Source organism: Medicago truncatula, chromosome 6 (assembly GCF_003473485.1).
Source record: "Medicago truncatula cultivar Jemalong A17 chromosome 6, MtrunA17r5.0-ANR, whole genome shotgun sequence".
Classification (NCBI taxonomy): domain Eukaryota; kingdom Viridiplantae; phylum Streptophyta; class Magnoliopsida; order Fabales; family Fabaceae; genus Medicago; species Medicago truncatula.
The window spans coordinates 36,086,791-36,230,969 of record NC_053047.1 but is presented as its reverse complement, the minus strand read 5'-3'; the positions used below and the strand labels follow the sequence as shown (position 1 = coordinate 36,230,969).

Genomic DNA, 144,179 nt, shown 5'->3' with positions numbered 1-144,179 from the left:
CAGGCCAGGCCATAGGCCCCTGTAGGCCGGCCTGGCCTATTCCCAACCCTACTTGTAATGTGTTTTGTACTGTATTTTTTTGTTTGAAATCATAAACAGTAATGTTTAATGGTTGATCATTTTAGTGGAGACGGATCCGTTTGGAATTTGGCTCCTCCAAAGTGATTGAGAAAATCAACAGTTGTCGTGATGATCTGTTATTTATAATATTCATCTTTAATAAAATAATAAATCAATGGTTGATAATACTCACTTTCTTCTCTTAAGTGATGAACACTTTACAGGAGCCGGATATGTAGGTTTGAAAATGTGTTTAAGTTGTGGAGTTTGACAAGTTTTTTTGGGGGGTAATGTTGGTCTCTCCATTATGCAGGCAATTGGCAGAATCAGGGGCACATGTTGTTATGGCTGTGAGGAACACAAAGCGGGCTAATGATTTGATCCAGAAGTGGCAGATTGAGTCTGATGGATTGGGATTGGGTATGGCACTGAATGTCGAGGTATCTAGCATGAACCAACTATCTGTTAGATATCTTACTAGAAGTAATTGTATCAGTTTTATTATAATTATAGTAGTTAATTATGCAGTTATGGTTTATTATTATATTAAAATTATTAAGTCAGTAGTGGGTGGTTATGCTTTAAGAATAAATAGGGAATAGATGGGAAGATTGGTGGAATCATCTGAGGATTTGACTGGGAAGGGGTCATTTTGGCATTAGGGAGTTGCAGACCCTCAAAGTTCTGCGATATTATTCTGTAATCAAATGGATTTTCCCTATTTCATTCTTCTATATCAGTTGGTTTCAATTACTATCTCAAGAACTTTGGAAGTTGGGTACAACAAATTGATGATTTTATATTATATTTTTAACTCACCTTCTCACTCATAGCCCTCTAGACTTGAAGTGTGGAAAATGCACACCTATCTTGTGCTGAAACTTAATTTTTAATGTGGCGGCAAGGATAGGCCTTATTCCTTAATACCAGAAAAGCCCAATCTAGTGCGAAAAAAATTAACTAAGTATCAGAAAAGCCCAATCTATTGTGAAAAAATGCATGAATGATGTTCATTATATCCATAGCTGTAACTTGTATTTCCATTACTCATTGCTGTGTAAAGCCTATCCTTTTTAAATTTGTATTTAAATTTGAATTTTAAGGAACATCGAGCTGTCATTTTGAATTTTTGAGAGCCTATTTTGTTAAGTTTTATACAATCTGAATCTAAGGAAACCTTTTTGTGTTGGTTCATGTGTTTGGATCAGCTTTCATTTTGATTTTGACAAAGTGTTTTTTACATAACGTTATTAATGGTTTTTGGTTGAACAGCTTTTGAGATTAAAACGAGTTGTAGAATATTAGTTCATAAGCAATTAGGCATGATTTGGTATTACTCGTGTTCACTGGCTTTTCATTTTGGCTTGTCCAGGTGATGGAGGTAGATCTTCTCTCATTGGATTCTGTTGCAAGGTTTGCTGAAGCTTGGAATGCACGTGCAACACCTTTGCACGCTCTCATTAATAACGCTGGCATTTTTTCCATTGGAGGTCGGTATTTCATATATTGTTGATGAATTTTGGCCTATCTTTTGTCTATCATTTTGAATTTTGAATCAGTGACGGTACTAAGTACTGGTTCGGGTTCCTGTATACTTCTGTTGAAAAAAATTAAACTGTTTTCATCTTTTTTAGGTAACTAGATTATCAGGATTATAGTATTGATAGATATTTCCTGATTGGTTCTCACTGAATCTGAATACAATTGTAACTTACCCTCTCAGTTGTTTTTGCTCTTACTCAGAACCACAAAAGTTTTCAAAAGATGGTTATGAAGATCACTTGCAAGTGAATCATCTTGCTCCTGCTTTGCTTTCAATACTTCTTTTGCCATCCCTTATTAGGGGCTCTCCTAGTCGAATTGTGAATGTGAACTCCATTGTAAGTTTCTTGCTATTTGAACACTAAAATACATCAAAGTTTTCTTTCATCTAATTTTTAGTCTAAATATTGCTTTTGATTTTCTTTTCACCTCTTCTGCTGTAGATGCATCATGTTGGCTTTGTTGATACTGAAGACATGAATCTCACATCTGGAAAAAGAAAGTTTTCTAGTTTGGTTGGATACTCAAGCAGCAAGTTAGCGCAGGTAAACTTCCCCGTTGAAGTTTCTCCTGAAAGCTTTCTCACTAATAAGTATTTTAATCAAATGAATTTATGTATATAGTCATTTATTTCTTTTGTTAACATCGTATTTGCACTTAGGGGGCGTTTGTTTCGGAGATAAAATGTACATTCCTGGGAATAGAGAATGGAAAAAAAACATTACTGTGTTTGGTAGAAAGGAACAAAAATAATATACCCAAGAATAAATAATACCCAGGAATTTATTCTAGCCAAATTCTAGCTATTTTTATTCCCATGAGAGGTTGGGAAAATTGAATTTCCAGGAATGATAACCCACGTTCTACTCTTTTTTTGAGAAAAAACCCACGTTCTACTTGATAACCAACTAATACCCCCTATTTTACCATTTAATCTTCCGACTGAGTAAAAAGTGTAGCTAATGATTTTTCTTTCTTTTTTTTTAATTAAAAAACTATATTTATTTGACAAAAATTCCAAGAGTTTAAAATGGTAAACAAACACTTTTTAAAAAATTCCTAGGAATATAATTTTCATTATTGTATTCCTGGGAAAGTTATTACAAGGCTTTATTTATTTTTTCATCCTAATAACAAACACCCCCTTAATTAGTTGTGCACTGTTCAACTGACAGGGTTTATGCTAAAAAAAAAAGGAATAAATCTGTTTTCATGTATGTATTGTTCCGACCATTTTAATTATTACCTATGAAACATTGACACAGACGCCGGCATTAGACAGAAACCAACATGTAGACACCGGTAATGAGTTGAGAAAATTGAAGTGATTGAATGTAACCTCGTGTTGGTTTCATGTTGGTCTCAACACCAACACATGCCAGACACTATCACGTGTCGGACACCAGACATGTCTGAAAACTGAACTTCGGTGCTATATAGCTAATATTGTTATATTTCAAAGAATGAAAATGAAAAGCAAGCATGTAATAAATTGATTGATATTTTCTTTTGTATATAAAGTATAGTGTACAAAAACTCTAGGACAACCGAGTACAAAACAATTATGCATCAACATGAAATTGTATCACATTGATATGCATGATACAAAAACAGAAGAAGCAATAGGACTGTGGACAAACCTGCGCTCAGAATTGGTGGCTTCCTTTTATTCATAAAATAATCGAGTATAACAGTTTCCACTTTGGTTTATGGGTTTCCTAACTTTCCTTGGTATAATTGCATCTTGTTTGTGGTTGTTCTTTCCTTTTAATGGAGTAAATTTGTTTTCTTCCTGAATTTCTTCTTTTTTATCGGTTTGTATGGTCTGTTATCAGCATCGACTTCATTGTTACTGTTCAACTATGTTATCACTTGAAAATGAATTACTTGGTTTACTTTTATCTTGAAGCGGTGAATGAAAAAGGGGTTTGTGTTTTTATTGCAGGTTATGTTCAGCAGTGTTCTTTTTAAGCGTCTGCCTGCTGAAGCCGGTATCAGTGTATTATGCGTATCGCCTGGAATTGTCCAGACCAATGTTGTAAGTATTCTGAAACAAACAATTGTACATCTGTTCTTGGTTCGAACAAGTACTTCCATAACCAACCAGTTTATTCCTATGATTTAGTAATACCGGGAAACTTAATTCAATGTTTAATTTAGTTTTCAATTGGATATCTGGCCCTCTGAATGTTTGTTTTAAATATTAGAAATGTAATTGATTTTTTAACTATGGTTAATTATTTATAGAAATCAGAATGCTTATAATAATTAGTTTGCGTTAGATTAATTTCAAGCGTGTACTAAATGATATTTTTGTTATTAGTATCTGTCTATTGTTGAATTGAGCTTTAATGTGACTAGTACTCAGTCAGCTTGTTTTCTAGGATTACTATTTATTTTGAAATGTATATGTTTGCCAAAAAGTAGACAAATGAAAATTAAGAGTGTCAATTAGATTGAAGAGGATATATGAAACACAAGGTTAGTTAGATAGAACTTATTAGGTGTATCTAAAACCGTGTCCGATTAATAACCGAGGCAAAATGGTAAATTTCATATTTCTCACATTTTGTGTGTTGGTTTAAAATCTATTCTGCTAAGCGCCTATTTGTTTTAGAGTTTGGCCCTCTAAGCAATTTCATCTTGTTTGGATAATTTTACCATATAATTTCTGGTCATAATATATTTCATAAGATTTCTACATAGCTGATACTTTCAACTTCATCTATGCAGGCAAGGGATCTTCCAAAATCTGTTCAAACTGGATATCATTTGATACCTTACTTCATCTTTAATGCTCAAGAAGGTCTGTTTATTCATTGCTTTTGTTGAATGTAATTAATATTTCCATATTCATTACTTCTTTTCTTTTATTCATGTTCTGATAGTTTCCATAGATAGTAGATACAACTGTTATCTCTCTCAAACATTGTGTTTATATTTATTTTTACTATTCCTTCACATCATAATTCAATAGTATACCAAATTTTTAGTATTTCAAGCAGTTTTGTCAAATAGTAGATATATAGCGGCACTATAGCAATGAATAACCGCTATATAATAGCATAGCAGATTTTTATCAAACCACTGTTGTTTCACGATATGTGATTTAGTACGTTGTCTATTAGTGGCTACAGCAACGCTATAGCACTGGACCATTGCGAAATTTGAACAAACCGCTGTTTTCCGCGATTGAAGACATTGATTTGAAGTGTTTTGGTTCTAGAAGTACTTAAGAATAGAGTTGTCTCTTATCAATTTTGCTGCAATGCAGGTTCTAGGAGTACACTTTTTGCAGCAACTGATCCTCAAGTTTCAGAGTATTGTGAATTGTTGAAATCTGATGAATGGCCTGTTTGTCCGTATATTTCTCATGATTGTCGTCCTGCAAATGCGTCAGAAGAAGCACACAATCTTCAAACATCACATGAAGTATGGGAAAAGACATTAGAGATGATTGGTCTTCCTTCGGATGCCGTGGAGAAGTTTCTAGAGGGAGAGGAAGTTAAATGTCGTTACGGACAAGAACAACAATGATGAAACCAAAACACGCGATTAACACAAGTATAACCCTACATACTCACCCTTAATGAAGGACACTTTCAATATAGGGGTAAAGTTCATAATTTTTTCAACAAGATTGATATGCCTTGTAATGCCTAACATTTCCTTAGTAGGGGGAAAATTTCCAAATCTAAAAAGTTTATGTGCATTAATTTTATTTTAATCTTATTTATACACATAAACAAGTGTTTTTGACCTTAAATTAGTACTATACTGTATTTGTATTTTGACCTTTGTAATAAGGTGAAATTGACTGCTAAACACGTAGAGGGTTCTATCTTACAATGATTGTTTTTGTGTGATTCATTAATTTTTTTTATACTTAGAAAATGAGGTAGAATGTTAATTTTTGTACATACCAATTTTGCCCCTGATATTCAATACAACTTTACCCATGTATTATATTTAATATAGGAACATACCCTTTTCTTTATTTTATTTTTCCATCTTATCAAAGAACAAATAACTATTTTTCCCCCCTTTTACTTTATTTTCTCTCAATCCAAACATCCTAAAAACCTACCCAACTTTTACTATTGTCTCTTATCTCCTATTTCTTTGCACCTTTTTATTATTATTTCTTTCCTACTTCCCATATCCAAACATAACATAATGTAATGTTTATTTACATAATAAAATGAAATTGCACTCAAATTTTTAGGTTTCTCACTAGGTCTTTCTACTAGAAGTAATCGTGTTCGTGATACTATTTAAACACTAAATATGAACCTCTATTGGCATAGATTAAAGCTTTAGTTCGTCACTTTATAGGAGATTAATGACTTCCGTAAGATTCAATCATCGTTCGTTCAGGAGTGTGTTATTTAAATTGATGAATGCAATTTCTCAAATTATAGAATTGGTGTGGTGTCATTTAATTTCATATTGGAGAAATATTACACTAATCAGCTATAGTTAGTTGATAGGTTAACTAGAGTTAGAAGCTTTGTTTATAGTTGGTTAGAGTCGGTTACTTCAATTAATCTGTATATAAAGGAACAATCATTGTACTCATTCATTATCTTTTATCATCTACATTTATTCTATATGAATCTCTACGAATATCTACCTCATGAGTGGAACTATGTTTGCTTTCTTGCTAATCATTATGGCCTTCATATTCATTCATATGAATCTCTACGAGTATCAACCTCATAAGTGGAACTATATTTGCTTTCTGGCTGATCATTATGACCTTCTTCCCTATAATTCCATGATTCATAATAAGAAACATTAAACTAGTATTATTTTGCTCGAAATTGTGTTTAGCACCACCTTCAAAGTCTTCAAACAAGTTATCTTTGTTCATACGCATGAACAAACACAATCCATTTATGAATGTGAAACTCTACTCTTACCAAGAAAATCACCAACATGAAACTGTTTTTCAAGCCGACCAGTTGTTGAAATCAAGAAGTCATCCCAACCATAAACTGTCACCGACAGTGTACATTTCTGCCTTTGCATATAGCACATTAATGGAGGTAGTTACTCAAATGTAGACCATGTCCATGATTACACTTCAACATTGGTTACATAGAAGACCCATTTTTGTCTCCCTTTTTGAATTGAGAAATGATATTTGTACAACCATTTTTTAATAACCTTTTGACAACTTTCTCTCTCTCATACTCACATTATACTTTTATTCTCTCTCTTCATTTTTCTCTCTCTATTGTTTTTGACCAATCATAGAAGAGAAAAACAAAGTTGTCATGAAAGTTGTAAGAAAGAGATGTACAAATATCATTACTTCACTCTAAAGAAAATGACCATAGAATATTAAGAAACGTTTTCAACAATATGATAACATACATTGAAAGCTTACATCACTTAGGTATCATAAAATTTTGTCCGACTCCTCTAAAATGAACGATAGTATAAACTTGTACTGATTAACAAATCAATAGTACAAATTACAAGTATATTATAATAAATCATGAGTTTGTTGAAACGTCAACTTTTATTTTTGTCTTCTCATTTTTCACTTTACTCGTGTTGAAGTTTGAAGATTTTATATAAATTGAATGAAAAGAACATTGAGAGCCTTAACGAGGGTAATATTTATAGGAAATAATTTTGATAAATGATTCTCCCTACGTCGTAAAATATAAGTAAAAATGGATCAACAAACATTGATGCATTTAGTCCAAAATTTGAACCAAATACACAAGGGAAGTAGTAACTCAAAGGTAGACTATGATTACACATGAACATTGGTTAGTTACATTGAAGACACACTTTGTCTCCCTCTTTGACTTTCAGTCTGAAGATAATGAGCATATAATATTTTATAATAATTATAAAACCTTTCCAATAACATGATTAACATACATTGGAAGCTTACATCACACTGGTTCCATAAAATTAGGTACTCACATCGTGTTAACCTTTGTTCTTATCATTATATTGTTTTGGGTAATTCTATGATAAAAAAAAATACCAATTTCACCATTGATTTTTTATAATAAAAACTTATCTCATATTTGTCTATTCAAATGTGAGACAAACATGAGAGGACCCATTTTCGTCTGATCGACCATACTACTACATGGTTTCACCCCAAAATATGTTTGGTGTCTATCCTGATAAGATTGAAATTTCAAATTGAAAACAATGGTCAATAATAAATGTAAAACATGGTTGAAATGTGCATTTTGTTTGAAAATGAAACCTCCATAAAAAGTATTTAAACAACACAAACCACTAATCTAGATATGGAGAAAATACACATTAAAATTAGGTTGCACAAAATTACAAACAAGTTGAAACATGACTACACAGAACTGAATATAAATATAAATGTATAACAAAAGGGCATTCAACATTAAGGCTAATCACTTCATACAACATTGTTTGATGATGCATAACATAATTTTGTTAAACAAAGCTTTTAACAAAAGCAACAAAGCAAGAATTAAACCACCAGCTATAATACTAGAGGCAAAAGTATTGACTCTAGCTTATGTTAACTAATCTACAATTAGTTTATCAAAAGGCTTAGCTAGAGTTCATATTAATATACACCATAGCTTAAAAGCATGATTTTATAGCTTCATAGAAATCGCGGCAAAAGCATGGTTGGACACGAGTTTAGGGTCTCTAACGCAAAACCAAACACATGCTTAGTAACCTAGAAATCTACTACTAGTGTTCAAGAGCCAAAAAGTATACATATAAATCTTTGGTGAATACTAAAAACCACGTGATTCCACGCAGTCGACCATTTCTGAACCATCTGATCAAGATCAAGCGCAGGTTGGATTAGTCCCACATAACAGCAAGTCCATGTTCTTCAACTTTTTCCACAAACTATGACCTTTCTTCCCAGCAAAATTCTTCCTAGAAGAATTTCCTTCTTCTTTCCACTTAAACCTTCTAGGCTTCTCCATTTGAACATGAACTTCCAAAGCTATCCCTTCACCGCCATTCTTCCCTTTGTTGCCGATACAACCGCCATTTTCTTGACTCTCTCTTCTCAAAAGCCTCTCATAATACTCCTTGTTCCTCTTCTCCAAGCCATGTATCTGGCCTTGAAGATCTTCAATTTTCCTATGCAATAGATAAACTCTATGATCCTCCCTCATCTTCAGCACACACTTAGCCAACTCACCAGCTTTTCTCTTGATGAAAACCGACTCGGACGCAAGCTCTTTGTTCTCCTCAACCAAACTATTAACTCTATAACTCAAACCAGCATTCTCATTCAACAAAACAAGTCTCTCAGATTCCAACACCTCAAGCAAACTCTTCTGTAACTCACTTTTCCTCGAAGACTCACAATACTTTCTCTCCATGACACCAACCTCATGAACCAAAAAATCACACATAACATTCTTCATCACAAGCTCAGCTACAATTGCATCAACATCAACCATGGAACCCTTAACCATTGGCAGCATTTGTTGATAAGAGATTGAACTTTCCATATCCGAATCAACTTGACTCACACCACTAATAACTTCTTCTTGATCAGAAAAACCTTCTTCCAAAGTTGAAACTTGTGAAGAGTGTCTACTATGATGCTTATGCTTTGCAAGTGTTTGTATATATCGATCGGATAAAGTGACATAGCCATTGTACAAATCATGCAGAAGTGAAAGTAGTTGAGGTCTCTTTTGATAGTAAGTTTCTGCTCTTTCAGCAAAAGTGTCACCTTCTTCTTCTTCTTCACTTGTTCCAATTGCCAACATTTTCATCCTTTCTTCCAAATCTACCACCATAAATAAACCATGTTCACATTTGAGTTAGTATTGTGCAACAAAATAAAATACCATTGCTTCAAAATCATACAAAAAACATAACTATTAATAATAGTAAAACACAAGGAAAAAAAGAAAAAAAAAATCTCTTACATGGTTAATTCAGTTCCATATGTACAAAACCATAAAAATAAAAATACAAATTGTAATAATACAACATAAAAAAAAAAAAAAAAAAAAAGACTATTATTTTCTTACCTGATTTACTCAAGTTCATAGCTTCAAAACCATGAAGAAAAAAACACAACTTTATAATAATAGTACCAATGAGAACACCAAAAGAAGGTTAATATAGACCAGATCTCAATAGGGTTGATGAGAAATTTGAGTTTAAGAAAGTGACATGTCACCAAACAAAGACACAATAAAAGGGAACACTGACAAAAACCATAAATAATTATGGTAGTACATAACATAAATAAAAATAATAATGTAGGACTAATTTTGAAATTTGAATAACAATGTTGTAGAATAGTATAGGTTAGGCATAAAGGTATGGTCATATATAAAGTCTACATAGTTAAATTTGTCTCTAGTTTTGAATGCATATGTCAGCATCATGTACTTTACATTTTTTTGATTAAAAGGGTCTTATATTATCCAACTTTACATTTTTTGATTAAAAAACTATAATTAAGTTAAGATTATAAAGTGCACAAGACATGAGGATATAATGGGAAATGTGTAATTCTAACGGTTACATACACAACATAGTCTAATGTAACATGTTATGTTAGTACTTCAAATATGTTGATGTGGTCCAAAAATATAATAAAGTTCTCTTCATTGGTTTCAAATTTTGAAAAATATGAAAAAGTTTTGGCAAAGGCTAAAGAAAGGAACAAAAGTTTATTATGTGAGAAAGTGACAATAGATGTATGAGCCAGAACAATGACAATGGATTTGGAATCTTGGTTGAAATAAGATTGGAGATTGGAAATTTGAAAACAGATTGACACCATCATAGGTGTAGAGACCTGTCAATAGCAGCCTATGAAAAAGATTCTTACATGCCATGCCAACTTTTTCTTAGCACATGTTTGAATTTTTATTTCAAATAAATTTTAAAATATTAATATTGATCACTTAAATTAAATTTATTTTAGTATTTTAAGCTTTGTTAAAAAACTACTCATCTATATATAAACAATCAATATCAATTTTAAATATAAACAAACAATTAATCACACATTTCACATGGTCACACATCTAAAACATGTTTTGTATCATGCATAATTCACTGAATTTATAAATCCCATCATAATATTACTTGTGAATAAATAATACAAGACAATATAATATTACTTGTGGACATTAGACAAATACCTATACTATAACCACATTACATTAACCATCAAAATAAAGTTCAGATAACACATATCGGAATTTGAAAACATGCATCTTCAACTCATATAATTATATTCAATCATTTTCATTTCGCTTAAATATTATAACATGTGTTTGCATATCTTAAGTTCTGAGAGACTGAGATATGTTTAAGACGATTGTGCCATGAGTATTTTTATTAACGAAAGGATGCTTATAGCATATCATTAATCAAATAATAATATATTAGTGATGATTCTTGTGTACTCCTCATTTTTTAAAATTTAAATTCAAGCTACTAGGCACGTGTAAAGAGAAGCGCGTGACAACATGGTATGTTGAGTAAAAATGTAACATGGTATACAATGAAGTACGGTTATTGCTGTTTCCAAAGAAGACTTGGACGTTTGTTTTTTGATGACAGTTGAAAGAGACATTTCAGTATCATACAGTATGGAGGATTCTCTTCCTTTCTTCCTCATCCCTTCTTTCTTTTCCATTGATGATTGATAGAAAAAATGTTGTAAGGTTTAACACACTAGATGCATGTGACTCCATTTAATTCAGATTTCTTCACTTTACTTTCATTCCCTATACTATTGTTACAATTTTCTTTTTCCATTTAAGGCAAGCTTTTGAAAAATTTCTCATTTAACACTATAGGTCTGTAGTATCATTTTATTTTTAAAAAAAAACCTATATCAATGACATCAAATTGGTCTAAATGAAGTTTAAACAATATTGTACCTCAAGAATAGATTTTTTTTAATGACCTTATTGCCAAAAAAAAATTCCATTTCTAACCCGCACGAGAATTATTAACCTAAATGATCCACTTTCATTACAGCTAAATGATTGCCTAGAACACATGTCGCATTCTGCCATTAAATGGCTGTACTACACAGGACAAAAAAAAAACTAAAAGTGGATCATTTATGTTAATAATTCTCATATGAGGTTAGAAATGAAATTTTTTTTGACAATAGGGTAAAAAAAATATCTCAAGAATACTACTCAAATCAAACCTACCATCGTTTAGGAGAGATTTTGACCTTATAAAGGACTAATTTAACTATGTTAGAGATTTTAAGGACCAATTTATGTCTTACAATTTGTCAAGAATTTATTTGAGTATTCATATTATATGATATGATTGAACTATTCAACTGGTAAAAATAAAAGAATGAACTATTCAAATATATTTGCTACCCCACATTTTCAAGTCCACACTCAAACAATTTCATCATGAAGAAGAAATTAATGTAGGTACGGTAGAAAGAATTAAATACATACCAGAAATGCTGGTGAGAAGCCAGGAGGGCATGTTGTTGGTGGTGATGTTCTTGTCCTTAAACCCTTTTATGCATGAAGAAATCAATTGAGAATTTGAAATCACTTTGTCTTTGTTCATATCCACAATAATATTGGGTCCCCTCTCCATCAATATCCTTTGCCTATAAACCCCTCTACACAAGGCAACAAAATTGTAGAAGAAATAAGCAAAAGCTCAATCTCTGAATGGAATCTATAACAAGGACATTTTGCCAGAAATAATAGTCCTTTGCATTTAAGAATATAAGTAGAACAAAAATAAATAAATAAATAAATAAATTGGTCAAAGTAAGATGTCAATGTGATTGTGTTTGTAGTTACATAAAATGTTGTTTTTGCAAAATTAAGATTGTGTTTTTCACTTTTTTGGGACAAAAATTGATTTTGAACAAATTGATTTTTAGTTAAAAGCTAAGCACACGTTTAGACATAACACAGACACATTGACACCAATTATAAGATTAACCTAACAGGCACAATCGTAGGTTAAAAGTAACTTGAATGCAAAACGATTTATGTTTGAACACAACCAATAAAATCATGGTGTCATCGTGATTTCTTTCGACCCTTTGGGACTTAGGACACAAAAAATACACTAATTTTGTGTCAAAAAATTACATTTGTAGTCAAAATTACAAATTTTAAGTTAGAATGAATTCTAAACCAAAATCAATAATACTGCAAAAAAATCAGTACTCCATTAAGAAAGACATAGCAATAGCATAACAAAAATTAAACAGCACAGATCTCAAAGAATAATGCAGCACAAGTAATAAAGTATTCATATTCACATTGTTTGAAAATGAAAACTTGTTGCATTGTGAACATTCAGAATTCAGAATATAGAACCATTAAATAACCCTAATCCCAATGCATTTTAAACCTAATTTTTCTAAAAACCATTGAGAAAAATTCCATTTTCTTCATTCTTTGTATCAAATTTTGAGAACTCAACAGAGAATAATACCATACCTATCTGAAATCCCAGAAACCAATACAAGAATAATGAGAAAACCATGAAGCAAAAATTGAAATTTTTTATTTTTTTTGAAACAGAAAACAGAGAAAAAAATGAGATAAAGGTGAAAACTTTTCCACATCATTATTCAAATTTGAATAAGAAAACATACCCATTAAAGATCAAATACAATATCAAACATTACACCAAAAAAACAGATTACATTCTACTCAATAATCTTAATCCATCATGCTTACAATCACAAAATACTCTGTTTTTTCCTCTGTTTTTAACAAAAACCATAAAAATATAGTTTTAATTTTTTTATTAATTTTTTTAAAATTACCCAGATTAATACAATAACAGTTTTAAAAGTTAAAATAATAAAACTTTACGATAAAAAAAAAATTACATTCTACTCAATAATTTTAATCAAACATACTTACAATCAATAAAATACTCTGTTTTTAAAAATAGCATTTATTAATTTTTTGAAACATAAACCCAGAAGAATAAATGCTATAGAAGTATTATAATTTAGAATAAAATAATGAGTGAAAGAATGGGAAGGGGAAAAAACTCACAGTGATGATTGATAGTGAAATGAAACAGGGGAGGTGTGAAAAACAGAGGAAGTTGATGGTGATGAGAAAATGTGAAGAGAGAGGGACGTGGTTTGATTTGAAAGAAGAAGAAGAGAAGAAAAAGAAAGGAAGTAAAAGTAATATAAGGGTAGGGTCCTACCTAGTGAAGGAGTAGGAGTATGCAGTGATGCAGTAACACCTAAAATACGGGATAAGGATAGTTTTACACGGTAACTATATTTTTGTCTTTTTTATGTTAGAATATTGTTTGTCTTTTTGTCTCAGAAATTTCAAATTATACATTTTTTTTTTGTTTTTTTTTTTTTTGTAAATTAGATATCTCTACAAATAAGTGTGGAGAATAATCTTTTGAATTTTGTGAAATTTAAATGAACGGTAAATTTTTATGAGAGTCTTAACGTTACGTCATGTTAAAGACTGAATTCGAAACAAGAATCGTAGTTAGCTTAGAAGGGATTTTTAAAATTATACATCCTTTTTTTGTTTTTTTTTTTTTTTTGCGTAAATCAGATATCTCGACACAATTGCAGAGATTAATCTTTTAAATCTTGTCAAATTTAAATGAATTGCAAATTTTCATTGAGAGTCTTAACCTTACGTCATGTTTAAGGCTAGATTCAAAACAAGAATCTTACTTAGAAGAGATCATAGGCTAAAATATCTTAGTAAAAAACTATGTATTATTTTACATTTTTATTAAAAATTGATTATAAAGATATGGAATTGATTGTGTCTTCAATATTTTTAAATAAATTTGATTATGCAATTGAAATTGATTCTTAAATAAAAGTAAGATTTAAAGACTAATTTCTTAATTTATCGTGCTTAGAGTGCTCTAGGACACTCGTTAACAAGACCCTTTACATTATAATCTTCCTAAAAAAATACCCCTAAAACTGATTTTACATTAAAATTTGTATTACTTCTTTATGACTTAACATTAAAAGAAATATCCAAATTAAAATAGTGTCGGTGTATGTTATTTGTCTTTTTATTTTTATGAAAGAATATTATAGAATAGTGTCAATGTATACTATTTGTCTTATTATTTTTATGAAAGAATATTATAGAAGAGTGTCAATGTATACTATTTGTCTTGTTATTTTTATGAAAGAATAGTTTTTTTTTTTCCTTTGAAGGATGAAAGAATATCATTTGTCATTTAGTCAAAGAAATTTAAACTTTAAGTTTATGTATCTTACTCAAAGGAACTTTGCATTATGAACTATGTCCAAAAATTGTATAAATAAATGATTAAAACTATGGAAAACTTGCAGTAAGTGTGACATGGCAAACGATGAATTTTTTTTTCTTGAAGGAGGCAAACGATGAATTATAACTTAAGTGTGTTACTGAAAGAAAAAAAAAACTTAAGTGTGCATCAATCATAGAATCAATTTAAAAAATCTCAAGCATTAAGTTTATTATTTTATATCTTAACTTTGTATGATTTTTGTTCCATTTTTTTTTAGGAAGTTAAAATGATTTCTCTCAAAAAAAAAAAAACAAATCTCTTTCCTTGTCCCGCACAAGGTGTCCTTGAGAGAAGTAAATAAAAAAATCAAGTTACATCATAAATAAGTAAGGAACACCTAAATGAGAATAAAAAGTATCGTTACAATAAAATTAAAGAGTAATGATATATGTACAACCATTTGGGACAACTTTCATTTTCTCTCATCTCATTGGTCCAAAATAATATAGAGAGAGAGAGAGAAAGAAAAAAAAAAGGAAAAGAGAGAATAAGAATATATTGTGAATATAAGAGAGAAATTTATCAAAATGTTGTAATAAAATATTTGTATAAATATCATTTCTCAAAATTAAAGGATTAGTACACCACCAATGATAGTCAAAAACAAGATTTTTGTGCTTCGCTTTCAACCAACCAAAAGATTGAGTCTTTATGTTGTCAAACAAGTGTTGAATAGTAATTTGAATCAAAATAGTTAAATTACTAAAAAAAAAAAAAAAATGGTTGCAAATCTAATCAAAGACAAGAAAAAAGGGAAACTAGCCTCTAGGGAAGAAGACTCCCGAGGCGTCACTCCGAAGCAGCAAGATGAGGTTTTTTGGAGGAGCTGTGTGAATGACAAAATCAACATTGGATGTGGCCCCTAACTTTACCATGAAATCAACACACTGGTTACCTTCTTAGAGAGTGTGATGAATTGTAAAATTATTGGTAGCCAATATATCCTTAATGTTGTGGATCAGGACAGCATAAACATGATAGTGCGAAGTATCCCCTTATGAGATTAATGGAAAGGAGGTCAAATTTGAGTTTATTATAGACAATCAATATTAAAATAAAAACTAAGGTAGATTATCAAATTCACTCTATTGATCTTAATAATATATAAAAGAAAAATGTTAACGAGTGCCTCCGGGATATTCTTTAAACATTTTAAATAACAAGTTTTTAATGAAAAATTTTGTATTGAATGCATTGGAAATTATAATAGTTGATTTTTCAAAAGAATAATTACTAATTTTATGATGCTTAAAGAGTGCACCAGGAACACTTGTTAACTCTATAAAAATTAATCGTCCTATAGATTATGCAATTTTTTTCTTTTTAATTCACTCTTATATAGTTCAAATAAGATAGATCAAGCATAAGGTATATTATCAATATCCTTACACGTCAAGTTCCATATAGTCTATGCAAAAAGGCCAAGATTGAAAAACTTACTTCTATGTTCTTCTTTTATGATTGAGGACCAAAGCTTCTTAGTATCTTCACAATCTCTCAGAATATATAAAAACGATTATGGGGATTTCATACATCTACCACACTCAATATCATAAGTCAAGCATCTTCTAACTCTTTCTTCATTTGTGAGAAGTTTTTCGGAAACAATTTTCCACAAATTGGTTCTATTTCTAGTTGGTCCCTTACATTTTTAAATTTTGTCAATGAGAGGATTGATATTGTTCTCTGTATTATTTTGCTGGAGTTAAATCTGTTCGAGACGTGTCAAACACTACACGTCGGTATCTCATGTAAGAGAGGTTAAAACTTTAATTCGTCACATTGTGAATGTCATCACATTACACTGATTTAATCTCGTTGGTTATATAAGTTTTAATAGTTAAATATATCAAAGATTTTCTTAAATTATTATATAGTTTGAAACCTTTGAGGGTTTTTTCTTAAAAAGGTTTCAAAGTGTACCCTTATACTCTTTATATGACTCCTAACCCTTTCCTAGAACCCATAAAGACATAAACTAAACATACTTGTGAACTAAATCATATTGAAAGTTTACAAATACACATATATTTTAACACCCTTTCTCCCCTCATTCAATTATTTTCCAAGCTCAAGACCACTTTCAATTAAGTCTCTCCTCTTCCTCGTGTTGTCTCGGTGTCTCAAACAAAGCAACATTTCTCGTCTCAGGAAGTCAGATACTCAACAAACCACTAACAACAATTGACAATGCACCAAAGTTACCAAACAAAAGGACTCAAACGACCAAACACATCCAACAAAGGTGAAATTGAAGCACTTAACATCAAGCTTTGTCTGAACAGTTGAGGCGGCCATAAAACCAGTTGATTCAAATTTCCTTTTTCGCGCTCGTTTGAAATACTTCTCTTCTTCCATTTGTTGCGTTTCTTCTGGCAATAAATATGTGTTTCTTGTGGGAGTGGGCAACGCCATCCATTTGTAGAAAAAATATTCTGCTTTGCAACCTGATGTAATTTCACTTATACCACACTCCATCAAATGTATTGGATTGTTAAAACCTTTGGAACATCCACACATATTAATTAGAACTTCAAGAGAGCTAAGACCGAATATATAACAGCAGATGAGAGACCCTTTTATCTGAGGTATGCTTACGCCTTTTCAAGATCACCTTCTGTTTCGGCAAGGGCTTTCTTACAGTCCATCATCCTGGAACCGGTTTCTTCTCTTAATCGTTTAACCAATGAGGCCGAAACCACTACTGTTGATTTCTTGCAACACAACATTGAACAATTTAAGACTACACATCAGATTTTTTTCCTACAATTTTTCTTTTGTACAACTAACACTTCTGCACGTGATTACATTCAGTTATTGCATTTTCTCAAACTATTACGAGTTTCAACGTGCCAATGTTAGTGTCATGTGAAATGTCTGTGTTTGTGCTTTCATAGGCTAACACTCACACGTCACACCTTAGGTGAATTTTTGTCTATACCAAGAATAATTCATATATATATGTAACATGCAAATAAGTAAATTTGACTTAGCATACTGATACAATTTGCAGTTCTAGTTCGTTTAATAGATAGATATTAAATGTGAGTTACTTCTTCACATCATTTGTAAAAAGAGTGTAATATAAATTTGAAGTGAATGAAAAAAAAAAAATAGGAAAAATGAGAAAATACGTCGTTGCTTCAACATTTTAGCACACAACTATGCCAATTAATACATAAAGTTTCAAAAAGATCTTGTATCTTATCGTGTCAAACTAGTCTATCTTCTAAAAATATTTACAATGTTGAACCAACTACATTCTTAGTCTACAACTATTACAAAGTTTTATACATAAAATCAATCACTGATATACTATAAAGAATGTTTCACCACTCAGTGCCACAATTGGACTTCCATTGACAGCGAGGTCACAATCTTAAATAAAAACTATAAAGATCATAGTAAATTTGATGGATTGGATATTATAACAGTCATTATGATCGCGTTATACTGTCGAATGATACTTGTTACTTAATTGAACAAAAAGGTACGAGATTTGTTTGATAGCAATAATGTAAATTAAACACAAGAAAATTTGTTTGAACTTTATAATAAGAAAATTGTTGAGGATGAGGTTCGCTGGATGACTATCTTAAGTTAGTAACTCGAATATAACTATTGAATCAACTTATCGAATTATTACCGAATTCTCTAATTTATTCTTGCCCTAATTCCTTAGTGACAAAACCATTAATTCTAAAAGAACTCCTAATTCCTTAGTGAATTTAAGATTAGAATTAAGCATGAATGAACAAGAATTCTCAAGTGGTTTCAAGGGTTTGCATCTATTCCTAGATTACAAAGGCAAGAATTTCTTATCTCAAAGCGTTTATAAATTCAACTTCCGTTTCACAATATAAACCGTAAATCAATTTAAAGGTGATCAATCAATAAAAGCATTAAGCATGGAGATAAGAAAAACAATTCAATAAGTTTCATCAATAATCATAATCTAATTACATGACAAATGTATTCATCTAGGTCTACTCATCCCCAACAACGGAGGGTTTAGTTATTCATAGCAAATAAACAAGAGAAAGAGATTAAAGAAGAATTACAAGAACAATCCATGAACAATTCTTGATAAATCTCCTTCAATGGTGTTGAAAGCCGCCTCCTCTGTGTCTTGTCTACTAGGTCACAGGTTTCTCCACTCAAAATTGATTCAAAGCCCTAGTCCAATTTGATTAAAAACGTATTTATAGCATAACAGGCCCAACACGGGGAGCTTTGACCCGACTAGGGCGCCTAGCGCCGGTGCACAACTTGAGAAACACGAACAATCGCAGCGCTGCACTGCTGTATGGGCGCCTAGCGCCCACTTCCAAAGAGCTGGCGCCTCTGAAGTGGTTTGCTAGCGCCTAGCGCCCTTCTTCTGGTGTCTGGCGCCTTTGAAGCATGGTTCTGGCGCCTAGCGCCTGCTGGCTAGCAAGAATCCATCAGCAAACTTCAACAAAACATGTATCCGTCCACTTGGAAGCTTTCTCGTGACCTTCCTTTTATCCGTCTCCATTCCTACATATCCAAACATACTCGGAGCAAGTCAAATGTTCAAAAACACATGCAATAAATTGCAGAGGAGATCAGCATAGTAAAACAATTAAAAAACACAAAATAAGGAGAAATATGTTATGCAATCACTCAAAAGAAACTTGATTTAGAGGTAAAATTGAAGGTAATAACCTACATTTTTGTCGGTTATCAATATCATATTCACAAAGCAAAAACTATTTCAATCATCCAGAATGCTAATTCAATATAACCAAGCATTTTTTTCATACCTTATATGCTATGCTATCACTACTCTTTGTTTAATGTAATGAGTGATTTTGTTGAGGTTGCGGTTGTGTCCCATCTTCAATTTCCAAAATCTTGAACTTCTGAGCCAAGGAATTTTTGTGTTCATCATTGTTAAGTTGAACTCTTGTAGGTCTTGTTTACATACCCAACGATACCCGCAACTCTTCACCTCAAAACCCACAACTTCACCCATATAACCTTTCACACGGATAGTTCCATAAACATCATAGTACTCTCGGGGGAAGTAGACTAGTCATAGGTGACTTGATTTGGTCGTAATAAGATCTCTATCGATAATTACCGAAAGTTTTTGACAGTTCCTCTTACTACCCATTTTCATATAGACGAACAGTGGAAGACATTTTATCATTGTTGGATCTTGAGGCGCCTTGAAGAATAACACACAACATACAAAGCCAATGATATTATTGTTATTGTCATTTATAATAGGAGATTCGTCTATTTGTATTGAACCACCCATGCTCTGATTGTTAATCCAACTTGGTATTTCACTTCCTGGAGTAACAATATTAAACGCATCCAAATAGACAAGGTAGGATTGTCGGTATGCCCGAATGAATTGTTTCATCCATGAAAATGCCATGCTACAACAACGTTCCCTCTCACCTAAATTTGGACAGTTGAAAATGATCAAACCTGTTCTCCAGGGATATTTGCTCTCACAATTATCCCGCCCGATAGGGGTAGGAGAAGGAAGTTGAGGCAAAGATTCAAACAACTTGCAATGCTCCAAATTTAAATATTCAAGTTTGGAAAGCTTCCTCAGGCTAGGCAGTGTCACAAAATAGTTTCCCCGTAAGTTTAATCTTTCTAGCTTAGATGGCAAAAGCTAACGTCAACGTTACACAAACAATATAAGCTATTCAAGGATGGCAACAAGTATGTGTTTCTCGTGGGAGTGGGCAACATGATCCATTTGAGGTCATTTTCACTTAACATGATCCTTGAATTGTTAAACACTTTGGAACAGCCAGACATATTTAGATCTTCAAGAGAGTTAAGACCGAATATGTTGTTGGTACACTTACTATATTATAGCAACCGTTTAAATTCAAGTATACAAGCTTTCTTAGAAGTCCAATAGATGGATCCAACTCAACAAGGTTTATACACTCTTTCAACTTTAGCTTCTCAAGATTTGGGAACTCTCCAAAATCTATTATCTTTTCTAGATTGCTGGAGTGACTTAGATGCAATGTTCTCAAATTGGGAAGATACCTGCCTAGCTCTTTCAACAAAGAATGCATTTCAATCCTCGTTGAATGATCAATGCTTATAAGGGATTTATCAATGAGAACTTTTAATCCAATATCAGCATGAAACCCACAACAATTTAGAATGTTTTTAACTCTTTTCTCGGTCCAAGAGTTGAAAAAGCAAACAATATCAAGAAATAATTCTTTTTCAGTATGATTTAGACCATCAAAACTTAACTGCAGCACATCCATGACATCATTATCTGGACTTTCTCTCAATCTAGCCAATGCACTCTTCCATTCAGTCACATTACGACCAAACAAATATGAGTACAATATTGTAATTGCTAGCGGTAGACCTTTAGCATAATCCAGTATCACATTTGCCAAATTTTGATAATTACTCATGATAACTTTTTCAAGTAAAGGTGAATAATCTCGAAACACATGATGAATATTTGGACAATCTACATTATTTAAATTTGTTGGGGCCAGCCTATAATGTAATTAAATGTATGTAAGGGGTCAAATATGCATTGTATATATTACTGACAGACGACCTATTAGAGGTAAAAATAACTTTTTGTATGATACACTTGTGTAGACTAAATGTCACCTCTTTCATGGATTCAAGCTCTCATCAACAATGAAGCAGTGGGTTTTGAGTTGAGAAAAAAAAAGGCATTTTCGTCCTTCTATGTCAATTTTTTATGAGTCAGCAACATCTTTGCACAACTATGTCAACTAGAAAATATTTGATTTTTAACGAATAATTCAAGGATAATTTTTATTAATAAATAATTTAGAGATTGATTTGACGGTATAATAATTTGTAATGACTTTTATTTAAAAAAATATATCAAAAATCAAATTTTTTGATCAATTTCGTCATTGAATATATGATATCTGAGTTAATCCACGGTGAGACTTAACAGAGGAATGAAATTGACCGATATTTATAAAATTCAATGACATTTTAGTTATTTTGAATAATTTAAGGATGAAATTAACCATTACGTGCAAATTGAAAAACAAAAAATCTATTCGCTCAATGAAATGCATAAATAAACCAAATTCTTTTTTTTTTTTTTAATTGTCTGAGACTATTTTTTATGAGAACAAATTTACGATAAGGGTTGATCCCCCATTTCAATGCGGGGAAAATCTTTAGCCCGATAAACATTTGTATTTATCTTTTTTTCAAATACACTAACAAAATAATATTGAAGACATAAAACCTTTTATGAAATAGAATCTAGATTAAGCACACCTTTAACTATTGATGAAACAACACAAAATAGACGTTTTGAGTTATATTCTAGAGTTCTCAATCTCATTGATGTGAATTTATCTAAAAAATTGTTTGAATCAGTGGTTGTTGAAAGAGAGGGTCATGCCATGTCCATTCTGGTTTAATATGAAAAACACCCTTCCTTTTGTGCTCATTACAAAATTCTAGGTCACAACCTTCAAAACTGTTTGAAATTAGGATCTATGAACAAGTAGGAAAGCTTACCTAAGGTAACCAAGATGACTCAAACTGCTACACCCTCTTATTGTTAAGAGTCCCACATCGGTTACGAGTTGACCTGACAATTTATTTATAAGTGGGGGCAATCCTCACCTCACAAGCCGGTTTTGTGGGGTTGTGTTAGGCCCATAATACTTATCTATGTTAATGAAGAGCTTGTATCTGCTAGCACTAATAAACCTTGCAAGAAAGACAAACAACACAAAAGTCCCAAGAACCTGTTAGGAGACAGGAATTCCTTTCACTAAAAAGCACAAGTAGTGAGTACATACAAACTCGTTTAAAAAAGGTTGTAATCAAAATTCAAAAGCAATATCAAATATTTTTATACTCAAATATTCTACATAATTGTTGTTATGTATGTTTAGAATTCTTCAGGAATATGTGCAGTCCTTTGCTTATCATGGCAGAATCTTTGTTTTGTTGCCAAAGGATATCTTTAGACTTCCTTTGCTCTAATTTGTGACTTTTGAGTGTGACGTATGTTTTTTTTTACTGCGAGTTGGGGAAACGTTTAATCGAAGGAGTAAAATCATTTTACTATTTTGAATATCATTTATATGAATCCTTTTAAAAAAATATCATTTATATGAATTATATTCATGATAATCCAATTTTACAAAGTGTTTTTTAAAAAATTATTCATTATTTTTATTTATTTATTTTTGGTTCATTTGGTTTTATCTATATAATGTAGATTGGTTTTGAAAAGTAAAATATAAAACAAGTAAAAAAAAAGATTGACCCTTTTTTTTGTGGTAAATAGTGATATTTTAAGGGAAATGACAAATTGTATCAAGAAAATTTCAAGACAATGTATTTGCTAAAACATTTCCTTAATTACATACTATTACCTCCTTTGATTTCCAACAAATAACAAATTTAATTGATTGAAACTTTTTCTTAATCAATTCTTGATAAAATCTCTTTAGATAAATAACAATGCTCTCATAAAATTATTCTTAGGACAAATTAACCAAAAAACTTAAATGCTGAACTCAATGAATGCATTTGTTGCATGACCATTGCATTAACAACTTTTTCAGCATCATAATAAAAGCATATCAAGTCACTCCACCCTTGCTCGATAACTTTTTCATTTACCATCGAATAGGTGAACCGACGTTATTGGTGGTCCATCAAATAGGTCAAAAAAGAAAATAATTGGATTATTCAAGTACTCCATATTGGTCATTGGATCGAATAGGGAACCACCATCAACTTTATTTTTTTTAAACTCTTCCATTCAATGTGAGGAAACGACCAAAAACATTTTAAATGATATTGCAATTGCAGAAAAATGTGAATGCAAGCAATCCTATTCCTCAAATGACGTGTTATGTAACTCTTTAATTTCATTTTTGATTCATCTTTTGGGTGTGACTCTTCCTATAAGCATTTTTTCAGCAGATTGAGCATTGTTGGGGTTCATGAAGCAATTACCTCATTTTTTATAATTAACCAGTCACAAATCCGTGCAATGTGTTGGTATAATTTTGAACAAAACATACATACACAAATAATAATAAAAAGTGTAAGAGTTTTTTTGGTTACAAAAAGTGTAAGAGTTTGAAACCAAAATAAAATTTAAAAGTTTGTGGTTTTTCAAATTATAAAAAGGAGGCTTAAATGCTCTTTTGGTCTCTTAAATATTTATTTGGTATCGCTTTGGTCCCTTAACTAAAAAAAAGATTGTTTGAGTACTTTAATTTAATTTTCGTTACATTTTTTGGTCCATTCCGTTAGGTTTCTGTTAGGTTTAATAAAAAACGTTAAGTGTGGTACACGTGTCGTTTTGGCATTGGCTCTGGAAACATTAAGGGACCAAAGTGATACCAAATAAATACTTAAAGGACGAAAAGAGCATTAAGTTTTTTTTATCATCTTCTTCATCTTCATCAAAACCTTCATCATATTCATCAATTAAATCCAGAAAAAAAAGGAAATAATCGAAAAAAACTAAAAAAAACTAAATATCCACTAATTCATCTTGCAGGACATTGATTCATCTTCAACCCAAATCCATAACCCCTCTTTTATTTAACCATGCCCAAATTCATCTTGCAAGACATTGATTCATTTTCGAGTTCAATAACTCATCATCAACAGTCATCGTCGCCGTTTCTAGGAGGATCTACTATCCACTGTCGTTTTTCTAGATTCAAAGTTTTGGTGAGAGAGAAAAATGGAAATGGTTTTAGGAAACTATAAAGAATAAGATTGAAGAAATGATGGATTTTGGGTTCTAAATTGGTAAAGATTGAAAAAGATTTTTTTTTCTGAGTTAGTGTGTTGTTGATGATGAAGATCATGAAGAAGATGATGAAAGGAGAAGGAAGAAGGGGAATAATACAAACCCTAACGTTTTTTTTGATTTTTTTAACAAAAGGGACCAAAACAGGTAACGAGATAAAGATATAGTACTCAAACAATCTTTTTTTTAGTTAAGAGACCAAAACGATACCAAATAAATATTTAAAGGACCAAAATAGCATTTAAGCCTAAAAAGGATGTTGTATTTTTCCCTTATTTAAGTTATTTATTTATGAGAAATGCTAGCAACACACATTGTAACACGCATTTTCAACACGCTCTCTTTGATTGGTTAAAACTCACATGGGACCCACATGAATTGGTGGGACCCATGTGAATTTTAACCAATAAAAAAAAGTATGTTAGAAAGTGTATGTTACAATATGTGTTGTTAGCATTCCTCTTTATTTATTTAAGTAAATAAGTGGTAATTACCCATTCATTAGAAAATGGTCTTTATTCTTTCTCTTAAATTTAGTAACCATAATGAGTGAGTGGAGGAGTAGTTTTATTTTGCACGTGTTTTAATTTTTTTATAGTAGATGTTATATAAAGAAGTGTAGTTCATTGTTTTGGTCCCCTAAACCTAACATCTCTATACAGAAAACTGACACCGTCAAAATGAGATTGTGGAAGGTTTATAAGAGTCAAAAACATCTTCAAGCAAAAACAATGGCGGGAGGTATGTCTCTACAATCCGTTTTTGTTTCCATTGTATAAGTAGAATTTCGTTTATGATTATATAGAAATTCTTACAAAGGATATGTAATATAATGGTATTTTCAAGTGTGAACAAGAGTTTACTATTGAATGAAAAATGGATGTTAAGAACTATTTCAACTACATAAACTTAACATGTCTTAAGATTTTTAATTAAGATATAGTGTCAAATTTATTTGTGGTTGTTTTTGGTTCAATGTGAATGATTTCTTAGACTTCCTTCATTACACACAAATTTAAAGAAAAAAGTTCAACATAACTATGTAGTTTAAAACAAATATTTAACATTATAGTTATAGCTAGGTGTTGGTCACTATTAACTTCTACCTCAACAATTTTAGATCAGTTTCAAGATTCAAGAGCATCTTTATCTACTATTGCAATTCTCTCTAATTACGTTAATTTGTTTTGTTCAATTCTACTTTCTAAGTTTTCTGAACTTGTTGACTAAAGTGTCATTTTCTTTTTTTTTTTTTTTTTTGAAGGAAAAAAAGTGCCATTTTCTTGTTAGGTGAGATTGTAAATCATGTTGATATTTTTGCTCTTTAAGCCCTTATGTTGCTTAATACAGGCAAAATATAACATCAAAAAATATCTTTTTATCTTATGGTATGTACCATTAATTAGTTCAAAAATGTTAAGCTTTGTTTTAACTAAATGTTGATGGAAGGTTTATAAAGTAATCAATTAATGGTTTTGATTTAAAAATCCAAGATTTCTTTGACAAAATTTGCTAAGTCAACTAGCAATCATATGATCAAAATGGTTGATAGTAACACCACCCTTTTCTAATTTCTACTACAATGGACTATTGTTGATGTATGTATTCTATGGGGAATAAAAATCAAGAAAACTATTCAACTATCATCCTACAAATTTACAGTTTGAGAAAAAAAATCGAAATATAATGTAAAATAAAAAAATGAAATAAATACATGAGAAATGAAAAGAAAATAACTTTAATGAAAATCCAAACTAATTAAAAAAAAACCACTTTAATTCACAATTGTAAATTTGTAACCAGAATTCAGAGAAGTTGAATATTTTTCTCCCTGCCCTATTATATTTTAAAATTGTCTACCACTTTCACACATCTTTTCCAATACAAAAGAACTTGAATATTCTTTTCTCCCTGCCCTATATTCTCCAACCTTCAAAACCAATACATAAATGTAACGAAATCAACACAAAAGATGTCACCAAGTAATAAAAAAACAAAAACATGTAGCAGTAATTAAATAATAAATTAATAAAGAAACAAAAACAAATTATGTAGCAGTATTAAATGATAAAATGAATAAAATACCTCATGATAATTTACTGTTACGACCCCCCTTTGTTTTTGTTCAGCCTTTCTTTGTTACGTTCAAAGGAACCCCTACATGATGTCAACAATGAAGAAATTACAAACAGACAAAAAAAATGATAATATTAAAGATGATAGCAACATAAAATGGACCCCCAATTAAACAATGATAGGAAACTACATTTTTTATAGAACATTTGGAAAGGTCAAATAACATGTAATTGACAATTGAATAGATTATTGATATTTTTAACCTTGATTCTATGAACATCTCCCAAAGTTGAATTGAATAATACTCCATCCGGTTCTATTTATAAGAAACATTTAAATTCTTTGATTTATTGCATAAATGATGTATTTGGTTTATATTCTAGACAAGATACATAAATTATACAATGAAACTAAAAAATCAATTTTATCTTATAATGATTCTATCTAGACTCTATTTTCTTTGACTTTATGACTTTGTAGTTTTATGAAATCCTTGTGAAATTTTACACTAAAAACCAAAGGCAAAATTTGGAATCGACGTATTTAGTCTATAATTGGTATCACGATGAATATGCCAGATTTATGGTGATCCGTCGTGACTTTTCAAAAGATACACTTTTGTAACCTTTGTAAAATCACGGTTAGTCATTGTGTTTCTTACAAGTAAAGATCTTCTCCATTTGTTTAAAATAAATGGAGAATACTATTTGGTGGGATATAAATACAAAAAGGTAGATAGTGGGTCCAACCACTATTAATTATTTATAATTTTTTTCAAATTTTATTATGTTTTTATTTCTCTAAATGGAAGAAATGGAGAGGACACTAAATAGAGAAGATCCTAACTCGATTTGACATACCCATCAAAATACGAAGCACACACTTAATGAATAAAAGAAACTAATTAAGAGCCTATATTAACAAAATTAATTTGCATTACCTGCAAGTTTTTGGCACACTCCAAGAAGGGTGTGAAGTTTTTCTCTTATCTTCAGGCAATGCCATATACTTCTTCCAATCCTCAAGCAAAATCTTAAGATCATTAACCTTGTTCTCCAAGCCAACACAACAATTAGCATGCATTGTTAAAGCTTTACCAAAATCCTTGCTAGATTGACAAAACCCTCCAAAATAGCTTGTGCTTAAGAACCTAATCTTAAGCTTTTTATTTGTAATTAAGGGATGCATTTTGATCTTGTTAAGAACATCTTGATCATGCATAGTTGGATATGTTTCTCTAGAGTTGAACCAAAATTTGTAGAACCAAATTGTTCTTCGATTTGATTTTACATATGTGAATCCTCCATTTGGATAGTTGTGCATGTCATAGGAGTTTCCATTGAAATAATCACAAGCAATTTGGAAATCTGCATCTTTGTAAAATTGTTTGAATGGATCCCTTAGCCACATTATATCAGTGTCCTGCAAATGAAAAAACACAACATTCAATTTGGGTATCATAATTTTAATGTGTTAATTGTGGAACTTGTCCAACCCCTTCACAGCTCTAAGCAACTTAATGAAGTGTTTATCAGACATGAAGCACGGACACGCCTCGAATTAGGTGTGTCCCAGTGTCAGACACCAACACGACACCGACACATATGATTACACTGAATTAATGTCATTTTATCAAATTATTATCGATGTCGGCGTGCCGGTGTCTGTGTCCGTGTCCGTGCTTCATAGTACATAATTGCTTGGTTCAAAAGATAATCAAATAAGCTTTGCACACACCCCATATAATGAAACATTTGGTATAACTTAGTTTAATCTATTTTATGACATAACCCCTTACACAAGTAACTATGAATCTCAATCTTAATCATCTCTATGTGTGTGTGCATGGTAAAGCATTTGAAGAAGTAACTTCTTGCACAAGAAATATACATACCGTGAACACAAAGCTATATCCCAAATGAAGAACAGCACCAAGAAATTCAATTCTTCTCCACATCATATGTAAGTAAGTTGGAGTCATGAAAAAAGCTTCATTGGTGAAATTGTCCCCTTTAGTTTGAAGTTGATAACAATATTTGTGCAAAGCAATGCAACGAGAGTATGCTTTTTGGTCCCATGTTATTACCACAAGATGATCCAATAGCTTTTGTGTTTGGTTCCCACCAATTTGAAAACTCTCAAGAAATTGATCAAATATTGAACCTGGTTCAGCCCATGCATCATTCAATGTTGTGATTATCACTGTTTTATCCTTCATTGATGCTTGTTTAAGAACACTCTTTAGCTTTGGATCATAGTACTCCTGTTACATAAACATATAAGACATCATTAAACACTTGTAAAAAAATTAAGTTCATATTTCATATAAGACATTCATCATTCATCAATGACATGGAAAGTGTGTGTTTGGTTCTACTTTTGGCAATGTCAAAGTGTATGTTCGGATTAGCGGTGGGTTTGGGAATCACAGTTAACCACGGTGATTTCAGAGAAAGTTAGGATTTAGAGTTTCAACAAACTCAAGGTGTCACCGTGATTTCATCAAACTCACTGTGAACAAACTTAAGGTGTGTTGTGAGCTCTGAAGTAATGCTAGAAGAAAGTTAGGATTTAGAATTTTAGAGTTTTTGCTTTACAATTTATTTTAATTTTAAAATTTATTATTCAACTTAATTTCACACAAATATTTAAATATAAATCATTTTACATTCAATTCACCTTAAATCAAAATCAACTTTTATCATTGCATAACCAAACACACACCAAGGCAATGCTAGAAGAAAACTAAAGTTACAATTTGGCATCACAATTTTTTTAAGCATCAAAATAAGAGATATTACAACCTATATTACCAAAATAAAACAGAGTAAAAATAATTACATCTGTCATAATGTATTCAACAAGATTCCTACACCAAAAAAAATAGCAACTAGCTTCTTATAAATAGATAATAAAGAGATAAAGCAATCCTTTGCTAAAATTCATGACATCAAAAAATGGTTAGAAATTAGGATTTAGGTAAAAAAAATCCAAAAAGAAAAGGTGTGCAAAAAGTACATTAAAGCCATCAAATTTGAAGTCAAAAACATATCATATTCATATTAATTAGGACATAGATAAACATAAATGAACACAAGATGGTTGGTCCCCTCTCTATTTTCTTATATACACAAGTGGCTCATAAGACTATTTGGGGTAAAAATTGTACATGATTTTTAAGTGGTTTACATGTCATGTTTACCTTCAAAATCTCACCTATGATCCTATATGTAGAAATATAGAGTGGAAACTGATTTGTGTGACACTATATCACCATTATTGAGGATGCCAACCTCAAAGAATAATATCCTACCAAGGAAAATATATCCCTTTATTCCTTTCCCACTACATTATATGAAAAATAAAAAAGGGTTGTAGACATTATGGATCATGGAACAATAGTAGTGCTTTTAACAAAAAGTGCAATTAATATATTGCTTTCTATAGTTATTTTTATGGTAAGTTGCATATAGATATATTGCAAGTTGCCAACAACTTATAGATATATAGCCTTCTATAGTTCCTTTCCCACTATTTTATGGTAAATACATCGGTGTTCGTTGAATCGAGATTAGGTTGATCATATTTTAAACTTAATTTTTTAAATTAATATGTATGAAAATCCAAACCATCTGATTTCAATCCAATGACATTCTGATTATACGAAACGTCTAGTATGTATCTGTGACCGAGTAATAAAAATTCCTATTTAAATGAGTAAAGTGGGCATAAACAACATTACCAACACAATTATTTTCATCTAAGCCAATAAAATTGGTAAATTGAAATTCTCTAATCTTTAAATAATTATGATGAAAGAACAATGTGGATTGGTAATGTTTATTTGAAATTAAAGCAAGCAGTCAACCCTTAGTCTACATTGGAACAACCATGTGTACAGCTGGTTATGTCTGATCAAAGGAAATTATATATGTTAGCACGTGGTTCATCAATATGGTCACAAACATGCAAAAACATTACCTTAAAAAAATGTAAATATGCAAGTTGAGGCAATGATGTTCTAAAGAAGACACCTATAAAAACAAATTAACACAAAAAAAAAAAAAAAAAACACAAATAACCATTTATTCTGAATAATTTGAAATCAGTTTTTCAATAATATTTTAGAGGTTAATAATTATGAAAAAACAGATAATTAAATTAAGTGATAAAAAATTATGAGCACAAATACAATAATCATGTGTATGATCAGACAAAATCTATCAAGTATTTAAGTTTATCATTTTCAACTTAAATCACAAAAACCACAGGTCATTTTAAATAATTTAAGTCTGTCAATGATCTTATGTTGACAATAAAATAACATGTGGTCCACATGAATGAATTTTATACTGTTATTATATTATTATATTGGATGAAATTTTTAATTGAAACGAAAAAAGCATAGCTTAAACTTATTGACCCAAAATTAAAGAGAAGAATGCTTTTGCTCTGTCAAAGCAAATAGAAAAGCATAGAATTTTTTTACAGTATTGTTTTATTTTTAAGAATCATGGGGATTAAGGTTTACTGCCCCATATATGCATGATTAATGAAATGGAGTTATGCCAAAAATATAAAAAAATAAAATAAAAATTGAATAACATGTGTTACAGGACATAGAAATAAATTTTATATTGGATGCAAAGAATATTAATCAACAGAAGCACATGTTCGGGAACTGAGAAGCATATCAATGATGCTTAGAACATGCTTATAAATTAATATGATTATTCTTTCAAAAAAATAAAATTAATATTATTATTGAAGCATTCTTTAGAAGACAATAGATAAATTACTCACACAAATACTAATTTTTTTATACATTGGTTAGTTGTGGAATATTCATTAACTGTTTCATATAATTAAAAATGATAAAATTATTTCGAGGAATCTTTCTGGAAATGTATAAAAATGTCTATAATTTGAAAACTTTCAACAAGAGTTCATATTATTAGGCCTCGGTCATTGTTGTCTTTAGTTGTGTCTTAGAATTTTCAGTTTTAAAATTTGAGGATCAGTTTGAATTGAGTTTCGGTTCTTACTTATGCCTTAAGGATCAATTTGAAGAAAAAGAAAAAAAAAAAGTTATTTTAAAATTTCCTTCTCAAATCTCGCTATCTGATACGCAGCTCATACCTCGTGTGATTGATCATGTTAAGAGCGATATAAGCCATCGAACATCTTATTCTTTTGAATTGTGATGTCTAGTTGACTCATATACATTATGTGAAAAGAATTTTGTAGTCGATGGTTAGACTAAGTTAGATGTTTCAGACTCTTCGAGACTCGTTGTTTTACGTGACACCTTGATGTATCTCCTATTCTCATTGTGGATGCTATGTTATGTGTGTTTTTTTTTTTTTTCTTTTTTCAATATAAAAAAAACCACCTTCTCAAACAAGTTATAAAGTTTTGACATGGATGTTCACATTTTAGGAGGTTTCTAGAATGTGGGGAAATGGGGAACAATTCACCAAAAAAAAATTCAATTGATGCAGAGTTGAAATTCTTTTGGGTCCAATGCATGGTTGAAAGTTGAAGCACTCAACACGTTGGAAACAAGGGTCTATCAAAATTAACAACCATGACATTGTAAAAAAGGCTTAAATATGTTTATTTGTTAAGGTTAACAACCATGACAATGTAAAAAAGTTTTACGGAATAATTAATCAAATCATATGATTTTTTTTTAAGGCAGTGTTATATTATCTTTTTTTTAGGCAGTATATCAATTAAAGTGACATCAATGACTATAAGTACAAAGGTTAAGTTTTGTACACGGTTAGCATTAGTCATTAAACTCATTTTTGTAAAATTAATCTGAAAAATTATCAAAAACTTAAGATGCTTTAAAATAATAATAAAATATTTAATATTTTAGAAAACTACAATTTACAGAAATCTATGATAAATACAATGATTTTGTTTATTATTTGTGTAAATTAATTAATGTTGTGATAATTTAGGAAGTGACATAATAGTGTGGCAGTGTTATATTGAATGTTTTTTGCACAATCAGATACACATTCATAAAAGTCATTTAATAGATTCAAAAATATTCCTTCAATAAATAATATTCTAATTAAATTATTACTTTTTTCATGGACTAATTTTATTATTCTAATAATAAGTTACTTTTTCATTTCTTTAAAAAAAATACCATTTTCACTAAAACTATTTTAACTAATTTTAGATTTATATTATACAAGTAAGAAGATAACAATCACAACTTGCTTATGATTTGTAAAATAAAAACTTATGATAATCACAAAGAAATTATACAATTCTATAGTTCAAGGAATATTATAAAAATGGACATGAGAAAAAGACCCTCCTCACACAATTTCGAATGATGCCAAAATCCAAAATTAAAATTCAAAAAATTCAGAAAATTTTGCCCCTTAGTCTGCTGAAAATGATGCATATCCCAATTAGTAAACGTAATCTTTTTATGTCATTAAAGTACTCAAATTAAGCCCCACACGCCACTACCCATTATCTACTAACCCTTATTTTCTCATTCCAAATCAATTGATCTTCTTATCTCTATCAAGAAATCTTAAAAATTTCTCTTCAATTCACTAAATAATATATGTTTAATTCACATGATCTTGTTTAACAAATAACAATAGGTTTTTGCTTCTTTTTGTTGATCAAATATGATATTAGATGTTATACAAAAAATAATAATATTTTGACTAAAGAAAAAGAATATCCTACTATTATACACATCATCATCACTATTTAGGAGGAGGAAAAAAGTAGGAAAAAAAAAAAATATGAATGAAACAGTAAATAGCTCTACTAAAAAAACTCTTAATAATCGGGGTTGGGTTCAACCCCACAAAATCAGTTTAAGATATAATAATTACATCGATTTATAAACATATATTCAGACATGTTGCTTTTTATCCAATACGAGACTCTTTAACAAAAATTTAAAACATCAAAGTATAATTTTTTTTTTCTGTTCATGTTTGACTTGGAGAATCAAAATTGCCCCACAACATCAAAGCAAACATCAAAATCCCAAAAACAAAATTCAACTCTTTAATTGGTTCCAAAGAAAAACAACATCAATAACCCAAAAATAAAAAATTCAACTTTTTGAATGCAAAACACATCAATAACCCAAAAAAAAAAAATCAACTTTTTGATTAGCCCACAAAATAATACACAAAACCCAAAATTCTAATTGTAAATCACAATCTAAGAGAGAGTTTGAGAGAGAGAGAGAGATTACTTGTGTAGAGATACCATTGAAGTAATGTGAGATAGTAGCAGGAAGACCAAAAGGAGAAGCAGAATTGTTATAAAGAAACATCCACAACACAGCAAAAGCAACAAGAAACATAATCATTTGCATAACCCTCCTAACAAAAACATGACTTCCTCCTGTTCCAATTGAATTCCATGCCTTATTCCCTTCTCCGGCGACGTTGTCGACGGCACCGGCAGCAGCATAATGATTCTTCATTGTATCAAAACCTTACTTGTTGTGTCACAAAAATATTGTATGTATCAATGAAGAAAACTATATTATAAGCTTCTTTGTTTTCTTCACCAACACTAAGGTTTATTTATGTAACTATATGTGTATGTCTTATGTAAGATGTTTTAGAACTACCTAGTATATAAAACAAAGTTTGAGGTTGTTTGTTTGGTACTCTTTGGAAGATAGATCACATGATTTTCAAGATGATGAAAAAAAAAACAAAGGGAATTGGAATTGGGAAAGTTTGTATAAAGAGAAACGGGTTTTGAATGCATTAATTTCGTGTTATAGATGCTGACAAATTCTAGAGAGAGAGTCTTTGGAGAAACAGAGTGACCAACTTGCAAAAGAAAACTAGTAATTAATTTTAGGATTTTTTTTAATTAATTAGGGAGAAAGATATTAGGAAATATTTATAATTTATACAATGTGTTTATATAGTATCCCTTAAAAAAAAAAGGTACTTTTTTATATACTATCAGCGAGTTATAATATATATGTAAGGTCTGGGGTTCGAATTCCGACATTATCACAAAAAATAGTGTCCCTAAAAAGAAGGTACTTTTTTTTGGGTACTATGGGAATAAAAAAAACAAAAGAGAAAAGAAAAAAAAAATGTACTTAGACTGCTACTAATATTTTAAGGTTTTTTTAATTGATTGGGGAAGAAGATAATAGGAAATAATTATAATTTATACAATACATTTATATCGTATCCCTAAAATAAAGTATTCTTTTTTAAGGTACTTAGTAGACTGCTACTAATATTTTAAGGTTTTTTAATTGATTGGGGGAGAAGATAATAGGAAATAATTTATACAGTTCATGTATATAAACAACTATCTATCTATACTAATTTTACTACCTCAAAAATAATAATAAACTATACTAATTTTACGGTTTTTTTAACTAATTTTACGTTTTCTTTATTGACTGGAGAATCATATATTATAGGAAATAATGTATACCGTTCATGTACATAAACAGCTAATTTTAAGATTTTTTTATTGAATTAGGAAAGAAGATAATAAGAAATCATTAGCACCTATACACAAAGTAGTAAAAATATTAGCTCAAATCCGGGTTTGAGTAAAAATATTAGCTTAAATCGGGGTTTGAATCTGGTCCCTTCATTTGTGTTTGTGAGTTTCTAATCACTTATAACATTTTTATTTATCTAAAAGAAAAACTATTATGTGCATGTCATAACTCAATCGATGAAATTGCCGAAATTATTAGTTTGAACATCTTGATTGGAGTTTGAACCTCAATTTTTCATTGTGTGTGTGAGTTTTCAATTGAGATTGTTATTTTGTTTATCTATCTAAAGAAAATATAGTTATACGGTTTGAAACAAAATACTAGTTATACGGTTTGAATTAATTTTGAGGCAAAAGGAAGACTTCTACTAATACAATTAGTTTTGTCAAAAAGAAAAAAAAAAACTAATACAATTAGTTATACAGTTGTAAGAACTTCTAATAATAATAAAATTATAAAGATACGGTAAAATATTAAGTTTGATACATCATAACATATATTTAAAAAGGAAGATTTTAAAATGAAGGTGAGTTCGTTGATAAGGAGTTGATTCATTCGCAAACAAAGAATAGTTTAATGCAAAATATCATAAAAATATTAAATAAATATGTGTATGTATTTTGGTTCGTTTTTTAAAAAATAAATCCAAAATTGGATCCAACGTTTTCACAAAATGATATCCGAATACATCACTAATATTTAATTTTATGTGATCGGTCATAGTCGATATAGTCTTTACGGTACTGTATATAAACTAATTTTAAGATTTTTTAATTAATAAGGGAAGAATTCTTAAAAAAAGTTAATATGGCAAGAAAACAATAGGAAATCTTTTATACATTACATGTAAATAAACTACTAATTTTTGGTCAAAAAAACTGCTCCATTTATGATTTTTTTTTTTATTTAATTACTAAAGAAGACAATAGGAAATAATTTAGTTACCATATTCGCGGTCTAGCTTGATTCAGTTTTGAGGCAAAAACCATCTGATTTACTAAATCAATCAATTGAACTCGAGTCGTAAATGAGTTTCACCAATAACGAATCGATCAGGAGAACCCAAATTTAATTTTTAGATGAAACAATTTTTAGCCAGACTATCTTTACTCCAAAAAAGAGATAAAATAATTAGTCATTTAGATTTATGTATGGAATACTTTTTGATAAAGTTTTACTTACCCTCGGATTGAACTGAAAATTAGTAGGGTCTCATTCCTAAAAAACCGGTGGTTAAAAAAAAAGGTAAAATAACAAGTCATTCTGTTTAGATGACTCTTCAAAAGGAAAAAAAATTCAATCCAATTTATTCGGGTTTAATTTGGAGCAATGTTTGAACATTACAATTGTAAAATATTCTAGGCTTAAACATGAAAATAGTCCCTACAAATATCTGACATTTTGGTTTTAGTCCCTATAAAAATATTTTTTTGGTTTTAGTTCCTGCAAATATAAAAAATTTGGTTTTGGTCCTTGATATTTTGTTTTAGTCCTTGTAAAATTGATTCATATTAGATTTGGTTCTTGTAATATGTAGAATATTTGATTTTAGTCCCTCAAAATGAGGACTAAAATGAATATTATATGGACCAATTTCAATATGAAATGATTTTAGAAGGATTAAAACAAAATACCAAGGACCAAAACTAAATATTCTATATTTGCAGGGACTAAAACCAAAAAAAATATTTTTACAGGGACTAAAACCAAAACGCCAAATATTTGTAGTGACCATTTCCATATTTAAGCCAATATTCTATTAGTATCAAAACTATAAAGACACAGTAAAATATTAAGTTTGACACAAAATAGCAAATATGATATATTTAAAAAGTAAAAAATCCATAATAGACTTGCTCATTTGGTAAGGAGTTTACTCATTGTTGTGAGTTTAACTCCTACTAATAGCATCAGGAACTCCTGATGGTTATATTTGAAATATATAAAGTAGTAAAAAAAGAAGTATATTAATAAACAACAAATAATAAATTGGAGATTTTGGAATTTTTAATTAATTAGATATGAAGATATAAGTAAACAATTTATCAATACGTGCATTTTTTTTCTTCTGTATTTTTTTATAGGATGGGTTTTGGAGGCTCCCCAAGGTTAGGGAAAGTTTTATGACTCAGACAATTTACCGACTAAGGTCATCCTTACATTGACAACGAAAATTTGAATCATGACTTTGTAGATGAGTAAAATTCTTATCGACTGAGTCATCCTTCATTGACACAATACATATTTAATTGGGGAAGAAGATAATAGGAAACAATTTATATGGTATATGTATGTTATCGTGTTGGCAAACATGTTTATTATCATTTTCAAAGGTTTGAGTTTGTATGGATCGGTCTCTGGAAATTGCTCATGTTAATTTGTCCATCACTCTTTTTTTGTAATTTGGTTTTTTGGCTTGTACACGAGCCATAAATATAATAAAAATGTGAAAATGGTTTTGTTGGGACTTGAACCCACAACGACTAACATAAATGGGTGCAAGACTATGAAATGGAAGTAGTTGAAAGAGTTGTGTTATTTGAACATAGGTGGTGATAAACGAAAATAGTTTGTTTAAAACTATAATATGTTTTAATAAATTAATTAATTTATGTTATGAAAGTCTATTTGGAACTTGAAAATAAACTTGATTTTGATGTATTGAAATAGCGTAACAAAATGTATAATGAATGATGAGTTGTGATGATTATATGATGATGAACATTTAAGGTACAATTACATTTTTAGTCTCTTAAATTAATTTTAGGTAACAGTTTGATCTTTTATCTTTTTTTCATTTCAATTTGGACCTTTTTGTCTATTTTCATATACATTTTCAAACTTTAAATCTAATATTTTTATGCAAACATAGACGAGGATCATAGATTTGAAGACTGAAAGACCATAAGAAAATAAAATCATGAATTTTAAGCTTAAAAATGTATATGAAAATGGACAAAAAGGACCAAATTGAAATGAAAAAAAGATAAAGGACCAAACTGTTACCTAAAATTAAGTTAAGGGACTAAAAGTGTAATTTTGCCAACATTTAATGATGTGAATGTGATGAGTAATTGTTGAGTTATGTGACGAAGTGTAAATGATGAATTATTTGGCTAAGTGTAAATGATGTGAGATTGATGTGATAATTGGATATATTATATAGTGAAGTGATTATATAACGATATGTTGACTCTCTCAAAAAAAATATAACGATATGTTGATATAATGATGTGTTGAACATAAAGGAGATGTTTATTTATATTGATGATGTGAATGAAGATATATTATATTACGGTGATGAATAAAGATGATCATTTGTTTGAGATGACGATGTTAGTATATGATATGATGATGGGATTTATATAATGATGCGATTAAATGAAGTTGTGTTATATAATGAATTGATTGTACAACTATATGATGATATATTGATATTTTGATGTGCTATATAATGAAATGATTATATAACGATGAGCTAAATGATGTTGTGCATTGTCGAGTCTATACTTGGTGTCGATGCATTCATGGTCAGTCCTATTTGACGTTGTGGGATTAATCAGTAACATACCTCTGATTATTCAAAATGTTGTGGGTTCACTCAGTAACATACATATGATATCCAAATTCTGGTATCACATGCATATAGAGTCGAGATAGGTGTATTGCATACATACTTACAAGTGTATTTGAAGATGTGAAATGTGATGATGTGTTATTCGTATATGTGAAACTTGACTGTGTGCTATGTGGAGACGTGTCTAAATGAAGATGTGATATTTGATTGACGAGTTTGTTATTGTAATGTGTGAATGGTGTATACCTTGAGGATCTTACTTGCCATTGATATATGTATATGCAAAGTATGAATATTGTCTGTTTTGTGATAAATATGTTGTTCATGTGTACATGATGTTATTGTTTTATCATGGAACTATACATGCGTTCGTATTATCCTTGTGTTGAATATTTCTCACCCTCTTATTGTGGATGTGCCACCTACACTCTTAGGGGTGTAGATTTGGAGGAAGAGGAAGCATAGCTCCAGTGAGTTTTTCGGGGATGACTTTGGAGCCTACTCGCTTGTTTTATTGCTTTGGGAGTTTGTCGTATCGAGCTCTGATTCGTGACACTAGGATTTTTGATGATTTTGTATTTATTTTCAGACTTTGTCAGGATTCTTTGAATCCCATTTTAGATGATGAAAATTGTAATGTATTTTAAAGTGTTTTGATGACTATTCCACTGCGACGTTTTGTTGTTTATTTGAATTAAGAACTTTAGATTTTGATGAGATGACGTGACACCCTTCGATGTTTTATTACTTATTCAATTATCCGTGAAAAATGTTTTTTGTGGTGTTTAAGGTGTTATAAAAGCTCCAACATCTCTGTCTCATCTAAAGTAAGAGCAAAATATTGAATTATTTTTTCAATCATTTTTAAAATAATTAAAAGATTAAAAAGTAAAGTTAACATTTTGTGACTATGTCTAAATAATTTATATTTTGTCTTGTGATCATGTCAGAATAATTCATAAGAAAAAAACTTTTGACTCTTTATGTAATATAAATTTAAAGAACCTGAAATACATTATAAAAATGCCCCCAAATTTGTATTCCACTCTAAGGATACTTAAGGACGGATCCACTTATAGGCATAATGTGGCTATAGCCAAACATGCAGATTTTTTCCAAAAAAATAAAATAAAATTTAACAAAAAAAATCCTAAAACAAATACAAGCCGGACAAAACAATATATAGAAGACAAAATGATTTGCACATAGCATAGAAGGAGAGAATATTTAATTGGAATTTTTTTTGACATTATCATTTGAACCACAAAAAAAAATATTCATGGATCCGCATTTAGAACAGTGAGGGAGTTAAAAAAGGATGATCAATGTTTGATTCATGTCACTAACAGTTTTATCCTCCTATAACAAAAGTAACCAGTCATATTTATAACATTAACAACTAACTAAACTTACAGATTGATAACCGGTATCATTAAGAATTACAATGCCCACAGATGCAAAATTGGCACCAACTAAAAAATTTTCACCAATTAGCAAGGGACTCAAATAAGGAAGATTTGGTTCTAATCCACCTGCAATTTAACCATTTCACAATATCAAAACTCATCTTTAAGCAAAGCATGCAAATTAGAGACTAGAATCAAAACAATTCGGCATTGTTAAGCAAATAAATTACATATACAATTTTCACTAGCTTGTAAGCTAATAATAAATTAATTCATAAACACATACTGATTATGTCATGAATGTTTAGGCCATTAGAGAAACGTTCGGTGAGTTTGTGTGTAGGGAAATTAATGTCATATAGGGGAGTGTGAGCACGTAATGTGATTAATAAGAAATGATTGTTGCCATTATCTGCCATTGAATTACCAAAAATGAAAAAAGCTCTTGTTGGTTAAGCATAAGCAAAATGAAAGTCCACAAACAAATTTGTTATCATTATTAAACAACATCTAAACACTTTAGAACTAGTCATGGCTAAGTACGAGAATAAGTGAACTGAAACTTTTCGTGCTATATGTTGTGGTGAGTAACTGATAGTTTGAAAATGTTATGTTTATACATATACAATTTAAAAGACTACTGCAAAGTCCACAACAATTTAGAAAGTGATAAAAATGAAATGGAATAATGGATAGAAATTATGTTTGGTCTTAAAAAATTTGTTGAAACTGATTTCTTGTAATAATTTTTTATCCCTTTGTAATGAACTCATCGATTATGAAGTGGATAGATCTATCTCCCTCCATAGTAGGTCAACTTAGACAAAATTGAATAAATAATTCAGCTTGTGTTTTGTAACACCCTAAACTCCACAGTAAATCTTAATAAAGATAAAAAGAATCCCCAAATCTTAAGTATCACAAATCAGCGCATCAACTCAATAGACTCCCAAAGCAAAAAAAAATGTGAATTTCAATCGTTGGCTTGGCTTTCAACTTTTTTTTTTAACCAAAAAATGAACAAATATCGTAGGCATGACTATGAGAAAACTTGATAGACTTTTAGCAAGTGTGCTAAAACTATCAAAGTAATACAATTAAATTAGTATCCATGATGACTATGTTAATCTCAAATTAGCAATATGGTTATTATCTATGGTGTATAAATTTTACAAGTGCCCTAGACAGTAGGTTTGATTGCATAAAGTATTAATAAGTAGATAAAAGTTGTTTTGAAAATATAGGAGAGATGAGATCAAGTAGTTCGAATCCTCTGATTTATTCTGTTTGGTACACTAAACTTATTCCTCATGGATACTTCTCTAGTTTTACGATGGTTAACTAAAATAGTCCTGATAAATCCCTTGACTTAGGGCCCTCTTCTCAAATTACAGTCCCTAATTCCTTAGGTGATCTGATATTCTTTGAAGGTTTTGAGAACGTTAACCTATTATCACAAATAAACGATTATCTATTCCTAGACTAACCTTGTTTATTTGAACAATTCAATTAGGTCTGAGTTGAAAGCTATGTTCAGCAGTCATTCATTCTCACGAATTCAGGTTATATATGATCAGTATATAAAAAACATTAAGAACAGTTGAATTGAATAAACCTATATTGATATTCATATGAAACAGAGTTTCACAACAACATCGTTCAAACAAAATTACATCAGAATCATCTCACGATCTAATCAAAGGAAATTAACTAGACATGATCAAATACATAAACAACATAGTAAAGAAAATAAATCGATGGAGTTCCATCGTTGCTCCTCAATTTTCTTTCAATTGGTGTTGTTCTTCTTTTCTGTTTCCATGTGCAAGCCTGTTTCTTTTTCTCGGGTTGCGTGAATGATTATTTTCCCCTTCCAAAACGTGATACTTTTCTTCATGTGCATCTCGGGTCAGCGCTACCAACTTGGGTCAAGACCCATTTGTTTATTTTTCTTCGTAATTCCCTAAGCATGTTGTACGTGTGGTTCATTATAATAACTAAAACATTATTTTGTCAAGTATGCCACAACTTTGTCATCTTATCTAGCCATTGACCATAGTAATAATATGCACTAATATACTACTTGACTCAATAAATAAGAAAATGACAATTTATTTAAAATGACCCTAAATTAAGTACTAAACTAATAAAACCAGACTAAAACCTTAATTAAAAGTGACTCTAAAAATAGTGTATGACTGACTGTCATCAACAAGGTCGTTCTTTGGGGAGTGCAAAAAGCTCAACCGAGCTGGGCCTCAAGAAAAATATTATTGCTCAACATCCCCACCCCCACTCTAAAAAGAAAAATAAACATGTTTCATGTTTCAATTTCTAAGTAAAAAAATCATGTTCCATGTTTTTATTTCAAAGTTAAAAAACACATCTTTAGTAAAAATAATTGTTAATTTTGATTTCAGTGGCTAATAATCATTATACATGTGTTATTTTTAATTTAAATAGAGGATTAATCTTTTAAAAAATTATGCGTTTTTTTTTATTAGGAGCCTATTTTTACTATGAGAGTCGAGCCTTCAATTTCGTAGGAACAGTCCTGATCATCAAATCTTATGAAGGGTTGAAAGAGATGAGAAGATATCGTTCCCCGTTGTCTAGCAATGAAGATGATACTAAGACAATGATGAACAATGAAGTTCTTGTTCAAGAATCAACATACAAATGCAAAACTTGTGGTAAGACTTTCAGCAATGGAAAAACATTAGGTGGTCACCGAAGATCTCACTTTCTCAAGATGAAGCGTAATCATCATCAATCACAAGGTAATGCTTATTTCAATGATGATAGTTATGATGATGAAGAAATCGCTGGCAAAAAGAAACAAACTTGTTATATTTGCGAGAACAAGTTTCCAATCAAGAATGTTTTTTATGGTCACATGATCAGATCTCATCTTGATGTGGTTTCTAAAGGAGTTAGTCCTCCTTCAAATTATGATATTCAAAAATCTTTTTCATCTAACAGTTCTAAATATTCTACTCAACAGAATAAAGAAGATAATCTTTCTTTACCAAAATGGCAAAATAGAGGTAAAAGAGGAAGAAAATGTATTGGTGTTGTTGAGGGTGCTACAAATCTTTTACATCTTATGTCTAATAAGTACTTTTGTACTTTGTCGATTGATGAGCAAAAGAGTCCTGAATTTCCCCTTCCGATTAAGAAAAGATATTGTTCTGTTGACGAGTCATCATCAAATGGGAATGGAAAGAAGGAACTTATTGTGAACAAGAATAGTTTCGTTTTGGGTTGTTCATTGAAGATTGAAAACAAATGTGATGGTAATGGTGATGAGAGTGACAACAATGATGAAGAGAAAAGTAATGATGCCGCTACTGAACAAAATAAATTGAATTTTGATTTGAATGATTCATATCTTGTGGAGGAGTAAGCAATCTATTTAGGTTGATAAGACAATATTATATGGTTTATGCTTCTTTTTTTTTTTTGTTAAACCATCAATTCTTAGATAAGTTAGAGCAACTCAAATGCATGTTCTACACACCCAAAAACTGTTCTTGTTATTTTTTCGCATCGGAGAACATCCACTTGGTATCCAAGGTGGAGAATGGTTGCACCACAAGAACTGGTTCTACCAGCAGAACATGGAAAAGCCAAAGCTCATTTGCAAATAAAGTCATATATATATTATTCTTGGCCTCATGACTTCGGAAATCTTCAAGTCATATATATTATTATTATTATAGATAACTGCTTTAAAGCAAAAGCACAAAATGAATTAATTATGTAACCATTGGAAAGGCATGTAGAATTAATTTTTGTCCATTTTTTAGGCCTGTAAATTGAATTATGTAAATGTAGGTTGAAAGCATTAAACTTTTTGTTTGAAAAAATTGAATAATAGAATTGTCCAACATCTAAACAATTTTTACCGTTTGTTTCATGGTGCCTATAAAATGTGTTTTATTTTTACTCAATTTTGCACATATCAAATGGATCCCAATCAATTTAATTGGCAAGCTTATTTTCACTATATGCAAAATTATCAACATCCTCTTATAAATGAAAATTCTCAAAATCCTCCATTTTTTCCTATGTTTCCACCACTACCAAACAATCACAACATATTTCCTAGAACTCTAATGAGTCCTAATTTTGTGGAATCCTCAAATGAAAATTCTCAAAAGTTTCTAGAGAAATAGCATTTTTCATCTCAAAATCCTCAATTTTTTCCTATGTATCCACCACTACCAAACAATCCCAACATGTTTCCTAGACCTCCAATGAGTCCTAACTTTGTGGAATCCTCAACTGAAATTCCTCAATATTCCACACAAGTCGGCCTAGAAGATATTACACTTGATGAAGGAAGACAAAAACTTGGTAAAATGAAATTGGTGCGAGTCTCATTCTCAAAAAAATAGGATACACTACTTGTTCAAACTTGGCTCAATGTTTCAAAAGATTCAATCGTAGGTGTTGATCAAAAAGCTAGTAGCTTTTGGTTAAGAGTTAAAGAAAATTACAACAACTATCGTGATACTTTAGAAGCGAGAGAAATATCTCAACTTAAATCTCGATGGCATAAGTTGAATGTGGCTGTTGGAAAATTTGTAGGGTGTTACATTCAAGCTTCTGAAAACGCCAAAGTGGAAGTTCAAAGAAAGACATCTTGCTAAATGCAAACACAATTTATTCTCAAGATGTTGGTGATGATTTCAGACTTGAGCATGTCTGGAGATTGCTGAAAGATGAGCCAAAGTGGACAATACAATGCAATGATAATTTGTTGGGTGCTTAAAAAAGGGCAAATATTTTTGCTTGTGGGGAATATTTATCATCTATTAACTTAGAGATGCCATCAAGTTGCAACGAAGAGTCAATACAACAATTGGTACGTCCTATGGGACAAAAGGCAGCGAAAAGGAAAGGGAAAGCAGTTCAAACATCTTACATTGTCGATTTAACTGGCATTGATAAAGGCTTTAGAAAAAAAATGATGTAATGAAAGAAGTAACACTTGCAAAAAAGGTGGAGAGTATACCAAAGTTATATGATATACTCATGCAGGATACATCATCGATGAATGAGAGTCAACTCAAACACCATGAGCATACTTGTGGAGTTATTAAGAAGCAATTAAGTGAAATGTAATTTAATATTTTTATTTTTATTAAAATTAGTATTTATGCACTATTCCTTTATGTAATATTATGTATTTCTCTTTGTTTTAATTTAAGGCTATGAATAAGTGAAATGTTGAAAAAAAAATGTATGGTTTTTTATTTAATATTTAATAAATTAAATTTGTAATATTTTGTAATATATGCATGTGATTATATATATATATATATATAGAGGACATATCATATGAGAATGACATTCTTATATGAGAATGAATTACAGCCATCAGATTAAAATAAAGGGTTGAGATTAAAACATCACTTAAATGAGTCATGTGCTATTGTCATGTGCCATTCTCATTTCCCATTCAACTTTCTCTCTCCCCCCACAATCAGTTCTCTCATGCCGTCATCTCTCTTTCCGGCGACCACCTTAATCTCCGGCGGCCATCTCTCTCAATCTCCGGCGGTTTTCTTTTCTTATTTGATACTTCCGTTTTTCTTAATCTTGAATTGACATCTTATGATAAAAAAAACTAATTGTAAAAGAAAATAGTTCGCAAAACAATTGCATTCGCCTGGACTTGTTATTAACAGTTTCATAGACCCTTTCTATACTGCTTAAACATTAGCTTTACACATCTATTTTCCATGATTCCATAAAAAATAAAAAATAAATCATACTAAGGAGTCAAGGATGACTTTGTTATGCAAAAAGAATAGATTTTGATTTTCAATAATTAAAACCCCTGTTTGTATCATTCATTAATCATAACAAATTAAAATAAGAGATCTGGTCATAAACATTATTGGTGTTGGTGGTTGAAATTATCTAATCATAAACATTTCGATTCTCCCCTTCTTGTTTTCTTTGGATGAAGAAAGCTGTTGAAAAATGGAATTGGATATAGATGCTTGTTGAATTTCACTGTGAATTCCAAAACATAAACTGAATGAGGTTTGACAAAGGGGGTATATTGGATATATGCTGGAAAAATTATGTTTGCCCCAAGTTGAAGATGAACAGTCAACAACAAGATTCACATAAAATAGGTATCGAATGTAAAAAAATTATTTATAATTCAAATGAAATTCATAGATTCTAGAGATAGGTAAGTTGCTGGAAATGAGTGAGCTAATGAAGACGAAAGGGTGAGGAAGAACCAAATTGTAACTAGGTTTAAGAGAAATGATAGAGTGGAGAGAGGAATATGTGCTATTAAATGAGAGTTTTCAATCTCATTCGGTTAATTTTAATCTAAGGGTTCATAATCATTCTTATCATTCTCACATAAAAAAAGCATTCTCATTAGATACATCCTATATATATATATATATATATATATATATTAAAAAAATAAATAAATAGAAATATATGGGGTCTACAGTGGAACCCTAAAAAGTAATTGAAGAACACAAATATGGTTTTTGCATTGGAGTAAAAATGAGTGATGGTTCTTGAATCTTATGTGTCATTCATGGGCACACAAAAAATGATTGAAGAACAAAATTTTGGTTCTAGCATTGTATATGCTCTTAGGGTGTTAGTACTTAGACAAGGCTAATCATATGATATGGTTTATGTTTTTTCTTATATCTATAGTCTTATTAACTTTTACATTTAAAAAAAAAAAAAAAAAGTCTCAATCAACATATTATATGCATATGCAAACATCAACGACAATAAAAGACATCAAGTTGACATGTAGCAAAGTGGACATTATTCACATACTACTACAATAAAAGCACATCATTGAATATATTCAAATATTCATATCTTCATATAACACATCGTCAAATATTTATATCTTCACAAAACATATCGTCAAATTTCACATCCTCACTACATTTGCATATATGTATGCAAAGTACCTAACTCGATTCTATATGCACATGTTACCAAAAATATGACTATCTTCAAATATTTTGGACATTAGAGGTATGTTGCTGATTATGTTCACACCATCTTTAAATACAACATTGTCAAATAGACTCGATCATGAATGCATGAATGCCAATGACCACATCAACATTACACATCATTTCAATGACTCGACAATAGACATCTTTAAATAGCACCATCGTCATATAACACATATCTACATAGCATCATCGTCAAATACAATATCGATAAGTAGCACATCATCAAATACACACCATTACACATCCTTAAATAATACCTCTTAAATATCACCAAACATTCATCTTCATATATTATTGAATATATATCATCATATACCATCAAATATTTCATCACCATACATCGTCAAATATTCCTCATCAAATATAATTCAAGTACTCTTTATTTATACATCTTTATATCAGTACATTTATCACATCTTTACATCAACGACACTTTTTTTTTTCTTTTCAAGTAGCCTAGTGGCTAGAGCTCACACAATTTAATTGTGGAAAGTGGAGTGTCTGGGGTTCCAACCCCAGCCCCTGCATATAAAATGCCAACTGGTCCTTTATATCAACATATTTTTATAGCACATTTTATAATTATACACCATATTCACATCATTAAATAGTCCATCGTCATATCACACACCATCATAACAACATATCATTATATAAACACGTCAACATATCAACACATTGTTATATAACACATCTTTTATTTAATCACATCATTATATAAATACTACATTATATAACATCTCTTCATATATCACATCATCATTATATAATCACTTCTTCATATAACATCTTCAATTAATCACCTCAATGTCACATCTTTACATGATTCACAATTTACACTTAGTCAAATAATTTATCATTAACACTTCGTTAAATAACTCAACAATTATACCTCATATGTGAAACAAAAAGGTTATGCTGAAATTGCATGAAAAACACAGCATGACATATGTGCAATATTTTGAATATAACTGAAGTTTTAGAAATTCAATTGGAGTCAAACGAAAGGCAAATGAAAGCTAACATCCATATATACAACTTTCAGGAAGACACCTAAACTCAATGCAGAACAAAATTTTGAAAATTTGAGACAACAAGAAAAGGGCAAAGAAAAACGCACGGTACATATGTTTTGAACACACGATTGTGTGTTTTTTTTTGCACAAGATAACAAAAATGCATTTTTTCAACCTATTTTAAAAGTGGTTTTCTCCATTTAAGCTTCTTTAAGACTTAAATCAACTCCAACACATCCAAATCATTACCCATGGTCAAAACACTTTAAATAAGCACTTACAACATGTCAAAACACCAATCATGTATCAAATTTCATGAATTTCACTCATTTTAACATAAAACTTAAAATAACAACATTAACACAATCACAACAACATACTAAAGCACGAATTCAACATCAATTCATCATAAGAACATGAAATTAAGAAAAATTACATAAACTCTTTTACTATCCATTTGCTCATATAACCCATATGTGATAATAAATTTTCCCCTTACCTCAACAATCAACCAAGCAAGCCTCTCCCAAGAGCGGGTCTTCCTCCAATTTTCTCTTCTAGCCTTCTAGAGTTCTCCTCTCCTAGCTCCCTTCTTGCATCTTCTCTCAAATGTTTCTTATGAGCTCTAACCCTAATTTTTCAAAGTCTACAATCTATACACTTGTATTCATTTTTTTTTTAGAAACTAAATTAGCCAATCTAAATTGACACCGGAGAGAATCGAACTTGAGACCTTGAGGAGGAGCACACTCCTTGGTCTCAAGCCAAAACCACAACCTGTATTCTCTTAATTCCTCATAAACTCTTACTCCCTCCATTCCTTTATAAGTGTCACTTTTGGGAAAAAAAATTGTTCCTATATAAGTGTCACTTTTAGAGTTTAAAGTTGTAATATGTCTATTATACCCTTAACCTCTAAATTGCCACATTTTATACATTAATTGCATAGTCAATGACTATAGCCTAATCCAATTCATCCGTTAGATTATTTTACCGAGGCTTTCTACTAATAAATGCAAGGAGTACTACCCATAGCACTCGGCTTGTTCCAAGAATTTGGAAATCCACAATTTTGGCTCTTCAGCCACAATTAGCTCATGTGTTGGAGTACAAGACAAAGCACGTGGTGGAACTCCTCAGCCACAATTTAATTGTTGGAAGAAAAAAAACAATATGAAAAAAACAATACCAGAAGAATAAGAAAACAACAATTAGTAGTGTTACAAAGGTGACAAAACTAAATACACATAAATGAACAACTACAATACCAATATTATCATTGTTGAACTCTTCAACCTCTTCATGAGAAAATATTTCTTCTGTATCAATATTAAGATCTGGCAAAGGTGTAAATTCAACATTTAAATCTATATCACACAATGAAAATTTAGTAATGTTTGAAGTCATATTTGATGAGTTTTAAATTCTGCAAACTGCCATATATATACTTCAACTATTGGTGATTTTAATTTTGTTTTGGTGAGAAGGATAAATTTTGATTAACAAAGTTGGAGGGAAGTTTAAATCAAAAATTAAGTTGGAGGGAAAGTTTATTTGTTACTCCTTTCAAAATTTCATAAACAAAAGAATAAAAATTTGAAAGTAAAAACGTGATGCATTTAGATGCATTTCAATCAAAATGGTTGGTATCTGGAAAAAGGAGTACTAGATTAAATAAGGGTAGACAAGGAAAGAGAGAGCTATTTATCAGCTGCTTTGGTTGTAGTGAAAAAGCAAAAAACATCACATATAAAAGAACGGATGGAGTATTTCCTAATACTAATATTACTACTATCGCATAATAATAATAGTAATAAACTATGTTTCAAAAAATATATATTAATAAACTAGTAATAAAAAATCGGGATGTTACGTGTTTGTTTCTCTTCTCTCTTTATATTTTGTTTGTTTTTCAACCCAAGAGTCTCACCCAAAGACACTCAACTTTTAAGCCTTTAAGTCTCTCGAAAACTTAAAGACTACTTTAATTGTATTTTTACTACATTCTCCAATTAATGTGAATCATAAATTGTTGACAATTGAACTATATACATGGCACATGCTTCAAAGTAGTATATATTGGGAAGTAACAGTTCACCTTGAGATTTTTTTTTTTGTTGTATTCAGATCTACTCATAAAGAACGTGGATCTAAAGAATCTCAAAATAAGTTAAAGCTCGGTCTGACTGGACAATGAGGCTGAAAACCCACACTCTATGATAGTGAATCAGTAAAAGCATGATATGTTATTCTCTCTTCCCTTACTCTCTTTATTTATTTTGCCCAAATTTGTTATGGTTCTACCTTTTATTTAAATGTGTCACCTGAAGTTAAACCATTTGATAAAAAGCTAATCATTTTGTTAAAATGAATATGAAAGACAACTATGGTTCAACTGAACTTATGTCAAACGAAAAAGATTTAAAAATTGTCAACACAATTCAAACCTCATATTTCTTGTGTTTTTCGGGACATTATTCATTTACATCCATCCTTATGCTTTTCTTGTGAAACATATTACCATAGCCAACTCAGGATTAAGGTCACCGAGACAAATTACCATAGCCTCCAAAAATTATGAACTTCTTATTTAACAAAAAAAAAAACCTAATATTTTACTATTTTAAAAACAAAAATTAATGTAACTTAAAAGTTATAAATCAATTGACTTCATTATCGATAAAATATTATATACTACAGAGTCAATTACATTAACATAATAAATGAGTTAGCGTTATAAAAAATTTAAGAAAAATACTAACAAGTACTCTTAGAACACTTGCATAACACAAAATCTAAAATATGAATTCTACATATGAATTTACTTTAAAGGAGGGATCAAAAGTGAAGATGAATTTTTTTTAGAGGACTAAAAGTTGAATAAATTTTTTAGAAAGACTAAAACGAAAAGTTAACATATTTATCGGAAACAAAAATATATTTAACCCTAAAATAAATTAAAAGGTAAAATAGTTGAGACAATTGAGAAGATCCCTCAAGATACAGTTAGCGGGCCAGTAAACAACTTGTAAAAAGGAATATTCTACGAATTAATGACCTTTTCATTCCCAATAATATTAATGTTTAGTTTATGTTTAGATTTATACATATATAAAGTAGTAAACTATTATATGTGACAGCTCGTTCTTTCAATTTCTTAGCTTTCTTTAGTTGCAACTGGGACAAGTCATATTCAGGGTGGTTTTCTTCTAAGATCAAATTCAAAAGTATATTGTATGAAGGTTATAGGAAAAATCAAAGTATACTATATATGAAAGATTATATTGTTGGAATCATGTGTCCAAACTTTATTTTATGCAATTTTTTATTCTAAATTTAGGATTGAGCTTCGACTCACGGCAACTATATTTAGTTACCAAATCTTATAATGGATGTTGACAAGGAAAGGGTCGTTTTCTGAAGAAGAAAAAAATAAACAAAAGACAGTGATGCCTTTTAAAATTTATTCAAAATAAAAAGTAGATAAATTACAAATATTGGGGACTAGTCCAAGATTTAAAATTAATATCGTTAAAAATTCTACAAGAAAAACTTGAAGGAATAAAACCTGATGAAAGAAAAAAAGAATGAGGAAGTCATAATAGGTTTGAAACATGACAAGGATAAAGTCTCACCAAATAAAACCATTATTTTGGAGCCTAAGAAAAACAATCTTGTCTGCACAACGATTGTCTTCTCTAAAGATATGAGAAATAATGAATCGCAAATTCTTAGTTAACTCAGCAGAATTGATCCCTTTAACTCAGCAAAATAAAAAGTAATTTGTTTTGGTTTATTTTTTGAAGAAACGAAAATGCATGTTTTTTCATAAGAGAATAAGCTATGTTTTATTATTTTTATCAATGACGAGAGTAAGATTTTTTCTATGTATTTATATTTTTCAATAACGGGTAAGATTTACCTCTATATTTAATAGTGAGTGTGTTTCACCTATACGATTCTAGATGTTTTAAGGGCAAGATTTCCACATTATTTCTTCAAGTTTTTCTTTCAACTTGAGAGAAAGTTGAAGAGGGGATGAATTAATCTTCACATAAACACTGAATAGTTTATTTATTTTAAATAATTTAGTGACAAGAAATTCATATGTAAGGTAAATAAGAGACATGTCTGAGGTTTTAATCTCAGTCCTTATATATATTATACATTATCCTTATAAACTATGTTAAACTTACACAGACTAAACACTTCACTTATTCCTTAAAGTAACCTTTCTTTCTTTATGACAAATTTGTAATTAATTTGAAATATCCAAATTTATCGAAGAGAGGAAATAAGACTATTTCTGCTTGAATTTCTTTTTTAGCAATTCTTGCTAGACTATAGAAAAGTTAAATTCTACTGCAACTTTGAAAGAGTCGGGCGGAAAAATCAAAATTAATCATGCAAAAGAATATATCATTACTGATGGAACACTACAAATGCATGGTTCCAAAAGACATTAAAAAAAGAGCAAATCTCTGTAACTCCGTTTTTTTTAACTATACCTTAAACTTTCAGAAAGTATATTTTTGGAAGGAACTGCATAGAAGTAAACTTTTGAATGACAAAATGATTAAAAAATACATTCACCAAAAATTAAAATTATGAGAATCAAGGGTAACGAAGAAACTAGGATATGAACTTAAAATCATAAACAATATTAATATTTGTTGTTTAAAAAAATGTCATTGTTTAGCAAAAGCAAACTTGTCTTGTCAAAAAAAAAATTAAAAAACAGGCTTATAATAATCATGGAGGGGTGAGGTAAGAAGAGATACCCACCTATTTAGGCCTTTCTATTGTAAATTACTTAGGCCCCATTGGCATTGATATATCAATATATGATGTATGGGAATTGCTCTTTAAGCATCTAGCAATTGCTAATAAGCACGTCAAACTACTGAAAATATTTACATTAGTTAACTATCGTGAACCGATTTAAAAAGTGATGCAAACGATAGTTAATTATCATTTGGTGTGTTTTTAGCTATCCGCGAGCAATTTCTAGGTGTCTAAAGAGCAACTCACTTTTGTTTTTTATTCAAAAACAAGACATGTTTATGTCACTCCCCAGTTTTATGGATATGACTAAATTTTGAGAAAATAATATTAGAGATTACTATTCGATAATAGAGGTGACAAGTAAAAGTAAAAAAAAAAAAAAAACTGAGGTAGTCCTTGTGAATTTAGCTTAGTTAATAGAGACATTACATAATATATATAAGGGTCGAGGTTCGAACCTCGAACATTCCACTTATTATTCTTAAAATGAGAAATTCCCGTCACTCAAATACTTGACATGAAAAAACTGAGGTAGCAACTCTTGAAAATATTTAAATCTAACATATGAGTATCTTCTCATAATAGAGGTGAAGGGGGTAATAATATATTGATTTCAAATGCTACTAATTAATTCCAAATGGTTGAAATGACACTTCTTATGTACACCGAAATAATTTACAATAAAGTTGAAATAAGAAGGTAAAGATACAAATAAGTAAAAACTAAAATTACATCCACATATGATTGTGATTTCATCTTAGAGATTATTGCTCCTTTGTGAATAAATGTTCCAAATACAGAGAGATAATGAATGATGAACATGAAAGCAATTCCTGGAAGCAACCAACGTAATCCAGAATAAAATAACCACTTTGTTTAGTAGCTAGTTCCTTACTTGAAGATTCACCTCTGCAAATCCAAAGACAAATACATGCAAAAGATTCATAAAATTTTCTCTTATTTAAATCATATCAAATATATGTTTATATTTATTAACTTTGCATGCAAATTTCTTCCATGTTAATTTTTTTGGCGTAGTCCCTTGGGCATAATTATAACGATTGTGCAATTTCGGTCTCAAAGTTTTAATTGAGCGAACAAAGTTTCTAAGTAACCATCTTGTAACAATCATGTCCCTCAATCACTAACTAGGTCGTCGAATTTTAACTTCAAAAGCCTACGTCACACATGAATCTTTGTTGTCCCTGACTCAAACTAGCTTATAGAATACTGACATGTGATATGAAACAAGAGACGAGTTTTCATGTGTAACACATATTCGACACTTAGTCCAATATTGCAAAATCATAATACTTAGGAGAAAAAGTGTAATTAAGTCATTTTTCTTTTACATATGAAAAGCTGAATTAAAACCAAATATTCATTTAGGGTAACTTTTAGCTCATTTTTTAGTTTGACTAGCTATTTGCATAAAAGACTTACCTTGATGTTGGCTGAGATTCAATTTTGGGTGGTAATGTTGCCAAATGGGTTTGAGGAACTTCAGCTTTTGCTTGTGCTGCATCATGCCCCTTGGATGTAGCTTCTGCTTTTGCTTCTGATTTTTTGGTAGGAGTTGTTGACATTGGTTGAGGTTCTTGGGATGATTTGGTACCTTTCTTGCCTGCAATGCATTGAAAGTTTTCCATAACTTTTCAACAGTTATTTAAGGCCTATTTGTTACATATTGTAAAACAAAAGTGATTTTTGTATTCAATAATATAGAGATTATTTTTAAAAAAAAATTAAGAAAATAAGCTAGTTTGTGTGTTTGTTTATCAAAAATAAAAATCGTTTTTTTAAAAGAAAATCATTATAAAAAATTATTTTTAAGAGAAGCGACTCAAAACAGATTCTCATTTGAATTAATTTTTAGATTTTTTTTTCTTCCATATTTACATTTTTTAAAAATTTGTAACAAACGGATGAAAATTATTAAAAGTAACATCAAATTTACAAACTTACCAAGTTCCTAAATTGAAGTTTATAAAACATTTGGATATATCTTTCCTTTGCCAACTTTTGTTCTTTGTTCAACTTTCTCCAAAACCCATAAATTGATCCCATATTCAACACTTTGTTTGCATATATCTTCCATGTATAGCTACAAAGAAAACACAAGAAATAAAGATAAGAAATCCAACCATGTGAATGTTTGTTAAATTTCACATGTTCGTTACTCCCTTTGTTCCTTTTTAACCGTCACTTTTGTTAAAAAAAACGTGTTACTATTTATTTGTCATTTTCAAAGTTTAATACGATATTTACTATTGTTTTGTCGATAATATCTTTAACTATATACATCACAAGATAAATAAATGAAATTAGATAATTAATCAGAAATTTACCATTCATTGATTCTTTGAAGACCAGATTTAGAGACTATGTTCCAATGTTAAGGATTAGTCTTGCACTTCTCAAAAAATTCAGAAATTTTGTTGATTGATTCATCTCCATTATGAGGATCAATATGAAAACCTGATACACCTTCAACTATGATTTCAGCTGGACCACCTTGATTTGTTGCAAAAGTTGGTAATCCACAGTTCATTGCTTCAATGACTGTTAGACCAAAAGCTTCATACAATGCTGGTTGAACAAAAGCTCCTTTTGTATCCGCGATACATCGGTAAAGCTCTCCATTGCGATATCGATCAGTTTGAGCCGCAATCCATCTGAACTGACCTTGCAGTTTGTATTCGTTCATCAATTAAGTAATGCATTTTCTTGATTTCTTCTGTTTCTTTGCTATCTTTGGATTTTGAAGGATCGAAGAATCCTCCAACGATCACAAGATTTACCAAACTTCTTAGTCTCTTGTTCTTCGCGAACCACTCGACTAGGCCACTAATGTTTTTCACTTTGTCAAGCCTTGCCATTGAGAAGATTATTGGTTTCTTCTTGTCTTCCAAAAATCCACTGTTCCAAACACATTTTAATTTGACGAAACAATTTAGTTAGTTACGATTTATTGAAGCAACGATGTTCAACAGTAAATCACATTAGGCATAAATCTTGTGTATCAATTGTTAGAACATTATTATAAAGCTAAGCATAACATCAAAACATGTCAATAATGTTTAAGAAAGCAATGTGAATCCATACTATGCTTATCTTCCAAACATATTTTTGATTCAGTAAAGGCAATACAATCACACTTTTTTATTATTTGCATAATGTTTAATATATTAAAAGTTATATCTTCTCCAACATTAGAATTTGAATCCTCATCCTTTAACTATTTTATATTCTCATAAATATAATATGCAAGTGCATGATAAGTTGATAAGAAAATACTAGAAGACTCGTATGCGTTTTCAGGTGTGTGATGCCGATGTAAGAACATTTTGCATCTTGCTAGTGTTTATACTCCAAGATATATTGGTCTGTTTGTATCTTTTTATTGGCTCTAGATAATCTCTGGCCGTTTGTGTTGTCAGGTCTGTGATCCCGATGCAAGAACATTGTACTAACATATGTCCTTTCATCTAGTATATGATTGAGTGCGCTCGCTACAACCCTTTATAGAAGATGGATAGAGTTGTTCGCTATGATATTGGGGTGAACTACATTCATTAAATCTCTGTCAAATATTGAAAAAAATAATAAGAAACAAAAATACATAAGAGATTTTATTCGCTGTGATATTGTTGAGAATGTGACATTCATTCTTACAGATATAGTCATTGAAGTTTATATTGCTAACCATATAGAAAAGAAAAGGGAAACCAGGAATGGTTAAGTTGACGGCAGAATCAGAATGGATGGTAACATTTAGAATTTTAGACTACAAAAATCAAACAGCTTAATAACTAATGCATTAAAACAGCTTAATCTGTACGGTCCTTTCTAGTTCTACCAAATATCTACGTCAGAAATCAGAACAACTAATAAATAGTTTTTTTTTACCACATTTTTGGGGAGAGAGAACAAGTTTTTAGCATTAGAGAAGTAACCTAAAACACAAATACACACCAGGCATGGATAGCATGAATGAAGATACGTCAAGACGCAGAAGGATCATATGCAATGTACAATTCATGCCTAATGTAGCAACGAAACAGTACAACTGAGCTGTAAAGCATATCTTTATCCAATGCCTTTTCGAACAAGCCACAGATTCTGTGTGAGCGGTGAGCCATCACTACACATCTCGTGTGACAACGCAAAAAGCCAGACGACTACAGATGGTTTCCTGACAATGTATTGTCAAAGAAGAATTTGTAGTCAAAATGTGCTAAAATTGCTTAAATTATGACAAGGCATTATGAAAAGAAAATGTGCTACAGAATCTTACATCGTGTCTTTGATCATTTGAAAAACTTATGCAGGTAGAAACAATTAAGTAGTTTATAATAATGATAATGATGTACCTGGACGAAGGAATCTATCTAGCAATGGTGTTCCTCTTTTGTTTCAGTAAGCACCAAGTTTTGCATGCCTGACACTAAAGCTAGATATTGCTGCTGCCAAATTTCTGTCTCTGAAACTACCACTTCCACCAATCTTTGCTTTTTCAGAGGAGGCTCAAATTGTGATAATGAAGTATTTCTACATCCTCTATGAGGATCGGTGAATATCACATTCTCCTCTGCGTTGCTTTTCTCCATCCTCACGTGGATTCCTATTTGCGCACTGCTTAATTTTTCAGTCACATGGATCGATTTATTCCAAACATTCTTTACAAAATTAAGCTCCACATGGATCCATTCATTTCTTAAAATTGCTTCGTCCATTTCAGACAGGCGACACAAATGTGTAATCTCTTCTTCCAATTTCAGATTAAACAAAAATGAATGTTCTGACTCCAAAATCTCAAATAAAACAAAACCCCAGAGTAAATAATTACAAGGAAAACATTTATAGCCATTGACAAACAAACAAAGTTGTGGAGTAGACATACATCCCGGAAAAAGAATAACAGAAATATTAGAAGGGATCTTTTTACGAAACCAGAAAGAAATTGTGTCTCCCCTGCTTTGGTGCTCGAACCAATCTGGAATCCCATCACTGAAGTTTGGGAAAGAAATAATGCATCCAGCCTCATTTAGCTTCTGTTAGTTTAGAATAAGATATGTTACATTATCGATTGTATATGTAATACTCTATATTGCAAGATAAAACAACAAACCTGACTCAATAGCATTCTTCTACTTGAGGAACTCAATGATTTGCATCCCATTGCAGAAAGCCTTTCAAGATTTGGTGCAATCCCTCTAATTTCCTCCAGAGACTTGCAGTTATCCAATATAAGGTTATTAAGAAGGTGACATTCACTAAGGCACTCAGGAATAAGTTTGAAATTGTTCCTTGATAAGTCTAGCAATTTCACATTAACACACCACTTGAGAAATATTGGGAGACATTCATCTGAGAGCTTGCAATTATTGAGAACAAGATTTGTCACTTTTGAAAACACTATAGAATACATTTGATCATTCTGTTTTGGGAACCTCAGCATTCCACATTCCCATAGCGTTAACTGAAAAAGTTCATTGAGATTTTGAAATGAAGATGGCAATTCTCTTATGGAAGTTTTCTGCAACCAAATCGTTTTCATATTTGTCATCTTGCATAATAATTTTGGAAAACTCTTGAGACTCTCACAATAAGAGATATTCAATTCATTAAGGGATGCAAGCCCTAAAGGTGGAAAACGTTCGAGTTTGCTGCAACCATTTGCACTTAACCTTTCAAGTTTATTGAGGTGTCCAATTGAATTGTGAATTGTAATTAAATTCTCACAATATTCAAAGGAGAACTTTTCTAAATTTTGAAGACCTGAGACATCAGGTATATGGGTTAAATATTCACACCTGTCCAATGTCAAGATTTTCATGTTCTGGAACTTCTGCATAAACACAAGGAAGAAACAAATAAATAAATTAAAAATTAAACACTATACTATCATAGCGATTTCTTCTTTGTTGGCGAAAACAAAAATCATTGTAAATTAATAAATATATACAATAAGAAAATGAAGTTATTTCACTTACCTTGCTTAAACTACATGATAATAGAGACTCTGATAAACATCCACGTAATTTCAATACTCTCAAACTGCTTGGAAGATACTTGAGACCTTTAGAAAAATGGACATTTTCAATGATAAGCGTTTTCAGTCTTGTCATCTTCTTGAAGGCCTTTCCTTTCTTGTCTATTACGAATTCCTCAGAGGGGAAATTCATATATATCATTTCAATTTTTCTAGTTCCCTTTTGAAAAGAAAAAAAAAACATGAATCAACCACGAAATTTACATGTAATTAAGTGGAAAAAAAAATACTAATATGAGATGGTCATATTTAGTCCAAAAAGAGCAAAGTCATATCAAAACTAAATAACAAATTGAACATAGATATCAATCTTACTCACAGTGTTTTCTTTTAAAACATTAACTATATCATCTTGACACCATAACCTACTTCTTTCTCCTGGCTCTTTAGGCGATTCTTGTCGTACGACTTCTTTACCCATGTCCTCTATAAAGTCATGTAATGTCACATGATTAATAGATCCCGAATAAGAAGTACTACTAATCTTAACGAGAGATTTTTCAGCCAACACTCCTAGATGATGTTTTATGCAATGGCCATAATGAGCACGTAGTATATCTTCAAACTCCTTCCATCCACATCCTTTGAAGCAACAGGCAATGTCTAGAAAAACACTTTGCTGCTCTTCCTCCAAAGCATCATAACTTACTTTAAGTATCTCGTGGATCTTTTTATTGGGAATCTTTTCATATCCATCTAATGTACCCTTCCATTCTTCTATCGTCTTTCCAAACAAGTTGGAACCCACTATTTCTAAAACTAAGGGAAGGCCCGAAGCATATGAAACTGCACGATTTAAAACGTCTTCATAACTTGAAGGTACTTTGTTATTCTTAAAAGCCATCCATCTCAACAACTCAAGAGCTTCTGTTCCATACAGCCCTTTCACTTCATGCGTACTTTTTATCCCATGACTTCTTAGTAAGTGTTTGTCTCGAGTGGTAATGATGACCCTGCTTCCACGGCCGAACCAATCAGGTCCTCCTGCCAAAGCATGTAGTTGCTTCATATCGTCAACATCATCGAGAATCAAAAGAGTCTTCTTTGTATGCAGCCTTTCCTTTATATAAGGAATTCCCTCACTAACACTTCCTAACTTAGTTTTCTGTTGAAGTGTTTTTAAAAGGAGTTCCTCCTGGAGATGTTTCAATTTATTTGAAGCTGAATTCTCTCTCACATTTTCAAGAAAACATGAGCATTCAAATTGATCAGAAATAAAATTATAAATTGCTTTTCCAAGTGTTGATTTACCCAAGCCTCCAGTACCATAAAGTCCTACCATGTGGACTCCATCATCAGATCCTTCATCAAGAAGCGATTTCACATGTTGTACTCGAGACTGTAATCCAACAGGGTAATTGGCAACATGTAAGGGCTGACGACTGATCTTGTTGGAGATGTATTTGACTATATCGCCAATAAACTTGTATTCATATCTATTCATGTCATATAAGATAAGTTAGTATGTAACAACATCACAATCACATCCATGTACTCAGAATATAGTATACATTTCTAACTATTTTGACATAAAAGTAATTAAATACTTGTTTAAAAACGTAAATAGAAAAAGTGTTTCCCATTTAGGCTTTAAGATGCAGAAAGGAAAACAGAAATTAAGTAAATAGTCGTACCCATGACTAGAATGGTAGCCGGACAAGTTAGCAGCTTGGGTCAGAGCCAACTTCCATTGATGCAATCGCTCCATGTTATTCTTATCATTTTGAAACCTCTTTTCATGTCCAGCCAATGCTTCACCATAACGACCTGTATGATGTCGCACATTAGTAGGATCCACACCAAAGAAAACAGGCAAAACGAGGCGACCTTCTGTCTTGTAGCAATGAATAATGTGAACAAGTTCGTCCAAGCAAAATTTTGAAGTGGCGTAGTTGATAGAAAACACAGGAATAAAAATCCTAGATTCTTCGATGGCCTTGAGGAGTGATGGTGTGATTTCATCTCCTCTTTGAAGATCATTGTCATCAATGAAGGTTTTGATTCCCTTGTCAGTAAGAGCCTTGTAGAGATTGCCGGTAAAACCGTGGCGAGTGTCAGTGCCCCTAAAACTAAGGAACACTTGGTAAGTGAATGCATATGAAAATGAAGAGGAAGAGGGAGGTGATTGCATAGCCATGAGAATTGAGAGAAATTAGATGAAAAAAGAGTTTGAGAATATGAATGAGTAAGTTTTTGTGGTCTGTGATGTGGAGTCTTTAATATGAAACTATTTAAAAGGGAGAACACTTATGACAAAAATGGTCTGTGAAACTTCTTGGCCACTTCCTATAGCCGTGTGGACCAATCATTGTACTACCACCTCTTCTTCTTGCTAATTTCTTCCATGTCATTACTGTTCAACTTCTTGCTAATTGCTTATTCAGTGTGTGGGAAACTTCCTTCTCACATCCCTTACTCTCTTTATTTACTTTGCCCTATTAATTTATGGTTTCACCTTTTATTTAAATGTGTCAACTGAAGTTAAATCATTTGATAAAAAGCTAATCTTTTTGTTTAAATGAATATGAAAGAAGACTATGGTTGAACTGAACTTATGTCAAACTAAAAATATTAAAAAATTATCAACACAATTCAAACCCCGTCTTTTTTTGTGTTTTCTGGGACATTATTCATTTACATCCATCCTTATGCTTTTCTTGTCAAACAAATCAGATGGTTTCAGATTCGCCAACTCAGGATTAAGGTCACCGAGACAAATTATCATAGCCTCCAAAAAAATATGAACTTCTTATTTAACAAAAAAAACTAATATTTTACCATAGTACGGGTAGACGATCTAGTTTCATAGTAAACCTCAATATGTGGTGAAACAACCTTAACAACTTTTGTGCTAATTTGTATTTTGTTGTTCATGCAAAATACTACTAACACTGTTCTGTTTTATGTGTCTTTTTTAAAGAATAATTTTGTTTCAATTTAACTGTCATTTTCAAAGTTCAATACAACATTAAATATTATTTTACCAATATTAACCTTAGTTATTTATTACAGAAAGATAAATATATGAAATGAAATATTATAAGACTATTATAGTAGAAGTAAAAATTATTTTATCAAAAATATTGATTATTTTAGTTTGTATAAAATGTTAAAAAGTGACGGTTAAAAAAAAACGAAAATAATAATAGTCAAAATGTCTTTAGTTCTGAGAGGTTGCCCCCCTCTTCTCCCTAGCTAATATACTCCTTGCTTATTCAATGTGAGTCACTAGGGTTAGAGTGTAGCTCTCTCTCTCCCCTTCAATTTCTATTCTTGTTTTCTATATCCATAAAATAGTTGAGACAATTGAGAAGATCCCTCAAGATACAGTTAGCGGGCCAGTAAACAACTTGTAAAAAGGAATATTCTACAAATTAATGACCTTTTCATTCACAATAATATTAATTATGTTTATGTTTAGATTTATACATATATAAAGTAGTAAACTATTATATGTGACAGCTCGTTCTTTCAATTTCTTAGCTTTCTTTAGTTGCAACTGGGACAAGTCATATTCAGGGTGGTTTTCTTCTAGGATCAAATTCAAAAGTATATTGTATGAAGGTTATAGGAAAAATCAAAGTATACTATATATGAAAGATTATATTGTTGGAATTATGTATGTGTCCAAACTTTATTTTGTGCAATTTTTTATTCTAAATTTAGGATTGAGCTTCGACTCACGGCAACTATATTTAGTTACCAAATCTTATAATGGATGTTGACAAGGAAAGGGTCGTTTTCTGAAGAAGAAAAAAATAAACAAAAGACAGTGATGCCTTTTAAAATTTATTCAAAATAAAAAGTAGATAAATTACAAATATTGGGGACTAGTCCAAGATTTAAAATTAACATCGTTAAAAATTCTACAAGAAAAACTTGAAGGAATAAAACCTGATGAAAGAAAAAAAGAATGAGGAAGTCATAATAGGTTTGAAACATGACAAGGATAAAGTCTCACCAAATAAAACCATTATTTTGGAGCCTAAGAAAAACAATCTTGTCTGCACAACGATTCTCTTCTATAAAGATATGAGAAATAATGAATCGCAAATTCTTAGTTAATTCAGCAGAATTGATCCCTTTAACTCAGCAAAATAAAAAGTAATTTGTTTTGGTTTATTTTTTGAAGAAACGAAAATGCATGTTTTTTCATAAGAGAATAAACTATGTTTTATTATTTTTATCAATGACGAGAGTAAGATTTTTTTTATGTATTTATATTTTTCAATAACGGGTAAGATTTACCTCTATATTTAATAGTGAATGTGTTTCACCTATACGATTCTAGATGTTTTAAGGGCAAGATTTCCACATTATTTCTTCAAGTTTTTCTTTTAACTTGAGAGAAAGTTGAAGAGGGGATGAATTAATCTTCACATAAACACTGAACAATTTATTTATTTTAAATAATTTAGTGACAAGAAATTCATATGTAAGGTAAACAAGAGGCGTGTCTGAGATTTTAATCTCAATCTTAAAGTAACCTTTCTTTCAACTATGTTAAGCTTACACAGACTAAACACTTCATTTATTCCTTAAAGTAACCTTTCTTTCTTTATTGACAAATTTGTAATTAATTTGAAATATCCAAATTTATCGAAGAGAGGAAATAAGACTATTTTTGCTTGAATTTCTTTTTTAGCAATTCTTGCTAGACTATAGAAAAGTTAAATTCTACTGCAACTTTGAAAGAGTCGGGCGGAAAAATCAAATTAATCATGCAAAAGAATATATTATTACTGATGGAACACTACAAATGCATGGTTCCAAAAGACATTAAAAAAAGAGCAAATCTCTGTAACTCCGTTTTTTTTTAACTATACCTTAAACTTTCAGAAAGTATATTTTTGGAAGGAACTGCATAGAAGTAAACTTTTGAATGACAAAATGATTAAAAAAAATACATTCACCAAAAAATAAAATTACGAGAATCAAGGGTAACGAAGAAACTAGGATATGAACTTAAAATCATAAACAATATTAATATTTGTTGTTTAAAAAAATGTCATTGTTTAGCAAAAGCAAGCTTGTCTTGTCAAAAAAAATTAAAAAAACAGGCTTATAATAATCATGGAGGGGTGAGGTAAGAAGAGATACCCACCTATTTAGGCCTTTCTATTGTAAATTACTTAGGCCCCATTGGCATTGATATATCAATATATGATGTATGGGAATTGCTCTTTAATCTTGAGAAGAGTATATAAAGAGGAGGTAATCCTCACCTTACAAGCCGGTTTTGTAAGGATGAGTTAGACCCCAAATTACAACATAAAGATCACCACTTTGTTTTGCAGCTAGTTCCTTACTTGAAGATTCACCACTGCAAATCCAAAGACAAATACATGAAAAAGATTCATAAAACTTTCTCTCTTATTTAAATCATATCAAATATATGTTTATATTTATTAACTTTGCATGCAAATTTCTTCCATGTTAATTTTTTTGGCATAGTCCCTTGGGCATAATTATAACGATTGTGCAACTTCGGTCTCAAAGTTTTAATTGAGCGAACAAAGTTTCTAAGTAACCATCTTGTAACAATCATGTCCCTCAATCACTAACTAGGTCGTCGAATTTTAACTTCAAAAGCCTACGTCACACATGAATCTTTGTTGTCGCTGACTCAAACTAGCTTATAGAATACTGACATGTGATATGCAACAAGAGACGAGTCTTCATGTGTAACACATATTCGACACTTAGTCCAATATTGCAAAATCATAATACTTAGGACAAAAAGTATAATTAAGTCATTTTTCTTTTACATATGAAAAGCTGAATTAAAACCAAATATTCATTTAGGGTAACTTTTAACTCATTTTTTAGTTTGACTAGCTATTTGCATAAATGACTTACCTTGATGTTGGCTGAGATTCAATTTTGGGTGGTAATGTTGCCAAATGGGTTTGAGGAACTTCAGCTTTTGCTTGTGCTGCATCATGCCCCTTGGATGTAGCTTCTGCTTTTTTGGTAGGAGTTGTTGACATTGGTTGAGGTTCTTGGGATGAATTGGTACCTTTCTTGCCTGCAATGCATTGAAAGTTTTCCATAACTTTTCAACAGTTATTTAAGGCCTATTTGTTATATATTGTAAAACAAAAGTGATTTTTGTATTCAATAATATAGAGATTATTTTTTTTAAAAAAATTAAGAAAATAAGCTAGTTTGTGTGTTTGTTTATCAAAAATAAAAATCGTTTTTTTTAAAAGAAAATCATTATAAAAAATTATTTGGCTAAACCTCACTTTTCGCCCTCTAAGTTTCAAAATGTTGCAATTTTGACCCCCTATTAAAAAAAATGGCAAAAGTGACCTCCTATGTTTAGGGAAATATGCTCTTTTGACCTCCTAACATAAGGGAAATATGTTTTTTGACCTCTTATCTTTACAAAAAGTTGCAATTATGGCCTCTTTTTTGGGACACGTGGCGTCTTCTCATCAATTTTGGGATGAAGGGGGCCAAAATTGCCATTTTTTTAATAGGGGGCCAAAATCGCAACATTTTGAAACATAGGGGGCGAAAAGTGCACTTTAGCCAAATTATTTTTAAGAGAAGCGACTCAAAACAGATTCTCATTTGAATTAATTTTTAGATTTTTTTCTTCTCCATATTTATATTTTTTAAAAATTTGTAACAAACGGATGAAAACTATTAAAAGTAACATCAAATTTACAAACTTACCAAGTTCCTAAATTGAAGTTTATAAAACATTTGGATATATCTTTCCTTTGCCAACTTTTGTTCTTTGTTCAACTTTCTCCAAAACCCATAAATTGATCCCATATTCAACACTTTGTTTGCATATATCTTCCATGCATAGCTACAAAGAAAACACAAGAAAAAAGATAAGAAATCCAACCATGTGAATGTTTGTTAAATTGCACATGTTCGTTACTCCCTCTGTTCCTTTTTAACCGTCACTTTTGTTAAAAAAAACGTGTTACTTTTTATTTGTCATTTTCAAAGTTTAATACGATATTTACTATTGTTTTGTCGATAATATCCTTAACTATATACATCACAAGGTAAATAAATGAAATTAGATAATTAATCAGAAATTTACCATTCATTGATTCTTTGAAGACCAGCTTTAGAGACTATGTTCCAATGTTAAGGATTAGTCTTGCACTTCTCAAAAAATTCAGAAATTTTGTTGATTGATTCATCTCCATTATGAGGATCAATATGAAAACCTGATACACCTTCAACTATGATTTCAGCTGGACCACCTTGATTTGTTGCAAAAGTTGGTAATCCACAGTTCATTGCTTCAATCACTGTTAGACCAAAAGCTTCATACAATGCTGGTTGAACAAAAGCTCCTTTTGTATCCGCGATACATCGGTAAAGCTCTCCATTGTGATATCGATCAGTTTGAGCCGCAATCCATCTGAACTGACCTTGCAGTTTGTATTCTTTCATCAATTAAGTAATGCATTTTCTTGATTTCTTCTGTTTCTTCGCTATCTTTGGATTTTGAAGGATCGAAGAATCCTCCAACGATCACAAGATTTACTAAACTTCTTAGTCTCTTGTTCTTCGCGAACCACTCGACTAGGCCACTAATGTTTTTCACTTTGTCAAGCCTTGCCATTGAGAAGATTATTGGTTTCTTCTTGTCTTCCAAAAATCCACTGTTCCAAACACATTTTAATTTGACGAAACAATTTAGTTAGTTACGATTTATTGAAGCAACGATGTTCAACAGTAAATCACATTAGGCATAAATCTTGTGTATCAATTGTTAGAACATTATTATAAAGCTAAGCATAACATCAAAACATGTCAATAATGTTTAAGAAAGCAATGTGAATCCATACTATGCTTATCTTCCAAACATATTTTTGATTCAGTAAAGGCAATACAATCACACTTTTTTATTATTTGCATAATGTTAATATATTAAAAGTTATATCTTCTCCAACATTAGAATTTGAATCCTCATCCTTTAACTATTTTATATTCTCATAAATATAATATGCAAGTGCATGATAAGTTGATAAGAAAATACTAGAAGACTCGCATGCGTTTTCAGGTGTGTGATGCCGATGTAAGAACATTTTGCATCTTGCTAGTGTTTATACTCCAAGATATATTGGTCTGTTTGTATCTTTTTATTGGCTCTAGATAATCTCTGGCCGTTTGTGTTGTCAGGTCTGTGATCCCGATGCAAGAACATTGTACTAACATATGTCCTTTCATCTAGTATATGATTGAGTGCGCTCGCTACAACCCTTTATAGAAGATGGATAGAGTTGTTCGCTATGATATTGGGGTGAACTAGATTCATTAAATCTCTGTCAAATATTGAAAAAAATAATAAGAAACAAAAATACATAAGAGATTTTATTCGCTGTGATATTGTTGAGAATGTGACATTCATTCTTACAGATATAGTCATTGAAGTTTATATTGCTAACCATATAGAAAAGAAAAGGGAAACCAGGAATGGTTAAGTTGACGGCAGAATCAGAATGGATGGTAACATTTAGAATTTTAGACTACAAAAATCAAACAGCTTAATAACTAATGCATTAAAACAGCTTAATCTGTACGGTCCTTTCTAGTTCTACCAAATATCTACGTCAGAAATCAGAACAACTAATAAATAGTTTTTTTTTACCACATTTTTGGGGAGAGAGAACAAGTTTTTAGCATTAGAGAAGTAACCTAAAACACAAATACACACCAGGCATGGATAGCACGAATGAAGATACTTCAAGACGCAGAAGGATCATATGCAATGTACAATTCATGCCTAATGTAGCAACGAAACAGTACAACTGAGCTGTAAAGCATATCTTTATCCAATGCCTTTTCGAACAAGCCACAGATTCTGTGGTGTGAGCGGTGAGCCATCACTACACATCTCGTGTGACAACGCAAAAAGCCAGACGACTACAGATGGTTTCCTGACAATGTACTGTCAAAGAAGAATTTGTAGTCAAAATGTGCTAAAATTGCTTAAATTATGACAAGGCATTCTGAAAAGAAAATGTGCTACAGTATCTTACAGCGTGTCTTTGATCATTTGAAAAACTTATGCAGGTAGAAACAATTAATTAGTTTATAATAATGATAATGATGTACCTGGACGAAGGAATCTATCTAGCAAAGATGTTCCTCATTTGTTTCAGTAAGCACCAAGTTTTGCATGCCTGACACTAAAGGTAGATGTTTTGCATTTCTGTCTCCGAAACTCCCACTTCCGCATGCTTTTTCTTAGAAGTGCTTTGCTTTGTTTCACTTAGCAACAAGTTCCACATGCCTGACAAAACAGTTATACGTTGTTGCTGTGGTAATAAAGCCATTTGTTGTTGCAGTGACAATAATGCTAGATGTTGCTGCTGTCAAATTTCTGTGTCTGAAACTACCACTTCCACCAATCTTTGCTTTTTCAGAGGAGGCTCAAATTGTAATAATGAAGTATTTCTATATTCTCTATGAGGATCGGTGAATATCACGTTCTCCTCTGCGTTGCTTTTCTCCATCCTCACGTGGATTCCCATTTGTGCACTGCTTAGTTTTTCAATCACTTGGATCCCTTTATTCCAAACATTCTTTACAAAATTAAGTTCCACATGGATCCATTCATTTTTTAAAAGTGCTTTTTCCATTTCAGACATGCGACCCAAAAGTGAAATCTGTTGTTTCAATTTCAGATTCAACAAAAATGAATGTTCTAACTCCAAAATCTCAATTGAATCAAAACCCCAGAATAAATAACTACAAGGAAAACATTTATATCCATTGACAATCACATCGACTTTTGGACTACAAGTACATCCCGGAAAAAGAATAATAGAAATATTAGAAGGGATCTTTTTACGAAACCAGAAAGAAATTGTGTCTCCCCTGCTTTGGTGCTCGAACCAATCTGGAATCCCATCACTGAAGTTTGGGAAACGAAAAAGAATGCATCCAGCCTCATGTAGCTTCTGTTAGTTTAGAATAAGATATGTTACATTATCGATTGTATATGTAATACTATATATTGCAAGATAAAACAACAAACCTGACTCAATAGCATTCTTCTACTTGAAGAACTCAATGATTTGCATCCCATTGCAGAAAGCATTTCAAGATTTGGTGGAATCCCTCTAATTTCCTCCAGAGACTTGCAGTTATCCAATATAAGGATATTAAGAAGGTGACATTCACTAAGGCACTCAGGAATAAGTTTGAAATTGTTATATGATAAGTCTAGAGATGTCACATTAACACACCACTTGAGAAATATTGGGAGACATTCATCTGAGAGCTTGCAATCATGGAGAATAAGATTTGTCACTTTTGAAAACACTATAGAATACATTTGATCATTCTGTTTTGGGAACCTCAGCATTCCACATTCCCATAGCGTTAACAGAAAAAGTTCATTGAGATTTTGAAATGAAGATGGCAATTCTCTTATGGAAGTTTTCTGCAACCAAATCATTTTCATATTTGTCATCTTGCATAATAATTTTGGAAAACTCTTGAGACTCTCACAATAAGAGATATTCAATTCATTAAGGGATGCAAGCCCTAAAGGTGGAAAACGTTCGAGTTTGCTGCAACCATTTGCACTTAACCTTTCAAGTTTATTGAGGTGTCCAATTGAATTGTGAATTGTAATTAAATTCTCACAATATTCAAAGGAGAACTTTTCTAAATTTTGAAGACCTGAGACATCAGGTATATGGGTTAAATATTCACACCTGTCCAATGTCAAGATTTTCATGTTCTGGAACTTCTGCATAAACACAAGGAAGAAACAAATAAATTAATTAAAAATTAAACACTATACTATCATAGCGATTTCTTCTTTGTTGGCGAAAACAAAAATCATTGTAAATTAATAAATATATACAATAAGAAAATGAAGTTATTTCAATTGCCTTGCTTAAACTACATGATATCAGAGACTCTGATAAACATCCACGTAATTTCAATACTCTCAAACTGCTTGGAAGATACTTGAGACCTTTAGAAAAATGGACATTTTCAATGATAAGCGTTTTCAGTCTTGTCATCTTCTTGAAGGCCTTTCCTTTCTTGTCTATTACGAATTCCTCAGAGGGGAAATTCATATATATCATTTCAATTTTACTAGTTCCCTTTTGAAAAGAAAAAAAAACATGAATCAATCACGAAATTTACATGTAATTAAGTGGAAAAAAAATACTAGTATGAGATGGTCATATTTAGTCCAAAAAGAGCAAAGTCATATCAAAACTAAATAACAAATTGAACATAGATATCAATCTTACTCACAGTGTTTTCTTTTAAAACATTAACTATATCATCTTCACACCATAATCTACTTCTTTCTCCAGGCTCTTTGGGCGATTCTTGTCGGACGACTTCTTTACCCATTTCCTTTATCAAGTCATGTAGTGTCAGTTCATTAATAGATCCATAATGGGGATGAGTAATCTTAACGAGAGATTTTTCAGCCAACACTACTAGATGATGTGTTATGCGATGGCCATAATGAGCACGAAGTATATATTCAAACTCCTTCCATCCACATCCTTTGAAGCAACAGGCAATGTCTAGAAAAACACTTTGCTGCTCTTCCTCCAAAGCATCATAGCTTACTTTAAGTATCTCGTGGATCTTTTTATTGGGAATCTTTTCATATCCATCTAATGTACCCTTCCATTCTTCTATCGTCTTTCCAAACAAGTTGGAACCCACTATTTCTAAAACTAAGGGAAGGCCCGAAGCATATGAAACTGCACGATTTAAAACGTCTTCATAACTTGAAGGGACTTTGTTATTCTTAAAAGCCATCCATCTCAACAACTCAAGAGCTTCTGTCCCATACAGCCCTTCCACTTCATGCGTACTTTCTATCCCATGACTTCTTAGCAAGTGTTTGTCTCGAGTGGTAATGATGACCCTGCTTCCAAGGCCAAACCAATCAGGTTCTCCTGCCAAAGCCTGTAGTTGCTCCATATCGTCAACATCATCGAGAATCAAAAGAATCTTCTTTGAATGCAGCCTTTCCTTTATATGAGAAATTCCCTCACTAACACCTCCTAACTTAATTTCAAGTTGAAGTGTTTTTAAAAGGAGCTCCTCCTGGAGATGTTTCAATTTATTTGAAGCTGAATTCTCTCTCACATTTTCAAGAAAACATGAGCATTCAAATTCATCAGCAATAAAATTATAAATTGCTTTTCCAAGTGTTGATTTACCCAAGCCTCCAGTACCATAAAGTCCTACCATGTGGGCTCCATGATCAGATCCTTCATCAAGAAGCGATTTCACATGTTGTACTCGAGACTGTAATCCAACAGGGTAATTGGCAACATGTAAGGGCTGATGACTGATCTTGTTGGAGATGTTCTTGACTATCTCTCCAATAAACTTGTATTCATATCTATTAATGTCCGATAAGATAAGTTAGTATGTAACAACATCACAATCACATCCATGTACTCATAATATATGGTATACATTTCTAACTATTGTGACATAAAAGTAATTAAATACTTGTTTAAAAACGTAAATATAAAAGGTGTTTCCCATTTAGGCTTTAAGATGCAGAAAGGAAAACAGAAATTAAGTAAATAGGCGTACCCATGACTAGAATGGTAGCCGGACAAGTTAGCAGCTTGGGTCAGAGCCAACTTCCATTGATGCAACCTCTCCATGTTATTCTTATCATTTTGAAACCTCTTTTCATGCTCAGCCAATGCTTCACCATAACTACCTTTCAGATGTCGCACGTTAGTAGGTTCCACGCCGAAGAAAACAGGCAAAACGAGGCGACCCTTTGTCTTGTAGCAGTGAATTATGTGGACAAGTTCGTCCAAACAAAACGAAGAAGAGGCATAGAAGATAGAAAACACAGGAATAAAAATCCTAGATTCATCAATGGCCTTGCGGAGGGATGGTGTGATTTCATCTCCTCTTTGAAGATCATTGTCATCAATGAAGGTTTTGATTCCCTTGTCAGTAAGAGCCTTGTAGAGATTTCCGGTAAAACCGTGGCGAGTGTCAATGCCCCTAAAACTGAGGAACACTTGGTAAGTGAATCCATAGGAAAATGAAGAGGATGAGGAAGGTGATTGTATAGCCATAAGAATTGAGAGAAATTGGATGAAAAAAGAGTTTGAGAATTCAGAATATGAATTTAATGAATAAGTTTTTGTGGTCTGTGATGTAAAGTCCTTGATAGGTAACTTTATAACTTATGAGAAAAATGGTCTCATATAGCCGTGTGGACCAATCATGTATACAGTAAATATCATTGTACTACAAGACTTTTAACATGTTTTAGTTTTGAACTGCTTTTATAAATTCTTCTGCTGCATGTAATTTTTCACTTTGTTACTTAATTAATCAGTGTTAAATAACATGAAATAAAAATAAATGCAAGCTATGTCATTTAAACATCTAAAGAACAAGATTATAGGTTAGCATAGATATGCATTAGTTAGTATTTCCATTTATTTGAATGTGGATTTGCACACACAATTATTACTGTAAATAGTTAATTAGCTATCCAACTGTACTGACATATATAACAATGTACAGCTTAATATCCATGTTAAACTGGCTAGCTATTTAGTTAACTCATAAAAAAAGCTTAATATCCACAATAAGCTTTTATTTGGTTTTACACTTTTACCAAGTGGGAAACTTCCTTCTCATTTCCTATCTTCTGTAAAGCAACCATCTCATCCTTCTTCCATGTAATTTCTTTAAAGCAATGTCAATGTCTTAAAGAAAAACAAGAAAAAAGGTAAAAATTTGTCACCTTGTAACCTATAAGCAGACCATGTCACTTTGTTTATCTATAAAAAAATAAAAACTGACTAATTAATAAATAACTTATTAAGCTTGATCCCAAGAAATCATCTTAATGGGGGGACACGGTTCTTTGCTTCCTATTTTACCCTGTATTCATTTCATGGCAACCACCCAACCACCATATATGCACATGGGCATGTCACAAATTTTGACGTCTTTTTCCTATGGTCAAGTATTTTTTATAAGAGATGGCATACACCCTTTTACACCCACGCACATTTGTGACACCCACCATATATATATTGGTGGTTTATGCATCGCAATGGGGTTTGTCCCTTGAGATTAACGATACTTAGTAACTTCCACAAGGCAATACACTTTACTTTTAGTCGCCTCGAAAGTGGTATTCTCCGAAAAATAAACCACGATGTAGTTGGTGGTCATGTTTGTGATGAAAAGCATGACTCCTATTGTAATGTTTAATTTGTGAGAATGAGAAAATATCAAATGTGTGTCGTTTATCTAATACTCAAAATTAATTTTTAAATTTAAAATTAATTATATATTTAAGGTATTATAATATTTTCTTGAATTAATAAAAGTAAAAAGGAATGGAGATAGTAACTCTTAAAAATATTTAAATCTAATATATGAGTATCTTCTCATAATAGGTGAAGGGGGTAATAATATTTTGATTTGAAATGCCACTAATTAATTCCAAATGTGTATTGTTGAAATGACACTTATTATGTACACTGAAATCATTTACAATAAAGTTGAAATAAGAAGGTAAAGATACAAATAAGTAAAAACTAAAATTACAGCCACATATGATTGTGATTTCATCTTAGAGATTATTGATCCCTTGTGAACAAATGTTCCAAATACTTAGAGAGATAATGAATTATGAACATAAAAGCAATTCCTGGAAGTAACCAACGTAATCCAGAATAAAGATCACCACTTTGTTTTGCAGCTAGTTCCTTACTTGAAGATTCACCACTGCAAATCCAAAGACAAATACATGAAAAAGTTTGATAAAACTTTCTCTCTTATTAAAATCATATCAAATATATTTTATATTTATTAACTTTGCATGCAAATTTCTTCCATGTTAATTTTTTTGGCATAGTCCCTAGGGCATAAATATAACGATTATGCAATTTCGGTCTCAAAGTTTTAATTGAGCGAACAAAGTTTCTAAGTAACCATCTTGTAACAATCATGTCCCTCAATCACTAACTAGGTCGTCGAATTTTAACTTCAAAAGCCTTCGTCAACATGAATCTTTGTTGTTGTTGACTCAAACTGGCTTATAGAATACTGACATGTGATATGCAACAAGAGACGAGTCTTCATGTGTAACACATATTCGACAGTTAGTCCAATATTGCAAAATCATAATACTTTGCACAAAAAGTGTAATTAAGTCATTTTTCTTTTATATATGAAAAGCTGAATTAAAACCAAATATTCATTTAGGGTAACTTTTAGCTCATTTTTTAGTTTGACTAGCTATTTGCATAAACCTTGATGTTGGCTGAGATTCAATTTTGGGTGGTAATGTTGCCAAATAGGTTTGAGGAACTTCAGCTTTTTCTTGTGCTGCATCATGCCCCTTGGATGTAGCTTCTGCTTTTGCTTCTGCTTTTTTGGTAGGAGTTGTTGACATTGGTTGAGATTCTTGGGATACCTCCTTAGGAATTGGTACCTTTCTTGCCTGCAATGCATTGAAATTTTTCCATAACTTTTCAACAGTTATTTAAGGCCTATTTGTTATATATTTTAAAACAAAAGTGATTTTTGTATTCAATAATATAGAGATTATTTTTTTTTAAAAAAATTAAGAAAATAAGCTAGTTTGTGTGTTTGTTTATCAAAAATAAAAATCGTTTTTTAAAAGAAAATCATTATAAAAAATTATTTTCAAGAGAAGCGACTCAAAACATATTCTCATTTGAATTAGTTTTTAGATCTTTTTTTCCATATTTACATTTTTTTAAAATTTGTAACAAACGGATAAAAACTATTAAAAGTAACATCAAATTTACAAACTTACAAAGTTCCTAAATTGAAGATTATAAAACATTTGGATATATCTTTCCTTTGCCAACTTTTGTTCTTTGTTCAACTTTCTCCAAAACCCATAAATTGATCCCATATTCAACACTTTGTTTGCATATATCTTCCATGTATAGCTACAAAGAAAACACAAGAAATGATGATAAGAAATCCAACCATATGAATGTTTGTTAAATTGCACATGTTCGTTATTACCTCTGTTCCTTTTTAATTGTCACTTTTGTTAAAAAAAAACGTGTTACTATTTATTTGTCATTTTCAAAGTTTAATATGATATTTACTATTGTTTTGTCGATAATATCCTTAACTATATATCAAAAGATAAATAAATGAAATTAGATAATTAATCAGAAATTTACCATTCATTGATTCTTTGAAGACCAGCTTTAGAGACTATGTTCCAATGTTAAGGATTAGTCTTGCACTTTTCAAAAAATTCAGAAATTTTGTTGATTGATTCATCTCCATTATGAGGATCAATATGAAAACCTGATACACCTTCAATTATGATTTCAGCTGGACCAAAAGTTGATTGGTTTGTTGCAAAAGTTGGTAATCCACAGTTCATTGCTGCAATGACTGTTAGACCAAAAGCTTCATACAATGCTGGTTGAACAAAAGCTCCTGTTGTATCCGCGATACATCGGTAAAGCTCTCCATTGCGATATTGATCAGTTTGAGCCGCAATCCATCTGAACTTACCTTGCAGTTTGTATTCTTTCATCAATTAAGTAATGCATTTTCTTGATTTCTTCTGTTTCTTCGCTATCTTTGGATTTTGAAGGATCGAAGAATCCTCCAACGATCACAAGATTTACCAAACTTCTTAGTCTCTTGTTCTTCGCGAACCACTCGACTAGGCCACTAATGTTTTTCACTTTGTCAAGCCTTGCCATTGAGAAGATTATTGGTTTCTTCTTGTCTTCCAAAAATCCACTGTTCCAAACACATTTTAATTTGACGAAACAATTTAGTTAGTTACGATTTATTGAAGCAACGATGTTCAACAGTAAATCACATTAGGCATAAATCTTGTGTATCAATTGTTAGGACATTATTATAAAGCTAAGCATAATATCAAAACATGTCAATAATGTTTAAGAAAGCAATGTGAATCCATACTATGCTTATCATCCAAACATATTTTTGATTGAGTAAAGGCAATACAATCACACTTTTTTATTATTTGCATAATGTTTAATATATTAAAAGTTATATCTTCTCCAACATTAGAATTTGAATCCTCATCCTTTAACTATTTTATATTCTCATAAATATAATATGCAAGTGCATGATAAGTTGATAAGAAAATACTAGAAGACTCGCATGCGTTTTCAGGTGTGTGATGCCGATGTAAGAACATTTTGCATCTTGCTAGTGTTTATACTCCAAGATATATTGGTCTGTTTGTATCTTTTTATTGGCTCTAGATAATCTCTGGCCGTTTGTGTTGTCAGGTCTGTGATCTCGATGCAAGAACATTGTACTAACATATGTCCTTTCATCTAGTATATGATTGGGAGCGCACGCTACAACCCTTTATAGAAGATGGATAGAGTTGTTCGCTATGATATTGGGGTGAACTACATTCATTAAATCTCTGTCAAATATTGAAAAAAATAATAAGAAACAAAAATACATAAGAGATTTTATTCGCTGTGATATTGTTGAGAATGTGACATTCATTCTTACAGATATAGTCATTGAAGTTTATATTGCTAACCATATAAAAAAGAAAAGGCAAACCAGGAAATCTTAGAAAGGGATCCAACTTAGCACATAGCAGACGTTGATATCTTATATGTGAAGTAGATAAAATAGTCACAAGAAAGGGGGGGTTTGAATTGTGACCCTTTAAAAATTATCCTGAAACTTAAAAATGATTCTCAAGTTGTTTACTTGGAATTATGTTAACTTTCTGACTTCAGAATGTTCTGAAGTTCATAAACAAAATTGTTTAATAAAGTATAAGTGTAGGTGTGTGTTGTGTATACTGTAAATAAAAGAGTATAAAGAGGAAGGAAAGAACACACAAAGAGTTATAGTGGTTCACCCAATGTGGGCTAGTCCACTCCCCACAATCCTGTGAGAGTTTCCACTAAGATGCTTGAGATAACCTCTCAAGTCCCGCACCTTACAATCCTTGTTCACCTGAACAATTACAATCTTGTATTCTCTAAGCCTCAGCAGGCTTGCACCTTCTTGCTAAGTTAACCACTTAGACTTTTACAACCTTTGCTCAACCTAACACTTTAGGACCTCTAAAAGCTAGATGAGACTTTGTTACAATTTGTATGGAAGTTGGGTGTTTGTAAAACAAACAGTGGAAGAAGAAAGAAGAGGTTATCCTACAGATAACAAGAGTATTGATTTGCACTAAGTTGATGAAAGACTTAGAGATTGATCAATTTCAGTTTGCAAAAGCTTCAAACAAAATCAGAGTTGTTTTCTTGTATGCTTTGCAATGGTGCAAGTTTTGCTAATGCCTTGATCTCTATTTATAGAGTCTTTGGGCTCATATAGCCGTTGTAGGATGTCCAATGGTGTTATGCCATATGTCCTGGGTCCCACAAGCTTTAACTTGAAATTCTGGGCAAACATTCTGATCTCTGATGAACATCAGAATGTTGTTGTGTTCATGATGATCTTCATCTGGGTTCATCATGTTCTTCATCTGGGTTCATCATGTATGAATGAACACATGAAGTTCTGGGCAATGCATATGCTTTTCATATGAATTTCTGGACAACAACTAATGTATGGACTTTTCTTCATACATCAGAATGTTCCTTTCCCAGATTTTGTCTTGAAACCGGTGCAGGAGGATTTTGTGGGATTCTGCATCTTCATGCCCATGCTTTGAGAGATTGTGTTGACCTTGTACAGTTACCAACTCTCAAACGTGTCTATCTTTTGTTGAAGATGACAGATTTGCTTTGCTTTTGCTTTGCTTTTGCTTTTTGCTTTTCACCTACTGTACTGTTCATAAAGTAAGCATGAGCTGAGCTGAACATTCTGATCATCAGAATGTTCCATCTGTTTCACTTAGGATGATTTGTAAGACTATCATTTGATGTAATCAAATCCTAATAGTGAAACAATGATGAAGAGCAGTAATAATAACATCTAGGATGATATTCCCTTGTGAAATATTCCTAGTACATCAATGTTCATAGTCTTAAATGAACATTGAATGCCTTCTTTGACATAATCCTTGTATGTGCCTTTATTGCTTGATTGATCCATGCAAATGTACTTTTCTGGACATATACCCATGTCATATGTGCCTTGCATGACCTTTGATCAAAGTTCTTGAGACTCTTGGCTTGTTTAAAAACAACCTTCTGATCTCAGCTTGAACATTCTGATCTTCGAGCAACATTCTGATCTAACATTCTGACCTCAGTGTTAGATCATGAATTCAAATGTCCTTTGATTTCTTGATTCTTGGTATAATTAAACCTTGTTCCTGTCTTAGTAAATCACTCAAGAGCACAGGTTAAATACCAAGGAATTAATCAAAGTCCATTAATTCTTTAATCATATTTGTTTATTATCTTTAAAATTAATTAGGGATTTTGCCTCAACAATCTCCCCCTTTTTGAAGATGATAAACTTATGATTTAGGATTAAGGATTTTGATTATATAACAGAGCTTAAAAATTTATTTTAATTGCTCCCCCTCATTTTTATAATCCATTATGCAGAGTTTTTAAGAACTTTTAAAAAGCTCCCCCTTAATTTCATAATCTTTTGCATAAAATAAAAATATGCAAGACTGAACCAAAATCAATATTCATTCATTTAATATAATATGAAGTACATTACATGATACATTTGGTTCAAAAACAAAAAAGAAATTCAAAGTGCATGTGATCAAACAAAAGCAAAAGATGGAATTTATAAATTCCAATATCAATTGATCACCTAGACCTACTTAGGGCCTGTAACTTAAAAAGACTTAAAGACTTTGAAATCCTAAAGCTTCTCCCCCTTTTGTCATCTGCAAAAAGGATAGGGAGGAATTATGAAAAGATTCATGGAGTGGAATCTCCAGAATCAGAAGATGGTTCTGCTTCAAAGATGGAAGGGTCATTAAAAACTGGAGGTGGAATAGCCAAACCAGGAGCCTGAACTTTGACAGTCCAATCAGCTAACACACAAGCAATTTTGTGGGTCTTGGTGGAGACCCTAAGTGCCCTTGAGGCTATCTTCTCTGCTCTTGAGGGCTTAGCAGATTCAGCAGGACCAGAGGCTTCAGCTTGCTCTTTGTTTGCAGACACAAAGGTATTGAGAGAGTCAAATAAGGCAGCCATGTTTGGAAGTTTGCTTGTTGTGGTGGTTCTCATTTGTGGTGGTGGTGGAGTGGATGAAGGAATGAAAGGTGGAGTAGGGAGATCAGAGACCAAGAGGTTGGTAGCACCTGCAACAGAACCCATGGTGGAGGATGATGGATTAAAATTCTGACCATTTTGGGCCATGAGCTGTACCTCCTCAGAGGGCAGAAATTCTGAAGCCAAAGGCATGGGATCAGCTGACAGCTGGCCATCTAGAGGGAGTTCATTTGAGGCATGCTGATCGTCAAGCTCTTGGTTGTCTTGATCAGCCATGGCATGAACATCTTCATCATTCTGGGCTTCAGACACAGCAACATTCTGAGCAGCAGAGGTTTCAACATTCTGAACATCTTGAACAGCAGAGATTTCAACATTCTGACCTTCTTGAGTTTGCTGAGTAGTTTCTTGTCCATCTTGAAACACTTCACTGTTGAAGTTAATGTTGATATCTTCAATATTGAGATCAAATCCAGTTGAGAACACCACGTCTTGAGTTTCTTCTTCAATGTTCATATTTGAGGCTAAGATCTCAGCCACTTCCTGAGTTTCTTCATCAACATTCTGAATATCAAACTCAATATTTTCTTCAACTCTTTGATCTTGATCAACAGAGTTGGGAACAGCATCTTGAGGGATTTCTTCATTTTCCTCAGCTTGATTATCTTTGTGAACCTCAGTGACTTGCGTAATCTTCTCAGTTTCTCTCTGAAGAGATGCCTCATCAACCTTCTGAGCATCATCTTCCCCAATCAAGGTTTTGAACTGAGAGCTTCCTTCTTTAATAATTTCCTTTGCAAGCTTGGAGATTTCAGAGAACAATATTTCTGCTGGTGGGGAAGGAGTTTTTGTATTTGTGATTTCTTCAACTTTTCTTTTCTTCACAGCTTTCTGAACATTCTGATCAGAAATTCTCTTACCAGATCCAGAGGGTCCAGAGGTTTTGGGGGCTGGCATATTGGATGAAGTAATGTGGAGTTGACCTAAGGTCTTGGAAGAAAAGGTCATAAAATCTAGCTTTCGTTTCTCTCCTTCAAGGGGCACTTTTGCCTTTTGAAAAATGGAAGTTAGATGCATTCCATAGGGTAGTCCAACAGATGTTTGTTTTATGGCTAAGCATGAATCAATCATGTGTTGAATAATGATAAAACACAGATTTAACTTAATTTTTTTTATGAGATGGTAGATGAAACAAAGGTCTATGTCAGAGACAAGTTCAAAAGATCCACATCTAGGTAAAAGACAATGCCTAATCATGTTATGAAGAATTTTGGGAGTATCTTCAAGGTTTGTGGAGTTAAAGGTGTGATTTTCTTTGGTGTATTTGACTATGAGTTTGTTACGGTTGACTCTAGACTCATCAAACCAAAAGCTAGAGTATAGCTGATTACCTTCATTAGGAATTTTGAATGCTTCAGAGACAAATTCCTGAGTCATCTTGATCTTTACACCTTTGACTGATGAGATGAGAAACTTCTCATTTCCATTCTTCTTCTCCTGAACTGATAGGTTGGTGTAGAACTCTCTGACCAAATTTTCATAGGTGTGTTCTTGAAGGGTTATGAAGTTGGTCCATCCTTGAGGTTCAGTGAACTCCTTCATATTCCATGCCTTGGTTTCCAAACTTTCAAGGTTGAAATACTTGGTTCTGCTCATAGGTCTGAGAGCAATTTTCTCAGCTCTAGATGCTCTTAAGGCAGCAATGTCTTTACCTTTTCCATGCTTCTTGGATGAACCTTTTTCCTCTTCAGATTCATCTTCCTCTTCAGACATAGAGAAGGCTTCAGTCTCAATCTTCTTTCTCCTTTGATAAATCTTTTCTGCAGCTTTGGCCATTTCCTTTCCATTTCCACTTTTCTTTGAAGAAACTCTCTTTTCTTCATTTGGAGAGCTTTCTTCAGTTTCACCATTTTCATCACTCTTTTTCTGAGATGATGAACTTTCTTTGGAAGGAGAGGGAGTAGCAACCTTCTTTCCTTTCTTTGAAGATGCTCTCATTGATTTTATCAATTCAGAGAGAGTTTTCTCAGAGTCTTCTTCCTCCTCTACCTCTGGGTCTTCCTCTGTTTCTTCATCAGAATCTTCATCAACACTTGAATCTTTCTTCTCTTCATCAGATACTAGATTCACGTGGCATACCTTTGGTTTCTTCAAAGGTTTCTTCATTCTTGTTGATCGTCTGGTAGGGTTGGTTCTAGGTCTAATTGATTTAGAAGATCCAGGTTTTGAGGATTTTTGAGTTTTGGGTGCAGGAATGATTTCATCCTGAAGAATGGTGCGTAAAGGAGTTTCATTCACTCGTTGATCAGAGGATTGATCAGCAGCGGTGTTGGATGGTGGTGGTTGAGAGTATTTTTCAGAAAGTTTTGAGGTGGTTTTGGTTCTAGCCATTTTTTCAGAAAATGAAAGCAGAGCAATTTAAAATTTTTGCGAAGAGAGAGATGGGAGGTTAGAAAATGAGATGGAAGTGAAATAATCAGAGTTGGTAACTGATTATATAGACAAAACGTGCAAGAAAGAAAAGGATTAGTAGTGATATGATGACAGTTAGCATTGGGAAAGATGAAAACCGCCAAAAGCCACGCCTAGGAGAGAGAGAGAGAGGGAAAAAGTAGCCGTTTGGGAAGGTGAATGGATTTGATGGTTAAGTCATTACATGGTGGTTAAACCTTAAATATGACTTCTTATAACCAAGCATTAAAGGCTTAAGATTATGGAGGGATTTTTTGAAAAAGTCAAGACATGATCTCACGCATGAGATTGTTTGACCCAGAATCTAGGTTCAGAACAAAAAGTAAGTTCCAAGAACATCATGAATGGATAAACTCAGATGATTAAACTTGTGAATGTTCTGATCATATGAATATTGCGATGAACATTCTGATCATTTGAACATTCTGACCTGATGAACATTCTGAACTTAGGAACATTCTGAAGAGTGTGAGATAGAGATGGATCTATCTGATTTGTATCAGATGACATCAAGGGGTTTAGTTTAAGGCCCTTAGTGATCAGTAATCAATCTTTATTGGGATTTTTCATGATTAACAATTTTTCTTTAAGAAAATTGAATCTATCCTCAACAAGGGGTTTTGTGAAAATGTCAGCCAATTGATTTTCAGTATCAACAAAGCTTAATGCAACATTCTTTTTCTGAACATGGTCTCTAATGAAATGATGTTTTATTTCAATATGCTTAGACCTAGAATGCTGAATAGGATTCTTAGAAAGATTAATTGCACTTGTATTGTCACAATAAATAGGAACACTTGTGTACCTTAGAGAGTAATCTTCCAGCTGATTTCTTACCCATAAAATTTGAGAGCAGCAACTAGCTGCAGATACATACTCAGCTTCAGTTGTGGAGAGTGCAATGGTGTTTTGCTTTCTGCAAGACCATCCAATCAATGCTTGTCCCAAGAATTGACATGATCCACTTGTACTCTTCCTTTCAACTTTGTCTCCAGCATAATCAGCATCACAATAGGCTACAAGATCAAAACTAGAACCTTTTCTATACCAAAGGCCAAGATCAGTAGTACCTACTAGATATCTAAAGATTCTTTTAACTGCAGTTAAGTGAGATTCTTTTGCACATGTTTGAAATCTAGCACATAATCCAACTGCAAACACTATGTCAGGTCTGCTAGCAGTCAAATATAATAATGAACCTATCATGCCTCTATATTCTTTTTCAGAAATAGATTTTCCACTCTCATCCTTATCTAAACTTGAAGATGGATGCATAGGGGTGCTCATGATTTTTGCCTCATTCATTTTATATTTCTTAAGAATGTCTTTGACATACTTTTCTTGACTTATGAAAATTCCATTTGAATGTTGTTTGATTTGTAAACCAAGGAAAAAACCAAGTTCACCCATCATGCTCATCTCAAATTCACTTTGCATAAGGTTGGAAAATTATTCACACATTTTTATTTTAGTAGCACCAAAAATGATGTCATCCACATATACTTGAACAATAAGCAAGTCAGTATTATGTGTTTTTCTAAAAAGTGTGGTATCAATTTTTCCTCTTGAAAAACCATTTTCAATTAAAAATGTACTAAGTCTGTCATACCAAGCTCTAGGAGCTTGTTTAAGACCATAAAGAGCTTTTGTTAATTTGAAAACATGATTTGGTTTTTCTTTGTTTATGAATCCAGGTGGTTGACTTACATAAACTTCTTCATTTAGAAAACCATTTAAAAATGCACTTTTCACATCCATTTGAAAAAGTTTAATGCTTTTATGTGCAGCATAAGCAAGAAGAATTCTGATGGCTTCTAACCTTGCAACTGGTGCAAAGGTCTCATCATAGTCAATACCTTCTTGTTGGTTGTAACCTTGAGCAACTAACCTTGCTTTGTTTCTGACAACTTTACCTTCTTCATCAAGCTTGTTTCTGAAAACCCATCTTGTTCCAATGATGGTTTTATCTTGATTATTTGGAACCAAGTTCCAAACTTTGTTCCTTTCAAACTGATAGAGTTCTTCCTTCATGGCCTCAATCCAAGAGTCATCAATAATGGCTTCATTGATTGACTTGGGTTCCATTTGAGAGATCATTGTCATGTTGTTATCTTGAAAGGACATTCTGGTTCTTACACCATCAGTTGTGCTTCCAATGATTTGATCAGTAGGATGATCCCCTACCATTCTCCAGCTTCTAGGTGGACTTTGAAGAGATTGATCCTGAACATTCTGATCATCTTCCTTCTCTACTGTGTTCTCAGTATTTTGAACTGGAACATTCTGAAGTGTTGGTACTTCAGTGTCTTCATTCTCTTTAGGTTTAGAATGTTCATCATATTCATCAAATATGATATGCATACTAATTTCAACTGTCTGGGTTTTTAGATTGTACACTCTATAACCTTTAGAAGTTGTAGAGTATCCTAAAAAGATAGCTTTATCTGATTTAGGATCAAACTTACCCAATTTTTCTTTATTGTTCAGTATGTAACAATAGCAGCCAAAAATGTGAAAGTAAGATATGCTAGGTTTAATATTTTTCCAGAGTTCATATGGGGTTTTGTTAAGAACCTTTCTTATAGAAACTCTATTCAAAATGTAACAAGATGTGTTAATGGCTTCTGCCCAAAAGTAATTTTCAACATTTGATTCATTTAACATTGTTCTTGCCATTTCTTGCAAGGTTCTATTTTTTCTTTCAACAACTCCATTTTGTTGTGGAGTTCTTGCACAAGAAAAATTATGTTTAATACCATTTTCATCAAAGAATGTTTTGAAGGATGCATTTTCAAATTCTCCTCCATGATCACTTCTAACTGTGATGATATTATAACCTTTTTCATTTTGAACTCTTTTGCAAAAGTTTTGAAATGCTTCAAAAGATTCATCTTTATGTTTTAAAAATAGCACCCATGTAAATCTGGAGAAATCATCAACAATAACAAATCCATATCTTTTGCCAGTTAGACTTGCAGTTTGAACAGGACCAAACAGATCAATATGAAGAAGCTCTAAAGGTTTCTGAGTTGAGATAAACTCAATAGTTTTAAAACTACTTTTTACTTGTTTACCTTTAACACATGCTTCACAGATTCTGTCTTTTTCAAAGCTAATCTTAGGCAAACCTCTAACTAGATCAAGTTGAGAAAGTTTTGCAATGGTTTTCATGCTTATATGACCAGCCCTTTTGTGCCAGATCCATTTGTCTTTTTCAAGAGACATAAAACAAGATTCAGCAGGCATATCATTCAGTTCTAAAACATATAAGTTCTTTCTTCTTGAACCAGAGAAAAACAATTTGTTAGAGGAGGTTTGTCTGACTTCACAAATGTTAGGTTTAAAGATAACTTCAAATCCATTATCACACAATTGACTTATGCTAAGTAGATTATGTTTTAAACCTTCCACATACTGAACATTTTCTATTTTAGCAGAGTTAAGATTACCTATAGTACCTTTACCTCTGATTTTTCCTTTGTCATTGTTTCCAAATGTCACTAGTCCTCCATCCTTCTTTTCAAAAGTTAGAAAACAATCCCTGTCACCTGTCATGTGCCTAGAACAACCACTATCCAGATACCATGGTTTTGTTCTTGCACCCTGAGGCAGGACCTACATTTGACAAGATAAAAATTTTAGGTACCCATGTAATGTTGGGTCCTTGAGGGTTAGTTCTTCTAAGAGATCTTTTCTGAAAGTAACATTCTGTCTTTTATGATCAGATTTGTTACAGTAGAAACATGTCTTCTTAGCCTTTTCAGCCTTTTGTGAACTTTCTAATCTATTGAGATGAGAACGTTCTGAACTAAGATTTAAATTATTTTGTTTGATAAATTTTTTCTTAACATGACATACTGATTCATTATGTCCATATTTATCACAGAAACAACATTTAACTCTTATTTTAGCTTTAGGTACAAAACTTCCAATAATTTTGCTTGGATCCTTAAAGCCTAAGCCAGATTTCTTAGTACTCTTATTTTGAGATCCTACTATGTTTTGAAAAGTTTCTGTAGATTTTATAAACCCTGTCAGATCCTTTTTCAATGTTTCAACTTCCTTCTTCAAAAGTATGTTTTCCTTTTGTACTTCAGAAGGTACAGACATAATGCCTTTTTGTTTTCTGTTTATCTCTCTTTGTTTTTCTGACATGTCAAAATGAGAGTCTTGCAGAATTTTTATGGTCTTTCTAGACTCATCATACTTGTTTTGAAGTATTTCTTTTTCTTCTTTTATCTCAGAAAGTTCTTTGATTAAAGAGTGACATCTATTAGTTAAGAAGTTTGAATCATATAAGAGACTATCAATTTTATTTTCAAGATCTTTATATAGAGAATCAGTTTTATAGATAATTACCTCTTCCTCATCATCTGACTGAGCCATTAGTCCCATGTCTGTATCTGCATCTTCTTGAGAATCTGATTCTTCCATGTCATCCCATGTGATCATTGCTTTCTTCTTGAAGGGAGGTTTTCTTTGAACCTTTTTGATGTCAGGACATTCATTTTTGAAATGTCCAGTTTTGTTGCATCCATAGCAAGTGACTTGACTTTTGTCAGCTTCAGTTTTGATGCTGATGTTGGTCTTTGGAAACTTCTTTCTGATCTGATTTCTTCTCAGCATCATCCTTTGAATTCTTTTAGAGATTAGTGCAAGTTCATCTCCAGCTTCTTCTTCATGAACTTCTTCTAATTCTTGTGGTTCTTGCACATCTTCATCAGCAACTGATGGGGTTTGCTGAGATGCTTTCAAGGCAAGTGTTTTTACCTTCTTCACTGGTTTGTCTCCTTGAAGTACAACTTCATGAGCTCTTAGTGAACCAATGAGATCTTCCAGGTTCATAGATTTTAAATCTTTGGCCTGAGTGATTGCAGTGACCATAGGTCTCCACACACTTGGAAGACATCTCAGAATTTTTCTAATTCTATCATGAGTGGAATATGCCTTTCCAAGAGATCTCATTTCATTTACTATTGTAGTAAATCTTGCATACATCTCATCAATGGTTTCATTTTCACTCATTTCAAAGACTTCAAATTTTCTGACTCCAATGTCAATTCTAGTTTCTTTGACATGAGATGTACCCTCATGATGTATTTTCAGAGTATCCCATACTTCTTTAGCATTTGTACATTCATCAACTCTTTCACTTTCTTCCATGGTTAGTGCACATGATAGAAAGAGTCTAGCTTTAGAGTTTAGTAATACCTGAGCTTTTTCATCTGTTGACCATGCACTTTTTGCTTTGACAGCTCCTTCTTTGGTTGTTGGAACAAAGTCTCCATCTGTGATGACTGCCCACATATCATTGTCTTGAGATCTGAGAAAGAGTTCCATCTTGCCTTTCCAGAAGTAGTAGTTTGATCCATCAAAGAGTGGTGGTCTATTTGAAGATCCTCCTTCAGCTATATACTTGACTTTAGACATACTTCCTGAATCTTTTCTCTAACACTTGTTTAAGTGTTCAAACCCTTAGAGCCTCGCTCTGATACCAATTGAAGTAGATAAAATAGTCACAAGAAAGGGGGGGTTTGAATTGTGACCCTTTAAAAATTATCCTGAAACTTAAAAATGATTCTCAAGTTGTTTACTTGGAATTATGTTAACTTTCTGACTTCAGAATGTTCTGAAGTTCATAAACAAAATTGTTTAATAAAGTATAAGTGTAGGTGTGTGTTGTGTATACTGTAAATAAAAGAGTATAAAGAGGAAGGAAAGAACACACAAAGAGTTATAGTGGTTCACCCAATGTGGGCTAGTCCACTCCCCACAATCCTGTGAGAGTTTCCACTAAGATGCTTGAGATAACCTCTCAAGTCCTGCACCTTACAATCCTTGTTCACCTGAACAATTACAATCCTGTATTCTCTAAGCCTCAGCAGGCTTGTACCTTCTTGCTAAGTTAACCACTTAGACTTTTACAACCTTTGCTCAACCTAACACTTTAGGACCTCTAAAAGCTAGATGAGACTTTGTTACAATTTGTATGGAAGTTGGGTGTTTGTAAAACAAACAGTGGAAGAAGAAAGAAGAGGTTATCCTACAGATAACAAGAGTATTGATTTGCACTAAGTTGATGAAAGACTTAGAGATTGATCAATTTCAGTTTGCAAAAGCTTCAAACAAAATCAGAGTTGTTTTCTTGTATGCTTTGCAATGGTGCAAGTTTTGCTAATGCCTTGATCTCTATTTATAGAGTCTTTGGGCTCATATAGCCGTTGTAGGATGTCCAATGGTGTTATGCCATATGTCCTGGGTCCCACAAGCTTTAACTTGAAATTCTGGGCAAACATTCTGATCTCTGATGAACATCAGAATGTTGTTGTGTTCATGATGATCTTCATCTGGGTTCATCATGTTCTTCATCTGGGTTCATCATGTATGAATGAACACATGAAGTTCTGGGCAATGCACATGCTTTTCATATGAATTTCTGGACAACAACTAATGTATGGACTTTTCTTCATACATCATAATGTTCCTTTCCCAGATTTTGTCTTGAAACCGGTGCAGGAGAATTTTGTGGGATTCTGCATCTTCATGCCCATGCTTTGAGAGATTGTGTTGACCTTGTACAGTTACCAACTCTCAGACGTGTCTATCTTTTGTTGAAGATGACAGATTTGCTTTGCTTTTGCTTTTTGCTTTTCACCTACTGTACTGTTCATAAAGTAAGCATGAGCTGAGCTGAACATTCTGATCATCAGAATGTTCCATCTGTTTCGCTTAGGATGATTTGTAAGACTATCATTTGATGTAATCAAATCCTAATAGTGAAACAATGATGAAGAGCAGTAATAATAACATCTAGGATGATATTCCCTTGTGAAATATTCCTAGTACATCAATGTTCATAGTCTTAAATGAACATTGAATGCCTTCTTTGACATAATCCTTGTATGTGCCTTTATTGCTTGATTGATCCATGCAAATGTACTTTTCTGGACATATACCCATGTCACATGTGCCTTGCATGACCTTTGATCAAAGTTCTTGAGACTCTTGGCTTGTTTAAAAACAACCTTCTGATCTCAGCTTGAACATTCTGATCTTCGAGCAACATTCTGATCTAACATTCTGACCTCAGTGTTAGATCATGAATTCAAATGTCCTTTGATTTCTTGATTCTTGGTATAATTAAACCTTGTTCCTGTCTTAGTAAATCACTCAAGAGCACAGGTTAAATACCAAGGAATTAATCAAAGTCCATTAATTCTTTAATCATATTTGTTTATTATCTTTAAAATTAATTAGGGATTTTGCCTCAACAATATGGCCTAATCATAATGTACAAACATATTAACAATAATCATGAAATCAAAATTGCAATTAACTTCAATGCGAATACAGTCTCTGAAATTGCAATGGATAAGAACACACATTACTGATATAGAATCTTCTAGAAAAAATACCAAGGCTTGCTGTTGAATGTGTTTTGTGCATCATTAGATTTAAAAAGTCCTAATTTGGTTGACTTCATGATATAAACAAAAAGCAATAAATAATTGCATATCATGATGTTACGATCATCCGGTTGAGACTTCCAGGAGATCCTTAAAATAATAGGTTGATCACATTGGATCAAGAGCAATTACACAAGTAAGTTTCGACATCACATCTTCATCAAAAGCTTTTACTCGAACGTTTCTCTTTAGGCCCTCAATATCTCTAAGGCCCCCTAAATACAAATTCAGTAGTTATCTACCGGATGTATATTTAGGGGGCCTTAAAAGATATTGGGAGGGCATAAAGAGAAACGCCCTGGACCAATCGTCAATAATATTATTTATTACTGAAACATCCTCAAAAATCAAACATTACCGATCAATGAAGGTTATATATGTTGGAAAAAGAATGGTTAAGTTGACGGTAGAATCAGAATGGATGGTAACATTTAGAATTTTAGACTACAAAAATCAAACAGCTTAATAACTAATGCATTAAAACAGCTTAATCTGTACAGTCCTTTCTAGTTCTACCAAATATCTACGTCAGAAATCAGAACAACTAATAAATAGTTTTTTTTTATTACCACATTTTTGGGGAGAGAGAACAAGTTTTTAGCATTAGAGAAGTAACCTAAAACACAAATACACACCAGGCATGGATAGCACGAATGAAGATACGTCGAGACGCAGAAGAATCATGTGCAATGTACAATTCATACTCAATGTAGCAACGAAACAGTACAACTGAGCTGTAAAGCATATCTTTACCCAATGCCTTTTCGAACAAGTCGCAGATATTGTGGTGTGAGCGGTGAGCCATCACTACACATCTCGTGTGACAATGCAAAAAGCCAGACGACTACAGATGGTTTCCTGACAATGCACTGTCAAAGAAGAATTTGTAGTCAAAATGTGCTAAAATTGCTTAAATTATGACAAGGCATTCTGAAAAGAAAACATGCTACAAAAACATGAAATGTGTAGTCAAAATGAGAAAATAAAGGAAATATTAAACCATGAGATACATTAAAGAGAAATGTTGAACCGATTTGTCAGAATTCCAAAAGAAATGGAAGAAAAGGTTGTGGACTAGCAGATTAAAGTAACTCGTTATTTCAGAAAAAAGATTTTCTTTCTACTAAATTATAGAATTTCATTTTTCTTCTTGATTTACAGTGAAGATTTTAATCTCCGCATGCATTCATTACAACACCAATGTAATGCTCGGAAGCACAAAACTGAAACCAAGTTATAAAACAAAATTCATCATCAACTAAATGTAGAAACCCCTGTGAAATGTGACTAAACAAATTCCAATCTAAATCATAACTAATGAGATGAATACAGGTTCATGAAACATGTTTACTAGTAGTAAATTTAACCTCATCAACTAAATGTAGAGAAATATCTAAAAAAATTCTTCATTAACCTTAATATTTACCATGTTTAGGCTATTAACTATTTAACTGAAAAGATCCATTCAATCCCACCATACCAAAATAAATAGTAAATAAACAAATAGTGGTAAGCTTGAATCATAAAAATGTTTTCATTTATAATTTCTAAAACATCTTCTCTATGAAGCACCGACAAAGACATGGACACTGAACTTGACAACACTGATTTGTCAACACCGGTCACAACTTGAGAAAATAACATATTTGAATGTAATCACATGTGTCAGTATTGTGTTGATATTGGACACAGACACATGACAGACACCAGACACGCCTGCGATCAAAAGTGTTTGAGGTATAAAGGATTCTTCACAGAATCTTACATCGTGTCTTTGATCATTTGAAAAACTTATGCAAGTAGAAACAATTAATTAGCTTATAATAATGATAATGATGTACCTGGACAAAGGAATCTATCTAGCAAAGATGTTCCTCATTTGTTTCAGTAAGCACCAAGTTTTGCATGCCTGACACTAAAGCTAGATGTTGTTGCTGCAAAATTTCTGTCTCCGAAACTCCCACTTCCGCATGCTTTTTCTTAGAAGTGCTTTGCTTTGTTTCACTAAGCACCAAGTTCCACATGCCTGACAAAACAGTTATACGTTGTTGCTGTGGTAATAAAGCCATTTGTTGTTGCAGTGACAATAATGCTAGATGTTGCTGCTGCCAAATTTCTGTCTCTGAAACTACCACTTCCACCAATCTTTGCTTTTTCAGAGGAGGCTCAAATTGTGATAATGAAGTATTTCTATATCCTCTATGAGGATCGGTGAATATCACATTCTCCTCTGCGTTGCTTTTCTCCTTCCTCACGTGGATTCCCATTTGCGCACTGCTTAATTTTTCAGTCACACAGATCGATTTATTCCAAACATTCTTTACAAAATTAAGCTCCACATGGATCCACTCATTTTTTAAAAGTGCTTTGTCCATTTCAGAAATGAGATTCAAATGTTTAATCTGTTCTTCCAATTTCACATCAAACAAAAATGAATGTTCCGACTCCAAAATGTCAACTAAACTAAAACCACAAAATGAAGAACCAGAAAGAAAACATTTATAGCCATTGACAAATAAATCGGCTTCTGGAATACATGTACATCCCGGAAAAAGAATAATAGAAATAATAGAAGGGATCTTTTTACAAAACCAGAAGGAAATTGTGTCTCCCCTGCTTTGGTGCTCGAACCAATCTGGAATCCCATCACTGAAGTTTGGGAAACGAATATTGCATCCAGCCTCATGTAGCTTCTGTTAGTTTAGAATAAGATATATTACATTATCGATTGTATATGTAATACTCTATATTGCAAGATAAAACAACAAACCTGACTCAATAGCATTCTTCTACTTGAGGAACTCAATGATTTGCATCCCATTGCAGAAAGCCTTTCAAGATTTGGTGGAATCCCTCTAATTTCCTCGAGAGACTTGCAGTTATCCAATCTAAGGTTATTAAGAAGGTAACATTCACTAAGGCACTCAGGAATAAATTTGAAATTGTTCCATGATAAGTCTAGCAATTTCACATTAACACACCACTTGAGAAATATTGGGAGACATTCATCTGAGAGGTTGCAGTCGCTGAGACTAAGCTTTCTCAAATTTGAAAACACTATAGAATACATTTGATCATTCTGTTTTGGGAACCTCATCATTCCACATTCCACTACTGATAACTCATCAAGTTCATTGAGATTTTGAAATGAAGATGGCAATTCTCCTATGGAAGTATAAGATATACCAATCTCTTTGATATTTGTCATCTTGCATAATAATTTTGGAAAATTCTTGAGACTCTCACAAAAAGAGAGATCCAATTCGTTAAGAGATGCCAACCCTAAAGGTGGAAAACGTTCGAGCTTGCTGCAACCATATGCACTTAACCTTTCAAGTTTATTTAGGTGTCCAATTGAATTGTGAATTGTAATTAATTTACGACAATATGCAAACGAGAACTTTTCCAAATTTTGAAGACCTGAGACATCAGGTATATGGGTTAAATATTCACACTTGTCCAATGTCAAGACTTTCATGTTCTGGAACTTCTGCATAAACACAAGGAAGAAACAAATAAATAAATTAAAAATTAAACACTATACTATCATAGTGATTTCTTCTTTGTTGGCGAAAACAAAATCATTGTAAATTAATAAATATATACAATAAGAAAATGAAGTTATTTCACTTGCCTTGCTTAAACTACTTGATAACAGAGACTCTGATAAACATCCACGTAATTTCAATACTCTCAAACTACTTGGAAGATAGTTGAGACCTTTAGAAAAATGGCCATTTTCAATGATAAGCGTTTTCAATCTTGTCATCTTCTTGAAGGCCTTTCCTTTCTTGTCTATTACGGATTCCTCGGAGGGGAAATTCATATATATCATTTCAATTTTACTAGTTCCCTTTTGGAAAGGAAAAAAAACATGAATCAACCACGAAATTTACATGTAATTAAATGAAGAAAACAAATACTAGTATGAGATGGTCATATTTAGTCCAAAAAGAGCAAAGTCGTATCAAAATTAAATAACAAATTGAACATAAATATCAATCATACTCACGGTGTTTTCTTTTAAAACATTAACTATATCATCTTGACACCATAACCTACTTCTTTCTCCAGGCTCTTTAGGCGATTCTTGTCGGACGACTTCTTTACCCATGTCTTCTATCAAGTCATGTAATCTCACATCATAAATAGATCCCGAATGGTAAGAAGTACTACTAATCTTAACGAGAGATTTTTCAGCCAACACTCCTAGATGATGTGTTATGCAATGGCCATAATGAGCACGAAGTATATCTTCAAACTCCTCCCACTCACATCCTTTGAAGCAACATGCAATGTCTAGAAAAACACTTTGTTGCTCTTCCTCCAAAGCATCATAGCTTACTTTAAGTATCTCGTGGATCTTTTTATTGGGAATCTTTTCATATCCATCTAAAGTACCCTTCCATTCTTCTATCGTCTTTCCAAACAAGTTGGAACCCACTATTTCTAAAACTAAGGGAAGGCCCGAAGCATACGAAACTGCACGATTTAAAACGTCTTCATAACTTGAAGGTACTTTGTTATTCTTAAAAGCCATCCATCTCAACAACTCAAGAGCTTCTGTCCCATACAGCCCTTTCACTTCATGTGTACTTTCTATCCCATGACTTCTTAGTAAGTGTTTGTCTCGAGTCGTAATGATGACCCTGCTTCCACGGCCGAACCAATCAGGTCCTCCTGCCAAAGCATGTAGTTGCTTCATATCGTCAACATCATCGAGAATCAAAAGAATCTTCTTTGTATGTAGCCTTTCCTTTATATAAGGAATTCCCTCACTAACACCTCCTAACTTAATTTTCAGTTGAAGTGTTTTTAAAAGGAGCACCTCCTGGAGATGTTTCAATCTATTTGAAGCTGAACTCTCTCTCACATTTTCAAGAAAACATGAGCATTCAAATTGATCAGAAATAAAATTATAAATTGCTTTTCCAAGTGTTGATTTACCCAAGCCTCCAGTACCATAAAGTCCTACCATGCGGACTCCATCATCAGATCCTTCATCAAGAAGCGATTTCACTTGTTGTACTCGAGACTGCAATCCAACAGGGTAATTGGCAACATGTAAGGGCTGACGACTGATCTTGTTGGAGATGTATTTGACTATATCTCCAATAAACTTGTATTCATATCTATTAATGTCCGATAAGATAAGTTAGTATGTAACAACATCACAATCACATCCATGTACTCAGAATATAGTATACATTTCTAACTATTTTGACATAAAAATAATTAAATACTTGTTTAAAAACGTAAATAGAAAAGGTGTTTCCCTTAGGCTTTAAGATGCAGAAAGGAAAACAGAAATTAAGTACATAGTCGTACCCAGGACTAGAATGGTAGCCGGACAAGTTAGCAGCTTGGGTCAGAGCCAACTTCCATTGATGCAACCTCTCCATGTTATCCTTATCATTTTGAAACCTCTTTTCATGCCCAGCCAATGCTTCACCATAACGACCTGTATGATGTCGCACATTAGTAGGATCGACACCAAAGAAAACAGGCAAAACGAGGCGACCTTTTGTCTTGTAGCAATGAATAATGTGAACAAGTTCGTCCAAGCAAAATTTTGATGTGGCGTAGTTGATAGAAAACACAGGAATAAAAATCCTAGATTCTTCGATGGCCTTGAGGAGTGATGGTGTGATTTCATCTCCTCTTTGAAGATCATTGTCATCAATGAAGGTTTTGATTCCCTTGTCAGTAAGAGCCTTGTAGAGATTTCCGGTAAAACCGTGGCGAGTGTCAGTGCCCCTAAAACTGAGGAACACTTGGTAAGTGAATCCATAGGAAAATGAAGAGGATGAGGAAGGTGATTGTATAGCCATAAGAATTGAGAGAAATTGGATGAAAAAAGAGTTTGAGAATTCAGAATATGAATGAGTTTGTTTTTGTGGTCTGTGATGACTGATGTGAAGTCTCTGAAACTTCCTGGCCACTTCCTATAGCCGTGTGGACCAATCATGTATATACTAAATATCATTGTACTACATGACTTTTAACATGTTTTAGTTTTGAACTGCTTTTATATATTCTTCTGCTGCATGTAATTTTTCACTTTGTTACTTAATTAATCAGTGTTGATTTCAAATGCCACTAATTAATTCCAAATGTACATTGTTGAAATGACACTTTCTTATGACACTGAAATCATTTACAATAAAGTTGAAATAAGAAGGTAAAGATACAAATAAGTAAAAACTAAAATTACAGCCACATATGATTGTGATTTAATCTTAGAGATTATTGATCCCTTGTGAACAAATGTTCCAAATACTTAGAGAGATAATGAATTATGAACATAAAAGCAATTCCTGGAAGTAACCAACGTAATCCAGAATAAAGATCACCACTTTGTTTTGCAGCTAGTTCCATACTTGAAGATTCACCACTGCAAATCCAAAGACAAATACATGAAAAAGATTCATAAAACTTTCTCTCTTATTTAAATCATATCAAATATATTTTATATTTATTAACTTTGCATGCAAATTTCTTCAATGTTAATTTTTTTGGCATAGTCCCTAGGGCATAATTATAACGATTATTCAATTTCGGTCTCAAAGTTTTAATTGTGCGAACAAAGTTTCTAAGTAACCATTTTGTGATAATCATGTTCCTCAATCACTAACTAGGTCGTCGAATTTTAACTTCAATAGCTTACGTGACACACACGGATCTTCGTTGTCACCGACTCAAACTAGTTTATAGAATTGACATGCGATACGCAACAAAAGACGAGTCTTCATGATCAACACGTATTCAACACTTAGTCGAATATTGCAAAATCATAATACTTGGGACAAAAATTGTAATCAAGTCATTTTTCTTTTACATATGAAAAGCTGAATTAAAACCAAATATTCATTTAGGGTAACTTTAAGCTCATTTTTTAGTTTGCATAAATGACTTACCTTGATGTTAGCTTAGATTCAATTTTGGGTGGTACTGCTGTCAAATGGGTTTGAGGTACTTCAGCTTTTGCTTGTGCTGCATCATGCCCCTTGGAAGTAGCTTCTGCTTTTGCTTCTGCTTTTTTGGTAGGAGTTGTTGACATTGGTTGAGGTTCTTGGGGTACCTCCTTAGGAATTGGTACCTTTCTTGCCTGCAAAGCAATGAAATTTTCCCATAACTTTTCAATAGTTATTTAAGGCCTATTTGTTATATATTGTAAAAAAATAAAATAAAATAAAAAAGTGATTTTTGTATTCAATAATATAGAGATTATATTTTTCAAAAAAAAAAATTAGAAAATAAGCTATTTTGTGTTTGTTTATCAAAAACAAAAATCGTTTTCAAGAGAAACGACTCAAGAGATTCTCATTTGAATTAGTTTTTAGAATTTTTTTTCATATTTACATTTTTTTTAAAATTGTAACAAACGGATGAAAACTATTAAAAGTAACATCAAATTTTACAAACTTACCAGGTTCCTAAATTGAAGATTATAAAACATTTGTATATATCTTTCCTTTGCCAACTTTTGTTCTTTGTTCAACTTTCTCCAAAACCCATAAATTGATCCCATATTCAACACTTTGTTTGCATATATCTTCCATGTATAGCTACAAAGAAAACACAAGAAATGAAGATAAGAAATCCAACCATATGAATGTTTGTTAAACTACGCATGTCTGTTACTCCCTCTGTTCCTTTTTAACTGTCACTTTTGTAAAAAAAATGTGTTCCTGTTTATTTGTCACTTTCAAAGTTTAATACAATATTAACTATTGTTTTGCCGATAATATCCGTAACCATAAATCAGAAATGTACCATTCATTGATTCTTTGAAGACCAGCTTTAGAAACTATGTTCCAATGTTCAGGATTAGTCTTGCACTTCTCAAAAAATTCAGAAATCTTGTTGATTGATTCATCTCCATTATGAGGATCAATATGAAAACCTGATACACCATCAACTATAATTTCAGCTGGACCACCTTGATTTGTTGCAAAAGTTGGTAATCCACAGTTCATTGCTTCAATCACTGTTAGACCAAAAGCTTCATACAATGCTGGTTGAACAAAAGCTCCTTTTGTATCCGCGATACATCGGTAAAGCTCTCCGTTGCGATATCTGTCAGTTTGCGCTGCAATCCATCTGAACTGACCTTGCAGTTTGTATTCTTTCATCAAGTAATGCATCTTCTTGATTTCTTCTGTTTCTTCTCTATCTTTGGATTTTGACGGATCGAAGAATCCTCCAACAATTACAAGATTTACTAAACTTCTTAGTCGCTTGTTCTTCGCGAACCACTCGACTAGGCCACTAATGTTTTTCACTTTGTCAAGTCTTGCCATTGAGAAGATTATAGGTTTCTTCTTGTCTTCCAAAAATCCACTGCTCCAAACACATTTTAATTCAACGAAACAATTTAGTTAGTTACGATTTATTGAAGCAACGGCGTTTAACAGTAAATCACATTAGACATACATCTTGTGTATCAATGGTCAAGTACATTTTTATAAAGTTAAGCATAACATCAAAACATGTCAATAATGTTTAAGAAAGCAATGTGAAACCCTAATCCGTTAATATTTTATATTATTGTTACTATAATATACGAGTGGATGATAACTTGATAAGAAAGTAATAGGAGGAAACTCACATGTGTTCTTCATTTTCAACCTTACTATAAAGTAATCCTTCAATGGCAGGTTGAAAAGTGGTCAATCTTTGATTTTTCTTGGTGAAAGGGAAGTAGACAGATTGGTCAGCTCCTGGAGCAGCAATGTTGAACTTTGGATCAAATACATTGATGCCAGAGACTACGCGACAAAGTCCCGGCATGGTAAATGCGGTGTGAGTTTCATATTGTCCTGGCCTATCCTTGCTGATGATACAAAAAACAATGAAAATGTTACCTTCATGATAATATTACATTAACCATAAGATAGTATATAAGAATTTCTGTATAATTTATAAGAAGAAGAAAAAAGGTCAACCTTCCAGCAATTTCTTGGTAAGTACTAGTTATGATGAAATCGGCGGAATTCATTGCGATTAGATCAGCTGTGAATTGGCTTGAAAAGTGATACTTTTCTTCAAAACTATTCCATTTAGCATCTGAATCTTCATATTTTGTTTTCTCCAAAGCATGAGCAATGGTTGCCTTCAATCATTATAGATATAGATACAAGTTTTAGTTCAAAAGTACTAATAGAGTAATCGGAAAAGAATGTATATTTATACCGATGAATATTCCTAGATTGGCTTCTTTGAGTTTATCTACTAACGTAAGTATTTGTGAGACTATTTGGGAGAGTTTAAGGAAACAGCTTATGACTTGTCTATAAGCTGTTTTCAGTTGTTTACATAAGCTCTCTGGAATAGCTTTGAAAATAGCTTATAACTTCGATAGAAACATTTTGACTTTTTTATTTTTTATTATAGAAATATCTTGTACATAATTCTATTATACAAGCACTTAATCAAGGTGTTTATCCATAAGCTAACCTGAGTAACACCAAGTTTAGAAGCCATTAAGGATGAAACTAAGTTTCCATCAGTATAATTTCCAATAATGAGGTCAGGTTTTCCATCCATAAGTTCAAGAATCTTGATAGTAGAATCCTGTTTATAATAAAAATGCATAATTAGAAAGAGGAACTAAAATGCATAATCTTGGTAGTAATATCAAATATGTAAGAGAAGGAAATCAAATGAAGATATGATTCTACATGCCTGAGCAAATCTTTCTAAATAAGGATAGATATCGAAACGCGACACCCATTGGGATAGAATTCCCTTCTCTGTCCAGAAAGGGACTCTAAGAATGTGCGAATGCTTAGTTTTGATGATAGGTTCAAGTTCTTGGTTACATGTTGTCCCTTTTGCATTTGGTATCAGACGCGTAACCTGTGCATGGAAAACATTAGCGCAATAAAAAAAACGAACAGACAAATACATTAGTATTCATCAGCACGCCGGTGAAACATAGAGAGGAAACAAAATAAAATTGAAGATTAATATGATGGTTTAATATTTTTTGGATTTTTTGCTGAGTATAATAATTTGTAAAAAAAAAAAAATTGGTATACATTATTTGTAATTTTTTGTATTAGTACTTAGTAGCATACCACAAGAATCTGAGGCTTCACATTAAGGCCTTGCAACTCAATCTTTTGGAGTAACTCTTCCTCTAATGCTCTTACTTGATCAAGAATGTATACAACCTGTTAGTCCCAATAAAAAAAAAATTATTCAGTTTTTCAAATTCCAATGATATAGTGTTATACAACCAGACATATTCACCATAATTTTGAATAAATTTTAGTTATATTGAAGGCGTACGTGTTCTATTGTGAGTACTTGAAAACCGCTCAAAATACAAAACGCGATCTTCCAAAAGCTGTAGTCTACAGTCCTCTTTGTCATCACAACTGAGACTTTGACTTGATTGGTGTCGGTTTGACAAAAACAAGAGAAAACAAATATCAGATGAGTTTTGCAAAATACATATTTGTTTTTTCATATTTTTGCCAACTGACGCTGATTATGTCAATGTATCGGATGTTACAACAAGGAGGACTGTGAACTTCTACTTTTGGAGAACGTCATCAATCATCGTTGGAATTTAGACGGATTTCAAATACTGGTCTATGGTGGACCAACTGTCACGATGGTACGTCATAAAATTTCCCTATTGAAGGGTAATTGTTAGGAAACAAAAACTAGGCAACAAAAATATTGATTTTCTAGTAATTTTCATGGACTCAATCATTGAAAAGGAAGGATTAAAACCTGGCCTCCAGTATCTGGCAATCCTAGGACATCTGCTTGACCAAAGTATCCATGAATAGAGAAAATAACAATGTTGAACATGTTTGGTAGCCTGCTGAAAAGTGATTCCAATTTAATTGGATCTCCTGCTTCTAGTACCTCAGAAAGCATTTTCATTGTCTCTTTTACCCTTCCTGCAGTGTTTCCCCACCCTTTATCAAATCCCCATTCTCTAAACCTGCTCACAAAAAACAAAAATCATAATACTAAGTATTAGTATATATTAATAGTATATTGACACTTTGGATTAAAAGTGTGTCCGTACACTGACACGACACCAAAACATTTGGTAACGTTCAATTGTTTCGGTTTTTCATATAATTGTCGGTGGTCGACGTGGCAGTGTCGTGTCTAGTGTCCGTACCTGTTTTCAAAATTCTGGTATGGTGTGTCTTTGTGATGTGCAGATACATATGCTTCTGCTATTTTCAATGCTTTTTGAAGCTTTGGTATTGTATTCAAAGTGTCTTTGATCATAAGATTCTGCAATATAGTAGAAAAAACAATATAGAATTTTTATTTTCAAAATTAACTTTCATATTTTTTTTCAATACTTGATACCATAATGGATTTAATTACCTCTCCTTGATGATTAAGGTTTAATAAGTAATTGAGCAATGGATTTTCAAAATGTGAGCTCTCACTCAATCTTGAAGTCAAGATCCTAGTAGTGAAGTCAAGTCCTTTTCCAATAGAAGATGAAAGTGCCATATGAGGTGTGGTGAAATCAATAGCCTCAAAATCTATCTCTAAAGCATTTTCATCACTTGCCCTGCAAATTCAAGTCATGTTAACCATTTTTTAGAATAAAATAAATTGAGTAAGGGATAATAAAGTAGCACTAATATTCATTTTATAATCGTCTCTAAAGAAATTTGAACTTCGGCCCTTAAGGTCTGGCTCTTGCCATGGAACTAACATTTCATCGACCATCTGCCTTATCAAAGAGTCAAATAAATATTGACACGTAAAAAATTAGAATATTAGCATTTTAGTCCTTCAAATTATAAGGATCGGTCAATTTAGTCTGAAATTTGCAAAATAGCAATTTAATCCCTTAATTTGAACGTCAATCAATTTAGTCTTTTTTTTAAATTTAATAGTACAGTTTCGAAGATTTTATACTTATTTTGATGCAGTGTGAGACTATTCAGATTTTGATCTGTAAGTCTTTCATTGGTTTTGATAGATGTTCATTAATGAGATATTTTGATATTGACCTAGGACTAATTTGTTTTGTAAATTTGAGGAAAAAAATTGCTCTATATTTACAATTTTGAGGACTAAAATGCTTATTTACTCCAAAGAAAATTGCATGCTTAATGAGTTTCAAATTAAAAATACAACTTACCACTTCTCATCAAATACCATTTCCTTGTATTTCAAGTATTCTGAAGGCTCAATACATGAATCTTTGTTGTCGCTGACTCAAACTAACTTATAGAATACTGACATGTGATATGCAACAAGAGACGAGTCTTCATGTGTAACACATATTCGACACTTAGTCCAATATTGCAAAATCATAATACTTAGGACAAAAAGTGTAATTAAGTCATTTTTCTTTTACGTATGAAAAGCTGAATTAAAACCAAATATTCATTTAGGGTAACTTTTAGCTCATTTTTTAGTTTGACTAGCTATTTGCATAAACCTTGATGTTGGCTGAGATTCAATTTTGGGTGGTAATGTTGCCAAATGGGTTTGAGGAACTTCAGCTTTTACTTGTGCTGCATCATGCCCCTTGGATATAGCTTTTGCTTTTGCTTATAAAAAAAACGTGTTACTATTTATTTGTCATTTTCAAAGTTTAATACGATATTTACTATTGTTTTGTCGATAAGATCCTTAACTATATACATCAAAAGATAAATAAATGATATTAGATAATTAATCAGAAATTTACCATTCATTGATTCTTTGAAGACCAGCTTTAGAGACTATGTTCCAATGTTAAGGATTAGTCTTGCACTTCTAAAAAAAATCAGAAATTTTGTTGATTGATTCATCTCCATTATGAGGATCAATATGAAAACCTGATACACCTTCAACTATGATTTCAGCTGGACCACCTTGATTTGTTGCAAAAGTTGGTAATCCACAGTTCATTGCTTCAATGACTGTTAGACCAAAAGCTTCATACAATGCTGGTTGAACAAAAGCTCCTTTTGTATCCGCGATACATCGGTAAAGCTCTCCGTTGCGATATCTGTCAGTTTGCGCTGCAATCCATCTGAACTGACCTTGCAGTTTGTATTCTTTCATCAATTAAGTAATGCATTTTCTTGATTTCTTCTGTTTCTTCGCTATCTTTGGATTTTGAAGGATCGAAGAATCCTCCAACGATCACAAGATTTACCAAACTTCTTAGTCTCTTGTTCTTCGCGAACCACTCGACTAGGCCACTAATGTTTTTCACTTTGTCAAGCCTTGCCATTGAGAAGATTATTGGTTTCTTCTTGTCTTCCAAAAATCCACTGTTCCAAACACATTTTAATTTGACGAAACAATTTAGTTAGTTACGATTTATTGAAGCAACGATGTTCAACAGTAAATCACATTAGGCATAAATCTTGTGTATCAATTGTTAGGACATTATTATAAAGCTAAGCATAACATCAAAACATGTCAATAATGTTTAAGAAAGCAATGTGAATCCATACTATGCTTATCATCCAAACATATTTTTGATTGAGTAAAGGCAATACAATCACACTTTTTTATTATTTGCATAATGTTAATATATTAAAAGTTATATCTTCTCCAACATTAGAATTTGAATCCTCATCCTTTAACTATTTTATATTCTCATAAATATTAATATGCAAGTGCATGATAAGTTGATAAGAAAATACTAGAAGACTCGTATGCGTTTTCAGGTGTGTGATGCCGATGTAAGAACATTTTGCATCTTGCTAGTGTTTATACTCCAAGATATATTGGTCTGTTTGTATCTTTTTATTGGCTCTAGATAATCTCTGGCCGTTTGTGTTGTCAGGTCTGTGATCCCGATGCAAGATCATTGTACTAACATATGTCCTTTCATCTAGTATATGATTGGGTGCGCTCGCTACAACCCTTTATAGAAGATGGATAGAGTTGTTCGCTATGATATTGGGGTGAACTACATTCATTAAATCTCTGTCAAATATTGAAAAAAATAATAAGAAACAAAAATACATAAGAGATTTTATTCGCGGTGATATTGTTGAGAATGCGACATTCATTCTTACAGATATAGTCATTGAAGTTTATATTGCTAACCATATAAAAAAGAAAAGGGAAACCAGGAATGGTTAAGTTGACGGCAGAATCAGAATGGATGGTAACATTTAGAATTTTAGACTACAAAAATCAAACAGCTTAATAACTAATGCATTAAAACAGCTTAATCTGTACGGTCCTTTCTAGTTCTACCAAATATCTATGTCAGAAATCAGAACAACTAATAAATAGTTTTTTTTTACCACATTTTTGGGGAGAGAGAACAAGTTTTTAGCATTAGAGAAGTAACGTAAAACACAAATACACACCAGGCATGGATAGCATGAATGAAGATACGTCAAGACGCAGAAGGATCGTATGCAATGTACAATTCATGCCTAATGTAGCAACGAAACAGTACAACTGAGCTGTAAAGCATATCTTTATCCAATGCCTTTTCGAACAAGCCACAGATTCTGTGGTGTGAGCGGTGAGCCATCACTACACATCTCGTGTGACAACGCAAAAAGCCAGACGACTACAGATGGTTTCCTGACAATGTATTGTCAAAGAAGAATTTGTAGTCAAAATGTGCTAAAATTGCTTAAATTATGACAAGGCATTATGAAAAGAAAATGTGCTACAGAATCTTACATCGTGTCTTTGATCATTTGAAAAACTTATGCAGGTAGAAACAATTAATTAGTTTATAATAATGATAATGATGTACCTGGACGAAGGAATCTATCTAGCAATGGTGCCTCTTTTGTTTCAGTAAGAACCAAGTTTTGCATGCCTGACTCTAAAGATAGATGTTGCTGCTGCCAAATTTCTGTCTCTGAAACTACCACTTCCACCAATCTTTGCTTTTTCAGAGGAGGCTCAAATTGTGATAATGAAGTATTTCTATATTCTCTATAAGGATCGGTGAATATCACATTCTCCTCTGCGTTGCTTTTCTCCTTACTCACGTGGATTCCCATTTGCGCACTGCTTAATTTTTCAGTCACACGGTCACAGATCGATTTATTCCAAACACTCTTTATAAAATTAAGCTCCACATGGATCCATTCAGTTTTTAAAAGTGCTTTGTCCATTTCAGACATGCGACTCAAATGTGTAATCTCTTCTTCCAATTTCAGATTAAACAAAAATGAATGTTCTGACTCCAAAATCTCAATTGAACCAAAACCCCAGATTAAATAACTAAAAGGAAAACATTTATAGCCATTGACAAACAAATAAAGTTGTGGAATAGACATACATCCCGGAAAAAGAATAATAGAAATATTAGAAGGGATCTTTTTACGAAACCAGAAAGAAATTGTGTCTCCCCTGCTTTGGTGCTCGAACCAATCTGGAATCCCATCACTGAAGTTTGGGAAACAAATATTGCATCCAGCCTCATTTAGCTTCTGTTAGTTTAGAATAAGATATGTTACATTATCGATTGTATATGTAATACTATATATTGCAAGATAAAACAACAAACCTGACTCAATAGCATTTTTCTACTTGAGGAACTCAATGATTTGCATCCGATTGCAGAAAGCCTTGCAAGATTTGGTGGAATCCCTCTAATTTCCTCCAGAGACTTGCAGTTATCCAATCTAAGGCTAGAAAGAAGGTAACATTCACTAAGGCACTCAGGAATAAGTTTGAAATTGTTCCATGATAAGTCTAGATATGTCACATAAACACACCACTTGAGAAATATTGGGAGACATTCATCTGAGAGCTTGCAATTATAGAGTTCTAGTTTTGTCACTTTTGAAAACACTATAGAATACATTTGATCATTCTGTTTTGGGAACCTCAGCATTCCAGCTTCCCGTACTGTTAACTCATGAAGTTCACTGAGATTTTGAAATGAAGATGGCAATTCTCTTATGGAAGTATTCTGCAACCAAATCTTTTTAATATTTGTCATCTTGCATAATAATTTTGGAAAACTCTTGAGACTCCCACAATGAGAGAGATTCAATTCATTAAGGGATGCCAACCCTAAAGGTGGAAAACTTTCGAGTTTGCTGCAATCAAATGCATTTAACCTTTCAAGTTTATTTAGGTGTCCAATTGAATTGTGAATTGTAATTAATTTACGACAATATGCAAACGAGAACTTTTCCAAATTTTGAAGACCTGAGACATCAGGTATATGGGTTAAATATTCACACTTGTCCAATGTCAAGACTTTCATGTTCTGGAAATTCTGCATAAACACAAGGAAGAAACAAATAAATAAATTAAAAATTAAACACTATACTATCATAGTGATTTCTTCTTTGTTGGTGAAAACAAAAATCATTGTAAATTAATAAATATATACAATAAGAAAATGAAGTTATTTCACTTGCCTTGCTTAAACTACATGATAATAGAGACTCTGATAAACATCCATGTAATTTCAATACTCTCAAACTGCTTGGAAGATACTTGAGACCTTTAGAAAAATGGCCATTTTCAATGATAAGCGTTTTCAGTCTTGTCATCTTCTTGAAGGCCTTTCCTTTCTTGTCTATTACGAATTCCTCAGAGGGGAAATTCATATATATCATTTCAATTTTACTAGTTCCCTTTTGAAAAGAAAAAAAAACATGAATCAATCACGAAATTTACATGTAATTAAGTGGAAAAAAAATACTAGTATGAGATGGTCATATTTAGTCCAAAAAGAGCAAAGTCATATCAAAACTAAATAACAAATTGAACATAGATATCAATCTTACTCACAGTGTTTTCTTTTAAAACATTAACTATATCATCTTCACACCATAATCTACTTCTTTCTCCAGGCTCTTTGGGCGATTCTTGTCGGACGACTTCTTTACCCATGTCCTTTATCAAGTCATGTAGTGTCAGTTCATAAATAGATCCATAATGGGGATGAGTAATCTTAACGAGAGATTTTTCAGCCAACACTACTAGATGATGTGTTATGCGATGGCCATAATGAGCACGAAGTATATATTCAAACTCCTCCCATCCACATCCTTTGAAGCAACAGGCAATGTCTAGAAAAACACTTTGCTGCTCTTCCTCCAAAGCATCATAGCTTACTTTAAGTATCTGGTGGATCTTTTTATTGGGAATCTTTTCATATCCATCTAATGTACCCTTCCATTCTTCTATCGTCTTTCCAAACAAGTTGGAACCCACTATTTCTAAAACTAAGGGAAGGCCCGAAGCATATGAAACTGCACGATTTAAAACGTCTTCATAAATTGAAGGTACTTTGTTATTCTTAAAAGCCATCCATCTCAACAACTCTAGAGCTTCTGTCCCATACAGCTCTTCCACTTCATGCGTACTTTCTATCCCATGACTTCTTAGTAAGTGTTTGTCTCGAGTGGTAATGATGACCCTGCTTCCACGGCCGAACCAATCAGGTCCTCCTGCCAAAGCATGTAGTTGCTCCATATCGTCAACATCATCGAGAATCAAAAGAGTCTTCTTTGTATGCAGCCTTTCCTTTATATAAGGAATTCCCTCACTAACACCTCCTAACTTAATTTTCAGTTGAAGTGCTTTTAAAAGGAGCTCCTCCTGGAGATGTTTCAATTTATTTGAAGCTGAATTCTCTCTCACATTTTCAAGAAAACATGAGCATTCAAATTGATCAGCAATTAAGTTATAAACTGCTTTTACAAGTGTTGATTTACCCAAGCCTCCAGTACCATAAAGTCCTACCATCCTGACTCCATTATCATATCCTTCACCAAGAAGCGATTTCACTTGTTGTACTCGGGACTGCAATCCAACAGGGTAATTGGCAACATGTAAGTGCTGACGACTGATCTTGTTGGAGATGTATTTGACTATATCTCCAATAAACTTGTATTCATATCTATTCATGTCATATAAGATAAGTTAGTATGTAACAACATCACAATCACATCCATGTACTCAGAATATAGTATACATTTCTAACTATTTTGACATAAAAATAATTAAATAATTGTTTAAAAACGTAAATAGAAAAAGTGTTTCCCATTTAGGCTTTAAGATGCAGAAAGGAAAACAGAAATTAAGTAAATTGTCGTACCCAGGACTAGAATGGTAGCCGGACAAGTTAGCAGCTTGGGTCAGAGCCAACTTCCATTGATGCAACCTCTCCATGTTATCCTTATCATTTTGAAACCTCTTTTCATGTCCAGCCAATGCTTCACCATAAGGACCTGTATGATGTCGCACATTAGTAGGATCCACACCAAAGAAAACAGGCAAAACGAGGCGACCTTTTGTCTTGTAGCAATGAATAATGTGAACAAGTTCGTCCAAGCAAAATTTTGAAGTGGCATAGTTGATAGAAAACACAGGAATAAAAATCCTAGATTCTTCGATGGCCTTGAGGAGTGATGGTGTGATTTCATCTCCTCTTTGAAGATCATTGTCATCAATGAAGGTTTTGATTCCCTTGTCAGTAAGAGCCTTGTAGAGATTGCCGGTAAAACCGTGGCGAGTGTCAGTGCCCCTAAAACTGAGGAACACTTGGTAAGTGAATGCAGAGGAAAATGAAGAGGAAGAGGAAGGTAATTGCATAGCCATGATAATTGAGAGAAATTGGATGAAAAAAGAGTTTGAGAATTCAGAATATGAATGAGTTTGTTTTTGTGGTCTGTGATTTAAAGTCTTTGATAAGTATAGCTTTACCAAGTGGGAAACTTCCTTCTCATTTCCTATCTTCTGTAAAGCAACCATCTCATCCTTCTTCCATGTAATTTCTTTAAAGCAATATGAATGTCAAGAAAAAGAAGAAAAAAGGTAAAAATTTATGTCACCTTGTAACCTATACGCAGACCATGTCACTTTGTTTATCTATAAAAAAATAAAAAATGACTAATTAATAAATAATTTATTAAGCTTGATCCCAAAAAATCATCTTAATGGGGGGGGACACGGTTCTTTGCTTCCAATTTTACCCTGTAATCATTTCATGGCAACCACCCACCCACCATATATGCACATGGGCATGTCACAAATTTTGACATCTTTTTCCTATGGTCAAGTATTTTTTATAATAGTCGTATTTAATTTATGAATAACAAGAGAGATATATAAACTTTGCAAGATATATATATATTGGTGGTTTATGCATCGCAATGGGATCCAAGGTTTGTGTAACATCCCAGACTGCTTTCAGCATTGTCGGCTGACCCCACAAACCAACACGAGTCTTTTCAGCATGTTTTGTCCTCACTCGCACACTTACCGGGAAACTTCCCGGTAGGTCACCCATCCCAAAATTGCTCCAAGTCAAGCACGCTTAACTGTGGAGTTCTTATGGAATGAGCTACCGAAAACAAGATGCATCTTATTCTGGGATGTTACAGTTTGTCCCTTGGGATTAACGATACTTAGTAACTTCCACAAGGCAATACACTTTAGTTTTAGTCGCCTCGAAAGTGGTATTCTCCGAAAAATAAACCACGATGTAGTTGGTGGTCATGTTTGTGATGAAAAGCATGACTCCTATTGTAATGTTTAATTTGTGAGAATGAGAAAATATCAAATGTGTGTCGTTTATCTAATACTCAAAATTAATTTTTAAATTTAAAATTAATTATATATTAAAGATATTATAATATTTTCTTGAATTAATAAAAGTAAAAAGGAATGGAGATAGTAACTCTTAAAAATATTTAAATCTAATATATGAGTATCTTCTCATAATAGAGGTGAAAGGGGGTAATAATATTTTGATTTGAAATGCCACTAATTAATTCCAAATGTGTATTGTTGAAATGACACTTCTTATGTACACTGAAATCATTTACAATAAAGTTGAAATAAGAAGGTAAAGATACAAATAACTAAAAACTAAAATTACATCCACATATGATTGTGATTTAATCTTAGAGATTATTGCTCCCTTGTGAACAAATGTTCCAAATACTTAGAGAGATAATGAATTATGAACATAAAAGCAATTCCTGGAAGTAACCAACGTAATCCAGAATAAAGATCACCACTTTGTTTTGCAGCTAGTTCCTTACTTGAAGATTCACCACTGCAAATCCAAAGACAAATACATGAAAAAGATTCATAAAACTTTCTCTCTTATTTAAATCATATCAAATATATTTTATATTTATTAACTTTGCATGCAAATTTCTTCAATGTTAATTTTTTTGGCATAGTCCCTTAGGGCATAATTATAACGATTATTCAATTTCGGTCTCAAAGTTTTAATAGTTCGAACAAAGTTTCTAAGTAACCATTTTGTGATAATCATGTCCCTCAATCACTAACTAGGTCGTCGAATTTTAACTTCAATAGCTTACGTGACACACACAGAACTTCGTTGTCACCGACTCATACTAATTTATAGAATTGACATGCGATATGCAACAAAAGACGAGTCTTCATGATCAACATATATTCAACACTTAGTCCAATATTGCAAAATCATAATACTTGGGACAAAAATTGTAATCAAGTCATTTTTCTTTTACATATGAAAAGCTGAATTAAAACCAAATATTCATTTAGGGTAACTTTTAGCTCATTTTTTAGTTTGCATAAATGACTTACCTTGATGTTAGCTTAGATTCAATTTTAGGTGGTACTGCTGTCAAATGGGTTTGAGGTACTTCAGCTTTTGCTTGTGCTGCATCATGCCCCTTGGAAGTAGCTTCTGATTTTTTGGCAGGAGTTGTTGACATTGGTTGAGGTTCTTGGGGTACCTCCTTAGGAATTGGTACCTTTCTTGCCTGCAAAGCAATGAAAATTTCCCATAACTTTTCAATAGTTATTTAAGGCCTGTTTGATATATATTGTAAAAAAAAAAAAAGGTAATTTTTGTATTTAATAATAGAGATTATTTTAAAAAAAAAATTAAGAAAATAAGCTATTTTGTGTTTGTTTATCAAAAACAAAAATCGTTTTCAAGAGAAACGACTCAAGAGATTTTCATTTGAATTAGTTTTTAGATTTTTTTTTTCATATTTACATTTTTTTTTTTTAAATTGTAACAAACGGATGAAAACTATTAAAAGTAACATCAAATTTTCCAAACTTACCAAGTTCCTAAATTGAAGATTATAAAACATTTGTATATATCTTTCCTTTGCCAACTTTTGTTCTTTGTTCAACTTTCTCCAAAACCCATAAATTGATCCCATATTCAACACTTTGTTTGCATATATCTTCCATGTATAGCTACAAAGAAAACACAAGAAATGAAGATAAGAAATCCAACCATATGAATGTTTGTTAAACTACGCATGTCTGTTACTCCCTCTGTTCCTTTTTAATTGTCACTTTCGTAAAAAAAAAAGTGTTCCTGTTTATTTGTCATTTTCAAAGTTTAATACGATATTAACTATTGTTTTGCCGATAATATCCGTAACCATAAATCAGAAATGTACCATTCATTGATTCTTTGAAGACCAGCTTTAGAAACTATGTTCCAATGTTCAGGATTAGTCTTGCACTTCTCAAAAAATTCAGAAATCTTGTTGATTGATTCATCTCCATTATGAGGATCAATATGAAAACCTGATACACCATCAACTATAATTTCAGCTGGACCACCTTGATTTGTTGCAAAAGTTGGTAATCCACAGTTCATTGCTTCAATCACTGTTAGACCAAAAGCTTCATACAATGCTGGTTGAACAAAAGCTCCTTTTGTATCCGCGATACATCGGTAAAGCTCTCCGTTGCGATATCTGTCAGTTTGCGCCGCAATCCATCTGAACTGACCTTGCAGTTTGTATTCTTTCATCAAGTAATGCATCTTCTTGATTTCTTCTGTTTCTTCTCTATCTTTGGATTTTGACGGATCGAAGAATCCTCCAACAATTACAAGATTTACTAAACTTCTTAGTCGCTTGTTCTTCGCGAACCACTCGACTAGGCCGCTAATGTTTTTCACTTTGTCAAGTCTTGCCATTGAGAAGATTATAGGTTTCTTCTTGTCTTCCAAAAATCCACTGCTCCAAACACATTTTAATTCAACGAAACAATTTAGTTAGTTACGATTTATTGAAGCAACAGCATTTAACAGTAAATCACATTAGACATACATCTTGTGTATCAATGGTTAAGTACATTTTTATAAAGTTAAGCATAACATCAAAACATGTCAATAATGTTTAAGAAAGCAATGTGAAACCGTAATCCGTTAATATTTTATATTATCGTTACTATAATATACGAGTGGATGATAACTTGATAAGAAAGTAATAGGAGGAAACTCACATGTGTTCTTCATTTTCAACCTTACTATAAAGTAATCCTTCAATGGCAGGTTGAAAAGTGGTCAATCTTTGATTTTTCTCGGTGAAAGGGAAGTAGACAGATTGGTCAGCTCCTGGAGCAGCAATGTTGAACTTTGGATCAAATACATTGATGCCAGAGACTACGCGACAAAGTCCCGGCATGGTAAATGCGGTGTGAGTTTCATATTGTCCTGGCCTATCCTTGCTGATGATACAAAAAACAATGAAAATGTTACCTTCATGATAATATTACATTAATCATAAGATAGTATATAAGAATTTCTGTATAATTTATAAGAAGAAGAAAAAAGGTCAACCTTCCAGCAATTTCTTGGTAAGTACTAGTTATGATGAAATCGGCGGAATTCATTGCGATTAGATCAGCTGTGAATTGGCTTGAAAAGTGATACTTTTCTTCAAAACTATTCCATTTAGCATCTGAATCTTCATATTTTGTTTTCTCCAAAGCATGAGCAATGGTTGCCTTCAATCATTATAGATGTAGATGCAAGTTTTAGTTCAAAAGTACTATTAGAGTAATCGGAAAAGAATGTATATTTATACCGATGAATATTCCTAGATTGGCTTCTTTGAGTTTATCTACTAACGTAAGCATTTGTGAGACTATTTGGGAGAGTTTAAGGAAACAGCTTATGACTTGTCTATAAGCTGTTTTCAGTTGTTTACATAAGCTCTCTGGAATAGCTTTGAAAATAGCTTATAACTTCGATAGAAACATTTCGACTTTTTTATTTTTTATTATAGAAATATCTTGTACATAAGCACTTCTATTATATAAGCACTTAATCAAGGTGTTTATCCATAAGCTAACCTGAGTAACACCAAGTTTAGAAGCCATTAAGGATGAAACTAAGTTTCCATCAGTATAATTTCCAATAATGAGGTCAGGTTTTCCATCCATAAGTTCAAGAATCTTGGTAGTAGAATCCTGTTTATAATAAAAATGCATAATTAGAAAGAGGAACTAAAATGCATAATCTTGGTAGTACTATCAAATATGGAAGAGAGGGAAATCAAATGAAGATATGATTCTACATGCCTGAGCAAATCTTTCTAAATAAGGATAGATATCGAAACGCGACACCCATTGGGATAGAATTCCCTTCTCTGTCCAGAAAGGGACTCTAAGAATGTGTGAATGCTTAGTTTTGATGATAGGTTCAAGTTCTTGGTTACATGTTGTCCCTTTTGCATTCGGTATCAGACGTGTAACCTGTACATGGAACACATTAGCGCAATAAAAAAAAACGAACAGACAAATACGTAAGTATTCATCTGCATGCCGGTGAAACATACGAGCAAAGGCATTTTATAGAGAAGAAACAAAATAATTTTTTGTATTAGTACTTAGTAGCATACCACAAGAATCTGAGGCTTCACATTAAGTCCTTGCAACTCAATCTTTTGGAGTAACTCTTCCTCTAATGCTCTTACTTGATCAAGAATATATACCACCTGTTAGTCCAAATAAGGAAAAAATTATTCAAATTTCCAATGTTATATAGTGTTGCACAGCTAGACAAATTCACCATAGTTTTGACAAATTTTAGTTATATTGAAGGGGCATGTTTCATTGTGAACTAGTACTTGAAAACTACTCAAAATACAAAACACGGTCTTCCAAAAGTAGTAGTCCACCACGGTCCTCTTTGTCATCACAACTGAGACTTTGACTTGATTGGTGTCAGTTTGACAAAAACAAGAGAAAACAAATATCAGTTGATTTTTGCAGAATACATATTTGTTTTCTCATATTTTTGCCAAATTGACGCCGATCATGTCAATGTATCGGATGTTACATCAATGAGGCTTCTGAGCTTCTACTTCTGGAGAACATCGTCAGTCGTCATTGGAATTTTAGACGGCTTTCAAATACTGGTCTATGGTGGACCAACTGTCGAGATGGTACGTCATAAAATTTCCTTATTGAAGGGTAATTGTTAGGAAACAAAAATCAGACAAAAACAATTTTGAAGGTTAATTGTTAAGCAAGCCAACTCATTGTGTCAAAAATTAGGCAACAAAATTTTTGATTTTCTAGTAATTTTCATGGATTCAATCAGTGAAAAGGGAGGATTAAAACCTGGCCTCCAGTATCTGGCAATCCTAGAACATCAGCTTGACCAAAGTATCCATGAATAGAGAAAATAACAATGTTGAACATGTTTGGCAGCCTGCTGAAAAGTGATTCCAATTTAATTGGATCTCCTGCTTCTAGTACCTCAGAAAGCATTCTCATTGTCTCTTTTACCCTTCCTGCAGTGTTTCCCCACCCTTTATCAAATCCCCATTCTCTAAACCTGCTCACAAAAAACAAAAATCATAATACTAAGTATTAGTATATATTAATAGTATTTGACACTCTGGATTAAAAGTGTGTCCGTACACTGACACGACACCAAAACATTTGGTAACGTTCAATTGTTTCGGTTTTTCATATAATTGTCGGTGGTCGACGTGGCAGTGTCGTGTCTAGTGTCCGTACCTGTTTTCAAAATTCTGGTATGGTGTGTCTTTGTGATGTGCAGATACATATGCTTCTGCTATTTTCAATGCTTTTTGAAGCTTTGGTATTGTATTCAAAGTGTCTTTGATCATAAGATTCTGCAATATAGTAGAAAAAACAATATAGAATTTTTATTTTCAAAATTAACTTTCATATTTTTTTTCAATACTTGATACCATAATGGATTTAATTACCTCTCCTTGATGATTAAGGTTTAATAAGTAATTGAGCAATGGATTTTCAAAATGTGAGCTCTCACTCAATCTTGAAGTCAAGATCCTAGTAGTGAAGTCAAGTCCTTTTCCAATAGAAGATGAAAGTGCCATATGAGGTGTGGTGAAATCAATAGCCTCAAAATCTATCTCTAAAGCATTTTCATCACTTGCCCTGCAAATTCAAGTCATGTTAACCATTTTTTAGAATAAAATAAATTGAGTAAGGGATAATAAAGTAGCACTAATATTCATTTTATAATCGTCTCTAAAGAAATTTGAACTTCGGCCCTTAAGGTTACGCTCTTGCCATGGAACTAACATTTCATCGACCATCTGCCTTATCAAAGAGTCAAATAAATATTGACACGTAAAAAATGAGAATATTAGCATTTTAGTCCTTCAAATTATAAGGATCGGTCAATTTAGTCTGAAATTTGCAAAATAGCAATTTAATCCCTTAATTTGAACGTCAATCAATTTAGTCTTTTTTTTAAATTTAATAGTACAGTTTCGAAGATTTTATACTTATTTTGATGCAGTGTGAGACTATTCAGATTTTGATCTGTAAGTCTTTCATTGGTTTTGATAGATGTTCATTAATGAGATATTTTGATATTGACCTAGAACTAATTTGTTTTGTAAATTTGAGGGAAAAAATTGCTCTATGTTTACAATTTTGAGGACTAAAATGCTTATTTACTCCAAAGAAAATTGCATGCTTAATGAGTTTCAAATTAAAAATACAACTTACCACTTCTCATCAAATACCATTTCCTTGTATTTCAAGTATTCTGAAGGCTCAATACCATCTACTTGTAAATCATCTGCATTCACTTTAACATATTCCCAGAAACCAGGATTAGGCCTAACAGCAAAAACAACATATGGTGGAACAATAGCTGCCTCCTGTGTACAACTTAGGATGTATCCCAATAAACCCTCCAAAAGCTTTTTCCTCTCATTTTTGTCTTCAATTGTTTTTTCCACATCTTCCATTATGTGATTTAGTCTCACTAACCTTTTCCCATTTGCAACCAACCTGTTTCATATTTTTCATACCTTAATGTTAAAGAAGGAAAGGAATAGTGCCAAAATAAACACACAAAAGAACATGAAATTTTATATAACATGTAGTACTTTCTTCATTTAACATTGTGTGTCATATTTGGAACATGTTTTTGTTTCAAATAATTTGTTACTTTTATATATCTAGGGTATTGATTACATTTTTTTACCGGTTGAATCGAGAACCGGTCAATTTGTGTGATTTTAGCTACGTTGTAGGGTTGAACCTTATTTACCTATAGTTGAATTGGTTCAACCGGGTCGCGGTTCAACCAACTTTCGGTCTATACATTTATTTATTTCTTTATTTTACTTTTTAAATATTTTTACTTTATTTATTAGTTATTTACCGATTGGACCAATTAAACTATGATCTAGAAGTCTCACTGATTAAGTATCCGGTTCAGTTTTAAAAACATTGATATCAACCATCCTATATTAATTAGTCCTTACTTCTACTATGATAATGATATTTTAGTCACACACAAAAATATTATTTTACCTTAATGATATTAACAAGTGTAATTCATCATTTTTGTTATGTCATGTACCTAAACCTTAAACAACAAATAATATGAGACAAAAAGAGTACCTGGCAAAGCATTTCTTCATATGGAAACGGCTTTGCTTCAAGGCATCAGGCATGCTATCAGCAATTGAATCAGATCTTTTCAAAGAAGAACTTGAAGTAGAAGCCATTTGATGAAACAGTTTCAATAAACCAAATATAACTTAGAAACAAGCAACAAATTAAGAGAGAACAGTTTTGTGCATGTGGTTTTTAATGTTGTTAGGATAGGTATTTATATTGCATTTTGGTTTGGATATTATTTTTCATGAAAGGAAAACATAAAGCAAGAAAAGAATGTGTGAGGATATGGTGATATGTTTGTTTTAAAAGTATAGGCAAAGAATGTTTAAGGGATATGAAATTGTTCTATGAGGTAACATTTATGTTCTTTTCTTTATTCCATCTCAAATTCCCACGTTGTTATATTTGAGCAGCTTTCTAACATGTATAGATCAATTATAACTAATTTTTCTTTTTTTTAGTATTCGGTTATATATACATTTGAAATTTGAACACATATTGAGAGCTTGAAATATGACTGTAAATACATATTTATATACATATAACTATAGTAATGCGAGGCAATACTATGAGTGTATATGGGTAGCTTTGGCCACCTCAAAAAATAATTTTTTAAATTGAATAAATTAATATATTTTATAATGAGTTATCACAATAATATATGTTTAGCTACCATAAATGAATTCATTTATCAAAAACAAGTGAAAAGATAACAACTATAAAGAGAGATTTGTGTCATGACAACACTCTAAATATATTTTATTTTGTTTCTTTAGATTTAACCCCTCAAAACAAATGAGTAGCTTCACTGTGTAATATTGAAAAGGTTTGATTGCACTTTTGGCCCCCTATCTTTTCAAACGTTGCGGTTTTGGCTCCCTAACTAATTAAAATATAAAATAGCCCTCTATGTATTGGATCTTTGGCAGTTTTGGCCCCAAGGCCAATTTTGACTCGGTCAACGCACACGTGGACGCCACGTGTATTTTTTTATTATTTAAAAAATAATTTTTTTATTTTTAAATTATTTAAAAAGTATATTTTTTAATTAAAATAATAATAATTTTTTTTTTTAAAAAAATATTGATTTATTTTAAATTGCCACATCAGCGAAGACCAAGTCAAAATTGGCTTTGGGGGCCTAAGATCCAATACATAGGGGGCTGTTTTGTATTTTAATTAGTTAGGGGGCTAAAATTGCAATTAAGCCTATTAAAAACCTTCATTAGTTATTAAAGAAATGGAAAAGATCTCAACTCCTATCATAGTATCATTAGTTTTACCGATGAGGATTTTACTAGGGAGTGCCCCCTTTGTCACTTTTTAAGGTTTTATTTGCGAGTTTGTGGGAAAGGGATGTGAGAGTTTTGGAAAAAAGAAAGGAGGACATGGAAGAAATAGAGATCATTAGAAGGGTGTAAGGCTTTGTGGGGGTTATTTTTTTTCATATTACAAAATCTTCTTCATTTAGAGGAACTTAAAAATTTTATTGAATGAGTGTTTTGGAAAGTTCATATGAATTCTTTAAATATCAAATACTACGATTTTCAATGCATTGAATAAAAAAAAATCATATAAACTTATCATTTAAAGTTCTTAACGAGTGTCAATTCGACAGCATTTATATAGATTATTGTTCAATAGTATAGTATTCTACTATAAACAATTTCATATAAATATTTCTTTGTAATTATATTTGATAATAAAGTTGGAAAACAAATAGTAACTATCATTCTTTTTTTTTTCAAAGCTAAGACAGAATAAAAGAAAAGAAAAACGAGAGAGTACGCTCTCAACAAAAAGTTCTCGAAGCATTAGTAGCAAGCAAGTCCTTGACACGATGCAGAGGAGAAGTGTGAACAATGATGTTAAATTGGTCAATAGCACCAAGCTTAATCATAAAATCAGCACACTGATTGCCTTCGTGAAGTGTGTGAAAGACTTGGAAATGCGGGTTTTGATGGAGCAAGTCCTTAATGCCTTGAAAAAGCATTACATACTTGTGAAACATGGGAAGAGTCTGTGTAGCAAACTATATCTTCGAAGTCCATACGTTTACCTAGACATAATCCATGAGAGATTGCAAGAAACTATGCGTGAAGAATGTCTTAAGATTCTGCAATATAATAGCCGGAGAAACTTGCAAGAGAAACACACTTGCAGAGTTTCAAATTATGCCACCAATGCCAACTCAAGTATTCGACGTGTTTGTCCTCTGAGGAGTCGTGGTGGAAGGACGGGAAGCAAGAGAGGAATGTCTCAAACATGGTACGAGCAGCTAAGGATAACAACTTGGAGATTGAATGTTTTCATGATCAAGACACATGGAATTTCTAAAGATAGCTTGATATTTTATCCTTACAATTGTGTCCAATGAGGTTCAATTATGTCCTTGAAATTACAATGCATTTCTAAAGATAATTTGATATATTATATATTTGTATTTTTTTTATTTGTAATTTATTTTAAAGTTAATTAGTATTAATTATTAAATTTTCAGTTTTGACTTGGTCATATAGATATTAGATACCCCACGTTTATTTTTTCTATTTTGACGTTACACTACAAAGTTGCATTACCATTGTATTACCGGGTTTAGGGATGGCAATTGGACCCAAACCCAATGAATACCCGCAAAAAATATCCACAATGGGTATGGTAAAATCCCGCTTTCATAGGTATGGACACAGGTCCGGGTAATACCCACAAATTTTATGGGTATGGACACGGGTAAGGGTACTATACTACCCAGCCCCGCATATACATATTTATTTTTTATGTATAATTTATTTATTTATTTAGCTATTTAAACCTAAATAAAAAAACTACTTAATACAATAACAACTTCATCTTGCCGATGTACAATTGTTTAGGGATATTTTAGATGTTTTTTTATTGGACCATAGTTTTATTTCAATTGTAATTTTTTTATTCCTTTTTCATAGCTAAAGTGCGGGTAATGGGTGCGGGTATGGACACTTAGGTACCCATAGGATATGGGGAATGACACTAAAGTTGTTGCCCATAAGGGTACGGATATTTTACGGTTTTGCTTATTTGAGAACATTGCAACGTGATATTTAGGGGAAACAGACTGAGGAAGAGGGCAGAGGGCAGAAGCCCAGTATACTAGCTATGTCCTGTTTCTAATATCAAATTTCATTGATAAAATTAATTGTCAAGTTTCCTTTAACATAAGTTGTTTATATGTCCTTGTCAAAAAAAAAAAGTTGTTTATATGTCCATGCTAATTCACGTGTCATGCTAGTAAAGTAATAGTGATGGTGAAAGTTTTTTTTTAGGAACACCACAGCTAAAGATCGAATGAAAACTCCTAAATGTCTCATGTTGTTGTAGTGGTTAGCATTACAAGAACAAGTGTAAGGAAAAAATTCCAAACTTTACCGGCAACCCAACTGGGAAACTTCTCATGTCTAGTATGGGAAACTTTTGCTTGTTGGATCTATAAATTCAATCTCTCATGTCTTTCGTTTAACAAAGGAACAAAAATTAAGATTAGTTCATTTCTACAATTTCCGTAGAGTGAAAAAACTCTTAATCTTCTAAATTCTCAAAGTACCGTAAAGTTTTGAGACATCATCATATGAATATACCTTAGCTTATGTCCTTTTCAACCTTCTAACTTAATCACCAACCAGTCTTAAAATAGAAGTAATAATCAAGGCTTTATAAAATCAAAATAGAATAAAACCCACATAAGTCACAGAATATCTACCAAAATTACCCTCAAGCCATATTAACGACCCCATTCAAAAAGGAAGAAGAAAATAACCCTCAAATATTACCAAGAGGCAGTCAGAACCAATTAACTAATAGGTTCAAATCTCTTGTAGAGAATATCCTTTGGTCAAATAAATGTTTTAGTATCTTGGGACAGAAACCCGACAATGGACAATAAAAAGTGCAATCCAACGATGAAAACAATAGAAGCCCACCCAATGACAATGACAATGGTTTAGAAAGCCTGACAGAAGACATATGATAATAAATGACATTCAATAATGGACACAATAACAACGATAGTAACAATTCCATCAAAATAAATCCAAACGCTGTCAATATATTGAAACATGGTCTCAATTCAACAGCAAACATAGTTTGCATCTGGTATCAAATCATGTTCATGACACAACAGATGAGTCACAAAACGATAAAATTGTTCAAAACAAACCTCTTAACAATAAAAACCAAAGACATAACAAAAATATCTCATATCTCAAGATAGTTCCAAAATAACTAAACATAAGTTTCTCATACTCTTCTTCAGCCAACTTCAAATGTTATCTCAACTCTTCTTCAGTTCTTCAGCCAACTTCAAATGTTATCAACAGTAGAACATGACCTTCTTGACATTGTCCTTCAATGCAGGCAGGGGTCTAACAGCAGCATTAGCTCCAGGAGCACGGGTACTACGTCCTACAGCAGCTCCAGCTCCTCCACGAGAAACAGCACCGCTTGTCATTGAGCCACTGTCAGAGGTCTCAGGCTCCATGTAGAACCTAGCCCTGAATGCAGCCAAATGTGCATAATATGCTGGGGGCACTGCAATTACAACAAACACAGATTGTTAGCAGAACAAACATAACTATGAATCTAATTAGTTTATTATACATAAAGAAAATGAAAACTTACCAATAGAAACAGAACGGGTGCATCTGGCATATCTGCAGAAAATAATCAAGATGACACCGCATTAAAATGAATTCAGAATAAAAAACTATGAAGTTAGAAGGCAGATAAACAAACAAGACAGTATACAACTATTGATTTTGAAGTGAAGGCATGTGATAATATGTTGTAAAACTGTATACAACTGTTAAGGTTTAAAAAATGCAGAATTGAGAAGTTTGAAGTGAAGCATGATAAACAAACAAAACTGTATATTGATGTTTTAAAAATTAAGAAATGTGGAGTTTGAAGTGAAGGCATGTGATAATATGTTGTATAACTGTATACAACTGTTAATATGTTTTAAAAATGCCGAATTGAGAAGTTTGAAGTGAAGCATGATAAATAACTGCATACAACCAATGTGTTCAAAAAATGAAAAGTTCAGTTTGGAGCCATTTGATAAACAAACAAAGCAGTAAAAACTAGAGCTGGAAAAAACAAATCACATTAGTTGTTACTTACGTGTAGCACAGGTTATTAGTTAAACTTTGAAGACCATCAGCACTAAAATTATTCTCATCCCACAGCACATGATAGTGAGCGGGACGGCTTGTGCCCTACAAATTTCATTGATGTAAGAACATAAAACAATAATTAACTTCAATTATTTTACCAACAAAAAAAGTAAAAAATATTACCTGAATTCCAGCATGGCTGCAAAGATAAAAGTCAAATTCTGTGGGATGGCAGATCTTAGAATCCACAACAGTACCTGAAACATTTTACCAGGAAGTGTGCATACATTCGCATCAGCTTTGTAAATAAAAATCATTAGAAAAGAATTCATAATAATAAGTTAGAATAAATACCAGGCAATATATTGCCACTCCGATCAACAGAGCTCTTGTCTTGGTGGTTACTAGCAAAGAGCCTAGTATGATGACGTTTTTGAACCACAACAAAAGTCACAGGAGGCTGATAGTTGGGTTCAAGGGATGCACAAGCCTGATAAGGAGAAACAGGTAGCATAAAACGTTAGCAGAATAAAAATAAATCGCAAAAGAAATTGTTGAAAGAATCAAGAAAAACAGTTTCTGCAGAACTAATAGCTACTTTTCAAATTTTTTGAAACTCTGGAAGCAGGTTCAAATATTCAATAGAACGTCCACTATGATCCCTTGTGCATCTACTAAGGATATAGTAACCAATGACCATATTAGAAAGAACTTTTTATAGTCCTATGCTGGACTTAAAACACAATAATTTTACAGTATTAAATACAAAGTCTACTTCAATCCTGTGCCCCTAAGAAGGGTATAGTAACCAGGTTAGAAGGAACTTATAATAGTCCTATGCTATAGTTAAAAATACACGATTTTGCTGTAGTTTTTCTTAACATACGCAAGCAATGCTTTAGGCCATAATTACTACTTATGTTTAACATAATTTCTATCTGTTATGATAATTTGTCTCTGCTTATAATACAGTGAGCACAATAAGAACAATTTATTAATTTGAAACTACGGAAACAACCACAAAAATCAGTTACCTTCCGGATCGCATCAAGCTCAAACAACAGCACCTGGTAAAATTGTCCCTCGCTCACTCCATCTCTGCAGCAAGTAATATTAGAGTTTTAAGAATCATCATAATAACAAATACTAATTAACATTAACAACAAAAATAACTACCTGTAAAAGATGATGCGCTGGGGCTTTTGTCCAGTAGCTCTACGGAAAGATATAAGAAGCTCCCTATAAAAAATCAAACAAAATCAATCAAGTCAACAAAGATGAATTTTTTATGACTGAAGGATCTAAAAGATATTCCAACTCATATGAGTATTATTAAGATTATATAATAAACTTGTATTATTAAGATTATATAATAAACTTGTTCTGATTTTCTCGTATACAACAGATCAGTTACATGTTATTTTTGTCTTCCTTGGGAATGGGTTGGTTAGTTTGGTTGAAGGACAATTTTTACATTTAAATGTTTGCATTTGTATGCCATATAATGCAGAGTTAAAGAAATTACTTGATCATTCCACCGGTCAATGTCCCCCTGACTGGATCTTGCCATTGTTTGAAAAGATCTTGAATGAGCTCTTGGCGATGTGCTTGGGCACAAACCAAACCAGCATACTTGGTAATTTCGGGCCAATCTTGAGAAGCAACAACCTACAATATTATTAAAATAGAGAAAGTATTAAAACTTATATTCAAGCTTGAGTTGCTTGGAAATAAAAACAAATCACATATGTACAAAACATACAGCTGCTATTGATGGGCTTGAATCCTCTCCAGGGTGTGGATGAGTAACATCAGCACCAAAAATGATTGTAGGCCTGTCACTAACAAGTGGAATGCGTCGAGAAAGTGCATCAACAAGCACTGTATTCCTACCCCCAACCTTCACATTGATTTTCAAAGCAACATTTGCAAGGTACTGCTTGCTCATCTTAAAGACATGTTTAGTTAAACAGCACTGGGAAACAACCCCCAAGTCAGTCTCACATATCCTTTTAAGGTCACCTGCATATCAGATAATCACCAACAATTAAGTCACTTGCTATCCACGACCAAAGGCAGACCAGGACCAGGTCTGTAGGGGTCAAAGTTTGTGAACTTCTATTATGTAATTAAGTTGGTATAGTAAATCATTTCAAAAATAGGAAGGATGAGTGACTCTGGGCCATATTAATTATATAATTAAGGATAAGACAAACTTTATTATGTAATAGGAAGGATATGCCAAAATCAAAATATAAATTAGTGTGCTGTGGGAAAAAAAATGAGATTGGAACATATAATACTTATGAAAATTAGAAACCAAGTGGCAGAGAGAAAAAGTAAATGTTGCGGTATTTATGTCAGGAATTAACTATTTAGATGCTACTGATTTACTGCAAGCCTAAAACTCCAGTTCCTAAAGGAAAATTCAGTATACTAGCCAAGTGAAGAAATAATTTACCATAGAGAGAGCCATTATTATCAGGCAATATAACAATGAGCAGGTCAAGCTCTTTGTCTTTAGGCATCTTGCTCTTCGCATCATGATACCGATTTTTAAGAACTTTCTCTACTTGGTCAGGACGAGCAGTAAGAGCAGGAACTACTGGCTCTGCATTAAACTCCTGATGAACAAAGATAAAATTATCAATTGTATAAAAAAAAAAACAAGTTTCACTGAAGATATAACCAAAGCAAACATCATATACATACCATGCCAGATACATAACACATCTGGGCAAGCTCATAGCAGAAGCCACGTGCAACACTATCTTGCACAGTCCTTGAAAAGTTAACACATAACCAGTATTTAACCGATCCACCATTGAACATTTTCTGAAAATTAGACGGCAGATCAGTTTTCATGTCTAATTGCATTGGCACAAAAAGGCAAGCTGTATGGAATATATACAGCTGAATTTGTTAAATTCATCTGTGGCTTCCAACATGTGCAGATAAAAAAAAAATCACCTTGTTCATCATATTCCACTGGCCAACTTGGGGTAGACAATCCTTTTCTCTACCTGTATCATTATATTTGAGCTGCAAGGGAAAATTGACATTGACATAAATAAGCAAGTATAAAAATTCAGTTAAATAATGGTAATTGTCACAAGGTATAAATACCCAAGGTGCAGGAAGGATGCGAGCTTCCACTTGAGCAAGCCGATCACTGATTTTAATTCCAAACTCCTTAGCATAGGGATCTTCGTGGTAGGCATTGTGATGTACTGTCTGAACAAAGAAAAAACAAGGTGCATTAAGCACAGAATGACATCAACTATAAACATTAAATACAAAACAACAAACTAACAGACATGGTAATCCTACATAGAACAACATACCAGCACGTATATAGCACAGAATGACATCGACTATAAACATTCAATACAAAAACCGTCTAACAACCATGCCAATTCTAGCTATTAAAATATATATACAAAAAAAAAAAAAAAAATACACAACATCATTTCATAAGCTAAAAATAAATAGAGTTATTTATATCTCAACGATTCTGCTGACCTGCATAATGTCCCGCTCTCTGTCAAGGGGACGCTGACAAGTAACCTTGAGCAAGGCTGTAATCTGCCTCTCATTAAGTCTTTTGGAGTACCTTTGGCCCTCCACAATCTTGCAGACCTACATCCAACAAACACTATTAACATAACATAGCAGGCATAAAAACTACAACAGTGAAAAGGAGAGAATTAATGAGAACATTTACCTCCATTGGGAGGTAATTAGGCCTCTGTGGGTTTCCAACTTGCAAACAAGGCCACTGAGTATGTTGAATGACAAAACCATACGTCTCAAAGAAATACTCCACAACAGACTTCATGGTACCCCTCTCATCCACAGGGAATCTAAAATTTGAGAAGTGAAAAGAAAGTCAGCAAAAATATTTAAACATTGCATGTAAAAAAATACATAGCACTACTCACGTTAATTCTCTGGTAGCTTGGGAAGTCAGACCAGCAATGCGATATTTTCTCCTCATATTGCCACGATGTGTGACTTCAACTTTGATACCACGAAGTGCCTTTTTGATCTGTCATTAGGAAAATTCAATAAGGACTTGAAAAATAATCATTCTCATTTTATTCTAGAGCAATGAGTAAATCCTCTAGGAGAGTTCTGTTAAACTATACTAAATGAAAGTTTTTATCACTACAAACGGCGTGTAAATAAAGAAAAAAAAATCAATCAAGTACTTGCAAAATTATCATTCTAATTTTCCTAGACCATTGAGCAAAACATACAAGAGATCTGCTAAACTAAAGTAGATAAATGTTATATAAAACTACAAACTAACGGAAAATTGTGATACAGTAACAACAAAATCAAACAAGCAAAACTGCAGATCACACTAAATGATTGTTTGTATAGCTGCAGATTACATGTAAACTTGGGATATGGTAACAACAAAATCAAAGGAGCAATGCTGCAGACAAAAACATAACTAAATGAATGTTCTTTAATGCTGCAAACTGCTTGTAAACTTAGAATACAAGAACAAAATCGAAGGAGTGACAGCACTATTAGGTTAGCAACATAATCATGTTTACCGCTAGTGTTTTAAAATGACCGTAGATAAATTTGTACAAGTCAACAAAACTAACCTTCACTCTATCAGCATCAGACAAAGGCCTGGCAGAGACATCCCTGTTAAGCAACTGGGTAACGAACTCAATGACAGGTAATGGCTCAATGAAAGCCGTTGACGACATATCTGCATAATAAAAAAATAAAAAAAATAAAAATGATTAGTCTGCTGATTGATTGACTGCAGAAAAATGGTCAAGCAAAATGAAAATACGCACCAATGTTCAGAGATAGTCCCATTTGAGTAGGACGAATGCTTTGGTAGAAACCACGCCAACTTTCCAATCCCTCACCTAAAGGCTGCCTTCTACCTAGATCAGGTGAATAAAAGGATCTTCCCACTGGACAATACCTACATCATTAAAAGTACACTTAGCCAGACATAAACAGGGTGAACCAAAATGCATTCAATGCAGAAATAAGTTAATCAGCAACCTGGAGGTAGGAAGCTCCCGGAGAACAATGTCAAGAACCTGCAGAGCTTCCTGAGGCGCATCAGTTTGCCTCCCCTCCAAAAAGAGTCCCAGGTGGTGAAGGTCAGCACGTGCAGCCAATTTAATCACAACTTTGAACTCCCTGTCCCTCCTGTGTCAAAATCAATTAATCAATCAAATATTTAAATAACTAAGGGTTAATTTGACAGCAGAAAAATACAAATAGAACTAAATAACATGAAGCACACCTCTGTCCACCAGATCCATCATCTTCATCAACAAGGGTGATTCTGAAGTCCTTTGAAATAAAAGGAAGCGGTCCAGCAGTATAGAGACTCTTACGGCCATCGTAAGCAGGAAGCCTCTTTCCAAGGTGAGAATCACGGTACAGCCTTACAAGCTGCTCCATAACAGCACGGTTAACCCCTCTAGATGTAACTTCAGGAGTAATTGTAACCTAAGCAACCAAGAGCAACAAAACAATCAATAAGTGTAAAAACCAAGGATAAACAACTAATAAAATCATTAAAACAGTGGAACTTACATCATACTGATGAAGATCCTTCTTAGGCAACTCAGCAAAGAAATGGTTTGCCTTCACTAAAGTTTTCCTACCGTAGCTCCCTTTTCCAGGACGAAGGGGAAACCTCAGTGAGGATTTACTTTGAGGAGGAGGAGGAGGAGCAGGAGTCTCATCTGACTGGATTGTCAACTGTCCCAAATCCTGCTCCACTTCAGTCACTTCTGGTGGCTGAGAAGAACTAGCCTCGGAATGGGATGCAGCTGGAGGCAACACAGGGACTTGGTAGGGAGCAGAAGATACAGGGGTTGCTTGGTGCAGCTCGGGGTATGAGGGTTGCCTTGGTGGGCCTCCATAGGATGAAACAACATCATGGCCAGCACCAGCACCAACACCACCGCTATATCCACCTCTTCCACCACCGTACCCACGGCCACCTGGCTGTTGAGAAGGTCCTCTACCCCTTCCTTGATATTCCGGAGGTCCACCGTACTGCTGTTGTTGTTGAGGAGGTCCTCCCCTCGGAGGCCCCCCATACTGTTGTTGGGGCATCCCACGGCCACCTCGTCCACCACCACCATAAGCACCTCGTCCGCCACCATAGTCACCACGCCCACCTCCATAGTCTCCACGACCACCGCCATAATCACCGCGGCCACCACCATAATCGCCACGACCACCCTGGGGAGCATAGCCACGACCTCCTTGAGGTCCTCCGCCTCCCTGATATCCAGCACCACCAGTTACAGCACCTTGCTGTTGAGGAGGCGAAGTCCTCTGCTGACCTTCAGAACCTTCAGCACCACTGGGTCCATCAGTTCTCCTCTTCCTGACCATGTTGAAAGCTGCACACACACACAACAAAACAAACTTCATTAATATAAAGATTCATTTCCCATTAACAAAAATCAAACCCTATAAACATAACAATACAAACAGATAACAAAACAAATGGAAAACACTTGGCAGATTAGTTATTATAAGCAGTATAAGTGAAGTCAGAAAGTGAAATCAACTTATACATGAACTGAATATAACCACGTATAAACAAATACAAACTGATTAACTAACTAACATAGATTCTATTATCCAAACAACAAACCATACAGATGAATCACAGAGAAAACACTTAAGCAAACCCTAATCAACTTTCAGACAATGATTAAAAGTTAAAAACAAAATAAAAATAAAAAATCGTAATAAACAATAAACAATGATTAAAAGTTAATACCAAAATATAAAACATACATTAAAAATAAAAATAAAAACTTTCAGACAAGAAAAATTATGAAACCCTCGGAAAATGTATAACAGAAAATATTTATTAGAAAAATGATTAAACAAAAAGGTAGAAACTTTAAAAATAAAAAAAAAACACACAGAGAAAAAGGTAAACTAACACAATCAGAAAATTGTGTAATAAGAAAAAACGAAAACAAACCCAAAAGAAATCGTAGACATACATTGTGACATCTCTGAAATCAAACGGAACTAAAAGCAAACCCTAAAAATCAAAAAAACAAAAAAAAATCACAAATAAAATACACAACCGTAGAATCTGAAACAAAAGCAAACCCTAAAAGTCTACACAACCGAAAAATACACACAAAAAAAAACAGACAAATATCATAAAAACAAAAAAAAAAATCACAGATCAGAGTGAAAAATGAAAATCACAAGCTTTACCTCAAAAATCAAACAAAAGCTACTAGATCTACTCAATAAACTTCAAAAACCGAAAACATTACAAAAATCATCATCAAACACTGAAAAAAATCACAATCACAACAAAAAAAACTAGAAAATGAAAAAAAAATATCGTTAATCGATGAACGATTTTGGTTATACCTTAGAACAAAAAGATAATCGAAAACGGTGTTTGGAATTTTAGGTATTTGAAGAGTTGAGTGAAAGAGTGAGAGAAAACGAAGGTTTGTTTCTCTCACTATAAATTACTAAGGTTTTTAGAGAGAGAAAGTGATGAAAGAATAGTGAAAATGTTGTTGTGAGAAAAGAGCACAGAAAACTGTGAAATATGAGGCTTATAAAGAATCAGAGTCAAATGGAAAATGACTATTCTGTCCCTGTCGTGTCTGATCTGTTGGAATTCTTACCCTCTTCTCCTTCTCCACTAAGGTTACTCTTTTTTCTATATCTAAGTTTTTTTTTATTAATTAATATTTTTTATATATTATGTATGAGTTTTTTAGTCAAATTTATTTTTATTTGGTCAAATGTAATTCATTTATATTCCTTTTTCTTTGGTCAAATGGATTTGGTTTATATCATAGACAATATGAGTTAATTATTCAATAAATTTTAAAAGTAGTTTGTAGGGTTTGACTGCATTGGTTTATTTTTGAGTTTATACGAAAATGTTTGCGAAAATAAATAACATTTTGTGTATTATTCATAAAATTATTAAGTAAATCGTATTATTATTGGTTTTTTAACCGAGGATCGACACGTTTATAGAGAAAATATGATCATGTGGATCGAAGAACTCATTTTGTGTGCTTTACAAATTCTTTTACGTAGATTTATCATGGTTAAACGGCGATGGAAATTTTTTACTTATAATATGGTAATCGAGAAAAGGCGAATAAAAAAATATATTTTGTATAGTAAAGCTAAGTCAAATCAGAATTTTAATGGCAATGTTTAAAAGCCGTACCTATTATATTATTAAATTAAAAAGAAATAAAATTTAAATAATATATTTTATATCATATTCAAAAGTCGTATATATTTAAAGCCGTACCTAATATATTATTGAATTAAATAGAAATAAAAATCTTAATAATTTATTTTTATATTATTATATTCAAAAGACGGATCGATCGTATCCTTCGCAATTAAGAAAGAAAAAGAGGAAAAAATTATTGTTTAAATAGTTAATCGGTAGTTGTAATTTAAGGATTTATTTATTTCTGAGTTTATACGGAACAGTTTGTACAAATAAATAAATTTTTGTGTATTATTCATAAGATTATTAAAAAAGGGTTTGTCTAACATGTGCATTACTGCACGTGTTAAAGCAATTAAAAGTATTTAAGTTTTTATTGACGAAAATCAATTATTTATTAAAAGTTATACATTTAATACAAAATATACAACTTTTAATGCAAAGTTATTATTCAAAACTTCTTAACATGTGCAAATTTGCATAAGATAAAAAACCCTTAAGTAAATCATATTATTATTTGTTTTCTAAATAATGTCTACACGTTTATGGAGAAAAATATGATTGCATGGATAGAAGAATTCATCTTGTGTGTTCCATAATTTCTTCTACGAAGATTAGTCATGGTTAAACAATGGTGCAATGTTCTCGTGAGCTTAACTCAATTAATAGGGACAAAGCATAATATATGCAATGTCTAGGGTTCAAACCCCAACCATCACAAAAAAAAACGGGGGAAAACTTTGTACTAATAAAATAATAATCTAAAAAAAACGAATAAAAAAATATATTTCTTAAAGTTAAATCAAATCGAAATTTTAATGGCATGTTTAAAAGTCGTACCTAATATATTATAAAATTAAATAGAAATAAAAATTTTAATAATATATAATTATATTATATTCAAAAGTCGTATATATTAAAAGTCGTACCTAATTTAAATAGAAATAAAAATCTTAATAATTTATTTTTATATTATTATATTCAAAAGACGTATCTATCGTATCCTTCACGATTAAGAAATAAAAAGATAAAAAATCATTGTTTAAATAGTTAATACGTAGTTGTAATTTAAGGATTTTTTTATTTTTTAGTCTATACAGAACAGTTTATGCAAATAAATAAATTTTTATGTATTATTCATAAGATTATTATTTATTAAGAACTTAGCTCAGCTGGTAAGAACAATGCATAATATATGCAAAGTCCGAGGTTCAAACCCCGAACACCACCAAAATATTTTTTGTGTATTATTCATAAGATTATTAAGCAAAACGTATTATTATTGATTTTTTAACCGAGGATCGACGCGCTTTTGGAGAAAAATATGATTGTGGGGATAGAAAAACTCACTTTGTGTGTTCTACAAATTCTTTTACGAAGATTAATCATAGTTAAACGGAGATGGAATTTTTTTACTAATAATATGGTAATCGAGAAAAAGCGAATAAAAAAATATATTTTGTGTAGTACACTTAAGTCGTATCAGAATTTTAATGGCAGTGTTTAAAAGTCGTACCTAATATATTATTAAATTAAAAAGAAATAAAATTTAAATAATATATTTTATATCGTGTTCAAAAGTCGTATATATTTAAAGTCGTACCTAATATATTATTGAATTAAATAGAAATAAAAATCTTAAAAATTTATTTTTATATTATTATATTCAAAAGACGTATCTATCGTATCCTTCGCAATTAAGAAAGAAAAAAAGGAAAAATTGTTATTTAAATAGTTAATACGTAGTTGTAATTTTAGGATTTATTTATTTTTGAGTTTATACGGAACAACTTATGCAATTAAATAATTTTTTGTGTATTATTCATAAGATTATTAAGAAAATAGTTTGTCTAACATGTGTAGTATTGCACATGTTAAAGCAATTAAAAGTATTTAAGTTTTTATTGAAAAAATCAATTATTTATTAAAAAGTTATACATTTAATAAAAAAATTACAACTTCAAATGCAAAGTTACTATTTAAAACTTTTTAATATGTGCAAAATTGAATACATGAAAGATAAACCCTTAAGTAAATCATATTATTATTCGTGTTTTAACCAATGATCTACACGCTTATGGAGAAAAATATGATTGCATGGATAGATGAATTCATCTTGTGTGTTCCGTAATTTCTTCTACAAAGATTAGTCATGGTTAAACGGCGGTGAAATGTCCTCGTGAGTTTAGCTAAGTTGGTATAGACAATGCATAACATATGAAAGGAATAACAGCAGTGAAAATTTTGTACTAATAATATAGTAATCTAGAAAAACGAATAAAAAAATATATTTCGTAAAGTTAAGTCAAATCGGAATTTTAATGGCAATATTTAAAAGTCGTACCTCATATCTTATAAAATTAAATAGAAATAAAAATCTTAATAATATATAATTATATCATATTCAAAAGTTTTATGTCTCTGTGAGCTTAACTCAGTTGGTAAGGACAATGTATAATATATGCAAGGTTCGAATACCGGCCACCACAAAAAAAATATTCAAAATTCGTATCTAATATATTATTGAATTAAATAGAAATAAAAATCTTAATGATTTATTTTTATATTATTATATTCAAAATACAGATCTATTGTATCTGCAATTAAGAAAGAAAAAGAGGAAACAAATCATTGTTTAAATAGTTAATACGTAGTTGAAATTTAAGGATTTATTTATTTTTGAGTTTATACAGAATATCTTATGCAAATAAATAAATTTTTGTGTATTATTCATAAAATTATTAAGAAAAGGGTTTGTCTAACATGTGCAATATTACATGTGTCAAAGCAGCTAAAAATATAACCAAATACATTAACTTTCGTTGACCAAATTTTGCTTATATTTTTGGATGGAAGTAGTATTTATTAAAAAGTTATACAATTAATACAAGATATGCAACTTCCAATGCAAAGTTACTATTTAAAACTTCTTAAAATGTGCAAATTTGCTTATGATAGATAAACCCTTAAGTAAATCATGTTATTATTCGTTTTTTAACCAATGATCTACACGCATATGAGAAAAATATGATTGCTTGAATAGAAGAATTCATCTTGAGTGTATTTAGGGTTTTTTTTTAGGGTGTTTAAGATCATACAATATGATCGTCTTAAGGGGTATTTTTAGGGTGTTTATTTTCGGTGTTATGCCTATGTACGATGCCTCTGTATGTATTCTCAGTTTTATCGGTCTTTGTCTGCGTACACAGTGAGTTATGTGAATTCTCATAAAATATTCTCATAGTGATAATGATTTATCTCATCCTATGACCTGAAACCACTGTGTACCATATATGTAGGAGTCATGTACTTTATCACCATCAAATGTTGTATGTAACAAGATGCCTATAAAGTCGGTTGATGGTTGTTTCATGAATTATGTTGAGAGATATTAGTGACCTAGAAAGAGTTTGTCCCTCCTACATAACAAGAGAAATGTCTACGGACCTAATATTGAACTCGACAAGGGCGACACATTATGTTTTGTCTTCAATATAAACATGAAGGCAAAATGGTAATTGTACGCAAGATCATTATCACATAAAGGTTTCGCCATATTACATGATATTTTTGTCACCTGGGTAGCAGTTATGGGTGGATAAGCGAGCGGGTTTGAGCCCAATCCAGCACAAAATGTGGGTTACACTACATGCCCCATTTTTTATCGATGAAATTTACTGGTAGGTCGGACCCGATTTTCACAACTTTGGGTCGGGTCGGATCGGGCCCGATTGTCCACCCTTGGTAGCAGTATTGTGTTGCTATACACCGCTCACTGTTTATAATATTAAATATGTAATTTAATGTTATTGTCAACGTTACGAGAACATAGAGGATCACACACAAATAACAGATAAATGAGAGGAATAAGTAAGACTTATTTATAAATAATAAGTGGGGCTTTTAGCAATCAAATAATTAAACATGACTTATTATTTAATTTACGAAAAATAGAGAAATGTGGTTTACCGTAAGATATAGTGTACAATAAAATACGGTGTACATAAGTGTTTAGCTTGTTAATCACACAAGTGGTTCTAGAAATAGAACCGTTGTCTGAAGCTTTGTGTGCTTAACCTAATTCACAAAGTTAGAAACTTAGCCGTCACTCTCTAAATTATATCTCTCTCAACCTTCGTTGGAATTGGCTAGCACCGATCATTAGAAAGTTCTATTCGTGTGGACTGAGTAGAGACATTGCTACTTTGATTTGCTCGTGATCAGAAACAATTATGCAAAAGGTTCTGCGATTCAAGAGGTAAACACGTGAATCCTTAAAATGTTTAATTATGTATTTAATTTTTTTATTAGTGATTTAATCAAGATCTGTTTCAGTGGAATTTGTTCCGCCAAGATGATTAAAATTTTGAAAAATCCCTCTTAAATTCCAACAATTTTTATATATGAAATTCAAAGTTGAATTAGGAATATGACTAATTTATTTTTTATATTTTTAAGATTAATTTTTTGATTAAATTAGATTTACAATTAAAATTAAAATTTGATCAAAGTTGAAATTATAATTAGATTTAATTTTTTGAATAGGTAAAGAATTATAAAATTGAAAACTTTCACGAGGTGGAAGATCAAGAGTTTGTTGATTCCTAAAGGATCCGACTCTTATAAAATGAGTAACTAATTTTAAAGCGTAAACTAGAAAATATCAACTGTTAATTAACAAATTAAAATAGATACTATAAGTACATTATAACAAATCATGGGTGTGTTACAATAACATCCTTTGATTTTATCGGTTTATATTTTACTCAATTTAGAGGATCCTTGCCTCAATCTTAAAATACAGACAATGGAATGTCCAACTCATGTTCATATAAACCGAGAAACATCAACAAGTAAGATAATTTTTGAGATAATTTACTCAATTTAGATAATTTTTTCAGATTATATTTGAACAACGAAAAATTGTTAACTTTTGCGATAACCCTCTTTTTTTTGGTTTCATTTAGGTGACTTTGAGTTTTTGGGACTTTGGTGACTTTAATGCATTTAGTTGATAATCAATTATTTCCTCTCATAAAAATAAATCACTATCTCTCATCAAAGCAATTTTTTTTTTCCCTTCTTCTTTTGGAACAAAAACAATAGAGAGAAAAAAATAGAATGTAAAAAACACAATAAAAATACGAAAAAGAATTATACATACATCATCAACCAACATCACATTTTTTTTCCCATCTCAACTAACATACCACTTTATCACAATATTAACTTATTTTCTCATCCCCACGTTAAACTTTATGATAGTCATCATCATAATAATATAATAGATTAACAAAAAAAGAAAGAGAGTTGAAATTGAAATGGTGACGAGGGGAGGTGTGTGTGTTTGTGGGGGTGTGGTGAAGGAAAGATCAGAGTGATGCTGACAGCTAACGGTTACAAAATCTGAATGGTGCGTGTCGTGTGTAATTGTGTGTGTCGTCGTGGTGTGTGTGTAATTGTGTGTGTCTTTGACCACATTGACCAAAATGTTTGTGTTTTTTTTCTTGGTTAAAAAATGTGTGTTTTTTATGTATAAATAAAACATGTATCTCAATTAGGGAGGTTTTGATTCATCAAATTTTATAAAGGATCAAGTACTTGAGTAAAAAAAGAATAAAGGATCATGTAGATAAAATTTCACCTCAATAACTTTAAAATTTAACGCTATATATTTCTATGATTCAAAATTTAAGACTAATTAAGCTAGAACTTAGTTAGAAGAGGCTTTTGGGATCTCATACCTTGAGTGTTTATTACACAAAATTTTCTTTCTTTTTGGGAGGAAACAATATCAAAAAGCTATTTAAAATATTTGGTTAGAAGAGACTAATAAACCTTCCTGTCAAAAAAAGAAAAGAAAAGAAGAGACTAATTAACCAAATGTTTTGTTTGGGAGGAAACAATATCAAAAAGTTATTTAAAATATTGCTTAATGTATGTTTTTATGAACTACTACTATTTTATATGGTTTTCTTTTTTGTCCGAAATTTTATATGGCTTTTTAGTAGACAAAAGTTAATTACATTTTTAAGGTAAAATTGCATCGATAGTAGTTTCTTAATTACTAGAAAAAAGACTTGAGAAAAAAAAAACACAAATATTGAATTTTAGAGTAATTGTTCATGTAAGTTAGTATCATTAAAATAGTATCTTTTAAAAAAAAAATATCATTAAAATAGTATGTCACATCACATGGTAATGATGTGTTAATTTAAGTGGTAAGAGATATTTGAACTCTTTAAATAAATGATTAATGATATGATCACAAACTCTTTCGTATGAAAAGAAAATCAACTGAAAAAGAAGAATATACATTGTGTGCATAAGTAAAAGTTTTTAAACGGTGAGGGAAACTTCATATCTCTACGAAGATAGAAAAGAAAACGTAATCTTTCAAACAACGATAACCTTAGTTTCTACCATGGTAACAATATCTCTATCCCCATCATAGTCTCTATCCGAATCAATTCACCTGAAGTCACGCAAATGGTTGAGACCATTAATCACTTAATCCATAGTGATAACCTTTCATTTAAAACTTTTACCGCCAATAATCAAGCTAGCTAACTCTAAAATTACCATCAAACAACTAATCCAACTCTAAATTTTATTGCTTAGACGTAAATATTTGTATTTGTATAAAAAAATACAAAATTGAAGTTAGTACACTCCTCTTATAGGTTAGGGTACCGTTAAAGGAAGAAAAGAAATGGTTGAGTTGAGGATTGAGTGAGAAAGGAAAAGGACAAAGTGGTAGGTCCTATTCAGAAGGTACAAGTCATTGGATTAGATGAACGTATATTCATGTTTGGCTTTTATCTTTGCCAGCCTTTCATTTAGTCCTTTTTATAATCATATCATACCAACGTTGATTCATCAAAAGTCACACACACCCACCACCTTAACAATAGTAACAATACATACGTATTCATATTCATCATTTAAATTCATTCATTCACCTTCCCTTATGTCATTTTCTTTTTATGCTCCAACCATAGATTTACGATCCATGATTGTCATATTAATGCACGTTTAAATACTATTTATTATTGCTATTCAATGTTTAATGGTGTAGTACTATTTTTATGGGGAATTTATCACTTTAGTTCCTGGATGAGAAATGAGTAGTCACTGATTAACAGAGTTTGTATTCGGAAACTAAATATATTAACAGAGTCTACATTCATGGACTATTTTGCAATTTATCTGCATTCAGGTACTAAAGTGACATCTTCTTTCTTGTTCAAGGACTAAAGTGACTAATCTCCCTATTTTTATCGGGTGAATTCAATAATATACTACATTTCAACGTATAATTAGAGTAATTTTTTTTTATTTATGACAAAAAGATTTTGATAAAAAGATTTTTTTTCAATCAAATCTTTTATATAACTCATAAAATATAAAAAGTCTCGGGACATTAATTGTTTTTTAAATTGAGTTTGAGATTTAATAAATAGTGTTAGAAAATTCGTCTTTTCGCGTGAAACTCAATTTCCCGTCAATATACTACCCTAATCTTGATTAAAAGTAGTAATTAAGTAAACTGTAGATAAATTGATAGAGAGACACTCTATTATAGTATATTCAGGGACTAGGGATTGAACTCGAGATTCCTCACTTAAGAGGTGATTTTTTAGCCACTAAATCACTTGACAGAAAAATAATTAAATGCAATTAAAAATCTTGATCTCATACAAAACTTTATTCTAAAATTGAGATTTCACGAAAATTCGTTCAATGTAAATAGTAAGAGTTATTAACAACCAAATAATTGAGTTTAAGTGTTTAACCACCTCCACCAAAGAAAAAATTATTCAATAGTACCTTATTTCAATTTATGGAAGGAACAATTATTGGTCAAACATTACTTATCTTAGAATCAAACTCATGATTATTAGGATTCATTTCTGCTAAGAATTGGAGAGTTAACACGATAAAAAAAGAGTTATTAGTTCAATCATGCTAACATCTGCGCCGCTTTAAGAGCACATGTTAAAGATTTCAGAAGCAGTAAGTATTTCTTGAAAAAAAATAATTTTCAAAATTTTTAAAAATAGATTGACACAATTTTCAATACATAATTTATATCTTTGATATATTAACATGTGTCATAAGAAAAAAATATTAACATTTTCCTTATCAGTAAACCGTAAAAAATATAAAAATAGAAGCGTTATTGGAAAACAAAATTTAATTTAATTTAATTTAAGGGTAAAATTAGTTAATTTATGTATATTTAAGATCACCAGTCACATCAGTTCTATTTATTTCCTCATTTAACCCCTCCATCCTTTGGTCACACTCTCCTTTTTATGGCCAACACAGGTAAGGCCACCATCAGTTTCCATTTATGAATTCTTTCTCTTCAATGCATTGATTTTTAGCACGTCAAATGTGAACTTTCATTTCCATTTGTGATTTTGAGTATTGTTTGGTTTCAAAATTTTATTTTAAATATATATAAGCTCGTTACATTGTTCAGATGAATATTGACACCAGCAGCATTTTAATTTTTTTGGATACTCCTACGAATAATTTATGTAGACATTCTGTTTTGAATATTGTTATTTCTAGTGTTTTCTTGATTGAAAATCATTCTCAAGCTACCTCCTCTCATTCCATTAGAGGACTAAATTTTTCAAAGAGATCTATGGTTGATATATATTCTTTGATATCAGTGACGAAGTCAGAATTATTATAAAGCATGGGTAAAAAAAAATTGCAACACATTTATAAGAGTTTACATAAGAAATTACAAGCAAATAATCAAAAAAATTAAAGAAATTGCCCAATTTATAGGGGTTTATATAAGAAATTCAGAAGAATTTACATAAGAAATTGCAAAAAAATTGGCCCAGAGCCCGAGCAATTGCCCAGACTCGCCGGGCCTTAGAACCGCCCATGTCCCCTCGGTCTTGAAGGTAAGCAAAAAAAATTGATATAAAGTAGATGTATATATGGTTTAAATTTTTAACTAACTACATTAACTTTGTTTGATTTTTTTGTTGTTGTTTATATTTGAGTCCGGAGTAGTACTTCCAATAAAGAAATCATTTGACATCCTTCTATTGCTCATTGGGTGAATTGTATTATTGATGGGGCTACTAGAGGTTGTCCTGGCCTAGCTGCTTGTGGTGACTTCTTCAAAGATAGTTGATGCGTGTATATAAATGGTGCGTGATCCGATTATTAGGCTTTAATACCATTTTAAGAATTTTGGTTGAGTCTTACACAACTCCATAAAACCGGCTAGTAAGGCGAGGAGTGTCTACTCTTTATAAACTCTTAATAAAAGTTATATCTATCATATATGGGACTTGGGATTTTCCCAATAGATACAATGGATGAATTGCTTGGATAAACTAGGCTTATGATTTTGCTTATCACTCAAATCTACAATGAAGGCAATCATTGTTGAGATAGAATTACATCTATGGTAATGGTGTGGTGGGATAACATCCCTGCTAGTGCTTCTGAACCTTAATTTAGGAATATGCTTGGTATTTCGAAGTTAATGAATCATGTTTTGGTTTTTCAGCATTTTAGTTTTCATGCACTGTGGTCGTTTTTCTTCACCAGTGATTATCCCAATGAGTTTTTAATGAGACATTTGCTTTCGGTCTTTTTATGACTATTGTTTAGGATTTGTTTAAGTATAAGAGGAGAGTCCAACCCAAAAAATTAGTCTATCATAGTTTAAGTACCGACGTTGTATTTGCTTGTGGGAAAAGATTGTTAGTAATGGACACGAGTAATAAAGGTTTTTTGGGTGGTAAGAATTGACCAACACATCCATTCAAAACAACGGTGTCATCTTTTTCTTTAACAACGCTTTCGAGTAGTAAAATATAAATTAGGAGTATATAGTAAGATTAGTGGGACCCACTTTAGAGTTTAACACAGATGGTGGAGGTGGATAAATGGTTAGTTTCGATTCTTTGACAGACCAAAAATGCCGATCCAATCGAAACTGTAGGTGCCATCATAAGGTTCATTCTCGACCATGTACAAATCGGTTTAGACGGATTTTGGTTTTTTAATTTAGACGGTTTTTACAGACGAATTTTCAATTGTTGATGATTATTGAAAAAAAAAAACGTCTAACTCAGATTGATGAGGAAAAGGAGAGGGAAAAAGAAAGAAAGTGGAAAAGACCCCAGAACATAAAAGATCAAATCTTTAATATAGATGGTCCAATAATACTAGATTGAACCGATCTGTACATTTCCACAACAAACCATTTAATGGTCCCGAATCACCCGGCCAACCGAACTTATTCCCCCGATTCGATTTATGAGCAAATTGTTACATGAGTTTCATATGGGTCTCGATTATCTGTCTAGCCCGAATGGATGGCACGAGTGTGGGTGCTCACGGGCGGGAGAGCCTTATGACTTATATACCATATTAAACACTTTATATACTCAATGTGAGACTCCTAACAATGTCACACCCTTGTAGAGTCAACAACATTCACACCAACTTTCACTCTATCGGCACTGACCTGATGACAGTCTCTTCCTCTGCGGCAACTTCACCCACCTTTAAATATTCAGTAGATCACCTTAATCTAGCATATAAGTAACATTTTTTTGTGGCTCAACAACTCTCAGTGAAAACTTTAATTATTAGGACTTAAACACATAAGAAAAGTCCAACCGAAATATTAGTCAATTAGTAGAAGAACTTTATTGCTTAAGTATCACGTTAATCACTTCTATATATTCAATACGAGACTTCTAACGTTTATGGTATTTGAATAGTTATAAAAATATTGAAAAGGTATATATTTAGTTTGATTTTTATATATGCATTGTTCATTGACTAGTGTTTGTTTCAAAAAGGTTGAGATAATTTCTTTTTAAGCAAAAATAAGGTTGAGGTAAATAGTGTGATACGAATTAATAATTATGAAAGTGATCCTTTGAAATCATTTTCTTTTAAGATGCTCTATAGAAAATAAATAACACTGTTCTGTGAACTACATGTCTCTATCTCGCTTTTAGGCCCCACCTTACTTTATAGACAAATCTTCATGAATATGCCCTACCTAACTTGTCTCAATATTAATTTAACATGGGAAACATGTTGACATGTTGATGAATAATTCGATATAAGTTGTACAATTTTAACAACCATAAAAGAGGAATCGAGGAGAATGTAATAAAATTTGATGATGTAATAGTTACTTTGCTACTTAAATGTAGAAGAGTGTTATTTGAACAACCATTTTGTAGGACAACTTGTGGGACAACCAAAATATAGTAAGAAATGTGAGTCTTAGCACAAAAATCAAAGCAATAGAGAGAGAAAATGAGAATATGATATGAGTATGAGAGAGAAAGTTGTCACAAAATGGATGTTCAAATATCATTTCTCTTAAATGTATAATGATTAGTCATAAAAGTTTTTTAATATATTAAAATTTTAAAATAGTATCTGATTATGAATTTTGTTAGTCAAAATAATTTATGTTAAAATGCTTTATTAACATTGTCATATTAGTCATTCAATATACTTGCTTATAGTCATATCCGATCCGTTTTTATAAGTATTTACTTCTTGTCATTTCAGTCCCTATATAAAAAGAGTTATTGTGAGTATTGAAAAATTATTTTTGCGTCAGAAACTATTTTGATTAATAAAGTACACAATAAAAAAATTATTTTAAATTTTGATATATTAAAAGACTATTATAACTAATCATTACACAAAAGTGACAATTACTCCAAAATTTGATAGCTACAATTTTTTCCTATCACATTGGATATTTGATGGAACACAACTTGATGGAACGTAAATAACTACAATTTTTTCCTATCACATTGGAGAGCAAATGATTTATGTCTACAACATCCTCAATAGATTAAAATAAAAAGTTTACAAAAGATTAGGGAGATATAAACCCGATCAAATGAAAGCAAAAAACAAACAACACTAAAATGTGTTGATACTTGATATACACATGAGTATTTTAGAAAGTTTATTTTAATAGGTAGATGCATTGTATTTTGATGACTGAGAAAAACTACTTGAAAGATGGGAACTTAATTTGCTCTAAATCATTATTTATGGGTGAAGATTATTTTGCTCTCTTATTCTAGTATTAAATAAGTGAGGTGTTTACACTATTTGTGTTTTGCCTCGATGGCCTTACCTTTAAAGTGAAAAGCGAGGGGTTCGAAGTTCGAACTTCAATCTTATATAAATATTTCCTCCGGTCCTATTTATAAGAGAAAATTTTTTTTTGGTACATTTATAAGAGAAATTTAGATCAACAAAAGTGAATGTATTTGGACTGAATTTTTAATTAGATACATCAACTTTTGTTGACCCAAAATTCTCTTATAAATAGGACTGAAGGGAGTATATAATATCTCTATCAACAAAGTTAAACACACATTTCCTCTTATTTAATACTAGAATAAGAGAGCAAAATAATTTTCATCCATATATATAATTTAGCGCAAATTAATTTCTTATCTCTCAAGTAGCTAGCTTTTCTCAATCATCAAAATACAATGCATCTACCTATCAAAACAAATTTTCTAAATTTCACCAAATATTCTGACGCAAATAGTAACTAATGACAATCAGCTATGTGTCAAATTTTAACACTTGTTCTAGACTGGATGTGATGCTATTGTCACCACCTTCTAATTAATCTCTGCTCTTCAATCCTTTTATGTTTTACAGTGATTGATTTAATACTATTCTATATGTCACCACACCTTCTAATTTACCTACTTCCATTTGTCACTTACTTCTTATGATATATAATTAAATCACTTAATTCTTAATTATCTATTTTAAAAACAAATCTAGAGTGGATTATGGTAAAATTTACGGTGTATAAGGGCATCTCCTTCTCTATTTTTTGGAGGTAAAAATAAAATTTAATTACTAATATTTATTATTAAAAAAAATCGCTCAATATGATACAATATCACTCTAACTTTCGTAAGAACTTTTCTAAAGGGAAAAAGAGAAAAAGGGAGAAAGTACACTAGAGAAGAGTGAAAACTATAATATAAATTAATCATAAGAATTATCCTAAAATAATAATCAACATATACATATAACCATCAATCAAACATAAGCAAAAGAGAATAACAAACTTATTTGTCCTTAATATTGTATAACTAGACACTGATACAATTATATCAAAATCCTCCACCATACAACTCATGCAACAACTATTGTGATGATAAATCTCTTAAGACTGCTTCTCTTATGGAGAAGTCAAGAAGAAGAGAAACAACAGAGAGATTTATCATCACACTAACTATTACATATGAGTTCTTTGGAGAGTTGTATCACTCCATAGTTATACAATATTAAAGACCAATAAATTTATTGTTCTCTTTCTTTTGCTTATGTTTGATTGATGTTTATATGCATATTTAGTGATTATTATTTAGATGCTTCTTGTTTTACAAAATAAAGGACCTGCCTATCTATACTGCGAGTGAACAAAACAGATCAGTGGCTGAGTCGAAGGCGTTATCAACATAGACTGCCACACATTCCATAAAAATAGGCACATCAACATGCTTTGAAAAACTATAACGGTTAAGGTTTTGACTAAGTATACAACATATGGTCAAAACAATAGTGGAGTAAAATAAGGCTTATTTGCAATTAACTTTTGAAATAAAATACAACTTTAAAATTACAACAAAAATTTGCTAGTTGTTGAGATGTGCTATTTATAGGCGAGGAGGTAATCGATTACAAAACCAATGACTAAAATCATTTGGTCATTACAAAATCGACGACATATCTTGCATCATAAAAGAGAACGCGAACAAGAGTTGACTAGAGGAGGGTGCGCACAAACATGTGTTCAGCACTCATTGGAGTGTGCCAAACGCGTGTTGACGCGTGCAAAACCCTGAACGATGACGTTACCAAAGCAAAATTTCCAAAGAATTAAATAATTTACGGCTTTGGACCACTAAAAAATAATACACCACATGACTAGGCTTGACCGGACGACCTCGAACGTGTGTTGGTCATATTGAGTACGTCGTCACCTGTTTACAAAACTGTGTACCCCAATATGCACCATCGGGAGTCCTACCTCCAATTTGTAATTACTAGTGTTGCATGTAAATTCTTTAATATGGGACTTCTAGAAATAAAATAAAAAAACGTAATGAAAAGCAAATAAAAATAACATATGAATATCAATTAAATATGTTCAACATTTAGATAGAGATAAAATAAGCCGTCATCGTGAGCTTAATTCAGTTGACAGAAACAATATAGGATACATGCAAGGTTTGGAGTTTAAAAAAAAAAAGTTTAAATAAGCAATACAATTATAAGATCCACGTATAAAATGACAAAGTTCAACTTGTGTTGTTGCCTAAACGCACTTCATTTTCGATTCGCATCATAGAAAGAAAATAAGCTTCTCTTTCTTCTAAGTTCTAACCTTGCTGATCAAACATCCTAGTCACCCCCACTCATTATTTTTTTATTTTTTTGACAACACACTCATTAATTATTATGTACAGACAGTGGATCATATAAGAAATGAAGGAAAAATATATTTATATATTATAGGGTTAATATGTCTTTATCCCTTGTAATTTGGACGGATTTCAGTTTATCTCTGTAAAAAAAAATTTAGATTCCAACCCTGTAAAATAAGATTATTTGATTTTAGCCCTGACCTATGTGATTGTGCAGAATTGCTGACGTGACATGCTACTGTGCATATCTGATTATTTGGCGTGATGACTGTATAATTTTTTTTGACAAAACAAAAATGAAAAATATAGAAAATTTAATAAAAAAAATTCTGGAAAAATTAAAAAATCTGGTAAAATGAAAAAGTCTAGAAAATTTAAGAAAAAAAATCACGTAAAAAAAAAA

General features: G+C 31.9%; 11 protein-coding genes and 1 pseudogene across 26 annotated transcripts in view; 2 read left to right on the top strand and 10 right to left on the bottom strand.

Moving 5' to 3' along the window:
• LOC11415085 (dehydrogenase/reductase SDR family member FEY) overlaps positions 1–5,451 on the top strand; it is a 7,905-nt gene extending 2,454 nt beyond the window's left edge. The window contains exons 2-8 of the mRNA XM_003620276.4: positions 374–500; positions 1,433–1,550; positions 1,804–1,940; positions 2,046–2,147; positions 3,548–3,640; positions 4,336–4,408; positions 4,877–5,451. Of these exons, the coding sequence (XP_003620324.1) occupies positions 374–500; positions 1,433–1,550; positions 1,804–1,940; positions 2,046–2,147; positions 3,548–3,640; positions 4,336–4,408; positions 4,877–5,139 (913 nt within the window). The 3' untranslated portion in view covers positions 5,140–5,451. The remainder of the gene's footprint in view (positions 1–373; positions 501–1,432; positions 1,551–1,803; positions 1,941–2,045; positions 2,148–3,547; positions 3,641–4,335; positions 4,409–4,876) is intronic.
• A 2,520-nt stretch (positions 5,452–7,971) lies between these two features.
• On the bottom strand, positions 7,972–13,832 carry LOC11418270 (kinase-interacting family protein). 2 transcript variants are annotated; one of them, XM_013597378.3, is made up of 3 exons: positions 13,629–13,832; positions 12,048–12,220; positions 7,972–9,379 (listed from the first exon to the last, which is right to left on the bottom strand). In XM_013597378.3, the coding sequence occupies exons 2-3, from the start codon at positions 12,193–12,195 to the stop codon at positions 8,415–8,417; spliced, it is 1,113 nt and encodes a 370-aa protein (XP_013452832.2). In that variant the 5' UTR covers positions 12,196–12,220; positions 13,629–13,832; the 3' UTR covers positions 7,972–8,414. The 2 variants fall into 2 exon arrangements, with proteins under 2 accessions (XP_013452832.2, XP_003620326.2); XM_003620278.4 differs by lacking the exons at positions 12,048–12,220; positions 13,629–13,832 and adding an exon at positions 9,627–10,037.
• Positions 13,833–26,317: 12,485 nt separating this feature from the next.
• Positions 26,318–34,622, bottom strand: LOC11417309 (uncharacterized protein At4g15970). The gene is made up of 5 exons (XM_003620280.4): positions 34,032–34,622; positions 28,680–29,048; positions 27,726–28,207; positions 26,795–26,866; positions 26,318–26,639 (listed from the first exon to the last, which is right to left on the bottom strand). The coding sequence occupies exons 1-4, from the start codon at positions 34,263–34,265 to the stop codon at positions 26,812–26,814; spliced, it is 1,140 nt and encodes a 379-aa protein (XP_003620328.1). The 5' UTR covers positions 34,266–34,622; the 3' UTR covers positions 26,318–26,639; positions 26,795–26,811.
• An 8,272-nt stretch (positions 34,623–42,894) lies between these two features.
• LOC11413147 (zinc finger protein 726) lies at positions 42,895–43,713 on the top strand. Its single transcript, XM_003620290.1, has one exon. The coding sequence runs from the start codon at positions 42,895–42,897 to the stop codon at positions 43,711–43,713; it is 819 nt and encodes a 272-aa protein (XP_003620338.1).
• A 9,996-nt stretch (positions 43,714–53,709) lies between these two features.
• Positions 53,710–61,742, bottom strand: LOC25481041 (disease resistance protein RPV1). Of its 4 annotated transcripts, none has more exons than XM_039826607.1 (10): positions 60,820–61,741; positions 59,505–60,621; positions 59,127–59,345; positions 58,262–58,981; positions 57,504–58,184; positions 57,087–57,325; positions 55,479–56,049; positions 55,096–55,234; positions 54,574–54,754; positions 53,710–54,039 (listed from the first exon to the last, which is right to left on the bottom strand). In XM_039826607.1, the coding sequence occupies exons 1-5, from the start codon at positions 61,320–61,322 to the stop codon at positions 57,522–57,524; spliced, it is 3,222 nt and encodes a 1,073-aa protein (XP_039682541.1). In that variant the 5' UTR covers positions 61,323–61,741; the 3' UTR covers positions 53,710–54,039; positions 54,574–54,754; positions 55,096–55,234; positions 55,479–56,049; positions 57,087–57,325; positions 57,504–57,521. The 4 variants fall into 4 exon arrangements, with proteins under 4 accessions (XP_039682541.1, XP_039682540.1, XP_039682542.1 ...); XM_039826606.1 differs by having other exon boundaries at positions 57,106–57,325; XM_039826608.1 differs by lacking the exon at positions 57,087–57,325 and having other exon boundaries at positions 60,820–61,742.
• A 2,558-nt stretch (positions 61,743–64,300) lies between these two features.
• Positions 64,301–72,345, bottom strand: LOC25480793 (disease resistance protein RPP4). 4 transcript variants are annotated; one of them, XM_039826610.1, is made up of 9 exons: positions 71,759–72,345; positions 70,445–71,558; positions 69,204–69,923; positions 68,279–69,126; positions 67,878–68,111; positions 66,252–66,822; positions 65,870–66,008; positions 65,045–65,213; positions 64,301–64,508 (listed from the first exon to the last, which is right to left on the bottom strand). In XM_039826610.1, exons 1-4 carry the CDS (start codon positions 72,259–72,261, stop codon positions 68,539–68,541), a joined length of 2,925 nt encoding a protein of 974 aa, XP_039682544.1. In that variant the 5' UTR covers positions 72,262–72,345; the 3' UTR covers positions 64,301–64,508; positions 65,045–65,213; positions 65,870–66,008; positions 66,252–66,822; positions 67,878–68,111; positions 68,279–68,538. The 4 variants fall into 4 exon arrangements, with proteins under 4 accessions (XP_039682544.1, XP_039682543.1, XP_039682546.1 ...); XM_039826609.1 differs by having other exon boundaries at positions 66,252–68,111; XM_039826612.1 differs by having other exon boundaries at positions 66,252–68,100.
• A 1,300-nt stretch (positions 72,346–73,645) lies between these two features.
• LOC25480795 (sucrose synthase 5-like) lies at positions 73,646–75,946 on the bottom strand (annotated as a pseudogene).
• LOC120575858 (disease resistance-like protein CSA1) lies at positions 75,815–92,782 on the bottom strand. Of its 2 annotated transcripts, XR_005642060.1 has the most exons (4): positions 92,059–92,782; positions 91,130–91,981; positions 89,924–90,157; positions 75,815–75,952 (listed from the first exon to the last, which is right to left on the bottom strand). XR_005642060.1 is itself a non-coding variant. In XM_039826614.1 (3 exons), exons 1-2 carry the CDS (start codon positions 92,764–92,766, stop codon positions 91,148–91,150), a joined length of 1,542 nt encoding a protein of 513 aa, XP_039682548.1. In that variant the 5' UTR covers positions 92,767–92,782; the 3' UTR covers positions 89,703–90,157; positions 91,130–91,147. The 2 variants fall into 2 exon arrangements, 1 of the variants encoding a protein (XP_039682548.1); XM_039826614.1 differs by lacking the exon at positions 75,815–75,952 and having other exon boundaries at positions 89,703–90,157.
• On the bottom strand, positions 79,054–81,741 carry LOC112418125 (uncharacterized protein YFR016C-like). Its single transcript, XM_024774370.2, has 3 exons — positions 80,742–81,741; positions 80,236–80,462; positions 79,054–80,151 (listed from the first exon to the last, which is right to left on the bottom strand). Exons 1-3 carry the CDS (start codon positions 81,739–81,741, stop codon positions 79,054–79,056), a joined length of 2,325 nt encoding a protein of 774 aa, XP_024630138.2.
• Positions 92,783–92,826: 44 nt separating the features above from the next.
• Positions 92,827–95,366, bottom strand: LOC112422645 (disease resistance protein RUN1). Its single transcript, XM_039827096.1, has 3 exons — positions 94,617–95,366; positions 93,301–94,420; positions 92,827–93,141 (listed from the first exon to the last, which is right to left on the bottom strand). Exons 1-3 carry the CDS (start codon positions 95,117–95,119, stop codon positions 92,827–92,829), a joined length of 1,938 nt encoding a protein of 645 aa, XP_039683030.1. The 5' UTR covers positions 95,120–95,366.
• Positions 95,367–95,456: 90 nt separating this feature from the next.
• On the bottom strand, positions 95,457–116,097 carry LOC25497352 (sucrose synthase 5). 8 transcript variants are annotated; one of them, XM_039826600.1, is made up of 14 exons: positions 115,902–116,097; positions 114,996–115,283; positions 114,224–114,416; positions 114,009–114,127; positions 113,607–113,823; positions 112,883–112,978; positions 112,563–112,736; positions 112,335–112,451; positions 111,820–111,986; positions 111,483–111,707; positions 110,648–111,214; positions 110,300–110,438; positions 96,206–96,396; positions 95,457–95,682 (listed from the first exon to the last, which is right to left on the bottom strand). In XM_039826600.1, exons 1-14 carry the CDS (start codon positions 116,006–116,008, stop codon positions 95,535–95,537), a joined length of 2,748 nt encoding a protein of 915 aa, XP_039682534.1. In that variant the 5' UTR covers positions 116,009–116,097; the 3' UTR covers positions 95,457–95,534. The 8 variants fall into 8 exon arrangements, 7 of the variants coding, with proteins under 7 accessions (XP_039682534.1, XP_039682538.1, XP_039682537.1 ...); XM_039826604.1 differs by lacking the exons at positions 110,300–110,438; positions 110,648–111,214; positions 111,483–111,707; ... (7 more) ...; positions 114,996–115,283; positions 115,902–116,097 and adding exons at positions 96,718–96,856; positions 97,065–97,631; positions 97,900–98,124; ... (7 more) ...; positions 101,980–102,550; positions 103,607–103,820; XM_039826602.1 differs by lacking the exons at positions 95,457–95,682; positions 96,206–96,396 and adding exons at positions 108,957–109,287; positions 109,812–109,990.
• Positions 116,098–119,924: 3,827 nt separating this feature from the next.
• LOC25497351 (protein argonaute 1) lies at positions 119,925–128,633 on the bottom strand. Its single transcript, XM_013597372.3, has 22 exons — positions 128,453–128,633; positions 126,629–127,449; positions 126,333–126,541; positions 126,086–126,235; positions 125,869–126,002; positions 125,668–125,777; positions 124,990–125,096; positions 124,773–124,911; positions 124,571–124,687; positions 124,175–124,282; positions 124,019–124,090; positions 123,761–123,883; positions 123,510–123,672; positions 122,811–123,070; positions 122,574–122,716; positions 122,225–122,287; positions 122,083–122,146; positions 121,403–121,538; positions 121,232–121,305; positions 121,056–121,150; positions 120,555–120,586; positions 119,925–120,464 (listed from the first exon to the last, which is right to left on the bottom strand). The coding sequence occupies exons 2-22, from the start codon at positions 127,439–127,441 to the stop codon at positions 120,247–120,249; spliced, it is 3,330 nt and encodes a 1,109-aa protein (XP_013452826.1). The 5' UTR covers positions 127,442–127,449; positions 128,453–128,633; the 3' UTR covers positions 119,925–120,246.
• Between the last annotated feature and the right edge of the window lie 15,546 nt (positions 128,634–144,179).

Bases quoted from the DNA above. Each gene is read 5' to 3' on its own strand.
- LOC25481041 (XM_039826608.1), bottom strand. From the start codon at position 61,322: ATGGCTATGCAATCACCTCCCTCTTCCTCTTCATTTTCATATGCATTC. The intron at 58,982-59,126 runs GTAAGTGAAATA...GTGTTTATGCAG, and splicing joins TATCATGTAGTTTAAGCAAG to AAGTTCCAGAACATGAAAAT. The intron at 58,185-58,261 runs GTTTGTTGTTTT...CTAAACTAACAG, and splicing joins GAAGAATGCTATTGAGTCAG to AAGCTAAATGAGGCTGGATG.
- LOC112418125 (XM_024774370.2), bottom strand. From the start codon at position 81,741: ATGGCTAGAACCAAAACCACCTCAAAACTTTCTGAAAAATACTCTCAA. The intron at 80,463-80,741 runs GTAATCAGCTAT...ATTCATGCTTAG, and splicing joins ATTCAAAATTCCTAATGAAG to CCATAAAACAAACATCTGTT. The intron at 80,152-80,235 runs GTGAAGAAAAGA...GAAATCTCCAAG, and splicing joins ATCAGAATGTTCAGAAAGCT to CTTGCAAAGGAAATTATTAA.
- LOC120575858 (XM_039826614.1), bottom strand. From the start codon at position 92,766: ATGAAAGTCTTGACATTGGACAAGTGTGAATATTTAACCCATATACCT. The intron at 91,982-92,058 runs GTTTGTTGTTTT...CTAAACTAACAG, and splicing joins GAAGAATGCTATTGAGTCAG to AAGCTACATGAGGCTGGATG.
- LOC11418270 (XM_013597378.3), bottom strand. From the start codon at position 12,195: ATGGAGAGGGGACCCAATATTATTGTGGATATGAACAAAGACAAAGTG. The intron at 9,380-12,047 runs GTATGTATTTAA...TTATGGTGGTAG, and splicing joins GCTTCTCACCAGCATTTCTG to ATTTGGAAGAAAGGATGAAA.
- LOC11413147 (XM_003620290.1), top strand. From the start codon at position 42,895: ATGAGAAGATATCGTTCCCCGTTGTCTAGCAATGAAGATGATACTAAG.
- LOC11417309 (XM_003620280.4), bottom strand. From the start codon at position 34,265: ATGAAGAATCATTATGCTGCTGCCGGTGCCGTCGACAACGTCGCCGGA. The intron at 28,208-28,679 runs GTATGTATATTT...TTTCATTTGCAG, and splicing joins GATATAGCTTTGTGTTCACG to GACACTGATATAATGTGGCT. The intron at 26,867-27,725 runs GTAATGCAAATT...GACATCATGTAG, and splicing joins AGTGTGCCAAAAACTTGCAG to GGGTTCCTTTGAACGTAACA.
- LOC112422645 (XM_039827096.1), bottom strand. From the start codon at position 95,119: ATGGCTATACAATCACCTTCCTCATCCTCTTCATTTTCCTATGGATTC. The intron at 94,421-94,616 runs GTACGACTATGT...GGACATTAATAG, and splicing joins GGCTACCATTCTAGTCCTGG to ATATGAATACAAGTTTATTG. The intron at 93,142-93,300 runs GTGAGTATGATT...CCTTTCCAAAAG, and splicing joins ATGTTTTAAAAGAAAACACC to GGAACTAGTAAAATTGAAAT.
- LOC25497351 (XM_013597372.3), bottom strand. From the start codon at position 127,441: ATGGTCAGGAAGAGGAGAACTGATGGACCCAGTGGTGCTGAAGGTTCT. The intron at 126,236-126,332 runs GTGTGCTTCATG...ATTTTGACACAG, and splicing joins GATGGATCTGGTGGACAGAG to GAGGGACAGGGAGTTCAAAG. The intron at 123,673-123,760 runs GTATGTATATGA...TTTGTTCATCAG, and splicing joins TGTGTTATGTATCTGGCATG to GAGTTTAATGCAGAGCCAGT.
- LOC25497352 (XM_039826597.1), bottom strand. From the start codon at position 107,825: ATGGCTATGCAATTACCTTCCTCTTCCTCTTCATTTTCCTCTGCATTC. The intron at 107,125-107,322 runs GTACGACAATTT...TGACATGAATAG, and splicing joins GGCTACCATTCTAGTCCTGG to ATATGAATACAAGTTTATTG. The intron at 104,693-104,769 runs GTTTGTTGTTTT...CTAAACTAACAG, and splicing joins GAAAAATGCTATTGAGTCAG to AAGCTAAATGAGGCTGGATG.
- LOC25480793 (XM_039826609.1), bottom strand. From the start codon at position 72,261: ATGGCTATACAATCACCTTCCTCATCCTCTTCATTTTCCTATGGATTC. The intron at 71,559-71,758 runs GTACGCCTATTT...GGACATTAATAG, and splicing joins GGCTACCATTCTAGTCATGG to ATATGAATACAAGTTTATTG. The intron at 69,924-70,444 runs GTGAGTAAGATT...GTGTTTATGCAG, and splicing joins ATGTTTTAAAAGAAAACACT to AAGTTCCAGAACATGAAAAT.